General features: G+C 40.7%; 6 protein-coding genes across 9 annotated transcripts; 5 read left to right on the top strand and 1 right to left on the bottom strand.

The window, feature by feature from the left end:
• Positions 1 to 49,839: 49,839 nt before the first annotated feature.
• Positions 49,840 to 67,308, top strand: pecam1a (platelet and endothelial cell adhesion molecule 1a). 4 transcript variants are annotated; one of them, XM_078161718.1, is made up of 16 exons: positions 49,840 to 49,998; positions 50,116 to 50,139; positions 54,657 to 54,950; positions 58,006 to 58,302; positions 58,395 to 58,655; positions 60,024 to 60,305; positions 60,471 to 60,767; positions 60,850 to 61,131; positions 62,139 to 62,277; positions 62,423 to 62,490; positions 62,653 to 62,706; positions 64,612 to 64,704; positions 65,359 to 65,415; positions 66,029 to 66,051; positions 66,157 to 66,230; positions 66,947 to 67,308. In XM_078161718.1, exons 1-15 carry the CDS (start codon positions 49,941 to 49,943, stop codon positions 66,187 to 66,189), a joined length of 2,262 nt encoding a protein of 753 aa, XP_078017844.1. In that variant the 5' UTR covers positions 49,840 to 49,940; the 3' UTR covers positions 66,190 to 66,230; positions 66,947 to 67,308. The 4 variants fall into 4 exon arrangements, with proteins under 4 accessions (XP_078017844.1, XP_033501829.1, XP_033501828.1 ...); XM_033645938.2 differs by having other exon boundaries at positions 66,944 to 67,308; XM_033645937.2 differs by lacking the exon at positions 66,157 to 66,230.
• Positions 67,309 to 85,462: 18,154 nt separating this feature from the next.
• ppp1r27a (protein phosphatase 1, regulatory subunit 27a) lies at positions 85,463 to 88,302 on the top strand. The gene is made up of 3 exons (XM_033644023.2): positions 85,463 to 86,172; positions 86,308 to 86,458; positions 87,391 to 88,302. Exons 1-3 carry the CDS (start codon positions 85,737 to 85,739, stop codon positions 87,509 to 87,511), a joined length of 708 nt encoding a protein of 235 aa, XP_033499914.1. The 5' UTR covers positions 85,463 to 85,736; the 3' UTR covers positions 87,512 to 88,302.
• Positions 88,303 to 89,638: 1,336 nt separating this feature from the next.
• Positions 89,639 to 95,132, top strand: mcrip1 (MAPK regulated corepressor interacting protein 1). The gene is made up of 5 exons (XM_033644254.2): positions 89,639 to 89,760; positions 90,487 to 90,580; positions 90,785 to 90,903; positions 94,146 to 94,250; positions 94,361 to 95,132. Exons 2-5 carry the CDS (start codon positions 90,573 to 90,575, stop codon positions 94,423 to 94,425), a joined length of 297 nt encoding a protein of 98 aa, XP_033500145.1. The 5' UTR covers positions 89,639 to 89,760; positions 90,487 to 90,572; the 3' UTR covers positions 94,426 to 95,132.
• A 1,355-nt stretch (positions 95,133 to 96,487) lies between these two features.
• Positions 96,488 to 99,617, top strand: alyref (Aly/REF export factor). Its single transcript, XM_033645700.2, has 6 exons — positions 96,488 to 96,851; positions 98,269 to 98,427; positions 98,535 to 98,682; positions 98,881 to 98,944; positions 99,034 to 99,220; positions 99,309 to 99,617. The coding sequence occupies exons 1-6, from the start codon at positions 96,612 to 96,614 to the stop codon at positions 99,321 to 99,323; spliced, it is 813 nt and encodes a 270-aa protein (XP_033501591.1). The 5' UTR covers positions 96,488 to 96,611; the 3' UTR covers positions 99,324 to 99,617.
• A 2,734-nt stretch (positions 99,618 to 102,351) lies between these two features.
• arhgdia (Rho GDP dissociation inhibitor (GDI) alpha) lies at positions 102,352 to 121,497 on the top strand. The gene is made up of 6 exons (XM_033644944.2): positions 102,352 to 102,475; positions 114,716 to 114,914; positions 116,342 to 116,425; positions 117,018 to 117,094; positions 117,249 to 117,312; positions 119,771 to 121,497. Exons 2-6 carry the CDS (start codon positions 114,722 to 114,724, stop codon positions 119,971 to 119,973), a joined length of 621 nt encoding a protein of 206 aa, XP_033500835.2. The 5' UTR covers positions 102,352 to 102,475; positions 114,716 to 114,721; the 3' UTR covers positions 119,974 to 121,497.
• A 988-nt stretch (positions 121,498 to 122,485) lies between these two features.
• On the bottom strand, positions 122,486 to 143,442 carry cdr2l (cerebellar degeneration-related protein 2-like). The gene is made up of 5 exons (XM_033644943.2): positions 143,108 to 143,442; positions 137,994 to 138,106; positions 137,308 to 137,456; positions 136,823 to 136,987; positions 122,486 to 124,315 (listed from the first exon to the last, which is right to left on the bottom strand). The coding sequence occupies exons 1-5, from the start codon at positions 143,184 to 143,186 to the stop codon at positions 123,385 to 123,387; spliced, it is 1,437 nt and encodes a 478-aa protein (XP_033500834.1). The 5' UTR covers positions 143,187 to 143,442; the 3' UTR covers positions 122,486 to 123,384.
• Between the last annotated feature and the right edge of the window lie 737 nt (positions 143,443 to 144,179).

Below are 144,179 nucleotides of genomic sequence, written 5' to 3'. Positions count from 1 at the left end.
GAAGCAGTAACTGTAAAGTCTGAGTAATGGCACTGTGTAAACCCTGCTACTCGCTGTTTCTCTGTCATCTGCTCTGCATCTGAGGAACTATTATCTGTGTAAGAGGGAACAGCTGAGCCCTCAGTCACCAAAGTGTACTCTGTTTTCTTACAGTTAGCTGCTCATAAAGCACAAGGACGATGTGAGAATGTCAATGTTCAATCATGTTTGAGTGGCAAGTAGAGAGGCGGAATGCACTGGCTAAATTGACCCTTCTCTGAGTCCCATCCCTGGACACAGACTGGCCAATCATAACATAGCATCAGGTCGGCTCAGGCCAGGGTCCGACAACAACACAGCTGTGCTCCATTGACTCTAATTCAGTCGTTTCAGATTTCCTTCATTTTCAGGCTGGTTTTGTGGATTTGGAGCTAAATGTTGTGCCTGGGGCACGTCGTGTATTAATGATACTCTTTACCTGGAGAGGTTGGAAAAAGATATAAGTTTCTTCCCTGCTCCAAAACCAAAATCAAACCATGAAAAGTGTAGGGTTAGCTAGCTAGCTACTGAAGATATAGCCTACTGAATGTATACACATGCTGCTTTTGCTTTGTAATGATTATAACAGTGAAACAAAGACCGACCCTGCTGTACAGGAACCAGTGAAGGGAAGCAGGGAAACTCTGCTGATATTGAACCAGCTGTGTGGCATCGCAGTGTGTGCAGATAAATGTTGTTTGGCTTCCCAAACACTGTTCATCTGCACACACTGCGATGCCACACAGCTGGTTCAATATCAGCAGAGTTTCCCTTTATATTCATTCGCTTGTGTGGCGATCAGCAGTGATGTGGTGGTTCACTTTTACACTGTGATCTGTAGCCTATAGTTCGGCTTTAGCTTCTAACTATCTTTGTCTTTTTAACCTGTTGTTGCTGCTGAGTCAGTTTGACATCCTGGATATATCCTTCAAACACAGACTGTAGACCCCTCCCAACTCCAACTGCTTGTCGGACCATCACAAAGAGGCGGCTTAGCAAAGGGTCAATTGCAAAGTCGGAAGCTGTTGACTATTGTCTGATGACGATTTAGCTTCATATTAATTATTGCCCCCAGAAGCTTGTTGTCGTCACACTGATAGCTGATATTGAGAAAACTCAGCTCTTACTGTGTCAGCATTGAATAATTCAGGCAGAACCCTTTTTTATCTGCTGAGCTTGGAAAATATTTATGAAACAGTAAGGTTTGTTTCCCTGAACGAGGATGCATACAGCAGTGTAAAAATCAGCATGATCAAGACTCTCAAAAAAAATGTAAGCTCCATGAACCCTGATGGTATTCTGCCCCCGTCACGCCTTTGTCCTCATGAAACATTCCTGACGTACACTACACATGCACTCGCAGACACACATGTGCCCTGCAGTTTCCCTGGACAGCAGTACGGAAATCTCTCAGCAGCGCTCTCAGCCTGGGCAGCTGATGGCTTTGAACTCAGCTCCTCTGGGACCTTCCACGTCCTCTTCCTGCTGCACGTGGAGCCCAGAGGCCTGACTCTCCCTACTGTGAATTCATGAATAATGGCAATTCGCAGGCTCTCTGACATATAAAGTGTGATCGGATCGGCTCCTTACCCCTGACCTTCTGCGGCGGCTGAGGAAGACGAGGCTAAGAGGAGGAGAGGAGAGAGAGAGAGAGAGGGAGAGACGGGATGGTGTGAAGATCAAAGGGAACTCTGCCGTAGGACAAAGGCGTCTGATCAGAAGAATCTGAATTCGTTTAGATGCCAGGATGTTGCCAGGTTGTTATTTCCCTCATGTTATGATATATAGCACATTGTATCGGTATGTTTCCCCAGAACACAATAACCCCCCGCTGACTCCACCGTTCCCTCACTGTATTCAGACGTCTTCACATACAACTCAGTGTGAATATAATTCTGAATATAGCCAAAGGCCATGAGGGGATTTTGCATAGCAATAGCACACTGTGAAACTCTAAGGAGTTTCTTGTCAGCTGGCTTTCAAACACACATCCATCATCTCCCCTGAGAGTGTCAAATTAGCAGCAAGCTAAACAGGTGGCTTGCCAGCAGATGCCAAGAAGCTAGCAGGAGAGAGATTGAGGTCATGTTTGTTTAATCGCCCCGGGGGTCAAGTACCAGATGGATTTGACTTCTTATTCTTCTGATGCAGGGGAGAGAAAGCTGTGTAACAGCTAATGGGGCAATTAGAGCTCCCTGCAAAGTTTAAAAATATGGTGACATTAAAATTGGATATTTGATTTGGACTCTTCTGTGTTAACGTTTATGCTCCCACCTTTAGGCTTCAGGAAATGCACTGAAAACAGTGTTGTTGGTTTTCTGTTAGGGAGCGTGAATATTATTAGTATAGCTCTACGTACTGTAACTGTGAGCAAAGCTGGCAAAGATCTGACGCTGTGTATGATAACAAAATTAAATTATCTACCACAGTCTTCTGGTTTAGTTGAAGTTTTTTTCTTCAACCAATAACTCAACAAGAGTCATGTAAGCTCGTCCATCACTTTGTCCAGACTGAAACATATAAATTGGATAGTTCGGATCTTTTGATGTAGCATTTTATGAGATTCTTATTCATAGTCAGTATATTGCAAAAAGCTGATGAAAGTCAGCTTGTCCCCAGTTTGAAAAAGCAGAACACCAAGGAAGCAAAGCAATCTGCCCACCTAAACATAAATCAATGTAAGATTAAATGAACATTATATTTAAAATAGTTTCATCACTTCACCTTGCCGTATGACTGCAGTTTTCAACAGGAAACTGATGCTGTTATATTACTCTCTTCAAAACCAAACTCAGTTGAGAAAAGCAGTACCTAAACATCGCTGCCTCCATCGGTTAGTTAATGTATTGGCTGAAATACATGGCGTATGGACGTGAAGCGCCATGTAGGTGGAGCAGAGTTGCACTTGCAGCGCGTGTTTGTGCTAGCTTCACTGTGTGCATATTGACTTTTGCTAGTAATAATGCAGTTTATTATGCAGGGTTTGGAAGCATAAGCTGTCTTAACTGGTACTGAATTAATTAAGTGGATTGTTTTAGCCACAGGATGCATTGATTTATTTGATTTATTTTATTTCAAAATGTAAAAACACACACAAGGTTTCTCTGCTGCAATGAGGTCTTCATTTTTTTATTTTCCAAACAGATTGTACTGATTTTTTTTACACATTTTTTTGTAGTTTTTACCTGTTTGAGGGCTGCAGAGCTGCGTATCAAGAAAAATAAATAGACCAGCTATGTAGAAATAACATGAGCAGCGCAGTACTTGTGCCAGCAAGCGCGGCTTCCATGGTCAGTGTAGCAGCCTCAGTTGATAATATGATATAGATACATGCTCTGCTGTGGGCACGCTGCAGCAGATGTGTCACAGTCACACTGCTAATGTGTCCCATGTAATTTGGCCATTAGTGTGATTTTGGCATTTAAAAGGGTTAGTTCAGATCCATCAAAGTCACACAATAACACTAACTAACTGATCAGGGAAGTGGTGGACCAGCAGCTCCAGTGGTCAGCAAGCTAAAATTACTGTTTTTGTCAATGGAAACTGATGGCTTTGATAAGAGCATACATGGAAAACTGAAGCCGTTTACAGCTCCCCAGCCAGAAAGGACTGTCAAGATGGCAAGGTAATGTGCTGTAAATATTGTCAATGTAGTGCACACTTAAATTGTTATTGATTTTTCTGAGCCAGAAAGCAAAGCTTTCAATTTACTGATCCATCTACGTCCCAACCCTCACCTATGGTCATGAACTCTGAATGAGATCATGGATACAAGCTGTGGAAATGAGTTTCCTCCATGGGGTGTCTGGGCTCAGCCTTAGAGATAGGGTAAGGAGCATGGACATCCGGAGGGAGTTTGGAGTAGAGCTGCTGCTCCTTTGCATCGAAAAGGGTCAGTTGAGGTGGCTCGGGCATCTGATCAGGATGCCTCCTGGGCGCCTCCCGCTGGAGGTGGTCCGGGCATGTCCCACCGTTAGGAGGCCCCGGGCCAGACCCAGAACATGCTGGAGGGATTACATATCCAGGAGGAGCTGGATGTCTGGGGTGCTTTGCCTGGCCTGCTGCCCCCACAACCCGGCCCCGGATAAGCGGATGAAAATAGATGGATGGATGGATAAAACACATTTTGCTGATGCATCCTGTCCACAGCAGTACAATGCTTAGCTTCCACGTTAATACTCCTGCCTGCCTCTGGGCCAACAGACATCCATTGTATGTAATGCACTAGGGATGTAACGATTACCAATATTACGGTAAATTTCGGTTAATTTTTACACGGCAAGAATTACCGTTTATGTTGAAATTAATTGCATTATCGCGGTGGATAATCAGGATATGTAACAACAGCCTCATTCAAGTCTCGCGATGCAGGCGCTGCGTGAATGCATACCATGTGTAAACACAAAGAATGAAAACATGGCGGAAGGTGGTGATAGCGGCACTTCGGACAACCCCCCCCCCCCCCCAACTAAAGGCACAGAGTCTGAGGTCTGGCTGATCTCCGTGACCATCATCCACAGCTTTACAGCCAATGCAAGTTATGCTATGCAAACGTCAGTTATTATGTTATGTGAGGGACTTCAGTTTTACTAAGATTGTCATAATGTGTAACTATCGACGTATATGGGACATTTGAGCCGTATCTGTCCTCCTAAACGGCGACTAGGTTTTCCGTTTTCATTTAAGACACTTAGGAGCTACTAGCTGAGTAATGTTAGCTAATAGCCGTATTAGCAGCTATGTTGCTAAGTGTCTCAAAACAAAACGGAGCTGTAAACACTGAGTGGAGCCGACAGAATATAAACCGACTTAACGTAACGCTAATTGAGATCAACTATGATTGAATCACTGTGATTATGGTTATTGTATGGCGAGCTAGAATCGATATAGATGGCCAGTTATGCTTTCTCGACGTAAGCTCAAGGAAATAACATAAAACGCTGCCGTGTTAACCTTTGACCGAGAGCCTTAATGGGGGCTCTCGGTTTTATAAGGTTAATTAAATTCACTGCTCACAGTCTTGACCTAACACACACACACGCACACACACACACACACACACACACACGAGAACACACACTCCTTTTCTCATACAGGCACTGACTCCTCTCACTCACATGCACACTTCTAATGTGTGAATTATTCTGTGTAATGATGACCATTGCCCTTTGGGTTTTTTTGGTTTCTCCTGCACATTTGTGATATTTATTCTATATTGTATGTTTTTTGTTCTACTCTTGCATTGTTTTGTTTAATATATATTTTTCCTCTCGTGCTATATAAATTGTTTACATATTTTGCTGACTGTTAAGATGCACCAGACAAATAAGCTTTGTTCCTGTAATGTGTTTACATATTTTGTCATTTAAAATAAAATTTTCTGTTGCTGTGCCAATCCCTTGCCCCTTTAATGTGAAAGTTTCATTTTAATATAAGATTTTGGCTGTTAACATGTTGGTATGATAAGGAAGTTACAAGATTTAGTGAAGTTATTTCAATATATCTATATTTTGGAGATTTTACAGCGCTTGAAAAATATCACGATATTATTGTTTACCGTGATAATTTGGTTACTATAAACGAGATATCCAATTTTTCATAACATTACATCCCTATAATGCACTGACTGTGGATATGTATCTCATACAACCCCCCAAAAGATGTGCACTATCCCTTTAACAACTATTAACCAGATTGTCATGAAATGCAACGTTAGCATGTTATCACACTAAACATTCTACCTGCTAAACATCAACATGTCGTCATTGTGACTGTGTTAGCATGGTGATGTTAGCACTTTGTACAGCCCCACAGAGCAGCTACCATGGCTACAGACTTCCCTTTTTGCTTCTGTACTGTTGATCTTAGTCCCAGTTCAGAAAAGAGGAGAATCAGATGACTAAAACACAGAGTGTGTTTTAACTGGGTGTGTGAACCAGTGCTGATGAAAGTTTGTTATTACTGAACCCCCTGTGGTTTGCAAATGTGCTTGTATTGAAAGTATGACGCTTCATGTATAATCGCCTGCTACTAAGCACTGACACAGTTTTATCTGTCTTTTTATGCCATTGGTTAGAAAGTCTTTTATATATATATGTTAAGATCTATCACAAGTATACATAAACACCATACAATATATTATATAAATGATATCATTATTGTATTATACTGTAAGATTCATATTATATGTGGCTTTCCTGTATTTTCCATGCAAGGACATGATGACACGCATGTAGTTTTCCCCCGGTCCTACATGTAATGTTGAGGTTGATTCAAACTAAATGTCCAGAGGATACAACGTAATGGCATTCTGGCTGCTGAAAGTCTCATCTTTCCTGTTTTTTCCAGCGTGTAAATTGGATCCAGTAATCGCCTCAGTCAGCAAATGAGATGATTTAGGGAGTAATTTGTGGGAGATAACTTTGAGGTCAATGGAGTCCACCCATTCATTTGCATTAGTTCTGTTTTTCTCTTGTCTTCTCAGTTGTGCTAACCGAGTATTTTCTCACATTTAGATTTCTCTTACCATCTGTCAGCGTCTAATACCTATGGTAGCATCCTATTACAGAGAGTGTTCCCTCTGCTTTACACCACTTAACTATGATTTCACTTCTAATGGTACTAACAGGCATCACCAATCCACTGTTTCATAGACTCGTGTTCTGTTTGTGACTTTATTTAGCTGCAGAATATGTCACTGTACATAAATATATGCTTAGTAGTACTTTTAATAAATAGTTTGATGCTTTGGGACCACTGCCAAGAGTTAAATGAGAACATTGATACCACTCTTACAGATGCCCTTTAAGATGGTTAGCCTGACTCTGTCTAAAGGTAACAAAATCCAGCTCCTCTAAGGCCCTGTCTACATGAATACAGATATTTTTGTAGACAGATATTTTTCTCTTCCCATTTTAAAAATAATTCTGTTTTCACGACATTTGTTTTTTACAAAATATCTCTATCCACACAAGAACACAAAAACAACTCTAAATGCTGACATGCGTGCAGTGTTCACACAGACAGTGTTGCTGCTGCAGCACTGCTGCAGAGCTGCCTGCCGCCGTGAGTTCTGTATTTCCACAATTAAAAGCTGGTGCTCCACTTATTTATGGAGCCATGCAAGCCACCGCATCGTCAACAACACTGTACTGGAAATATTTCACAATGAAGAGTCTTGTGTTAACAAAAGAAAGGATTCTGTCCATAGAAACGTTGTCAAATGGCTTTTATTTTAAACTGAAACAGGAAGTGTTGAGTTAAAAATAAATATTTATATTTTTGTATGCCTGTGTCAGCTTACCCTGACATTCTTATCCTAACCCTAACCAATCCCACTCCTCTTACCTAAACTTAATCAATCCAACCAATGAAGGCAACGAGCGCTAGCCAATGAGAGGGAGTAAGGGATGGGTCATGCCCTCGATGTCCTAGGATTTGCAAATTTGCCGACTGGACACTGGGGTTATTTGCGTTTAGCTGGCTAATGTTGCCAGAAAGCTGTCCAGTAATTTACCTGATGGTTCTCTTTAGTCACGTTTAACATTAGTGAGCTCCAGAGACTTGGCTGGATAGGCTGTGCATGCTAATGTTAAACATGATTAAAGCGAGCCATTACATAAATTACTGGACACTTTTCTGGCAACGTTAACTAAATTTGCAACCAACTTGACTCAACAACACTGACCAGGGGTATAGGCAAAGACATCTCAAATTTTCACTTTAAAGAAAATGAATAAAATCACTTTTTTGTTTTAATTATGATTCATTTGTTGGCTGACGTTACCTGAAATGTAATGTGTACCGCAAATATGATAAGATATGAAATATGAATATGATCTGATCCCAATATCCAGCACTTCCTATTTACAGCTGTTATCCACCTTTGTCTCTTTTCAGGAGGGAACTGTCCCACGTAGCCAAATTGATCTGGTCCAGCGTTGGCCCAAACTCGGCATGCCAGATGAAATTAGCCAGGCTACATCTAGTTGTCCGACTCATTTGAGACTTGCCATGAATGACGCCCCAGAATCAGGCCAAATGAGCAGGGCTGATTCTGGACGCCATATCTATCTGTCTGTACAACATATTACCACACAAGTTTGCACCATAGGTAGACTGCTAATCTTGTATTTTCTGTGCAACAACCACATTTAAATAGTATCTTTGTTGGCATTGCCTGTGTTTTGCCCACCAGCAACTACTGTGTTCATTAGCAAACTTTAGAGGTGCGGCAGACTTTTATACCATTGGACAGAGCCGACTAGTTGTCTCCCTCTGTTTCCAGTTGTTTATACTAATCTAAGATAAGCTAACCTTCTCCTGGCTCTAGCTTTATATGTAATGGACAGACAGACGTAAGAGTGACATCAATCTTCTCATCTAACTTGTGGCAAGAAAGCAAAGAGTTTTTCCAAGGATTGGGTAGGAGTACTGACAGCCTAGAGCCCCAAGCTGAGAGGGCTTGACTAAAATGTGTTAACCAAGTGTATATTTTTGAATATTTAGTATGTTTATTTCACACTGTACTGGTGTTGGAACAGGGTGAGATTTAACTGCAAAAACTGTAAACAAGTCAAGATCAAAAACGTGATAATATTGAAACTAACTAAATTTAACAAGCAGGGATGAATCTGAGGAGTTGCTGTGCAGACTGAAAAAAAGTCTTCTACGCAGATGTCGATCAGGTGAAGTTCAGAATTTTGGCAGTTGATTGGTGTTATCAAAGTGGGACGTGTGTAGGATTTAGATGGGTGAATATAGGTGATTTCTACAGATGGAGTAACTGATGTGGAGATTAGAAGAAGGGGATTGGGGGTCAGAATCAGCTGCAGTGCAGTAGAGACCCCATTATTTCCAGTTGCAACCTCTCTTGCTTTATAGCAGTGGACCGTTACAGTTATGAAGCTGAGTCTTTACTTGTCATTCTGTTTCTCTTGTTATTAAATTTAGGTATTGCATTATGCATGCGAGGGGAATATTACTGCAGTCTGTATTCGATTGTTGAAGAGGTTGCCCTTGCTCAGGATTGCCTGAAGGGTTTTTCCCTTCAGTCACTGAGCCAGTTAACCACATCGTTGCACAATAACTCAAGCCTGTGGCCTTAACATCACAGAATGTGTTTCCAGTATGACTCCCTGCAGCCCTCTGCTCACAATTACCATTAATGACTCTTTCAAGCTACCAGGCAATTCCTCATGAACTCACATCCATAGTTGTAGAGTCAGACCCTGCTTCAGCTGCAACACAAGGCAGCCCTGCTCCTGCTGCTGCTGTTGGTTCTGAATTATACACTTAACACACAAAATACGATAGAGTAAATCATGTGTTACATATCTGAAACGATTATCTACAACTTTTAGCCATAGTGGCTTGTCTCTGAGGATGACATGTGTTGGTCAGTTCCCAACTTTGGTCTAGATTGAAATATCTTAACAAGTAATGGATGAATTGCCAAGACAGAAATATTCTTTATCATCCCCAGAGTTTGGTGGCATTAGGGTTAGGGTTAGGTCAAAGTTTTCACCAATCCTAAAAAATATCACAACATTTCCTTGATTGCAAACACAACATTTTGTATAGACATTCATAGTTCTCAGAGGACAGCTCCTACTGACCTCAGTGATCCCTTGACTTTATGGTTTTCAGTAAAATGTCTCAAAAACCATTGGATGGATTGCTATGAAATCAGGTACACAGATTCATGTCCCCCTCAGGATAAACTGTAATGACTCATATGATGCTCTGACTTTCATTCAGCATCATCATTAGATCAAAATTTAATGTGTTCAATACTTTGGTTTATGACCAAATTCTTGCAAAACAAATGACATTCCCATCTAACCCGACACACCGGGTGGATGGACACGGAAACAGCTGAGAAGACATTGTTGGAAACTGTTGGAAAAAAGGCAGGCACTTTCAGATAATTCTTGGCGGATGATTGGATGAATCTGTCTATCACCGGCAAAAACATCTTTTCTGTTGAGAAAAGCTTTCGGTGCCATTCTTTGCATCTTTGAGTCTTGTTCATGAGTGAGGGTAGAATGGAGCCTTAGATGGATTGGCAGTTTGGTGCGACTTCTGCAGTGATGCGGGCGGTGCGCCGGACCATTGTGGTGAAGAGGGAGCTGAGCCGGATGTCCCAACCCTCACCTATGGTCATGAGCTCTGGGTAGTGACCGAAAGAATGAAATCGTGGATACAAGTTTCCGAAGTGAGTTTCCTCTGTAGGGTGGCTGGGCTCAGCCTCAGAGATAGGGTAAAGAGCTCAGACATCTGGAGGGAGCTCAGAGTAGAGCCGGTGCTCTTTCGCATTGAAAGAGGTCAGTTGAGGTGGTTTGGGCATCTGATCAGGATGCCTCCTGGGTGTTTCCCATTACAGATGTTCCAGACATGTCCTACTGGTAGGAGGCCCCCGGGGCAGACCCAGAACACACTGGAGGGGCTACATGTAATGTCTGGCCTGGGAACTCCTTGGGGTCCCACAGGAGGGGCTGGAAAGTGTCATTGGGGAGAGGGACGTCTGGGGTGCTTTGGTTAGCCTGCTGCCCCTGCGACCTGGCCTCGGATAAGCGGATGAATACAAATGGATGGATGAAAGTTTCGGATTCACTGTGCAAACATGATTGACACAACATGAGGTCGTATTTATTTTCAGACTTGTGACAATTCCAGATGGAAAAACTCGGTGTACAAAGACCTTAACAGAGGTGCCGGCATGGTTATAGACTCTTGTTTAAATGTCTCTCAAGTTTTACTGATGGAGGTCTCATGCTGACTGATATTTAGACATTAGGTTGATATGGGCAACAGGAATCTGATCTTTTCAACCTCAAGGCTCAATTCGTAAGATGAAAGTATGTGTGGAACACTGACTATGTGAAAGCACCTTAACTACCTTCTTATACAAAATGAAAGAGGTCAGAGAAAGCATTTATACTGAGCTATGCACTTTCAGTTCCTTCCAGTGGTATCTTCTTTGGCCTCTGGCTTGCCCATTTACCAGTGATGTTACTCCTGACTCTCACAAAAATGTGATGGCTGTTATTACACAGGGTGCATTTTTAGCAGTTTGAAGCACCTTTTCATAATTGTTTTGCATCTTCTGAACCATTCTGTGTGCTGCTTTGAGCTCCAGGCGCCTCACTTTTATCCACCCAGCACGCCTTGCAATTTCAGGAAAAATGCCCGTAGCACCGAAAGTTGAGAACGGTTCAATTCTGAGCCTACAACCTGCGGCTTTTCCCTCCAATGTCCAACCACAAGTCTTCCATGGGCCTGTTTTAAACAAGGAAATGTTAGTGGGGCAAGACTCCCTATGCAGGCTGCTCAAAATAAAAGCTGATGTTTTGAAGCCAGCTAAAGATGGCTTGATCAGGCACATTATGGTGTATGATTAGACTTTAAGACAAAAACTACATCTGCTTTACAGTGAAATTAGTCATAAAAGCACCTTAAAATGTTGCTGTCAGACTGCATTTCATAAACACATTGATTTTCATCTAAAACACAATATAGTTTCCTCTAACTGCAATTTAACTGTAATGTATTCATGTTGAATAAGAGATGAACAGTTCTTGTGTGCAATTTTTATTTTGCTTTTAATGGGATTCTGCCCTAAAGATATAAACTAAGAATCCCTGATTGGGCCCATTGAGTCGTCAGAGGTTTCCCTGCATTCTGTTGTGGCAGAAGAAGAAGAGAGCAGAGGTTTCTGCTGGCACGGCATTATTGGATGTGGAGTCATGATGAAGTCAGAGTCATCTCCTATCCCAAGGACATGTTCATGATCAAAAACCCTGACCGCACTCCCACAGGCTCATGCACTGCACCCAGACTGCTTTAAGAAGTTGGCATTGTTGTTTTTCAGGCACTGTGTCGATTGCTTGTGTTGCTTTGATTGGTTGTACTCGAATGAGAGCCTGGTATTTGCATCTTTTGGCCTTGCGTACAGGAAAGAGAAACTGGAAGGAGTTCCTGTGTTATTGATCCTTCATGGATCTGACTCTGCAGGCAACACAGCCTCCATTGTTATAATACATTCCTTGAGAATTCTCAAAGCTGCCGACGTCCACAGTTACAGACACCTGAAACTCAAGGCACAGGCTTGCTTAACCATGCCTGCAGTGTTGGATGGCATGGAGCCGCAGCAGTGGAGTGAGTTTCTCCCCTGAGTGTTGTAGAGTTTAGATATTCTCCAACACAAACAGACCAGCAGCCTTTGAGTAAGAAAAAGGCGTTGCTGTCCTTGTCAGCTGGAGCGGAGCAGAGTTATGATGAAAAAAAGTGAGTCATTGTTGATGATTCATTGATAATTTCCTCCGAATTTCTTCATTTTGTTTTATCGCCTGTTACATCACTTTAAGATAATACACAAAGCTTAATACTGATCTTGATAATTTGGGTTTATAACAGCTTCTGACCATGATTCATCATGTCTCTGGCTCAAGTAAGGCCATATTATGTTAATCAGCTGCAGTTTGGCTTTGTGTGTGAACATTGTGAGATTGTTACTGTGAAGTTAATAATGCAACAGAATGTTCACCAATCTCCAACTTTCAACAACTACAACTTTATATCTTACATCAGCCATATACCGTACATCCGGACCAGAATTTAAAGGTGTAGTTTGACTTTTTTTGCTTTATGGTCGACACTTGGACTTTTTCATATTTTCATATTAGGTGCAACTGATTCGCACCATGCCCAAGTTTGATCCCCCCCCCCCCCCCCCACTCCCCCGCAGCTCAGCTTTCACATTAGTGATGTTGTTCTGTAGCCGAGTGCACTTGCGTCATCATCTATGTGACATTTTTGTTGTGCTAAAGTGAAGAGAAGGGCCCCAGGGACCGTTATCACCAGGGACCGGCAGAGCAGTGAGGCGAAGCTCTGCTCCTGGCCAAAGAAGGAGTCACTGCTGTTGGGAGAAGAGCTCTCCACCTCCCGCCAGAGCTCTGACTGCAGACTGAAGGCCAGAGAGAAGCCAGATCAGTGTCTGTCTACGTCAGACTGCGCTGCCATCTGATATAGAGGCATCAGTATTAAATTAAGACCAGTCATAACCAGTCATGAACTCTATGAGGTCATGTTAAATATGAGCCCACGTCCATGTTTAGGTGCAGTTGGTGTTAAGACCTGATGTGTACCGGACAGGAGTACACATGAACCATACATGAGACCACCTTTTCAAGTGTACAATACACAGTATTCATAATGATTACATGAACTGGACTTTGGGGTCAAGTGTACTGAGATCTGGGCCTGGGTCCCTGATGTGAAAGCCACATTAGATGAGAGGACTAATACCTCTCTCATGTCTTTCCATTAGAGGTCCAATGTGTAGGACTCGGGGATATATCGGCATGAATTAAATGTATTTTAGTAAGAACATTTTCTTTAGTGTATGATCACCTGAAATTAAGAATCGTTGTGTTTTTGTCACCTTAGAATTAGCAGTTTATATCTACATAGCGTGCAGGTCCTCGTCCACAGAATCCACCATGTTGGAAAAGGCTAACAATAAAAACCTCCTGAACGTTTGGATCTTAGGGTGCTTTCAGACCTAGAGTTGTCTTTCTTTGGTCTGAATCAGGGACTCATTTTGTTTCAAAGTTGCATAACTGCCTAGAGTTGGTTCATGTTCTCACGGCAGCATTTACAAGCGGACCAGCTCAAATGCCTTGCGTGAGAAAGCTGCACTTGATTGGTCAGAATTTCCATGTGGGAAAAATCCAGGAAGTAAAGCAAATGTTGAAGAAGAGTATACTTGCAAGATAACTGTGACACTTTCTAATGTCACAATGGAGGGACAACTACACAGGTTGATTTTAGCGCTGCTCATCGTGGACTATATTGCTGTCATTGTTCATTTTAGTCAAACCATACAGTTTGAAAATGAGGCGCGGCTCCAACTAGAAAACAATATTTTGATGCATTGGATGTGCTGAATGTGCATATTAAGGCAGTACAGGAGGAGGTGCACATTATTAATCCTCCAGGACTGTAACATGCTCATGTTTAACCCAAACAATGTGTCATGAGACTGCAGTTGGTTCAGATCCAGGTCGGAACACGTTCTCACCACAAACGAACCGCACCAGAGTTCATTTGTAACCAGACTGAGATCACCTCTTCAAGAAGGTCTCAGTCCGGTTGTTTTGGTGCACACCTGAGTGTGATTGCTGTGTTCACACCTGCCCAAACGAATTGCACTTAGTGGGCAAACAAACCTGAGTTCAATTGAACTGAACCAAACAGGGCAGAAAGCACCCTTAAGTTATCAGAGAAAAAAGGTGAGCGCACATTAGCAGGTCCTGAGCTAGGGGCCCATTGGTAACAAGCCAAACAGTGACTTGTGAGGTGAAACTGCCTTTTACAGTATTTTTACTAGTTTTAATCACCTGGTCGGTTTGTTTATGAGAGGAGGAGACCTCTGCAGATAATTCAGCACCCACTAAAAACCTCCTGAACAATGAAGACTGAAGTATTTCTAACCAGGACAATTTTCAGCTGTTTGCACTCTGTAGTCCTCACAGCTGGATGCCACCTGATCCCCCTGAATCTTAAACATTGCTCCTTTAGATATAAACTAGCACCAGCAGCTGGTTACAGTAGCTTAGCTTAGCATAAAGACTGGCTGATTTTGTTAGCTTTGGACAGAGCCAAGCAAGCTATTTCCCCCTGCTAAGCTAACCAGCTGTTAGCTGAAGCGTCAAATTTTTTGAAGCCTGTTTAACTGTTATACCACAATGATTCCCAATCAAAACAGACTTCACTGAGACTTTACCTCCTTAGACTGACAGTTCTGAGCGCCTGGAGTTTCTTTGTTTCACTTTTTTGTTTCCTCTGTCTTTGTCTTCCCCACCTGTCCTCAGTTCACACCAAACCCCTGCAGGCCTTATGTAACCTCAGACGAGCCCTGACTGTTTCCTGAGCTGGCAGCATAGCACACACACACGCACACACACACACACACACACACACACACACACACACACACCTGTCCTTAGGCACAGAGCTGCATGGACTTCCAAAATCATGCCAGTGTTTCTGCACCACACTGAGCGAGACGTGGTAAACTTCACAGCTTCCAGATTCAGGAAGATTTAAGAGAAGCTTGATTTTCTCCAGTGATTATGGTTTGCTGTCGTGCTGTGTCCTGACAGGTGTGGCACAGTATACTGAGTTTTTGATACTTTTTGTTACTTTTTTGTTAAAACGGTTCGGTATTTCCCAACACACAGTACTTGTAGGTCAGATGTGTCTGGTTGAGAGGATGACATATGTAATTCATCTTGGTACTAGCAAGGTAGCCAAGTCCGGCATTTGTACAGTCTAATGGTCAGGGGACATGCAGCTGTGCATTCATCCCCGTTAGTATAGTGTGAAACTAAGCTGCAGCTGAGAGACAGAAGCAATGCCTCTGCCATGTTTTGTCTATTACTGACAAAAACAGAGTGTCATCTTAAGAAAAAATACCTCCACATCCATGTAAACAAAACAGGCTGCCGAAGTCTACTGTTGGCCTATGGTTCTTTGCCTAAGGTTACAGCCAACGCTGATGACGAACCCACTTACATAACAAAGCCTGTATGTAAGTGGTGCTATAAAACAGCATCGTGCAAAGGAGGAAATACCTCAGTCTTCGCCAAGCACCTCAGTGACAGACACCAGGACTTCTTCGAGAAGTACAAAACATGACATGTTAGCGAATAAGCTAGTTGGCTAGCCAGCTAGTGGGAAGGTGATGAGCTGGCATCAGTAGTGTTGTGTATTAACGTTAGGACTACTCTGGATCTTGGCAAGCATATTAGAAATGTGAGTTTTAAAACGACATGTATTGAGCTACAGTTATCCTGGAGTCTCATTTTTGGTGCTTTTGAAACAGTCAAGCTAAACGGCAAAGGGCTATGGTCTAAACTACAGTGGCTCTATAGTGTAAGACAATAAAAAAGGTCATAGTCCCACAGTAAATTTAGCGTACATTGTCCGTAGTGAACACAATGCCCCGGCTAAAAAAATACAGTTGGGCTCTCTCGCTAACGGAATGGCAACACCTATGTTAGAAGTGCTGTCTGATACAACCACAATCCCCCATTCTTGTGTTGGCTCTGGTGTGACTTTCGTGTACTGCTCTAGTTTGGAGAACGTGAGAGAGCAGTCTTCGTATAGTCACATGAATCCATTGACCCTGAAGTCCAGGTGTCACAAGTTAATGCCACCCATCCTGCTGTACTCAAAGATTCCTCAACTTTATGCTTCACTTCTCTGTAGAGCTTGGGTACGGCTGTGTTGGTGGTGGTCACATACCTAGGTTCACGTGTTTTTAGCGTGTAACAAAAGCCTTTGTTTTCAGTAATGCTGTATGGACGTAGATCTTTGCACATGAAGTCAGTGATGGACTGTTTTATTTTCTTCACTCTCTCAGAGTTGGATGGTAGTTTTGTCAAGCTAAGTCAAGCAGAGTGGTTTAGCATTAGCTTGGCCTTCAGCTGCTAACGCTATCTCTGGATGGTGATGTGTGAGGTGAGCCTTCATGTAAGTAGTATTATTCTCATATGACACTCCTTGCAAATGGCATGTGTCATAACCAAGTCCTTCTTTCCATACGTGTTAAAACATCCAAAATAAGTCCAGTTGTTCATTTCTGAGTTCTTTCTCTGGTGCCTCCATTTTTGTTTGGATGAACTTCCCCACCTAAGTTGTATTGTATTTACAAAAATTAATGATGTATATGATAAAATGTCAATAATTGGCATATGTGTATTGATACAATTTTGCCACACAAAATACCAAGATAGTATGTTGTATCAATTTTTCCCCCACCCCTAGTAAATATAACGATAGATTAGTGTATTTTACACACTCTGTGGGTCTCCTGGTTTTGCAAAAAATGTGATCAACACTTGTGGACATTCTGTTTCTGATCTACTAGGTATCGAGTATTGAATCAGTGTTGTTTCAGTTTCAAGTATCATTTCAGTATCGTGATACTTAACTTGGTATTGAAGTCAAAATTTTGGCATCATGACAACACTGGTCTCGATCAAATGACTGGGGAGTGTCATTATCCAAAGTCCTAATATCCCTCATCACTTCCTATTTTAAGTGGCTGCCATTTGACTAAGCATCTTCCTCCTCCTTCAAACCTCCCATATGCCTTCTGTGGCAGAGAGAGTGTGAGATGAGTGGAGGGAGGAGAGGACCGGATCTTTCCCCAGGGTTTGCACTCAAGAGACTCTGCACAAGAATCCCATAATGTATCGTACCAATAGGGACGTCTCTGTCGCTTTCAAGTTGAAATGGTAATAAAAGGAGGGAAAAGTGCAGTTTACCTAAAGATCAGTGGCCACAATGGCAGATTTAAATGTTCGCTTTATAGGATGCTAAAGCAAACTGGTGTGATTGTGCCAACAGGTGGATGTCACGTGTGCTGAGGTGAATCTCTAATCTGCCACCTACTCTGTGTGCCAGTTGTTCCTGCAGTCTCAATGGCAGGTTCAAAGCAGGACCGGTGGTATTTTCGCCGAGTTGATCTGCTGATCTGTCCTTATGTGCCTCAGCAAAGCACTTTTTAATTCCTGCATGAGAGAAAAAATATGCTGTTTATTTTCATCACCAGTTACGGACTGTTTTGATCTCCAAGGGGAGAGGAAAAGCTCTCCTTCTTTCCTGAAAGTGGTGTTATTTTGCATGGGACAGTTGACTTAAAACTGAGGTAAAAAAAAATAAAGAGCAAAGACATGAAGAACAAAGTCTGGAAACTCTATGCGTCTCGTTTGATGGGAGTCCTGTCAGGGCGTCCCAAAGGAAGGTGCATGTCAAGGCGAGGCAGATTGTTGCCACTCTTCCTCAGGTTGCTCCATGCCTGCCTGCACTGGACTGACAAAGGGAGGGCCTGCGCCTTTCAAAGCCTTCCCAGAGTATGTGCCAGAATACTCTATTACGTTTAGAAATCACACCTGAGCCGGAGCCAGCAGGGTCTTGCCTGCTGTCGTATGAGTAGCGCGCTTCTCATTTCTGCTCCTGGCTGGAGACGTGGCACTCCAGGTGAGGTGGGGGAATAAGAAAAGTAGGGCCTTCCACCTCCATCCTTGTTTCAGATCGACTGAACTCGCTATGTGCATTTTAAGTTTTGGATCAGAGAGGTGAAAAACACAAGGCTGTTTACTGAATTCTCTCACATACTTAAGTAAATCCTCCTCTTCAAAGTAAAGGGGAATTATCAGTGACAGCTCACACCAGCACATAGATCTTGAGTCTGTTAGGAGTACAGAGGATAGTGAGAGCTAATGTGAATGCAGCCTCCAAAGGGCTCCACACTTTGGAAGACTTTCCAAGGGGCCGATGATAATATTAGAGTTATTACATTTTCATGACTTCTCAACACTCCCACAGCTCCCCGTGGATTAACAAAGAAACAAATGCACCATCTACTGTATGTTGAAACGCAATAATTTCCTTGGAAAGTTACCAAGGAGCAAAGATTATATGAATACCTGCAATATAAGACATGCTGAGTTTTACATTATACAGTATATTACACTTGATACCCAGATATGAGATGAATTGTCTGGAGACCGAGTGAAGCAAAGCTGACAGAAGTTAAAGGAAGATGCTGCTTTCAAGTGTTGCACTTTCTTCTTTTTCTGGGGATTGTGTGCAACTGATGTGAACTTTTTGATGTTGAAGTCATGATAAGCTGCTCTGACTCAGAATTCCACCAAACTATACCTCAGACAGGGGTTTTCACGTTTGTCAAATGTGACTAGTACAAGGCCAACTCACCTGTCCAAACTTTGACCAGTCCAGTATCCCCAGAAATTACATCCACTGGTCTATTCCACACCTCGTGGTTTACATTCAACGTTGGTCGACAGCTGCCTTGGTCAGTTAGTTTATGTTATTGTGTGACTTCGGTGTTTTAAAAGGTTAGTTTGGATATGTCAGAGTCATACAATAACACAATTTTGTGTATGGTGTATGCAGTTTTTGTGAATGGAGTCTGGCTTTGAAGAGAGCATGCATACATTTAACTTTCAGTTAAGTTTTGAATAGTAATGTTATAGCAAAAATGTATGTGTTTGGGAAGTCCTGAGCATACAGCTAAATAAATGAGACACAAGATTTGCAGTATGATCCTTCCTTATTACAACTTTTACTTCCTCTAGATTGTCAAGTTTGATTGTCTTTTCGGCGCTCCGCCAGGGCCGATCCAAGGACCTCACTAAACCATCTAATCAGTAGTAGCAACGGGCGGTGTGTACAAAGGGCAGGGACTTAATCAATGCAAGCTTATGACCCACGTTTACTGGGTATTCCTCGTTCATGGGAAATAATTGCAATTCCCAATCCTTAACACAAGTGGGGTTCAGTGGGTTACACACACCTCTCAATTGGACGCCAACTGCACATCGCGTTACTAGTTAGCAGTAGTTTATATTTGGATGGTTTGATATAGTTTTGCTGTTGTTCAACATGGTCACCTATGACTTCAATTCATCAAGAATTTCCTCAGTTTTTGAATTCTTTGTTTACCGTGGAGGCATGTTAGAAAAAGTTTTATTCACAAATGCTTGCTTGGCACAAGAATTTCCGTTGGGATAAATAAAGTTTTATTGAATTGAATTGAAGTTAACATTTGAATAACAACCTTACCTTACATATTATGTGTCTGTACATGTTAGGCGATTTGGTGTTCTTCAAATAGGCTCGTTGTCCTTTTCTAAAAAGACAGCTTTAATTTGAACAGGCACATTGATTTTAAGAGACAAAATATTAACTGGGAACAAGCCTTCAGCCGTTAAAAACACACCAATTAGTGGCCACCAATTATTTTCGAATATTTTTGAGAAGGAGGGCCAGCAATTGTATCAAGGAGTCCATGAACTTGCCACCCCTTGGTGACCACAGTATACCAACTTCAATAAACTAGACTACGCCACTGATACACCTCTATTTGAAGAAATACATTTATTGTAAGGAACAATTTATTTACTGGGAACAAGCCTTCTCAAGTTTAAGGGAGACTCGTCAGTACCCATAGAACCAATTTTCATTCAGATATCTTGACGTGAGTTCAAGGGACCACATTGAAAATAGCCACACCAATTGTTCTCTCGCCAAATTGTAGCCTAATTTTGGGGTATTATTCAGCATCCTTCCTGACAAGCTGTACTGACATGGTCAGTACCAATGGATGCCTTAGGTTGTCTAGTTTCACAAGATACCACTAGCTCAAAAAATAAGCACACCACAGCCTCTTAAAGACAGTAATGTCAACCTACAGGTCTTTTCAGGGGGCAGTGTAGGGGCCAGCAGTTGTGTCAGGGTGGCAATGGCCCCCCCTGGCCTCCCCTTGTGGGTGCCATTGGTCACAGACCTGATTCTGCATATAAGTGAACTCTAACAACACTTAAACCATGCCATAGTTAGCCGACCCCTACAGCATACTGATATATAGGAGAGCCTTTTAAAATACTATTAAAATGAATCCAGCTCCCATTGACTGTTTGCAATGGTGCACTGCAAAGCCAGTCTGCGATATCAGAGTTAGAGCTGAACAAAGTAGAGCAGTTAGGATTTTTAGGGCCCTGGTAGCTGAGAGAGGCCCCCCTGCTGGGCGCTGATCCCTGTTCTTTGGAAGAAAAGCACTTAATATTAATAATTCAGCACAGGAGCCACTTTATTACCAGATGCGGTGCTTTGTCCTCTCAGTGAGAAAAACTGCTGCTCAAACCCTCAATCTTTGTTCTCAAATCGGGAATCAGGGACAGAGATGCTATTAGGAGGTGAAGGAGTGGAGGCAAAGTTTTAGCAGGTGTCTTCAGCTTATTAACGGCCTCTCTTGTGTGCCGCTCTGTTCAACATAATTTAATCCTGTTTACCGTATGTGAACCTCAATCAACTTCTTTTTATTCATCCAGTGAGTTTGAAGGCTGAGTGTTTGCAAGGTGTACATCTCTCCTCATTTCAAATGCATTTAGGGGAAGATTGTGCAAATAATGTGAGGAGACATGTTAACAGGGGTTGATTGTGTATTCTGCTGGATTTACTGAGATCATGCTGTTGTGTAAACGCAGCACAGATGGAGTTTACAAGAGCCATGAGGAGGACTGTAGATGGAAGACAAACATGCGTTGAATATAGGCTTGTATGTGAGTAAAAACTGATTATTAGAAAGACAAAATTAAGCACTTGAGCCCTTATGAATTAACACAGCATCTGGCTGTGCTCAAACAAACGCTGGACAGATGTTGTGGTTTTTGTTCATCACACTTATATTTCAACTTGGACCACCAATGAATTGTAAAATCACCGTAGACTGCAACTAGACTTTTGTGGCTGTTCACACCGAAATCAAAAATACTTATTTTGCCTCTTACCTGTAGCGCTATTGATTCTTCTAGATTGTTTTTGTATGAGTTGACAAGTGTTGGAGATATTTTTGGAGGTTGCAGACTTTGTTGTGAGCAATTTTGTGTGGGAACTAGATCAGTGGTTCCCAAATGGTCCAGCCGCGGGGTCCAGATTTCTCCTTAGTGATTAGGTCAAGGTCCACACTGTTTAATATATCCAGCATGATGCTGTCTCTGTCAAGTAGTTGACTATTAGTAAAATACTATACAGCAGGAAATAGCACTTCAAAATAAAAGCTATGCACCAGAAATTCATCCATCCACCCATTTTCATCCGCTTATCCGGGGCCGTGTCATGGGGGCAGCAGGCCAAGCAAAGCATTCCCAGGCCAGATGAGATATGTAATCCCTCCAGCATTTCCTGGGTCTGCCCTGGGACCTCCTACCAGTGGGACGTGCCCTCTACCTCTAATGGGGGGCACCCAGGAGGCAACCTGATCAGATGCCCGAACCACCTCAACTGACCCCTTTCAACGCAAAGGAGCAGCGACTCTACTCCGAGCTCCCTCTGGATATCTGAGCTCCTCACCCTATCTCTAAGGCTGAGCTCAGTCACCCCATGGAGGGAACTTTTTGGCTGCTTGTATCTGCGATTTCATTCTTTTGGTCACTACCCAGAGCTCATGACCATAGGTGAGGGTTGGGATGTAGATGGACAAGTGAATCGAAAGCTTTGCCTTCCAGCTCAGCTCCCTCTTCACCACGACAGACCAGCACAGTGCCTGCATCACTGCAGAAGCTGCACCAAACCGCCGATCCATCTCACGCTCCATTCTACCCTCACTCATGAACAAGACTCTGAGATACTTAAACTCCTCTGCTTGAGGCAGTAATTCACTGTACTTCAAAATAAAGTGTGTTTTTTATACAAACTTGTTTGCAAGTCACTTGTAGTCCATTCACAATGAACCAGCAATCTACTTTTGGACTGTGACCCGCCAGTTGGGAACCACTGAACTGCAGTAATTATTTTACCAAACTACACCCGTCAATTGTATCATCGTGCAGAGGGAGGTGAGGATCTACTGCTAGCTCATCTAGCACCATTGAGCTAGTTAACATTGCAGCTCAGCCGAGGAGGACGCCATTAATGTTTACATCTTGCGCTGTCACGAGCATGAGCTTCTCATCCATGAGTAGATGTCTGCTTTCTTCTGCATCATGTTACATTTTGTGGGTGTAGCTTGGCAGAAATAAAATCATTCCTCAACAGCAAGGTCTGTGGAATAACTTGGGTAATTTTTGGCACTTTACGCACCACAAGCCGAGTGCCATCTAGTTCCATTATATTGGAGAGAAGGCATCTCGACAGCCGATATCTCCACAACGCTTAGCAACTCACACCAAAACAATCTCAAATGATAAATTGCACTACGGGTAAGATGAGAAAGATGTTTTGGTTTTTTTTATTAGGGAGTGAACTGTCCCTTTAAGACCTTTAAGTGTTGGCTGCATTTAGCACATTCATGTTAACACCACCTCCCCCTCCACTTGCTTTGCCTCTCTTTCTCTTTCTCCACCCATAGGATTGTGTGTACCACATGTGCCTAAAGATTAGCAAGAGAGATTTATTGTTACAGTTTTCTCAGGTCGAGCTGGCCAAAGTAAAAAATTTGCAATCAGGATCACTATGGTATTTCGACTCTGAGCTTGGTAATCTCATAGACATTATACCTCTGGCTGCACCTATGAGCGCTCCCTCACTGGCAGAGTGCGTCTGGAGGTTCAGTACCAGGTGCAGTCCAGGAGCTGACTGCATAATGAGCTGCTGTCTGAGTAAATCAGGGCCATAAACGCCATTTATTTTGGTTTTTGTTGGTGTTGATTTGTAAAACTGTTAAAGAACCAGGAGAGGATCTCTTCATTACATGTTCTCGTAATTTAGAGGGTTGTCTTCGACACAGTCTTTATTAAATATAATAAACTCTCATTCTGATTTCTGCTCTCGGTTCAGGAAACTTTATATGTACCCGCAAGTAGATTAGGTTTGCAGTAGAAGACGAGGCACACACATTTTACAAATACCAAAGACGACTGACAGGCAAGATAAAAGTACTCAAGGCTCCAAAACTCACTAAAACCACTGAAAATAAATAAATAAAAAGTTGCCTCTACAGCATCGTCTTCATCTGAGTGATGGCTGCTAGAAAAAAGCTGTTTTTATCCTGCTTTGTTCTACACCTTGGGACTATAAAGCGTTGTCCAGAAGGAAGACGCTTAAATTCACTGTGCAAAAACAGTCGTCATTTAAAACTGAGCTGGTTATCTGCTGTAACTGTCTGGTGTACAGGGACGCTGCATCAAGCCGTGACTCACCGATCAGCTCACTAAACCATTTAACACTTTAACTCAGAGAGTTTCTGGTCTTTAAAGATTTCCAAAGAGGTTTTCAATCCATGACACCAAAGCAGAAGATAAAATCGATGCGATAAAAGCACAATAAAATCAGGTCATTGTGGTTTTGTCAATGTGGAAATAGGACAGGTTCTTTAAACTAAACAAACAGTCTTGCTCCTTTTGGCTCACGGCTTCAGAGTTCAGTTTTGAGTCAATAATTGCACGAGATATCTGTAAGATTGCCCACATTTAACGGTCTGACTCTTAATGGATATTACTTTGTGTGTGTGGGCATGTCTTCTAAAATCAGTTGATTTCCGCGAAGCCCCACCCCTTTGTGATGGTCTGACAAGCTGTCAGAGTAAGCATGGAGCCCACACTGTAACTAACTGCACTCCCTGAAGAAATATGATCATATTTTTGGAAAAATGAACCAGTGATTTCAGAATGAAGCAGACAGAGGGGTCTACAGTCTGTGTTTGAAGGATATATCCAGGATGTCAAACTGACTCAGCAGCAACAACAGGTTAAAAAGACAAAGATATTTAGAAGCTAAAGCCGAACTATAGGCTACAGATCACAGTGTAAAAGTGAACCACCACATCACTGCTGATCGCCACACAAGACAATGAATATAAAGGGAAACTTTGCTGATATTGAACCAGCTGTGTGGCATCACAGTGTGTGCAGATGAACAGTGTTTGGCTTCACCCCTGTACTGCTGCCAGCACCTGGACCTCTCTGGGGGAAGTCAAACAACGTTCATCTGCACACACTGTGATGACACACAGCTGGTTGAATATCAGCAAAGTTTCCCTGCTTCCCTTCACTGGTTCCTGTACAGCAGGTCTTTGGTCTTTGTTTCACTGTTATAATCATTACAAAGCAAAAGCAGCATGTGTATACATTCAGTAGGCTATATCTTCAGTAGCTAGCTAGCTAACCCTACACTTTTCAGGGTCTGATTTTGGTTTTGGAACAGGGGAGAAACGTATATCTTTTTCCAACTTCTCCAGGTAACGAGTATCATTAATACACGACGTGCCCCAGGCACAACATTTAGCTCCAAATCCACAAAACCAGCCTGACAATGAAGGAAATCTGACACAATTGCATTAGAGTCAATGGAGCACAGCTGTGTTGTTGTTGGATCTCTGGTCTGAGCCGGCTTGATGTTACGTTATGATTGGCCACTCTGCGCCCGGGGGGGGCGGGACTTAGCGAAGGGTCAATTATCATGTCTTTGGTTGTAAATATGTTAAACTGAAGATAAGACTTCTCATGCCATCTGACAGTCGTCGATACGTGAGCCGTGGCTTGTCTCGTGGTCCTGAAGTCTTTTTACAAAAAAACAGTCATCTGCATACTTTAAAGGGATAGTTCAGATTTTTTGAAGTGGCGTTATATAGAGAACTTACCCATAGTCAGTGTATTGCATGCAGTAGATATCAGTCGGCACACCCCCAGTTTGGAGAAGCAGCAGGAAAGCTGATATGGAAGCTAAGCAATGTACTGCTGTGGAAAGGGGCCAGCAGCAAAACATATTTTAGGCACCCGAAAAGACCAATGTAAAAGTCAGTATCAGCTTAAATTATAATTTTGTTGTTGTTGTTGGGAACCTGGGAATATTTTGTCGTGCTTCTCAAAACTGTGGGCGCGCTGACCAACATCTACTGTGTGTAGTATGCTGACTATGGATACCTCTTACATCCCCACTTCAAAAAGTCCAAACTATCCTTTTAAGATAGTCATATTTTTGCACCTCTTCATCATCGACTTCATCAACTTCATCATGTGATCACCAGGCTGCATAATATGAATTATTCTGTTAGTAAATTCTACTAAATTTAATAGTGATCAAAAGACACTGAAATGCAAACTGTGAAATATGTAGTAAATAATCTATACAATCCCTAAGTCAGCCTGCTGTTACTAAGAGCCATGAGAAGACAGTGATAACCTGAAGCAGAGGGCACATATCAGAGTACAGTGCACAGAAATGGACACATGATCATGATCTAACTCTCCCTCCTCCTATGTATCACTGCAAAGTACACAGCAAACAGTGGCCTATTGTTCCTGCCTCTGCATTACTTTGCATATATTTTCCCTTGAGTCATTTTATATACATGTATTTGGCTTGATACCATACTTCTGCAGACATGAATAGTGTGCTTAGCTGTTGCTATAATTAAATCCCATAATTGAAACCTGAGGGATTATATGTTTTTGTTCTCTGCTCTAATCACCATGCGCTGCCATACGTCACCCCTGTGAATACGACTGTCGTGCTCCTTTAATTATGCTGAGTGTAAAGCTGTGCTAATGTCACGGCGACAGACCTGTGGGTAAATGCCAGAGCCTCGTGTTGTACCCGGCCTCTCTGCCGCAGCCTGGGCGGGGGGTTTGAGCTGCGCGCACCTCGTACAGTAGCTCATACAGTAATTACCAGCTGCACAGCCGGAGCTTTGTCCTCCTTTAACATCTTAGAAATACCAGTGTCAGCTCATCTCCTCTCAGCTGGATGAATCTGCCGACACTTTTAGCTCTTTTTGCGTTTTTCATCTACTTTTTACTCCATGAAGCACTGCGGTATCTCAAATAATAAGGCTGTGTGGAAACGGCCACTGAAGTCCATTTGAAATATCGAGCGCAGATGAGCGTGTGGCAGTTTTTATCCAGGTTATTATGTTCATGCATCAGTCAGGAGGCCATTTCCTCCCCGCAACACCCAAAGAGCCTTTTCAGCCTTCAGTCATCAAAGCTATCATCAGCTCTGCTGCTGTCTGTGGCAGGTGTGCTTTCTGATCACACACACACACACACAAACACACGCCTACATGCAGCTGTTTATTGTTCCTGTCAGGTCAGGTGGAGGGCAGGTAAACAGAAATAAGTCAGCGTTGTGTGTTTCTCAGCTCTGCATAATGATTGTTTTCCATCGGGCATTAAGAAACATAATGTGACGAAGAACAGCCGCCATTTGCCCCCACGTGCTTCCTCTTCCTCACTTTGATGGCGATTTTCTTTATTGCCTGTAATTCCTTGCTCATTATTCCTTTGCCTGTGTGCACATGTGCATCCATGGGGGCGCACATGCATGTTAAACAGCTCTCACACTGTATAAATTAGAAGTAATGTCATCTTTGCTAAAGATGCTCCTCTGTCATGTCAAACAGAGGAGTTTAAAGCAGGTGCAGAAAGTCCACTCCTGATAGTCCCTAACACATCACCCAAATGCTACTCACACACACACACACACACACACACACCTCCAGCTGCTCCAGCAGCCTGTTTACAGTTTTAGAGCGGGTACAGAAAGCGGACCCGATGAGTTAGGTTTGAGCTGAAAGGAGTTTCAGTGTGCCGACACTCCGCTGGAAATACTTTCTCTGTCTCCGAGTCGCTGGTGATGATTAGCATGAATGACAGGTCTGGTGCATTGCAACACCGGAATATAGTTGCTTGCATACTAAAAAGCAATGCTTTTTGTCTGTCTCTAAAAGCTAAAATTAGAGCCATCCTGAATATCAGCACAGAGAGGATTATACACACGTTTGTTTCTTCTCACCTCAGCTGCTGCAGAGTTTTGTTTACAGGGCTTCATCAAAAACAGGTAAAACTAAGAGGCAGAGCCACATTTCTTCAGTTTCAACATTTCTTTAAGGGAAGTCAGCTGTTTTAGATGTGCTCTCTAAGACTGCACTTATATATGTGCATTGCCTGGCCTGGAGTTATTTCTGAACTTGGGTTGCCTCTGAAGTCTGTGTGCAGAATCTGGGATTCAGGCAGAAACCTCCTGTTAGCTCCTACAACAAAAAACACTTAAGGCAGAATTTCTACATCTTGTGAGCCTGTGTTAGTTGAACATTTATCTCGTTACATGGCAAATATGTCAGAAATTATCTCTTGGTGGTGCACAGAAATAATAACTAGTGATCAGTGCTAATTTTGACAGCTCTTTTAGATTTAGTCTTAGTCACGAGATGAACACGATTATTGGTTTTAGTCACATTTTAGCCTTTTTGATCCTTCATAGTAGTCTAGTTTTAGTCGAACAAATTGTGTCGTGTATTTGCTGGTTAGCAAAACATCCTGGCGGAGTTTACCAAACTGCTCCTTCTGCGGCATTTGAAGAGAATTGCAAGCACAGCCGTTCTCTGCTTTCAATGTCCAGTATTTGGCCACGTCCATTTTCATCACATCTCGCCTCGTTAACGAAAATGAAATACAGATATTGTCTAGTTTTTATTATCATGATCCATTTTTAGCTCATCATCGTCTGGTTTTTGTTATGGAAAAAAAAGCTTGCTGACTAAATTTTTTTTGTCATAGTTATGTCAACGAAATGAACACTCGAGTACTGAGAATCTATACTTAAGTAAAAGTACAATTACTCCCCTAAAATGTGACTCAAGGAAAAGTTAAAAGGAATCCAATTATTAAACCACTCAAAGTACATGTTACTGTACATTTTAATATTTCTTTAGGAAGTATGGGCTAGTGCAAAAATAATAAGAAAAAAAGAACCTGTTGATAAAGCTTTTTTAATGAAGTAGAGCTGTCACAGTAGGCACTTCCAACCTGCCATACAGGCCACTGTCTGTTAACCCAGTAAATCTCCACTAACCCCGCCTCTCCACCTACCTGCCAGCCTATCACCTGTCCACACATCTCTCGCTCCTGCCGATCCACCACACCTATCTCATCAAGCCAACTGCTCTCACCTGTGGATCATTACCTCCTGCCAGTATAAAGACTCCTGCCTCAGAGACTCTTCTTGCCAGATTGTTCTCATACTCATGCAAGTCTTTCCAGAGTTTATTCCCGGACTGCTTCCTCGTTGCCAACCTTGCCTGTCTCTGACGCTCCTGCTTCATCTGCTCCCTGGTAAACCACTCAGCCTTGTGCCCCCAACCAAGAGCTCTGCTTCTACGTTCCTGGTGTCTGTTTGCCTCTTCCCCCTGGCTGTTCGGAGAGACCGTCACTCAGCTCTCCAAATTCGGCTGCTTGTGATTTTCTGTGCTGTGGATTGCCTCACCATTTGACTGCACATTCTGCCATTGTGTGCGCGGTCCACTCGTCATCGCTGTTGTCAAGACCCTCGCTGCCTACAGTCGGTGCTGCTATTGGGTTCAGACCACATCCGTGATGAGAGCAGGTCGGCTAATCAAACAAATAAGGATAGCCTATACAATTGAGATATGAACAATCGCCAGCCTTTTCCTCTCTACCCCTCTTCCTTATCATAACATGAAAGATTAACACTACACACGAAGAATTAACATGGCTTAATCACTAACTTAATTTGCACCTGCAGTAAGTGCAAATTACTTGAATGTGCTTGCGGATGTCAGAAGAGGAGTGTTTTTTTAAAGCAGAATCAAAGTTTTTCAGGAGGCACAGCAGCTTCATCATGTAACTGTTGTCTTTTTTGGATTTTGGTATAAAAAGTGTGGCCAGATGTGGTCAGGGATTGGTGCTGGAAGCTGGTTCTTTTTCTGGGTTTTGCTCCATCATCGCTGCATCTTTTTAAAAGACAGGTGGTGCTTCTTTAAACTGGCATCTGCGGGAGAAGTGCTCCTTGCTTGCTCTTTCCCCCTACAGCCAATCCCTGCATTTAAAGGAACATAGGTGTACATGGCAAATGTAGTGAAGTAAAAAGTGGATTACTGGCTCAAAAATGTACTTGAGTAAAGAGTAGAAGTACAGTTTTTACAGAGGACGGGAGAGGAGGATGGGTTGGGCCAAACCCTGGATTGTCACCCAGGAGGGACCTTTGACCGCCTTTCAAAATACGGGGGAAAAAACATTTGTTTTTCATTTGTTCATTTTCCGTAACCACTTATTTTGTTGGGAGCCACGGCGGGGGCCAGAGCCTATCCCAGCTGACACTGGGCGAGAGGTGGAGTACACTCTGGACAGGTCACCAGACAGACAACCATTCACACTCACATTCACACCTATGGACAATTTAGAGTTACCAATTACCCTGCATGTCTTTGGACTGTGGGAGGAAGCTGGAGTACCCGGAGAAAACCCACGCTGACACGGGGAGAACATACAAACTCTGCATAGAGGGGCTTCCCTTACCCCAGGGTATGAACTCTTCACCCTGGGTTTGAACCAGAAACAGTCTTGCTGTGAGGTGACAGTGCTAAAACCACTGCACCGCTGTTACTACCCTACACATGGGAAACAAAATAATAATAATCGAATATTGGCATTGAACAGCCAAATCTGATTTCAACTAACAGAATTCTGAGTTGACTGGTGTGTTCAAACAAAGTACAAATTTAAACCAGAACACTTCTGATACCAAAATCCCATCGCCTACAGATGCTGCATACAGATGCAGATATCTGTTTATAGAGATTATGAAAAGTGTGATGAAGAACTGCTTATCCAACAGGGCAACCAACTGATTGAGCTAATTTCATTAACTGCAATTAATCAGGAGCAGATAAGTAAGAAAAGCCTCATGTAAACCAGACACATCAATATACTTTGATTTAATAGTAATCTCCAAAATCATCTGCAGCTAATACGTGTGTGGTAGAGAGTAGACAGAGTATAATGCCAGTGTGACACACACACACACACACACACACACACACGTCTGATATAAAAAGGGTAAGATGAAACCATAATATGTGGGGGGGGGGGGGGGTGCTTTAGGATGGCATGGGGGAGAAGTGTCAGTGATTTATAACAATGAGATGTTTTCAAGTTAATTGGAAGCCGACGCAGCATGTCCCTGCCTTGTTCTGCCTCCCTCGCACACGGTCTCCTGTGACACCAGGCCGCTTTGTGGAGCTGCGTGCGAAGGCCTCTGTGCTTTGCTGCAGTTGAAAGACCCTGAGTGAAGGCTTTTCCCTGAAGCCCCCGAGGGAGGTCAGCATGGGTTTTCACATGGAGTATCTGAGGAAAGATTCCTTTTTGACTCAGAATTGCCTAAATTTCTCTTCACATTTCTAATCTTAGTTTTATTGTGCCTCCACCAGGGCTGCGTACTGCACCATACATTCATGGGACATTTACGGTGACTCATTAGTGTATTTATAAGTGTTCATTGTGTGGATATTTCTGACTCAAAATCATCTATTCTTAGTTATATGTCCACAGAGTTGATCTCAGTTTAAAGAAGAAGCGCACTGCAGTTTTATATTTGCAGCTACACATCCCTTGAGAAATCATTTGTATCTGGAGAAGCTGCTCCAGACTCCCAGTTTGATCACCCATCACTCAGTACAGTTTTAAAGATGCAATGTGATTGGCTGTGATTGATACCACCAGAGCTGACCTGAATGCTGTGAAGCTTCGACGCTTCAGTCATTGCCAAGATAACTGACGTCTTAATCAGTATTCAAATGCTTTATTTTTTGTTTTTCACCAGTAAACTGGTGGAGGAAATTTAAGGTGGTGGCCAGTGTCCTCAGCACAGTCAATGACCCCTACTTCAAGCAATTAACTTAGCTGTCCAATGAGGAAGAGGAACAGGTGAGACAAATTATAGACGGTTATCAGTGGCTGGCAGCTGTAGTTAAGAGCTCAGTTTGCATGTAATAATGCAGTCCAACCCAGAGCTTGAACTATTATTAACTTAAAGAAACATTGCATGCAATAGTCCACCTTCCCTTCCCTCTCTCCATCACTCTGTCTATAAAACACACAGTGGCATTGATTACTATTAGACCCTCCCCCCGGGGGTCCAATGCATCACATCAAAGCTTTCAGTATTGGCAGGTAATTATCACTAAATATTCAAATCCCCATAAATTGTATTTGGAACAGCCCTACATACCAGACGCTAACAAGTACGATAAAAGTTCCTCCCTAAACTTGGATGCTTTGCACATTTGTGCACAGATTTTTTTTAATGTGGCAGCTTGACTGTGCCTTGATAAAATGATGAACTGTTGCACTGATGTTTTCTTAATGGATTTAAAGAGTATCCACAGAGCTTTTATGCATGTTTTAGCTGCACATTAGCAACAGTTTAAAGGGACAGATCCCCTTTAAAAGCTTACCTGTAGTGCTATTAATCAGTCTAGATTGAGTTGACGAGTGATGAAAATATCAACCGTAGAGATGTCTGCCTTCTCTCCAGTATAATGGAACTAGATGGCACTTTGCTTGTGGTGCTCAAAGCACCAAAAAAATACTCAACAAACTCAACAGCAATGTCTCTTTCCAGAAATCATGACCCATTTACTCTAGATAATCCATGCTGTCACAGGCACGAGCCTCTTGTCCATGAGTAGATAAGTAGGTGTCTGTGAACATTGTTAATTTTTGTTTGTTAGCATATATACAGAACGGACAACCAGCAGACCGTGAGGAGATATTCGCTAAATTTGACCAAAGGTGTGTTGGATTAGAAATGCTGACGGCACCTTTAAGTCATTCCAAATCATGTAAGGTCAAAGATGGTGCAGGGTTTCTTTATACCCACTGACTGTGGGTGTCTTATCTGTACTCAATGCTGCCACATGTTGGTCAGAAGATATGTAAAGGGTTAAGTTACACAGTTTTTTTCATGTTGAAAGTAACCATGAATGCTGTTGATGGGTGGCTGATGTGATTCGTAACATCAATAGCCCTAACGCTGCACTAACTGACTGACAGTGGACTTACTCCCGCAATCTGAAAGTTGTCACTCTGTCTGAAAACAAACTGTCTCTGTGGATGGATTCAACACGAGGGGTCAAAGCATGTATCTGTGGAGGTGATGCCCCTTCGTGCACCTGCCCCCTCCCACCCGTGCCTCGTCATCTTCCCTTAAGACTCCGTGTAACAGAACAAAGCATCATCCTTTTTTTCTCCAGCGGTTGGCTCCATTAAACTGGCAAAATCAAAGGAACTCATTCCCATCTTTTCATCCTGCTGTCGTTCACAGACAAAGGTAGACAGGCCTTCTGACAGCTTCCTCATTATTAGCAGGGCCGTTGCTATGGTTACGGTTTCATTATATTCCGGTCAGAATTTTTCTCTAATCATTCTTAAACAAAAAATCCCTGTCATTCAGCGAATACTTTCTGTGCTTGGATACGCCGTAAAGCAGCACCAAGGTCACTTTGCACATCTTTTCACTGTGTGTGTTTTTTTACTGTAAATGTTCCTGCAGAGAGGAAATGAATAGAAGGAATGTCTCATTGTAGTCACCTTTGAATACCTTGAATAAAGTTTCAAAACCAATATATTATATAACATGTTTTATGCCTGAATACCAACACTGAGGCTTGGAGGATCCCTTTTGTCCGATGTTTTTTATTATTTACTACCTGGCTGTAGTCAGTAGTCTGTAATTATTTTCTCGGGTGAAAACCAAATGTCCCAGCAAAGCCATTTTTTTACCTGTTTTTCGTCTTCTTCCAGCATCCTTTGTTCCCCATCTGTCCGATCCATCTGCGTCCCCTATTGGGTCTAATTTCCATGTTGGAGCTGAGAGACGTTCACCTCCACTTAGCACTGTAATCAGTCTCCTCAGGCTGAACACACAGTCAAGTGCTGTAGTTCATGTGTCCTCTCTCTCTGCCTCCTTTCTGTTCTCCCCTTTCCATTTATTCCGTCCTCCTCGTGTGCCTTTTAAGGATTTATAATGGCCTTATATGCTCTGCAGCCACATTAATTGGATTTTAAATTGTATTTATATGCATTAATAACTGAATTAAGACATATATTTTGTGAGTGTATGTGGTGGGGTATCCTGATGAGCCTATGTAACTCATCCTGAGAATGCAGTCAGAGTTGAGTACCTCCACTATACACTTTTATAGACAGATGATGAAATAAAAAGTAAAAATGATGAAATGGAACAAATTCTCAACACAGGTATCCAGAGAAGTAGATGACTCTTAAATCAAATTTTATTCATGCAGGATTTCTACCGCTGCGAAGGGCTTCACCGAGAAATGAAAAAGTCAGACAGAGATCATTAGTGGGAACGGAGACAGTGGCTCCGTCCTATCTTTGGCTAACCTCAAGTTCAAGTTGGAGTTTAGTGTCAGGTGTGAAAAATTTACAGTGGAATGGCACTCTCCGCCTTACACAAAGGGGACACATCTCCAGACAACAACAAAAATAAACCCACAAAACACAGTACATACAATCTACAAACAGCAATGTGCAGCGCATATGGATGCGTCAGCTGTTCAGAAACATAACCGCCCGAGGACAGAAGCTGTTACTGAGACGGGTGGTTTCTGATTTGATGCTCCGGTAACATATTTTTCCAATGCAAGGAGCAAGAACAGAGCATGAGCGGCATGGCTGGTGTCCTTAATGATGTTTTGGGCTTTCCTTTTGCATCAAGTGGTGTAAACATCAGGACGTTGTGGTTGTTTTTCCCCAGTGAGTTTTTTCTGCTGTCTTTACAGTCCTTTGTAGGCGTCTGCAGACCGGAGCAGTCAGGTTACCAAATCACACAGTAACACAGCATGTTAGAACGCTCTCAATGGTACACTCACTAGAGTTTCGGTGCTCATACCAAACGTCTTGAAACACCTCATGTACAGTCTCTGCTGCGCTGTCTTGAGAATGCAATCGGTGTTAGGACATCATGTGAAGGTGTCTGAGATGTGTATGCTAAGAAACCTAATGTTGTACTTCCTACAAAAGAAGTATAGCATGGCTGATTAGAAGTTTGTCACTGCCCTCCACAAAGAAGCAAACGACTACTTCTAAACCCTGCAGGTTGTGTTTTATATTGAAGGGTTGTGAGTTTTGGGTGGTTTATCACTTCAAGAGTGTCAGTTAGCAGCTTTAAAGTCCCTGCCTGGACATGTTTTATAGTATGTAAAAAAAGATCTATGTCAAAGTGGCTTGAGAAACAGACATCAATGCTAAATCCAGAAGATCTTATAGGAGGCCTCGATGCCTCCATAAGAGGAAAAGGCCAGACAATAGCCTTGCTGACTGCCAAGCAGGCACAGATGGCCAGTGAAATTGGAAAGTACCTGAATTAAAACAGATGGTTTGATTGACAGATCGGCAAAACTCATAATATCACTTCATAACTGGCTGCTTGGGGGTATGACCTAATGTACTGAACGTTCAGGAAAGGACACTTGCTTATCGTAGCAAAGGTGATCTTGCCATCTGTGACTCCTCGTGCTTACCTATGATCTAATGTAGGATATCCATTAAGTGGCAGTAAAGGAGAAGGAGAAGATTTCAACAAAGGATGTCCATGTATGGATAAAGAAAAAAGGTATAAGAACTCAAGGTTTTAGAGAAGTGTGGACCCCCTAATCAGTTGCTGGGGGACACTTTGTCGCTCTGAGTTTCTTCCATCTGAGAATGAGGAAAATCTGAAAAAATGTCTGGAAGCAAATGGACTCTTTCTTCCTCTTTGAGCGATTCTTGATTCCCCCAATTTCGCTGCTTCTGCTAGTTTTCACTTTTTTGCTTCTCCAGTGCTGACACAGCGCTAAAATGAATGGGGACTGCCCACTGTTCAATGTCCCAAAATTCCATAGCCCCGTTAGCTCAAAAAATGAGAATGAGCGCGGAGCACAGAGAAGCAGTCAGAGCTACAGGCTACAATGAGGCTAAAAACAGAGTTCATATGACGTTTTTTGAAACAACTTTTTATGCTGGGGCTTCAGGACACTTGGATCACTACGGATGAGCATGTTGGAGATATTTTGTGGTTTCAATTTTGTGTTCTTGGACGTTAGTCTGGGGCGCCGTCAGCCATTAGGTGTGCTAGCCGCTCCCCCCGCCAATCTTCGCAAGAGATGTGAGGACTGTAAAACTTCACCTGAGTCTCCGTCGGCATATGAGTGAGTAGATGATGGCTGAATTTTCATTTTTGGATGCACTATCCCTTTAAATATTTATAGTGCTGCAGGGATTGAGTGTCTAATTGGCCCCCTGCAGTCATTTCTTGGTATAAGTGACGGGGGCCTGTTGGCAGTAAATAAGAAATAAATAAGACTTTTTTGTTGCCCCTTCCTTTCCTCCATATTCAAGGACAGATTTATTGACTTGTTTTCTGAACAGACTAAAAGACTATGTGTGTAATTTATGCTCCATGGAAATAAACACAGACACGTAAAAATCATCATGTAATTTTTTAGCATTTAGTTTGCCAAGAGGTGTTGGAGGGCGCTGCCGAACCTAGAACATCCATTTTAACTTAATTTCATCCCACGCTTTTTTTTCCCCCGGCTAATTAGTGTTCCTCCCAAATGAGACACATTGTTCTGCTATAAAGGCCAAGGCTGGGAGTTATGCAATGCTCCGTGCTAACTCACTGTAATAAATGACTTACCCCCCACTTTCCTTTTACTTTTAAGACACTTATCTCCAACTGCTTCTCTCCTGTGTGCTGGTATTTTCCTTTTTTAAAATAGGCTGTTATTGACATTTACAGAGAAAATAAGCAAAAATGTCAAGCCTTGTGCCTCCCACATTATTCCTATCTGTTTGCAGAGTAGTTTCATGTTTCAGCTGTGAAAAGGAGCTTAAAAGTTTGAGAACGTGCAGCCTGGATCATTTCAGTTTTCCCAGTGCTGGTTGTGGCAGGCAGACAGTTACACTTTGGAAAGTACTCTGTCACTCTGAGGCACTTTGTTTCAGGCACACTCACACCTTTAAGGTTTCTATAACTCCAAATGAGTCCTGAGTAGAGCTGATGAATTAATATAACGCTCATATTGATTGTGAGTGGGTTCTGCCAGATGCCCTCGCTCTGTGAGGAGAGACCGCAGGGTTTAACCGAGCTAAACACTGAGGTTAAACACAAGCTTTAATCAGAACCGTCATGATGAACTGAGGTAGCCCTGCTCTCTTTTGGGATTTGATAACTTCAGTGGCTGACTCTGCAGTGGCTGGTGGGAGTAGCACATAAGATCTGTGTTTCTTAGGAACAGCTATAAACAGGATCTCGAAACACTGGATGCACAAACAGTCTTGTTTGCGAATCTGAGTTTGGAGCACTGACAACAGGCCTGCATGACGAATCACGAGGTCTCCCCTCATCGCTGTGCAGAATCTTCTTGACTTTAGTGTGTCAGCACTTTACTTTGAAGACGAAGCGGCATCCATCTCATGATGTACAAGAACCCAAAGAAAGTCTCTCCTCTCTGGAGAGCTTCTGTTCTGAGGAGGCTATTTAGAGCTTTTTCCTCCGCCAACGCTCACACCGCTGCTACCTGAGGCTCCTGGTCTTCTGTTTTCCTGTCTGATTCTACATGGCTCTCCAAATGTTTGAGTCAAACAAAACTATCAAAGTTTTGCTTCACATTATGTTGGTTTTAGTACAAAATAAACAGTAACTGTGGGTGGATACTGGCTTATTTATATAAACCCACAGCCTACCTCTACCTACCTATCATCAGGAGAACTACTATGTCGTAGCCTGATGTGCACCTCTCCAGAAATGTAACTACACGTCGCAGCGACGCAAACCTCCTGTCTATTTCTGTAAGATGAAAACATTTCCCTCAGTGGAAACAAAGCTTTTATTTACTTTGATTTCACAGGTAAGAAACAATAAATTGTGAAGACAATAAAGCCTCCACAAATAGCTTTTTAAGTCTTGTGTGTGATTTATCCTGGCTTCATTTAAGTAGAGGAAATCAAAGCTAATTTATACAATGTAAAATGCCATAAGCTTGTGCTAATAACGTTAGCATGTTGTATTTGTTTGGAAAACATGTTTAGTTTAAGACAGTTTTTTTTGACGGTGAACCTTGTGAGTTGTTATGGAACTGAATTTTGCAGCATTACCTTATGTTGCTGTTGTCCCTGGCTTCATATGAATGAAGTAAACGTCTGCTAGCCTCTAGGCTAATTTATACAATGTAAAATGCCATAGGCTTGTGCTAAAAACATTAGCATGTTGTATCTGTGGGGAAAATATGTCCAGCAAAAGGAAAGTGCTTTGTCTGTGACTGCTGAGAGTTATAGTGAAGCTGATTCATGTATTTGTGTTTAAAATTGTCGCTATTAAGCCATGTTTAATGTGTGTTTTGAATCAACTAAAATTTACAGCACCTCACAGAAACCCCGCAATTTGGAGGTACGATTTGGAAGTACGTTCAGTAGTGTTTCTCCCGCTGGTCCCACCTGCAAGTTCCTGCTTGACTCATAGACTTTACAGTGTGATGATGTCACATATTTTAAAATGGCTTTTCTAAACTAGAGAAAACTTTTACAAATATAAAACCTCGATCGAGTCACAAGTGACCTTGTCTGTTTTATAATGGTGGTCTACGGAGAAAATAGTTTTTGGCCCCACAGATTTTTTTGCTGCAATACTGTGAGTGGCCACTGGGGAAAAAATGGAAGCAAAGCTGAGCGGCGTCAACAGCCTCCTGTGCTTTTTTGACCCATCCTCATTTGCTCCTGTCACAATTGCTCAGCCGTTAGAGGTTGCTGCCTAGCAGTAAATGGAAATACTGGTGATAATCGTTGCTTGTACAAACAACCCATGTGGTCGTATTTTATGGGAGGACATAAATGTCTTGTTTCCATCACATTTTCCACATTGTTTTCCACCATTTCAGGTGCGACTGCATCTCTTTTGATTATGTCATTGCGTTGCACCCTCATCTTTGCGGTGGTTTAATGGCACCAAAACTGAGAATTATTGCCCTAGAAAATTCTGTTGACATTTGAGTTACATTTGTATGGAAACCAGACTGAGTTCAGAGCTCTCAGTCTTGACGTCTTTCTCTCCTTTTGCCCGTCTAATGAGGAGAAAAAAAGCTGTTTCAGACGAACTGATTGAGTTACAGGGCAATTAGATTTTACTTTCTTTGATGCCTGCATAATAGATTTGAGAGGCACGCAGATGTGATCCTCTCTCTGCCTCGCTCCATCCCACCAGGATCTTCAACAGAACAGCACCCCTGGAGTGTATTGCTCAAGGACACTTCGGCAGGGTGGATCTAACAGGGTGCCTGACAGCACAAAAGGGAGAGAGAAAAAGAATTGGGTTCATGTTCAAACCATCATGTGAACAGAGGAGGCCTTGGATCCAGGTTTTTGTGGGGAGTGAGCACACAGCAGGCTCCTCAGAGCAATACCCCCCTGTGGAGTTTCAGATGGAGCTGTCCGCACACCGCACGTCGTAGATGCATGTGCTGCATGGAGGAGGTTTGAAAGCCGGCTGTGCCATGTGATGCACACATCCGTGAGAGCTCACCGTTAACGACCTGCAGTACGGAACAATGAGCATGACTGTCCTCTGTGTCCCCTCTGCTTCATCGTCCTACTGTAAACCTGCTGCTGTACCAGGACCTGGAGCATTGTCTGATTCTCCCCAGTAACCCTGGGAGAGTCGATGCAGAGCGCCTGTCACAGCCAAGCCTCTCAGATCATTTATTACTGATTCAGCAGATATGAGGTGGGTGGAGCGAGGGGGACAGAAAGAGACAGAGGGAGAGAAAGTCAGTCTGAAAACCTATTTAGAAAAAAAGAGTGAAAGGAAAAGAGGAAAAAGACGGCAAGAAAATGAGCAGGAGGGTGTGAAGAAGATGAAAAGTCAGTATTTAAGGTCCCTCAGCTGAATTAGTGCGACAGAACAGTGATGACGCTTGAATAGACAGACAGTTGGTGAAAGAAAGATGGACTTGAGGTTGTTTGGCACTCGTAGCCTCAAAGCTTTGCCTTGTAGCAACACGCTCCCTGCTTCCTGCAGGCTGTTGTGCCAGAGGCAGAAACATCTCCATGTTGTCCTTCATCCACAGTGTTTCCTGTCTTGGGTCACACAGTCACTATGTGAGGCGCAGAGGCTCTCTGGGGACGCAACTGGCTGCACTCTGTCAAAACACACCGTGCCGGGGAGGAAGAGATGGAGAGTGGCTTTGTAAAGTCAACATTAGTCAGTTGGATTGATGTGCAGACAGCAAACACTCTAAAGATGAAACTCTGTACAGTATAGATGCATTAAGTGTGTTTTAATCCAGACAGATATGTGGGAAAAGTTGAATCTCACAAAGAAAGTTTTCATGAGACTATCTTCCCAAGAAGAGTGCCAGCATCAGTTGTTTCAAACAGTGCCGCAAAACAACAGGAGTTTACATCCGGCAACTTTTAAGGTGGAACGTTAACTTGTCATGTTACTCAATGCATGAGTTGATGACATGAATCAATCAACACACCTTGAATTTCACTGTGACAACTTTGACCATTAATTTAGTTTTATATGACACACTTGTAGTAATGAGTGGATCTTCAAGCGTTTATATGTATTACTTTCGACTGGGTTATGTGAACTGCATATATTCTAATCCTCACATGGAGAAAAGCATTGTTCCTGTGGGCTACGTCAACACTAAACCCCTGAGCTTGCCTTAGAAGGACTGAATGCACAATCCCGCTATTTTTAAATATCCCATGGAGAGAGACTCTCACTGCAGCCTGTTTTATTTTTTTCTGAAAATGTCGGCGTGTAACTCTGTTACAAGGTGCAGACTTCCCTCTGTGTCACCGGTAGTGAGGAAATACAGTGAGTGCTGGAGGGAGCAGTGAGCGACAACAACCCCGCCCACATTTAAGGGTACTGTTTGTGAACCTAGGGTCTAGGTACCATATCCGAAGGGTTATTTTTGGTTCCAAAGGTACGATAGCGAAAGTGTTTGGAAACGGGGCTTTATAATAGCCTAATAATTGGATATACATTGACTGTGTGAACATGCCCCAAGTGGTTACATTGCAGCCTGTTTCTCTCAATACTTGATCACTTTCAAAAATTGTTGTCCCTATTACTCACTTAGAAATAAAAACATGGAAAAATAGGGCCCAGGTTCTGAAATACCAAAGCAGTCATTGTAATTCAAAGGTTGATGTTTCCATAAATCTAACCAAACCTTAACCATTGCATTGTCATTCAAATTCATTTCAATTTGTGCTACTATCCCTCATGCAATTCCTCTCTTTTAGTTTGCCATATTCAACCATGCTAATATGTGTTTGCTTAAACCACAAAAGCATGACTGCACACGCAACATTTTCCACAAAGCCTGAGCTGATTGCTTGTAATTAGACCCTGAAGACATTTGCCTCAGAGCAGAAACACATTTCCCATCTCATGTCTTTCAGTGGAGTGTTTTATTACCCATCAACATTTCCCACAGGCCAAAATAAAGTAGGAGTCTCAATTAGTTTTTTACTCATCTCTTCATTTTCTCCTCCTCTTCAGACACGTGTTACAGTAGGATGTCCTGTGATTCAGAGAAACATCAGCACAGTTCATTGTGTTTATTTTGGATCCACCTCGATTCAGGAAGTTGTTTCTCAGGTTGTCTCCGGGATCATCTCTGGCTGAGGCAGTGTTGTTTGTGGTTGAATCTCAACATGCTGCGATCCATATTACAGTGTGGAGCATGCAGAGCCAGCTGAGCCAGAACCTGTTTGGCACTCTGAGAGAAGCACTGGCAGGATAGAGCCCAGAGCGAAGACATCAATTACACCGCCGCCCTGGACCCACCGCGAACTGACAATGGTACTACCATGACCACCATCAATCACTCCTTTCAATGCAACACACTCTCTACAGTCATGAAAGTACAGTGAATGCCCACAGCTAATATCATCCAGCAGAATTAGTTTTAGAAATGAGCTGAATTTTGAAGGGAGAGGAATCAAGCTGAAATGTCAAGAAGAGAAAATAATTGGAGGTCATAATGTCAATTTATCACATCATTACCAGTGTCCAGCCCTCATGCAGCCAAACCAGCCTCAAACTCTGTTCCATCAGAGTGTGTATCCGGCCAATGTACAATTAAACTCTAACCCTCTCTATGGATCTCTAACCAATGCTAATTCAGTGGAAATGAGGAGGTGAGCAGATTATGGCTCAAGCAGAGCTCCGATATGAGCTACAAAGGTTAGGGCTATTTCCTGCAATGGGCTATTTGTAGAATCACTCTAAAAAACTATCACAGTGGTGTCAGACACTGTTGGACGACCGCTGACACACTAGTGAAGGATACAGACATACTGGTGTCTACATGGTCCACATCCAAATGCTGACCAGGTACACAGAACTTTCAAAGTGGGCCATGTAGTTCTGTTTGTATTGACTCTGACATGGAGGATTTGTTTTCAGCTTGGTTTGTTTGTTTGTCAGCGGGATTACAAAAAAAAGACTTTTCATGAAACTTGGTAGAAGCAAGCAGCAACCTCCAGGGCGGAAAAATGAAGCCAATGTGCAAGAAACTGCAGTTCCTTGAATGGCCACTTGAGGCTGGCTTCTAAAGCGAGTTTACCCCCATTGAGCCCCTTGTTAAAATGCCCAACTTTACAGTAGCAATAAACAGCCTGGTACAGAAAACAGTTTTGGTCTCTATAGCTAGTTTCCCTGTTCATGACAACTGTGTGTAGGGGAGTTAATTTTTCTATAACTCGCCCATTTACATTTTATTACGGCTTACATTTCTGCATAATTAGGGCCATGGCCACTTTGAGTGACAGGTGGGTGCCATCTGTTGGAGCCCTATGTTTGATTTGTGTGAAATGTATTATCCCACCATGCCAGATAGGTGGCTTATGTCACTGGCTGACGCGGGCCATGGTATTTAAGTTCACGACAGTAAGCACAGGTGTTGCCGATGTTAGGATGCCAACAGTTTTCGACTGTGCTCGCATTACAATGTACATGGCTGTATTTATTGGAAGTTTGTGTTGAAACTTGGTGGAAGTTATACGGACATTATGGATACTGGTAAAAAAAGAAACAAATGATGATATACAACATTGGTAAAAGCAACCAGTAGCGGTACAGTGCTAGTCACTACACCATTTATTAACAAGTTGCTACAACGGCAACAACACCAGTTCAGTTCAGTTTACCTGGTTTTAAGCCTGTTTTTGGCTAGCTTAAATTAGCATTACCATTATCACTGTTATAGTATAGTAGTAAATGGACTGTGCTAACCAGGCTAGCAGCTAGCATTCTGGTGATCTCCTCTATTTCTTTCAAGTATGGTCACTTCTGGTTCCAAAATCCAAGATGGAGACGGTCTAAATGCCAAACAGGAGGCTTCAAAACAGGAGTCCACAAACCAGTGGGTGACGTCACGGTGGCTACGTCAATAATGTGATACAGTCTATGGGTGGAAGGGTGTAGCATGGGTCAAAGAAGAACCCATTATATTTTGAAGCAAAATAAAATCAGATACACAAAGTATTTTTCACTTTGAGAGGTAGAGGGTTCGGCCTTGGTGGAATAATTGCTATGTATCTTAAAATCCAGTCAATGATATACTATGATAATATTATGATTCATTATCACAGTATAACAGTAATCCTCTGGGCTAGCTTACACATGTAGCTGCTCAAATGACATAAAGAAAGCAGTTGCTATGGAGCACTCAGGGGCAGTGGTTTCATGGGAGAACCGGTACAACTGTAGCACCATGTGTGTAAATATTAAGTAACTAAATCATACAGGCTTGTGTATTTTTTTTTTCCTGTGTGCAAATTTAAACTTGACTCAAGTGACATCTTCTTGTGAACATATAATTTATCATAACAACTGTTTTTGACAACAACCTGCCATGTTGATTTAATTTCAGTCTAAGGATCTGATATTTGTATACTGGATGATAATATAGTGTTTTATGGTTTTCACAAATGTATGTAAAGTATATAAGATATTTCCAATGTAGTAAATTAAAAATGCACAGCTGAGATGATGGCACAATTATATTTTGACATAATTTCAAAAGTTTTGAAAATGCATCCAGATGTAGTGGTTGTGCTTGCAGATTTGCGCATCACAGAAGACTGGACTCTTGGTCAAGGTCTGCACTCTCTGAGTGCCCTTCTGGTTCTGTTTAATGTTTCAAGAAAAATAGCATTTTAGTAAAGTAATGTTAAGTCAGATTGAGCTCTGATGATCTGCTGTGAGAGGACTCACGAATATGTAACATTCGACAACTTTGCTTCGATGGATTAAAACAAGAAGCTAGCATGTTAGCTTGCTTGGGACGAACATCCGCCCTGAAAGTCAGCATTACAGGATTAATAACTTGATTTAATTTTATTAGCAGAAAAAAATCTGAAATTTGTCTAGCATCCCATTATGCCAACTGTTTCACATAAATACACACAAATTAAAAAATACAAAATATTTAACCAAACAATAAAACCATAATATAAACGTTACAAATCACACCAGATGCTACAAAAACTGGATGCAGTGCAACAAATTAAGTTCGACCCAGCTACACTGAGGCGACTGAGAAGCCATACTCCGATAATGGTAGCTCATCTGTTGGCTGAAACATCCTTAACACTCGAAAAGTCCCATCTGAATTCCTTTTCAGATTTACGTGGTCAAACTGACTTTAAATTTGGAGCTGAGCATACACTGAAGGTGTGATGCTTCAGAACAACACTCCACTGTGTGTGCTCTTAGTTTGTAAATGCCAAATAGAGAGAGCAGTGTGAACTCTGATGGACCCGCTGTATTTCCAAATGACACCTTCCTAGCTTACTAGCAATGCTAAGTAATGTTTCCATCAATCAATAGTCTGTGGAACGTCATGTGTGCTGCAAGCATGAGGAAACACCCAGAGCAGACTCCTTCCTGATACAGACTGGCACTATTCGTGGTTTGCAGTAGCATAAGTCAGATATGATTGTTTGTGTTGAAATAACATAGCTGTCTTCCATCAAGGTCACCTCTGCAGCAGCAGCAGCTCTGTAGAAGATAAAATGCACCTCTGTACAGCCTGAAAACATTTGTTTGTAAAAAATGTGGCACAAATGAAAGTGACTGGCAGCGTTATGCAGATAAAGCTGCAGAGCAGAGCTTTTTCCTGTTAGTCTTCAGCAGCTCTTAGTGGTCACACTGAAGGATTGCAACCTGCTGCACAGCATTGCACACTTACACCTGGAGTTTAAATACAAATGCAGCCCCATTCCCAGAATTAAAATATGTAGCGACAGAGTGACAACCAAAATTGATATTCCCATCGCAGTCTGTTTTATTAACATTCTGCATATTGCCTGTGATACTGTGGGAATGTGCAGTGTTGAGCGGGGTGACTGTTCCCCAGAGGAATCCCATCGCCCGAGGCTTTTAATTTGATGGGGAAACACATCCATGACAACCAGGATATTTGTTATGAGATTAATCTACACCTGTCCAACAAAAATGCCTGCCTACTCAAGTCTAATTTCCTCATCGGCTGGATAGTAGATTAAGTGCAGGATTGATATCTCAAGCTATAGCCACAATCAGTCTGACGTTCCCTTATGTTGAGTATCTCTCCCCAAATTGCCCAAACACTTGGTCATATATAAATCATCTCTACACGCTCTGCAGTTACTAAGATCTTAGTTTGCATCCCATAAATGATTCAGTGGCTCCATCATAGTTTCATATCAGATTTTACAAGAGCCCTGGTGGAGGAGAGTTTTGGGTGTGAGGTGGTAGGTGATGTTGTCAAAACACTGCATGGTCTAATATATTTAATTAGGGATTGGATCAGTAGGAATCACTGCAGCTCAGCAAAGAACCAGCAGACGACATTAAGAATTTAAGAGGCAAGACTGCGGGGCGAGCGAAGTGTAGTGTGTCCTTTAGGTTCTTGCATAATTCCTGATGTGTTTGTTGTTTTACAGCAACAGTCTGGAGAGCAACAGTCTCTAATATTACCATGTACTCATCGCATTAATCAACATGGTTGTTTTCCATATTAAAGCTGGGGTAGGCAGAAATCTGGAGAAGGAAAAAGAAAATGGACGTGTCTCAATTCAGGGGCTGCAGCCTTCGAAGGCTGCATTTGAAGATTGATTGCGTCACAACGGCGCGACCAAGGCTGTCCCATTTCGAAGGCTCCTTCAAATGTGGTCGAGAAATGCAGCCATCTTTCCCAGATGCAATTTGGAGGATGCAACTGATGAATCCTTCATGGCCCAGCCTATCACAAGATGCGTTGTGCGCCGGTGATGATTATTACGTTACACTGACTAACAGTTGTTAACTAGCTAACGATTAACTGTTGTTAACATTAAAAGCACACAGCTTAAATAATCTTGATTAAATAAGTTTTCCTGAAAATCATCAGCCTGAAATATATCAAACAGCAAATATATATATATATATATATATATATATATATATATATATATATATATATATATATATATATATATGCAGTCATGTGAAAAAAATAGGACACCCCATTAAATATTCAGTTCTTTAATAACAAATGTTCACATATCGATGTCTGATCTTGTTTTTCTTTATCTCTGGGAAAGAAATTGATTTAATTGCAGGTAAACAACAAAAGTTAACCTTGTTTTACTCATTAAACACAAGATATCAATAAAAATGCATATTCTAACTGAGGAAAAAGTTAGGACACCCTACCCCCTAATAGCTAGTGTTACCCCCTTTGGCTGAAATAACTTAAGTGAGACACTTCTTGTAGCCGTCTACCAGTCTCCGACATCGGTCTGAGGAGAGTTTGCCCCACTCCTCAATGCAGAATTGTTTCAGCTGTGAGATGTTTGAGGGGTTTCTTACATGTACAGCCCGTTTCAAGTCACCCCACAGCATCTCAATGGGATTAAGATCTGGGCTTTGACTCGGCCATTCCAGGACTCTCCATTTCTTAGTTTTCAGCCAGTCCTTGGTGGATTTACTGGTATGTTTTGGGTCATTGTCATGTTGCAGGGTCCAGTTCCGCTTCAGCTTTAATTTTTTTACACATGTTCATCAAGCACCCTCTGATAGACGATAGAATTCATGGTGGATTCTATGATGGTGAGCCGGCCAGGTCCTGCTGCAGCAAAGCATCCCCAAACTATGACACTTCCACCTCCATGCTTCACAGTTGGTATGAGGTTCTTTTCCTGGAATGCTGTATTGGGTTTATGCCAAACATGTCCTCTCTTCTGACGTCCAACTAATTCAATTTTAGACTCATCTGTCCAAAGAACATTATTCCAGAAGTCCTGGTCTTTGTCTATGTTCACTCTGGCAAACTTCAGTCTGGCATTCATGTTTCTCTTAGAGAGCAAAGGTTTCCTCCTTGCACACCTCCCATGAAAGTTAAACCTGTGCAGTCTCTTTCTGATTGTAGAGGCATGCACTTTCACATCAACAGTAGCAAGAGCCTGCTGTAGGTCCCGTGATGATACTTTAGGGTTTTTGGAGACTTCTTTTAGCATCTTGCGGTCTGCTCTCGGGATGAACTTGCTTGGACGGCCAGACCTGGGCATGGTGGCAGTTGTTTTGAATGTCCTCCACTTGTATACTATTTTCCGGACGGTGGAATGGCTGATTTCATATTCTTTTGAGATCTTTTTGAATCCCTTACCAGACTCATAAGCTGCTACAATCTTCTTTCTGAAGGCCTCAGACAGCTCTTTTGATCTCACCATGGTGTTCACTGTCACTTCAGCAGTCTGGAGCACACCAAACTAAATGTCTGAGGTTTAAAAGGGCAAGCCTCCTTCAAAATGCTGAGTAATGATGTTCTAATCATGTGCACCTGATGTGATACACCTGTGTGTGATTTTAGCCATTTTAAGTGGGAATAAATGTGGGGGTGTCCTAATTTATTCCTCACCAGAAATTGCATTTTTTTAAAATTACATTTTACAGAAAGTTATAAAAATCTTTTCTTAAGTTTTAATTGTTTAGTTATATTACCTGAATCTCCCAGTATTGTTAGAATTGATATTAAATATCCATATGTCCAAAAACACACAGGCTTTCATAGGGTGTCCTAATTTTTTCACATGACTGTATATATATATATATATATATATATATATATATATATAATAACAATCTCTGGGTCCATGATTTAGGGCTAACTAACTTTCTAGCTTACTCCTTCTTTCGTCAAGCGCAGCTGGTTGCTAGGTAACAGGAACGCCAACAGGTTGGGAACAACTGGTGATGCAACCAGGAAATCATCCACAGATGAGACCAAACCAATTTGGAGACCGTTTGGTTTGGCTGATGCGGCCTTCAAAGGATGTGGCCGACGCAGACCGTGAAGGCCATGTCCTTTGAAGGCTGCAGCCCCTCCATTGAGACACAGCTACAGCCCCCCCTGCAGCACTCCCCTCTGTCCTAAGCCCATCCCACCAAACAACACAGGCCTATGCCCACACTTCATACAGTAACCCGGTGTTTCCAATACATTGATTTAGTTAATCTTATGTCATTGTACAGTTAAATGCAGCTCAGTTGCTCAGGCCCTCATTGCCCTGCTCTCTCTGTCTCTGTTTAACAGACCACAAATGAAACAGGAACTAGCTAGAACATCCTACCGTGCCTCCATCTTGCTCCCCGCCATTATGGACTGCTTCCCCAGGAGGAGAGCTGGCAGCTCAGGAGACAGACTTTTGTTCGGCAGCAGCGCCAGGTCTAACCTGTTAGCTGATCTAGCAGGGAGTCGGGGTTGTCTGGTCCCGTGGAGCTGGGGTTTGCGCTGGCGAGATTTGCGATGCTGCAGCCGTTGACTGGGGCTCTGATTCTGGAGCTGCGGAGGACAGACTCTGTGCATTCCAATACCCATACCACCATACTATATAGTATGCCAATACATCGTAAGTCATATGCAGTATGCCAAAAATACCAGGATGTTCTACTACATCCAGTCTGATTTTGTAGAATGCAAGCTGCCATGCTTTTCTGGCTATTCTGTCCCACAATCCTCTGCACAGTGGACGATACTTCACATTGAGTCACAAACAGATGAGATAAGTCTCAATGATGGATGACAACGCATTCAAGTAACTGATGACCAGTTGAATAGTAATAAGGGGAATGTTAATTGTTTAAGTGAACAGTAATCATAAATATCACAAACAACAAAAGGATGTAACTATCAAAATAACAATGACAGAGAAATGCAGATGTAATTTCACTGTCGCAAATATGTTAGAATCTATAATCTGGGCAGTTAGAACTTTACAGTTAAACTACACACATTGCAGAGTAACAGCAGCAGAGCTCTCAGGGTTGATCTCCATCCCTGGCAAACTCAGTAAGTGGCGTTTTTCTTCAAGGTGATGGATATAAAAGCAAGAGGGTCAAAGTTCAGGGCGTAATGTTATGTGAAAGAATGTCCCGATTGTGTGCATACTGCAACAGTACATACTTTTTAAGGGCAGCTGCAGTATCTACTAAAAGTAAAAAGAAAAAGTATGCAATTTGGAACACACTTAGTGTTGTCCAAGGCTCTAGCTAATGCTAGCTACATGAACATGAACTATATTGACGATATTGTTGTTTTGTTTCCTTTACTGTCACTCTTTTTTTGATAAGCCCCTCTTCCTTTTGTGGGTTGCTTTGCAGTGTAGGCAGTTGTTGCCAATGCTGGAACAACAATTTTCTCTGCAGGATTCTCTGTCAGTGAATCAAGCTTCAAAGGAAAGTGCATACCCACAATGGTGTAGTGGTGGTTGACAAGGTGGGCATACCACTAGGAAAATGGGTAGGTTACCGAGGAGAAGTGGGTATACTCTGCTATATATTCCACTGGCCTTTTTGGCTGATAGGTGGGTACACTGTAAACGGCCAGTAAAAAAGGTGGTTATATTCCATATACCTGCGTATACACTCCAATACACCACTGCATGCACATCTGCATTGTAGAACAGCCAAACAGAACACCCTCTCTCTGAATTGACCTGTGATTGGCTAAAGTTTCCTGTCACAACCTAGATATTCTAAAACCTGAAAATGGAACCAAGAGGAGGAGCAGAAGTCAAGTTTTCTCTCAGAACACTTGAATTACAATATGCTCAATGTTCATTCTGGGATTTTTGCCCACTGATGCCTTTATTTAACTCCCTACCGCAGCTTTAAACTATTTAATTATGTAAGAAAAACCCCTGACCAGATCCACGCTGAGAGAGAAGTGAGGAGGTTGCGAGGTGTTATTGTTAAATTTCCTTTTGCCCACTAATAAAAACACGGTGAATGCTAGATTCCTGAGGAAGTAACGACCATTTCCTGGTCAGTCAAGCAACATAAGGAGTGTGTATGATAAGATGAGGAACCACCCCTCACCGCCACCACCGCTGCCTGAAACACCACAAGCTTGTCCTCAACACACTCCACCTCTCTCTTCCTACGGCCCTCCCTCATCCTTCTGACTGCCCTTCTGGCCTCCGTCTCATCGGCCCTCTGCAGCTGTATTTCCATCTTACAACAGTGAACCTCCATCACTCAGGATGGACTCCAGACCCCCCAACCTGCCGCTGCTTCTCCTCACCTGCCTCCTACATTTCTGTAAGGACCCACTGTTGTGCCGCTTCAAGGATAAAGGATGTTCCTTCAGTTAAACCTAATCTCCCGATTCTCACTTTTGTTTCTTCTTTCTTTTCCTCTGCTTTTCTCCAATCACAGGGCAGTGTGGCAGAGGACAGTCATGTAAGTACATTATACTGTATTTCTGAGTCTTGTTTAATAATTGGTCTTGAGGGTTTCTCCTGCGTTGAGACAGTTTCAGGTTATCCGCTGTATTAGACGAGGAAGCTATTTTTACCACGCAGTTATTTTTTGCAGGAAATGGGCATGGTATCGTGCACTCCTGACCTCCTTGATATTTTCAAGTCTTTAATGAGATTCATTGAAGCTATTTTTAACTGTCACAGGTGAAGCTGGGTAATCTTTCAAATCAGCGTGAGTTTGAATGAACACCCCAAATTTTGAGTAGCTAGTATTTGAATCAAAATGCGTGTTTCCTCCTTTCCATTTTCCTTATTGCGTCAGTGTGCTAACGCTAACACATGCTAACGCTATTAGCACAAGCCTATGGCATTTTACATTGTATAAATTAGCCTAGCGATGAGCGGAGATTTCCTCTGCTCATACGAGCCAGGATGAATCACACAAGACTCAAAATGCTATTTTTGTGGAGGCTTTATTGTCTTCACAATTTATTGTTTCTTATCTGAGAAATTAAAGGAAATAAAAGCTTTGTTTCCACTGAGGGAAGTGGTTTCAGCTTACAAAAATAGACAGGAGGTCTGCGTCACCTCAACACATTTCTGGGGTGTGCACATCAGGCTATGCCTTAGGTTACGGCGTACCTACCGTGTAGGCTCTATGTCGACACAGAGCCTACACGGTAGGTACGCCGTCAATTCATCGCAGAAGTACAAATTCCGCCTTATTCTCAGTGTGATGTTGCCAGTAACATGCTGACACTCCAGGAAGTTACTTCTCCTGGTCAAGAAACAAGTTCCCAGGAACAGCACTTGGCTCGCATTCAATTTGGCATAGTGGCCAAACCGTGAAATTACAACTCCTAGGTCCATGTTTTGGTCCCAAAAGTCTTTCCCTATTCATTGTGAAAGATATCTGTAAACAACTGGAATTTCATCCGTTGGGTCCGGTAACATTTCGACATACAAGGAGAACTCGTGGTTGAATCATTATATCCCTGTTCAAGTTAGTGAGAGGGCCTTAACTGGAAGTTAGACGCTTGGTGGGCGAAGTCTCTATTGTGCTGGTTTTATGGGCACAATGATTCAGAAGATCCAGGTAATGTTATACTCGGGAAGTTGAGCAACTTTCCCATGAAAGCAACTTGCCACCAACACTGACAGTTGTCACATACATCTACAGTTGTTGAGGATTAAAATTACACAATAAAGCCACAGGCTTGTTTCCATTGTGTTCCTGTGGGGGTGGGGCAAGATGCCAGGTCTGGCAAGACCAACAGGAACAAATACAATATCCATATAATTACATACAGAAATAAAAGAATCATAAAAGGACAACACTGTATGTGTTTTGTCAAGGTCCTTATTCTGAGAGACCATTTGCAAACCATTTCTTCAACGGTTGTTTAAATTTTCTCTCTGTTTCAGTGAGTTTCAGTGATACTGGAAGTTTATTCCACTTACTTGCAACTAAAAAGGTTTTTTTGCCCATTGAACTTTTGAAATCTGTTTAGCTGTGTCTTGTTGAATAGTGATTGTCTCAGAAGTGATTAAAGTAGTAGAGTAGAGGTGCAAATAGGTTGATTTTGTTACCATAGGACAGAATTAGGCTAGCTGTTTCCCCCTGTTACAAGACCTTGTGCTCAGCTAAGCTAACCAGCTGTTGGTTGTAGCTTTTATATTTACGGTACAGATATGAGAGTGGTCTCAATCTTCTCGTTTAACCCTCTGAAACAAAGTGGATAAATGTTTTTCTAAAAATGTTGAACTACTCCTTTAAAATTATAGTACCTAGGTGTGTCTTTGACAAAATAATCTTAACTCAAGGTCCACCGCCTAATGTGTATGTACTGTTTCTATAGCATCTGAGTTAGCAAGATTCTATCCTGTCTTCTAAATTTTACTTGTTTATACCACTAAATTGTTTTCATAAGCTGCATGGATTTTGTTCAAAGACATTTCTTTGACTTAATGAAACACTACATTCATGTACCACCCAGGACTATAACACCACATCCTGGGTTCGCGTCCGGACTACTGTCTTAAGTTTAAGCAACAAAAGCACTATGACTAATTATGTTTAAAAAAAAAAAAAAAAAAAAAAATATATATATATATATATATATATATATATATTATTTTACTAGGAAAAGCCTCTTGAGACTAAAAAATCTCCTTTACAAGTGTGTCCTGACCAAGAGAGGCAGCAGCACATTCAACAAAGTTGCAGACACAAAATAAAAAATCAGAAATCACAGCATACCAAGAAATCAGGTCAACATATCCTATTCCTTAAATCTACTTTTGAAAACACTAAAAGAGACCAGCTCCCCGAGACCCAAATCAGTCTGCAAGACTCCAAGCTTCAGGAGCAGCATGTCTACAGTTAAAGCCTTTTTTTTACCTTTTCAAGACATGCTTTGAGAAAATATAGCAAGAGTAGGTCTTGTGAATATGTCACAGAGCACTAGAGCATAGGCCTCTTGTGTGACATGACATATGCATCGACAGTATAACAATGGCACTAACGTGTCGGTAACAATCATTTACTGTCCCTGTTATAGGGCAACTAATCTCGTCCTCTGCTCAAAGGGTAAGCGGCTCCCAGATACCCGATGTGTGGATACCCGACCCGAGCCCAACAGAACCTGTCGGAACCCCACAGGTCGGGCTGAGTTCAGATAATAAATCAGAAATTTTGCTCAGGTTCGGTTCGGCCCACTTGACATGCGGCTGTGTTGTGCTATGGTCTATTCAAGGGCTGGAATGTGTTATTTACGTGACAATGACTGATCGCAACATAGGCCAATAGTTACATTTCAGACCAAACTAATGAAAATGGAGGATGCTAGACAAAACTTGCTCTCAGGAAAGTTTAAAACTGCTGAAAACCATGCAGGGAAATCAGTGTAATGGAGGCATTTCGATTTAGTCATCAATGCAGGTGATAACAAAGCAGTTGGTTTTGTAAAATGTAAAACATGTGGGACTTCGATGAGATACAGCAGGAAAACAGGGAATTCCGCCTTGGAGAGAGGTTGCAGGATGTCTGCAGCTGCAGGTGGTATGCAAACTACTATCACTGGCTTCGCTACCACCTCCTCAAAAGAAAATCAAACAGCAGGCCTGCATCGGGCTCTGGTCGGGTTCCGACTTAAAAGTTGTAAAGTCTGTCTGGGTCGGGCCGGGCTCGGTTATAACTGTCTTGGACTCGGGTTGGGTTAGGTCAGGAAATGTTGTTTTCCCAGTTGTTCTCCCAATTTGAGGACATTTACGGAAGCTGTCCTTCTTCTTCTTCGAGTTAGCCGCTAACTGCAAGTAGCTGTTTTTTTAAATTTCCCACTGTGGGTTGCACACATAACATGTCGTCAAAATGTCACACCTATCCTGCCCATGGTCTTTCCTGTCAGCTGTCCTGTTTATACAGATATTGTTTTGGCACTGTAACTACCTTCTATGGTGGCTTAAAGGCGAGAGTACTCTCTCTCCCCATTCTGCAATCGTATCGTACATACAGAACAGCGAGGTGGCATAACGGGAGACATTCCCACCTTAAACAGGCAAGGTAAAGGGGGCTATAGATAGGAAGGAAGCAGGTTAAGAATTGTGTTACAAATAAGGACGTGCCAGTGATTAAGTCTACAGATGGACAATGTAGGCCCGCCAATCCTAGCATACAGGGAGGAGCAGTGATTAAAGGACTTGTGATGACCTCAGTGCTCAAGGGTAGACAGAAGAGTAGATGCATGCGTACATAAAACATCACCATTGTCAACTACAAGTACTGAAGCAGCAGCAAGGAGTCTTCTTTTTGCATCAAAAGAAACTCAAGACTTATTTCCGAAATAACAGCCCAGCCTTGGCTTCAGCTTCTGTACAAGTTGCTCAGTGTTTGGCGAAAATTTTGCTGATACATTCAGTATCGACATTTTTGCAACTTGCCAGGTACATTAATTAGCAACATTTCCTCATTATGTCAATAGAAAACGCAACTCTCTGCATTACATTTCCCTCAAAATGTATTTGCTGTTTCAAAGTCGTTGCATATAAAAGTAAATTTTAGGAGACAGGGCTGCACAGTCATTCGTCGCCTCAGTCACTCTAACTGAGCCCAAACTCACAGCAGTACTTTGAGGATGTGGACTAAGTGATTGCTTCGTGGATGTTGAGGCAGGTTACACCGTGTTGTTGTTGCTGAGGGAGAGCAGATGGGATAAATCAACACAGCTCTCCCAAGGGGGCGAAGAGGGTCAGACGCTGTTTGTTGAAGCTTTTTCCTTCCTTCAGCAGCTCCTGCTTACTGTGCAGTAGACTAGAGGCCTGGGAACGCCCTCCCTCAGACTTCACCTTTATTGTGGAGAGAAAAATAGACCCTGACTGTTGTATTGTATTTCTGACTCAGCCCCTGATGTTGGTTTTAGATAAACAAGTCCTAATTATTTCTCTTTAATACATGTTCATGTTTGCGTGTGTGTATGTGTGTGACATTTGGACCTACAGCATACATTATAGACGACGTTGGCCTCACAGTCCTGCCCAGCAACACAGTTGAGAGCGGGACGCCGGTGACCCTGCGCTGTCAAGTCAAAGTCAGCCACGACAACATCCCTAACCTGGAGCACACTTTCCAGCTCACACAGGATGACAGTCCCATCCACTCCGTAACCACCACAAAAGACTCAGTCGTATATGAGCTCAACCCAGCCAGGGCAGCGGACTCTGGAAGTTATGAGTGTCGGGTCACTGTCAAGGACAAGAGCAAAACCAGCCGCAGCCAAAAACTCGACGTCACAGGTAAAGCTTTATATTGGTACAATAGATTTCTCACACCAGGATTTATTTGTTTTCAATTGGTTAGATTTGTTTGTTATTGCTTTTGTCTGACAAGGGTAGTATAACTTGAAAAAAAGTGATAATATACTTGAAAATCTGCCATTTATCAGCATGTTTGGGGGATAAAAAAAATTCAACATAAACTAGTCAGACAGAATCTAGTGGTTTTTTTCTCCAACTGATGAATAATTTATGTTACTGACAGCCATTTTCCACAGCATAACAGAAGACTTAAGACTGGTTTCCTGTATTCTTTTCATACACCTGAAACTTTCTTGAACATTCTGGCTGTGTCATTGTTTTGCAAAGCTTATGCCAGGAACAAACGCTAAGATTCTTAAAATATGCCCTTCATGACATGTTCATGGAGTGTCCAATATTAGACATTTGATAGGGAGCTACTATAAAGGGCAAGCCTTAAAGGGGCAAAAAGCGAAATCATTTCACCGCTAGGTTTGCTGTTGTGCACTGCCTGTAGACCAAAACAAAGTGTGTCATGAGCCACACCTCCCTCTACCTCTGCTCTCCACCCCACCCCCGACTCGCCTTGTCTAAACTTAGTTTAGCAGTTAGCGAGGCTCACTGACTAGAAGAGCTGGTAGAAGTGCTCCACAGCTGCAAGTTACTCCAGTACCCGGTGGCAGCCGACTCGGCTAGAGCCATCGCCGGATCCCGGCTAGTGCTAACACTGGGAGCTAACGCTAATGTTCCTACTCTTCTCCATGAGAGAGAGCGATGTTTTAGCCTGGCTACATTTTACAATGCTAATTGTAAATGTTAGCTGGGCTGCCGGGCTACTCACCTAACACAACCGAAACGCCTGACCCATTGCTGGGACCGAGCCGTTAATAACTCATGCTCCGGACATTAACCCATGCTACGATTGTAACATTAAATTTAATTGAATCGACATAGCGACATGTGCTTAACATTACTGTAACACTAATTAAAACAGATTTTGACTTTATGTTGTACCTGTCCAGGAGAAGAAGAGCTAGCTCCAAGTCAGATTGTAGCCTCTTTAGCTCTTGCAGTGCTTTCCACCTTGGAAATGCAAGGCCAATGTTAATCCGGGTTCTGTCCCTTTCTTTATCCGACAACTTCTTTGCCAATGACCGTCATTTCTTTAGAGGTAATGTCAGATCCTGGTCGTCTTCAGGTGAACGGTTCGTTCCGCTCTCCACCATTTCGCTTCGAAAATACGCGCTGCCATTGCTCACTAGCTGTAGCCTTTTATAGGGAGGGAGGGCCAAGGGCTCCGAGAGGAGGGAGGAGGCGGCGATTCACATGAACGTATATGAACGTGCAGGCTGGTAGACAAGGGGCTGGAGATCAACACAGAGAGAGGGTGTGTGAGGTCATGCTATACTCCAGATGAAATTACACCTCTAGTTCTTCACATAGCAATTTTTTAATTCCTTCAGTCTAGTAAAGATGAATTTCCGCTTATTGCTCCTTTAACCAAACAAACTGTAAATAATGTCAAAATAGTAATGTGAGTTTTGTATTTTCTTTGAGGTCCTTTGATTTAAGGCAAACTTTGGAAAATTCTTATCAGGGATGTAAATATACACACTTTTTGGTAAATGGGTATCTTTGGTATTTTTAAACCTGGACTATATTTTCCTATGTTTTTATGTCTAAATGATGTGTGAGAAAAACATTTTTTGAAATTGGCGGTGGCAACTGAAGCTGGTAGCAGCTAAACAGGCTGTTATGTAACCTTTGGGCATCTGTACTGTCGATGTGCTTCCACAAGAAGTGTTTGTTTTTGCCACTGGCAGGCTCAGATTGTTACTCAGTGTGTCTGACAACATTATGGAAAGGGTCCCTATGGAGAGACCTTTTTGTTTGATAGTAAAATCCTTTTTGTTTAAATAGCCCCAAAATCACCATTGCCAAACCTACCAGACTCCATTTAAAGAAACAATTGTTTCTTTGCACGTACAGAGCCAGCATATTGTCACATCTAACTGGGTAATTTAAGGCTCTATTTCAGCCAAACCACAGTTGGTGATTGTTGGAAAAGTGAAAAGACAAATCAAGATGGCTTTTGTGTCTGGTGGGTTTGGTGATGGCAATTTTGGGGTTGTTCGTGGTTCAACAAAAAGTTCTATCTCTGTAGGGATCCTTTCCATAATGGTGTCAGACACTTATCATAACAATCTGAGCCTGTCAATGACAAAGAAAAGCATTTTTAGTGGACATAACTTGATGGTGCACATTTGCCCATTACCTTCATGTTATAGCCTGTTTCTCTGATGCTGGCTGCAGCGCTCTTTCTCAATACTGGACCAGTTTCAAAAGTTGTTCCCATTTGTCACTTAAGCCCCATATCAACCAAACACTTTCGGTATGGTACCTTTGGAACCAAAAATAACCCTTCAGACAAGGTACCTAAACCCTAGCGTTTCCACTGCAAACAGTACCCTTAAATGTGGACGGGGTTGTTGTCAATCACCGTATTTCCTCATTACCAATGACAGAGATGGAAGTCTGCACCTTGTTTATCGTCCAAAGAACGAGGCTGCACACCAACATTTTCTGAACAAAATGAAACAGCCTGCAGTGAGATTCTCTCAACAGTATGAACAGTGGTTACATGAGCTTAAAAACCAGCCACAAATCAGCCCTGAGCAGAGTAACCATCCCCTATTGACCAATCAACAGACTGCAGTGTTCACAGCTCCACCTTTTAGTACCAGATCTGTGTGCTAGGTACCCCAACAGAGGGGGGACCAAAACGGGGACGGTACAGAACGGTTCCATTGGCACCATCCACAACTTTTGTGCAGTGAAAATGGAAAAAAACATACAGAAATTAGCTAAAACACACAAAACCATGGGTATGTTTTTTCTTCCTCATTGTCTGTAGTGATTTGAGAAAGTTCTTCAATACAGAGTTTTCATACTCACACCAATGCAGCTATTATTGCATATTATGCATATTATTATGTCTTAACAAACAACATCAGTAATGGCTTTACACTGTCCTGTTGGGTTTTCCTTTCCTTAGGCCTGCAGACCCCTATTCTGTATTTGAATAAGACTGGACCCTATCAGGGTGAAGAGTTCACAGCCACCTGCAGTGCTCCAGAGGAGAAAGGATCCCTCATCTTCCGGTTTTACCAGAGATCTAGGGACGGAGCCCTTAACAGGATAAAGCAGCCAGCGCCTACTGGGAACACATCTGAGACCACACTGGTCCTGAGAGAGATTGGAGACAGCTTCCTGTACTGTGACTATGAGGTCAATTTGGTTTCTGGGGCCAGGAGCTCCAACCGCAGCAATGAAATTCAAGTGATAGTTAAAGGTGATTCATTCAAGAGCCATTGTTCTTTCAGGAAAAGATCAGATTGCTTAAACAGGCTTATGTAATTGACTCCTCTGAGCTGTGTCTTGCAGGACTTTACATTTCCCCGATCATGAATGTGCTGCCCTCCAGAGAAGTCTTTGAGGGTGATGTAATAGAAGTGGTCTGCAAAGTGGTGAGTCCACTGAGGAACATTGAAGTATTCCTGACGAAGGACAGCAGGGTCCTCAAGCAAGCACCGGTCAGCCTCAGTCATCGATTCACCGCAGAAGAAGGCGACTCTGGGAAACTCGTGTGCAAGGCAGAGTGGGGCAACGTGCAGAAAGAATCCAGTCTAACTATCACAGTTAAAGGCAAGAACTCTTTGTTATGAAATGTCTTAGCCCAGCTGCCAGAAGAAAGTCATTGTACGTTTCTGCAAACCATGAATCCATGATATCTGAATGTTTCACACGTATCATATCATGGTTCTAAAATTATAAAATATTTAAGTTGGAGACTAAATATAACAGTCTCTGTCAAGTGGAGGTAATGGTGGTTGGTTTAGCATTTAGGCAAGATGCCTGCTAAGCTGCAGACTTGTTTTTCTTCAACCCTTGGCAGCATTTCCAACGTTTTTTACAGCACTGAACCTGCATCTTTTTTTTTTTTTAACCAAATCTGGTTATTAGCTCAGGTCTTTTGCTGCATGTAATCACCTCTTTAAATATCTTTTAAAAAACTGGCCATAATAAGGCATGTATTACCTCTAATAAGGCACTGTTCTTGCTTTAGATCCAGTGGCTACAAAAAGCATAAGTACTGGCTAAAAAGTGCATAATAAGGCCCAGATAAGACAGAGTGCTTTTTGCAGCTTGTTTATCTTTTTTAAATTGTTGTCCGTAGGTGAGAGGCCTTTCCCATATAGTACATTGGTTACAGGGAAATGAATGAAATCAAAGAGTTTTGTGAGGGTACATGAAGCCATCAGAAAGAAGAGAAACACCAGGGAATACCACCTGCTGGTCCAGCAGCTTCGCCTGGATGATGGACGGTTCAAGGCTCATTTATAGTGAGTCGGGGACAGTTCGATAATCTGCTGTTAGCTGTCGAGCCAAATTACAGTTGGTAAAGCGTTAGAAAGTAGCTGTGGTGACAGTTTGTTCAGGTCTTGCAGCTTGCCAAGGACGATGTTGAAAGTGAGCTAATGTTAGCATCGCACAAACCGTGCATGCTACTACTTGTTGTCATTGCCACTACCGCTGCTAACTTCACCTGACTGGACAATAGGAAAAACCACCAATGATGTCGGTCGCTTTTTCCACACTAAGTTAAACTAGAGACGTTAAGGGCACTCTTGCGAAAGCACAAGGTGCATAAAGTGGAAAAGCGGAAGGTGCTTAGCAACACAAAGATAGCAAGCAAAACATGTCATTCTCGCTGAAGAACTCTATAAAAAGCTGCCCCACACTGCTATAACACACTCTGTCTGATCAGGGAATAATGCATTTCTTACAAGTGCTTACAAATGTCTTATAATCTAGCAATAAATGTTTTATTAACACCTATATAGACTTATTAACACATAAAATGTTTATAAGCATCTTATAGGGACTTATAAGGCCCTTATTACCTACCATTACAAGGACCTTAATATAAAGCGTTACAGCCTTTTCCATTTTCAAAATTTAAAAGTAAACTACAGTGTATAATGCTTTATTTTTGCTGTCCCACTTCAACAGAGCTGTATTCAAAGCCACAACTGACTGTGACGCCCACAGACATCTTTGAGGGAGACCGCTTCAAACTCACCTGCTCAGTCTCCATTCATGTTCCTGAGAAGATCAGCAATAAAAGCATGAAGTTCTCCATCTACAAAGATGGAGTCAAACTCACCAGTGGAGACACATACAGCACTGTGGCAAAACCTATAAAAAACGGCAAATACACCTGTAAAGCCCAGGCTGCTACTCTTACGCACAGCTTTGTAAAAGAAAGCCAAACCCTTGTTGTGAAAGCAAAAGGTGAGTCATCTAATGCATGAAATTGAGCATCATAGCTCTGAGCATCACTGTGCTAGCTCTAAATACAGCCTCACAGAGCTGCTGGTGTGGCTGTCAACTCTTGTTTATGTGTGTCTTGTTCTTTTTTGTCACACTGACTAACTGGCCAATTATCTTTGTCCTCAGTTCCTGTTTCAAAACCCATGCTGAGTGTGGTGGGGGGTACGCTGGTGTTGGGAAAGCACTTCCAGCTGCTCTGTCAAAGCGACAATGGCACTCTGCCCATCACATACACCCTGCGTGGCCCTAACAAGCTGTATGATCCCATGGTGGTGACACAGCCGGGGCAACAGGCCATCTTTAACTCCTCACCCATTAAAAAGATTTCTGACTTAAAAAGCTTTAAGTGCCATGCGCAAAACAGTCCAAACAGGCCTCCCATGAATGAAACAGGGGTGCAGCTGCTGCATTTAAAGATCATAGGTGTGTTGGATGATCGATCATTTGAATAAACTGTTGTTAACATGGCGTACTGCAGGTCTAACATGCATTTTACTCCATGCAGAGCCTGTGTCAGTACCAAAGTTGACCGTGCTCCCCAGCATGGGGGTTGTCTCCGAGGGCCAGGACGTGGCTCTTGTCTGCTCTGTTGACAGAGGATCTCCTCCCATCAGCTTCATGTGGTACCTCACTGAGACAAAGAGTGCTCTCGCCTTCCAGAACTCCAAGGAACAGGCAGCATCCTTCTACATCAACAACGTCAGACGTGAGCACCAAGGGGGATACTACTGTATGAGCACCAACGCAGCCAACGAAACCCAACAAAGCCCCACTGTCATGATTGGAGGTGTGTTTTATCTTCAAGTAAAGCTTGGAAAGTCGTTGTTTGTGACCCCTCACTCTGAGGCCTTTAAGCAAACCGCAGTCAGCATTTTGTTGCTAGCACTGTGTAGCCATAAGCAGGCACCTGGGCAGCGGCCAAAACTGTGAAAGGCTGGAAAATAAATTTCAGTCATACTTAAACGGGATTTATACTCGTGCGGCAGACCCTACACACGTCGCCTATGATGTTGTGAGCATTTATACTTGAGTGGTGGTGTGTCTGTGTCACTCTGCAGTTAGACCTCCAAAACACTAGTTGGCAGCGGGGTTAGTGTGAAGTGCTGTAAAGTTTTGTAAAACATTGTGTGCAGATGAACGTTGTTTGACTTCCCCTGGAGACGGAGGCGGAGATCCGGGTGCTGGCAGCAGCACGGGGTGAAGCCAAACACCGTTCATCTGCACACACTGTGATGCCACACAGCTGGTTCAATATCAGCAAAGTTTCCCTTTATATTCATTGTCTTGTGTGGCGATCAGCAGTGATGTGGTGGTTCACTTTTACACTGTGATCTGTAGCCTATAGTTCGGCTTTAGCTTCTAACTATCTTTGTCTTTTTAACCTGTTGTTGCTGCTGAGTCAGTTTGACATCCTGGATATATCCTTCAAACACAGACTGTAGACCCCTCTGTCTGTTTCTCTCTGGAATCACTCTTTCATTTGTCCAAATATATGATAATATTTCTTCAGGAAGTGCAGTTAGTTACAGCGTGGGTTCCATGCTTACTCCGGCAGCTTGTCAGACCATCACAAAGGGGCGGGGCTTAGCAAAAGGTCAATTCAAGTTAGTGAGCTGCACTGAACATTTAGCTGAATCTTTCTAAGGAATGGATTCTGTTGATTTAGTATGCCTAGAAAAATCCTTCGCCCATCACTGAAAGGTAAACTACATTAAGCAAAAATTTTGATGTCTGTGCTTTGTAATCAAATAATAATATAAGTCATACCCATCCATATATTTCATTCAACTGCAGTGAAGATGGCTGGCTGGAAGAAAGGCCTCATCGCTCTTGTGGTCTTATGCATCCTGTTCGTACTGGCAATGATCCTCATTTTGGCCTTTAAGAGACGCCTCCTTCTGTTCAAGAGGAAAAGAACTGGCGAGCTGTCAGTGTGAGTAACGTTTCTCATGTTCTTATCAAAAATCAGAGTTTTTAAGGTCAAGCAATGTGAGCAATGAGAGTAGGTGGCATGATGACGCCCATGCACTTTCCTGTTTTAATAAGTTGATTGTGTGTTGTGGTCCACCTCCTTTTAGGAAGTCAGCCAGCACTAAAGTGGAGCGGCTGAGCCTCACCCAGGCGGAGGTCAATGAGGCTGCCAATGGTAAAGGCTCTTGTCAGAAATACACAAATACTGTGCTGCAAATCCTACTCTACTGTAAACTAATTTTTAAATGATGTCTTAGTTTTAAATGCATGAAACTTGTGATGTAGATTGTACTGATCCAACAACTGAGACTGGTGCTGTTTGTTTGTCTCTGTGTAGTCACCCCAGGCATGATCGGAAAGAGTGTTTGGAGTGAACATACATCAGGCTCTGGTGAGTTCCTGGCTTCCCAACCCTGTCTGTGATCCTCAGCCCTGAGCTTACTAGTTGCTACTGAAGACCTTGATCAAAAAAACAAGTCCGAAGTACATCCATTCCATTTTTAAAAAATGCTACATCATTTTCTGTAACAGCTGGTCACTGTAGTTTTTAGCAAACGTTACTCAGAAAGGAGTAACTATTGCATTTGTTGGGGACTATTTTCAGCTGCGGATTAATAAACATTTTCACTTCCATCCATCTCTTTATGGAAACTTCAAAATAAAAAAAAAATTGATATAACCCAAAAAAGATTTTACACCTGGGGGAGGTAAAGAAGTCAGTGTATTGATACAAGGTAAATGCAACAAGGTGCAATGGAAACAGATTTAACAAACAAATGATGACATGCAGTCATGACCTACTGTCATTGCATCGGCCACTGCAAGCTCTCTTTGTCATCTCTGGATGGCTTTTAACACACTTATGTAAGCACACCTGGCTGTCACCAGAACTCTTCCAATGTCACAATGATGTTGTTTTATTAGCTGGAGGCAAAATAGGATTTTCACCACTGGGCTGTAGGCTACATGGGAGTCTTAAAATGTCGTTGGGAGTCAGAATAGAAGGAGTCATGGCTCAAAATTCAAATTCTATCACATACCAGCCGCCACTGGCCGGCAACAAAAACGAAGACAACTATGATTAAATGCGATTAGGACTGAATGGACTGAATGGAGGCGATCATCAAAAATGCTCACATGTGCAACGCACACTTCATATCAGGTTAGGAAAAAAGTATTTCCTGTTGTAGGGATGAATAACATTATGTGTATTAAGGGTCATCATGTCCACCTCATCAGAAACTGGGGAGGGAGTAAGAGGAATATTGGATTTCTCTGTAATGTTAACTTTTTAGCACATTAGCTAATGTTAGCCTTGATAGGAAACAGTGTCATCCTCAAGTAATCAACCACAAAGCTTCCTGTGACATCATCCATCCACTGAGTGAGAGCATACGGGTCGGCCAGTCTGGTCCTGTTGGTCAGTGTTTACTTATGCAAATAATACTCATGGTCCCAGAGAGTGAGTGACCTGACATGGTGCGTTCAGAAATTCAATTTGATGCTGTACATTAAAACGAGAGCCCTGTTGGTTAAAGAAACGGAGCGTTATATTTCTACATGAATAAACATACGGTTAAGTTAATCACACATTCACTCTACTCGGTCCTCTGCTGCTCTGTCTCCACAGACAGAGTGCCCAGAGTGTTTGTGCCAGAGTGCGCCCATAGTATTTCTGAACGCAGCAACTGTGTCATTTTCCTCCATTGTCTAAAATAACCCAACAGAACTTGCTAGCTAACACTAGCTAATGTCTGTGGAGAATTGTTTTGCATCCAGCTAAGCCCTGCCCACCAAAAAATGTCACACTCTTTACTAATAGTAAAAGGGTCTCTACATATATTGTTTTCCTTTGTTTGAGGTTTTACTGGCGCTCTTCTGCAGTAGCACCTGGCGCCACCTACTGCTTATCTTTGTTTAACAGTGCTGGATGGAAAAACATGTAAATTTGCATTTAATTTGATTTTCTGAAAATTTGGTCAAAATGCCCAACTCGTTTGTTTGTTTGTTTTTAATAACAAAAGAAAATGTGGCTCACTGGTGTATCCTTTATTAGTTTTTGGACAACATTTGAGCTATAGAGACTTTGGCCAAGCAGCGAATACATGTTTGTAGGCACAATTAATTGTTAGGTTTGAAAATGAAGAAAAATATAGAATATCATCAGCACTATCCTTTAGATATTACCTGATCTGACTGCTATACTGCCATATAGCAGACTGCTATACTGTTTTATTTAAAGTAATATAAAATGCTATGAGGTTTAACTTAAGCTTGCTGCTGTGTTGAACTGCAGAGTCTGACGACCAGAATAGTGTGACCGCTCCGGAAAAGCCGCCAGAACCTCAATACACTGAGGTGCAGACCAGACAGGCAGATCCAAACAGAGGTGAGACTGCCTCTGAATTTTAATATTAGCTGAACTTAAAGGAACAGTTCACCCACAAAATGATAATTTGTATATCAATTACTCACCCCGTGTTATGTTGAATCCATGAAGAAAACTTTGTCTTGCATCCCTCCATGTCGAACAAAGAACCCAAACACAGATAAAGTTCTTGATGAATTAAAGTCATAGGGGTCCACGTTTAACTACAGTAAAACTATATCAAACATCTGTTTACAAACTCTCACACAACTCGTGCAGTATAATCCAAGTCTCATTTATCTATTTGTGTGGTCGTTTTTTTCCACATGCATTTTCGTGAGTTCAAATGCACATGCTCGCCCAAATACATGTGTTTGGGAGGTATGGAGCATACTGACTTAGAAAATAATGCATGAGTTGTGCGAGGGTTTGTAAACAGATGTTTTGATACAGTTTTGCTGTTGTTAAACACGACCCTCGTTTACTCCAGTTCATCAAGAATTTGCTCCATTTTTGGATTCCTCGTTCACTGCAGAGACATGTACAAAAAACAAATTCTTCTTCATGGGGTTAACGTAACACAGGGTGAGTAATTGACATATAATTGATTATCTTTTGGGTGAAGTGTTCCTTTAAAAACACTGTCTAATATAAATATATATTTGTTGTTGACAGCTCCGGTGAAAGTGGGCACAGACACGGTGTACAGCGAAGTGCGGAACTCCAAGCAAGGTACGACTAACATCCTGCTCTTACCCGCTTAATGTGAGTGTGGAGGGAGAAATCAAGCCCCTCGCTGACGTTTGAAAAAGAAAAGCGCCAGGAAACAGGATCAGCCCCGACTGTAAACATCTGCATTGTTAGTGAAAGAATGTCCTACTAAAACAGAAGGCCCAATTGCCAGGTGTCCACTTCCTGCTTTCGTCAAAGAGAACTTCCTGTTCAAACAATCAGAGCCAAACAGCGTGTACATCCGTTAAGACTTAGTGAGCAACACGCTCCATTGTGTCACACTCACGGGGGAAAATCTCGACCATTGTTCATTCATTGGCTCCTAATAACTCCTAACGGTTTAAATGTCAACTGATACAAACAATGATGCAGCAGAAGTAAAGACAAACAAACAGGCATGTTTTTTGCTCTATGTTCTCCAAGACAAGATTTTCTTCTAGATAAAGAGTGTATTAATGCGTTTATATTACTGTATACGTGTTTGATGTGATAAGCCCCGTGTGTCCTGGGATGTGGGAGCTGTTCTTAGGAGTGCTGATGACTATACAAGCCCTCCTTTAATCTTCAGACTCCTTTAGTTTCCTGAGCATGTCCTCTGGCTTTGTTTTTGCAGGTGTTCTAGAGCAGGCCGATGGTGTAAGTAGAAACACACACATACACACACACGTCACGCATACAGTGCATGCACACCCTCGAGAATAGGCAGACACACACTCATGAATCTGTTGTTTCTTTGCTCAGAGAGACCTCTCATGGACAGACACAGTGCAATAAATGGAAACCCTGTGGAGTCCGTTTTGATTGTTTGTAGACAGGTAACTGACAGTTAAACACTGGCTAATGCTTTATTTACTGGTTTGTACCTCTGTGATTAATGACTGATAATTACAAGAGAGTGTCCTGGAAAGAACCATGCAGTTTGGCACTAATTACGTTCGGTTAATACACTCTTCCAGGTAATTAATATAGAGTCTATCAGTTGTAAATTAGTCTACAGGCAAACATACAGAGCAACATGTGTGAACAATAATATTTCCTATATCCTCCTGAGATCCTGCTTCCTCATATGAGGACTTCACATTTTGCGTTTACTTGACCTTATATTTTATTCTACTTAACTTAGACCTGTTGTCCTCGTTTGTGGACGCTTTTTGTGCCATCTAGTGGCAGTAAGAGCACAATACACTAATCCATGTAAAAACAAGATGGCAGCCATCTCTGCCAAGTCAGTCTGCTGCTCATCCCGATGCAAAAGTGGACAAGGTCCAAAACCTGATCACATTTTATGGTTGAAACTTGTTTATTTTACTATTGTCTCATTTGAGAACATTGGGACTTAATTATCATTGAAAAGTTTTCATTTTTCTATACCTATCAGATCCTACTGATCCCAAATAGTTCATGTGACCAGTACAGACACGCATGTCACACAGTAAACTTTCAGCTGGTCTCATCTATAATAAGAAACCAAGCTTTCATTGTCTCTTCACATAAGCTTCATATGTCATTGTGTTTTTTCCCATCTCAGCAGGGGTCATTGGAGTATGCACAGCTGAATCATGACACCAATCCCCACAGTGACCACGGTAACCATAGTGACCACATTGTCCAGGATGACCACTTAGATGAGATTGACGACAGTGTTCACATCGACACCGCCGACCACAGGGAATGAAAACACAACCCGACGCCAGATTGTTAACTGGCCGACGAGAATATTTATTCCCTTATTTATCCGGCTCATTAATGCAGCTGGAGTCTTTTGTTTCGGAAAGACCTTAAACAGCTCTCAGCATTTATGTACTTTTTGCAATGCTTTGCAACGAACATCCCACACTGTCAGTTCACTCGCTTTGCCTTTGAAGGGCAAATAAAATGTTTTTGTAAGTTGAAGTGTTTCTCTTTCCTTCTCTGCTGGTTTTCTTGCCAAGACACAGGGAGAGGATGTGTGTTGTAACCACAAAGGAAAAGAGATTCAAGTCTGTATCCTTCCACTGGTGGCAGCGGTGACAGAATCTGAATAGAAAGAGGGGTCTTTGAAGTGAGCGGGGTACTGATACTGCCTCTTTAGTGACAAGGTTGAGACTCCATTCATCAGCTGTGTGAGGATCAGAGCTCTGTGTTTAAACCACTAGAGGACAGACTTCAGGCAGCGCTGTGTGGAAACTTAGTGCCATCTGGCTGTGATCTCACTCACTGTGAGCAGAGCTTGTGTTGTCACAGCATCGGTTGCAACACAGATATCAGTTTCAGTTTCCATTATCTAAGCTTTAATTGAATGATATAACATGAATTTATTCAAGGTCTCTATACACCAGATAAGTTTAGCAGGCACATTTCCTGCTGAACTCAATGCAGCAGAGGAGGATTTGGTACATTAATAATTGGCATGAACTCAGACTTAAAGTGACATTGAGCTCTTAGCTCAGAACATGATGTGACAACATAGCCGGCATGTTATAGTAGTGTGTCAAAGTGTGTTAGATAGGACTGAAACTAACAGATATTTTCCATTGGATCAACTGTTGATTACTTTTTTACATGAATTGAGTAATTTAGGCAGTAAAAAGTTTTAAAATGATTTTTAAAAATTTGTGTGCCGTGATTTCCCAAGGCCCAGGGTGACTTTAAAATAATTTGATTGGTCCAACCAACAGCCCAAACATGAAGGATATTCAATTTACTAGTGTTTTTGCTTTTAAAATGACTTCTTTGTTGCTGATAAGTTTTCTTTTGACTGACCCCTGGCTCCTGAGCTGGTGTTACATCATCATGAATGCCCATTTTGTGTGAGCCGACCCCTTTCTAGAACGGTCGCTTAAAGGAACGCTTCACCCCCAAAATGACCATTGGTATATCAGTTACTCACCACGTGTTGCACTGAATTCAGGAGGTAAATTTGTTTTCTCACAAGCCTCCAAGGTAAATGAAGAATCGAAAAAGAGAGGAAATTCTTGATGAATTGAAGTCATAGGGGTCCACATTTAACAGCACCAAAACTTTATCAAAACATCTGTTTAGAAACTCTCACACAACTTGTGCAGTATAACTCAAGTCCCATTTATCTAGTCAAACACGGACCCCAATTTAATCAATTAAACAAATAAGTAAACCAAACCATGGGAGGACAGTGCTGCCCCGCGAGGTAGACTGTGGTAGGGCTATGCAATGAACAATGAAAAAACAAATAAATCACAAATTATGTAGGTAAACTATGGATTAAACACAACACACAATGTAGTCAGTTTAGATAAAATTAATCCACAACACTCAAAATTAACCTACTTATAGAAAAATGATTCAAACCCCACAAAGCACAAAAAGGTTTGCCGCCCTACTAACCAGTCTCCCCTTTAATGCGGCAAGGCCTCACACAACTGAACAAAATAAATGGCCCACTAATTTAATAAATTAAAGACGCTACAAAATCAACTAATTGTGGGAGTTTACGTGTTCTTCCCGTGTCAGCATGGGTTTTCTCTGGGTACTCCAGCTTCCTCCCACAGTCCAAAGACATGCAGGTTAATTGGTGACACTAAGATCAAATTTGCACTTCATTTGGATGGACACCCAGCTAATGTCAGATGTATAATTTTGACATGGGTTTCCACCTGTCAGCAAGTGAACTGAGGCAAGCGGCGCAAAATACAGAAGGTGCTGCACTGGGCTTGAGTTCTAGGACATACATTGGGTTCACTCAGTTCTCGGCGACTGCTGTCGACAGTCTGGATTATGAGGATCTGCGCTTCGACAGGAAGCTCTTAGGAACACCGAACAGCAGATCAAATCCATGTGGGAATATGTAACACCCGACACCAGAGCTAACACTGACAGCCTGCCACCAATTCACATGCTTTCATCTCCATTCTTAGCACAGACGACCATATAGACTTCATCTTCTTTATCTGCCCGGAGGTGGTCCGTATGCTTGTGTGTGTTTTATGTCATCTCACACACCTCTCTGATCTCTCCTTCTCCTCCTCCACCATCTCTGAGCTTTGTTCACAGCTGCAATTGTGCTAAGTCTTCATGAATGTGTGCACAATATGTGACACTGGGGTGTGGTACAATATTTCCAGGGTTTGCACCATTCCCCCAGGCCCCCCAAAGCTCTTATATGGAGAATGATATGCGTGCATCTTGGCCTCTGTGGGCTCCTCAGAGGCATCTATGAATGGATACGGGCTCGGCTCTGAGGTGCCAAAATGAAAACTCACCCCTGCTTTGAGGATAGGACCCCGTCTTAGTCGACTCATGGTTTATTAATCATGTTACTTAACCAGGAGGTCGGCCTTGGCAGGAGTGAACAGCATATTCTGAGCACCAGAGACTGGGCTAACAGGAGCTGAAACTGTGCTACATGAATATCAGTGTCAGTATATTATACAGTATCACGCTTGTTAGAAATAGGCCATTGGATTATAATTACACTTCAGGCACAGAAAAACATAGCCTGCCCTGATATCGTTTTGGTTTTACTTTTGGATGCGTTTGACCAAAAGACAAAACCACAAAGTCACCTAACACCTGTTTAAACCAGTGTGTTACAAAACTGTGTGTGAGACTGCCAGTGAGAGTGCTTCAAGTGCATTCTCGTCTCAGACACCGAACACTTTGCCCAAGGATGGTGCTGCTCTGCCCTCGGGTCATAACTGTGTGTCGGGGGGGAAGATGGTGGATTTACTACTATTCCCAAAGCTATGATGTGTAAGGTCATGTACCCTGACAGACCTTTAGGGTTCCTGTTACAAGACTGGAGTCATGCTGTCACATGATCAATGCCTTTATTGCCCATAGTGTGTGCTAACTAAGGAAAGGGGCTCGGTCGTGTACATGGTGAGAGTGATGGAATGGTCTCACAGGCCCAGCTGAGTCTTCCTTCGCCTCTTTATTACTGCACGTACACTGTTCGTGTCTCCGCCACGTAACCTGATCCAGCTCCTCCTGTATCTGGAGCACAACTCCTGAACTGTCATTGGCTGCTGTGCTAAAATTAGCATATTGACCCCTGTGAAATGCATTCTGGGAATATCCTGCCTTTGACTTGGCCTTATGGGGCCAGTGCTGTTTGTGGTCTTCAGATGCAGCAATGAGGTCATCGTGTAGACCTCGTCTTTCTTGTTCCTGCAAAGGAGCACTAATTTCAGAGAGATGTTCTTAGCCACCATGTAATTATCCTAAATTTATCTGGTTATGTATGCTGCATATGTATGTATGTTGTACCACTACTGTTGTATCATCCCAATCGCCAGAAAAAAATGTTCGTATTGTACGTGTTTGCAAACCACGGATATATTACATTTTTACATATTTTGTAGTGGATACGTTGAAACTTTACTATTCTCAACAGGTAAAGGTGTGGCTAGGTTTAGGCATAAAAAACGCTTGGTTATGGTTAAAAACTTCTGGCTTAAAGCATCCACATTCGGTGGCACAAAAGTCGCTGGAAAAGCTGGGATGGGTTGGTGAAAAACACCCAGATTCGGTGCCACAAACCCTGCTGGAAAATGTTGAGATGTTGCGATGTGTTGGTACAAAATAACCAGTCTCAGTAAAATCACCCAGGTTCAGTGCCACAAACACCACTGGGAAACGTCGCAATGTATAGTTTCAAAACAGCCAGGTTTGGGAAAATCCCCCAGGATCTGTGCAAAGAATGCCACTGGGAAATACCGCCATGTGCTGGCAAAAAAACACTAAGGTTTGGTGGCTTAAATTCTGTTAGGAAATGCAGCAATGTGCCACAAGAAACACCCAGGTTCAGTGCCACAAACGCAGCTGGGAAATGCTGCGATATGTTGCCAAAAACACCAAGGTTCAGACCCATGAACACTGGTGTAAACGCCATGAAGGGTCTCCAAAAGCCAACTGTTGTTGTTGGTTTCAAACAGTGGTCTGCAGCGGTCCTCAACTCAGCAGGCATCTCGTCTAGGTGACACACTGTCCACCATGCTCTTCACCTCCCAATGACAAAGTCAGCTGACATATTTGTCACTTTAGAAATGTTAAAATGATTCGTATTAAATGTCCAAATGTAACATATCCATGGTTTGTAGAAAAAAACAATGTGAACATTTTCTTCTGGTGAATGGACTGACTGTCTTAATACGTTCTTGTAATCAAGGTTCAGTTGCAGTTTGTAATAGGAGTAGCAGTATCTTCCACATTTCTGTATGTAGGGCTGTGTTCATGTAGAATGCCCATATCATGTCTAACCAGCTTTACAGGACAGTTTCTGCAAACAGCCCTGTAACTCAAAAGAGTGCTGCATTACTTGATCCCTAATTTCCCAATAACTCTAGAGGCAGGAATAGAACAAATGAGGAGAGCAAATGAGTTGAGAAGTTTTCAATTCGATGTTTTATTACAGGCATTTTTATTCATATTCAGTAATAGTATAATGGGTAAATCTCAGGAATGGTAATAAGTCAAACTGAAAATGATTGTTAATTTTCCCAATTTATTCAAGAATATTTGCTTTAAACTGTGAATTGGTTGATACATTATGCAAACTCTGACCTCAATTCAATGTCAAGCCTTCCAACTCACTTGCAATAAAATTAATTGGGAATATATAGAGTTATTTATCAATGGGATGGTATTTCATGGCTGATTTGTCTTCCTACATACCACTCACTGGTAAGAACCTCATTAAAGAGTCACACTGGGATGTTAGGGATGAGAGCCTGCAGTCTAGGTTTGTGTCTGAAACCTATTAAATAGCACGTTGATATTACTGAAGAACAGTAGTTTATGCAAGTTATATAAAGGTGTTTATATAACACTGCATTTAACACAACAGTTTTCTGGTGGTAAATGGAAGAAGTAAAGATAAAATCCAAGGGGCAGCCTCTGGGGCTGAAATATGAATGATCACCAAGTGCCCCAAAACTGCAGTTCCTTGAATGGCCACTTGAGCTTGTAGGTCGAAACTTTGTAGGTAGTGGCCGCTTTGAGTGATAGGTTGTCTGCAAGGCGTCAACACAGTCTGTAGTCACATTTCTTATCTTTGCCCCTACCCCTCATTTTCGAGTGCCACCTTGCCCCTTCGAACAGAGTTACAAGGGATTGAAATCTCCCCTATTAAAAGGACAACCCTTCAAGACCTTGATATGTCACTGGACGTCATCGATGCTAGCATTTACGTAAACAGACGCAACATTGTGAATATGCCGTCTTCTGCTGTAGTGATTTCTCTAATGTGTGCTACATTTTTACATTATTTTGTAGTGGATATGTTGAAACTTTATGTGTCTCAGCAGGTGAAGGTGTGGTTAGGTTTAGGTACAAAAACCACCTGGTTATGGTTAGGAAAAGATCATGTTCTGGCTTAACCTCCTGAGACCCTGTGTCCTCATATGAGGACATCATTTGGGTTTACTTGATCTTATACTTCATTCGACCTAACTTAAACCTGTTGTCCTCATTTGTGGACACTTTTTTGTGCCATCCACTGGAAGTAAGAGTACATTCATTCATATAAAAACAAGATGGCAGCCATCTCTGCCAAGTCAGTCTGTAGCTGATCCCAACACAAAAGTGGATAAGGTCCTGATCACATTTTATAGTTGAAACTTGTTTGTGATTAATATTGTTTGTAGATTGATATGACAACACATTTGACAAATTTTAGCAAAAGTAAGCTAAGACACTGTTAATTAGAGACTACTCATTTGAAGACAATGTTAAGTTTTTTATGCTCATTTGGGCCTACTATTGGTGAAAAACACTAAGGCTCGATGGCCCAAATGCTGCTAGGAAACACTGCTTTGTGCCACTAAAAACACCCAGGTGTGGTAAAAAAAACCAACACCTAGGTTCAGTGCCACAAATGCAGCTGGAAAAAGTCAGGCAGCCTTTTGCGGTTGTCAGGACACTGGTGATTTGTTCACAACTTTAGTTACAAACTGTCAGTCGATCACTGCTTCAAAACACTGCGTCATTAGCAGGGCGCTAGCAGTGTTCTGTAGGCTAACGTTAGCAATGTGTGCTCCTACAATGCCAGTCTACACTGATATTAGAGGAGCGGTAACAAGTGCTGCAACTTTGCTTGTGGACTTTAGTTTAATTTTGGGCATCATTTGTCATCAAAGAAGGGATGGAGATATGGCATGGCAATATGTCAAAATGTGGGACAGAATTCAGCAGTAACAAAATGGCGTGAGCTATCTAGCTCCTGAGACATCAGCATACTAGCAATTTCTTTTGTGATGCTTGTTATAAAGCAGGGGTGTCAAGAACCAGAACCGGCCCGCAAAAGGGTCCAATCCGGCCACCTAGATGACTAGACTAAGAGGTGCCAGGTTTCAGGAGCAAGTTAAACAATTCGTCGCCTACTTCATGTAAAATTCTGCTATAGAGGCTTTTCCATACTGACCAGGATACAGCTCTCTGATATAACAATGAATACTTAGTGTGGCCATGTTTAAAGATATTGAACATTGTGCAAAATATTGCCAATCAGCAGCTTCAGTACAAAAGAATCTGTATCAGGGAATGTATGGATAAATGCACATGTGATGACAGTGAGAAGTAACCTTACTGAATGTGGGACAACTGAGACATACCGCTGAAATTGCACTTATTTTTCTTAAGACATCTCAGGCTGTTCATCCGTGTTGTAAAAAAAAGTGACGTCTACAGAAAGTACTTGTAATTCTTTACACAAAAAAGGGAAAATATTGGCTGATGTTACTTATAGGTTATTGTTTAATGGTTTTATTGTATTGTACTGTATGTGGCCCATGAACTAAACTGAGTTTAACACCCCTATTATAAAGACAAGGACCAATTCACATTGGAAAGACATTAAACTAAGATAATATGATGGCTATTTTTTCTAGTCACAAAGAAAATAAAGTTGTGGGTTTTTTGAGTTGCTCGTGCAGCCATCTTGCAGATGATTTCTCGTAACACTCAGTTTTAAGTGTGTGTCAGAAAAACCTCTGTTTGGAGGGCCGTATGACCCTAACACTTTGACCCATCCATCTATCCCATGAATGTCTTAAGAGACCTGCATTGAAGGCAGGACCCTGTTTATTCCTATGAAAGTTGGTGCACCTATACTTTATACTGTTATGCAACAGTAGAAATGATATATATATTTTACTCTGTCCTTGCATGTGTGGCAGCCACATGTCACTGTGCTGTATCAGGACTAAAGGCAGCTCAGGAATGCCATTGTGTGACAGTGTGCTACTCCATTGTCCTTCATATGCTGACTAAAGGTTAGATTTAGTAAGTCCACCTGCTCAGTGTCCCCCATCTTAATTGCTTAAGCTCTCCCAGATCCAGGACATTAATTCATCCTAACCTTGTGCAACCTGTTCAGAGCGCACAGCGGCAGCAAAGGTTCACGTCCTCTCCACTGACCACCACACGCCCTCATTGTGCAATCAAGCATCAACACATTAGGCACACGTATGCACAGCTTCTAACCCCTGACCCCCTTTTCCATGGATGCAGGCTTCGGCTAACGTAACCCTATCCTCACACAAACAGTCAGACAGCCTCGGCGTGACTCCCATTCCCCTCTGTGCTAAGTCTGAGCCCTCATGCTCTCGCTGTGTACCGGACAGCTGCTGGGCCTGTTTACTGCCTTTACCTTTTTGCAGGGTGGCGTTCTTTGTGTTTGTTCAATGTCAGCAGTAGCGTTTCTCCGGGGGGGTGACAGCTTTTTCCCTTGTCTTGAATTTATCCAGTGGGTGGCTTAAATCACTATTCTAAACAGTCTATAAAAGCTTTGAGCCTTCTCATGGGACGATTTATTTCAAAGCTGTACCGGGAACCTTTTAATTCTGGGTTACACGGGTCACTGGAAAATATTCGACTGTAGAAGTGTTTATGAGGAGATTGGAGAATCAAGAGGTGCATGGGTTCAAGTGCTCAGCCCTTTTATATGCTAACGTTTAGAAGTGGCCCTTATCAGTTATTCCTCTTGGAACCAAAAACACATTTAGGCTCCCAGCGGGCAGCTTGTGGAGTTCATTTACCTCCACCAGTCTGCACCTGTTATTGTTTAGGTCTACATCATAGCTATGATATTAATTATTATAAAGTATGTTAAAGGAATACTTCACCCACAAAATGATTTGTATATCGATTTACTTTTCCAGCTCTGAATGATCTCCAAAATTAGGCATTCCCTGTCACCCTCTGATCTAGAAAGTGTAGAAATATAATCCAGGCTGGACTGCTGTTACTCCCTCTATCTAGGCATTTCTCAGGCTACCATTTCCCAAAATGCTGCTGCCCGTTTACTAACTAGGTCCAAGAAAAGAGACCACATCACTCCTGACCTTGCACACTTACACTGACTTCCCATTCGTTTCAGGATAACCTTCAAAATCCTACTAATTGTTTGTAAATCTCTTCCCAGTGTCGCCCCTACATATCTCTCAGAACTTTTCACCCCTTACAGCACAACCAGACCCCTCAGATCGACCCTCTGTGGCATGTTGGCTGTGCCCCATTCCTGGAAAAAAAAACAGGGCTGGGCAAAGGGCTTTTTCGGCAGCGGCTCCGCAGCTCTTGAATGCCCTGCTGGAGGTAATTTAACAGTCTGAGTTTGTTGATGTACCTTAAGACCCATTTTAGTCTCAATCATATGCTTGGTACTGTGGGGAGTACCAAGCATATGATTGGATAAATGAGACTTTGATTATAAAGCATGAATTGTGTGAGAGTTTGGAAACAGATAAACGTGGACCCCTGTGATTTCAATTCATCAAGAATTCTCTCTGATTTTGGATTCTTTTTTCACCATGGAGGCATGCAAGAAAAATAAAGTTTTCTTCATGAATTCAATTTAACACAGAGTTGATATAGAAATGGTCATGTTGTGGGTGAAGTATTCCTTTAACCACTCAAATCAAACATGCATTACTTCTATCTATCTATATGTATTACTATATTATGTATGTATATGTGTATATATATATTCATTCAGTTTGTTGTAATGAATATGGACCAATTTTCATGGAAACTATGCGTTCATGACTCGGTGGGGGGTTCAGCAACTTAAGAGTCCAGAGGCATGGGAATCACGAGGGCCACGCCATGTATTTTAGGACCAGATGGCAGTTGGGCTCATTTTCAACAGCAAATGGCTCAATTTACTTTTGGTTGGCTCGTCTAATGTGCTTGCTTGGCTCTGTGAGGGGACTCACCCTTTTGTGAATTCACTAGACGCCAACTGATACTACCGTCTACATGCACACGAGGGTCCACAGAGTGTGAGAAGCACAAGACTTTTGCTGTCCTGTTTGCCGTTTTATTTAAATGAAAACTATTGGGGAAAGAATGTATTTGCTTTTCTCAGACACACTTACGCAGAGTGGCTGTTAACCATCCCCCAGTGTCCATTATCTTGTTTTCCATAAAGACCACATTAACAGAAATGCTTTCTTTTATATGAAGCATAATTGATGTCAATTCAAATTAACTGCAGTGATAAAACCACTGTAGCTATATGTGTGTTCAAAACTCACACACCGTTTACTCTTAATAGTTTAATTTTCAGTTGTATGAAAGTCGTTCAACCAAATAACCAACTGCCATAAATCTATAGAAGTTACCTGGATGTAACTTCAGTGCTGTGAGGAGACTGACTTTGCTGTTGGTAATAAACAAAAGGGAAGAGGCCATTAGTGATGTGCTGCACTCAAATCTGCATCTCATAATTATAATGATTTCCATTTCTACCATGAGGGGTGGGAAGCTGAATTGGCAGTTGATACAACAAATCTTCAGCTGTAGCTGGTAACTTTTATATCGTCATATCTGCTGAAACTGTCACTAAATCCTTACAGTGGTCTCAGACAGATAATCTGTGGAAGAAAAAAAATCATGCTCCTCTGCCTCCTCTTGGTGCTTCTCATGGCATTTGCAAGAATCCACCACAGCTGAAAGAAAACAACCAATCAGAGCCGAGGAGTCCTTAAAGCAGCTGTCAAACATGTCCATCACTGGCGGTTGAACTGTCAAAATCGGCAGCGCTAATCAAATATGAATTAAGATTCTGTTACTGCATTGCATATTTCTTGCTTCACATGTTTACAGAAAATATTTTAGTGTACTGTTTAGCTGTAAAATGAGAGCAACTGCCAGACTTATCATCACAGTGCTGACTCAGCACTTTAGAGAGGTCTGAAGTCACCAGACAACAGAAAGTTTGCTAATCTTGCGAGGAGTCGAGACGGTCTGAGACCAGTCTCCTGGTGCAAAAACGTATTGTATTCAGGTATCATTTGACTGAAGATGTTTCGAAAGATGTTGCAAATTTATTACAACTATCTGCGTCAGAAAAGCAATCATCGGGCATGAGAGTTCTGCAAGACGGATTTTCCCATGTGCGTTCACAAGTTGCTTTTTCATTGTTGGCCTTTACAACAGTTTACCAAGAGAGCAAAGCAGGCATGCTTTATTCCACAATCCAAATCTCTGTCAAAACTTTCCACTGTTTCCCATAGCAAAGGGGATTTTGAAAATGGTAATACGCAGATAGCGGAGGGTAGGTAGAATGGTGGTCAAAATACTCGGCCAATGGCAGGCATAGCTTATAGCCACATATAGTGACCATTCCAGCAAATATGACAATGTATTGTCATAAAAGTTAGTTACAAATCTACTTACTGTAATGCCTAGCAAATAACTGTTCTAGTTTTTAAATGCTGAGACTGAATATCAGGGTCATTTAAACTTGGATTGGAACCATCTCCACAGCTGCAGGCATCATCACCCTCGTTTCTGCTCACTCCTGATTTAGATTCCTGTTTATTTTATTTAAGTGTGGGAGTGGTCTATTGGAATCCATTTTGTTTGAGGCCATGCGGCAAGGTGAGTGTGCTTGCTGATCCTGTAAGTCCAGTTAGCTCCTTTAACTTTAGCTGATATTGTAGTTATGCTATGTAGTGTGTGAAATAGAGTATGGTGAATGTGACAGGAAAGCTAGTATCAGCATTGCTTCTGCCTGGAGCTCGCATGTATGGAGCCTGGGTTTGGTTGAAGATGGCAGTGCTGTTTGGGCTGAGAAAGCCATGTGTAAGTAAGAAGGAAATCCAGGAAGAGGAAGGTTATTTAAGTGTGGGAGTGGCCTATTTGAATCCATTTTGTTTGAGACCATGCTGCAAAGTGAGTGTGTTTGCTGATCCTGTGAGTTCATTTATCTCCTTTAACTTTAGCTTACATTGTAGTTATGCTATGTAGCGTGTGAAATAGAGTATGGTGAATGTGCTAGTAAAGGTAGTATCAGCATTGCTTCTGCCTGGAGCTCGCATAAACGGAGCCTGGGCTTGGTTAAAGTTGGCAGTGCTGTTTGGGCTGAGATCACTGTCCAGCCTCCTGGAGGTGTCATTGTTGTGAGGGCTCGTCCTGGGGAGGTAGACTGTACAGCCTAACCCGGCGGGGGAGTGTGATAGCCTAACAAGGCTTCCTTCCCTGGGTCTGCCTCCTCTGTGGTAGTATAGGTAAGGTAAAGGAGGTTGTTCGGTTATTGTGGGGAGCAGTGAGACCTGGCATTAGGGGAGTGTCTCTGGGACGCCAGAGATCACTGTCTAGCCTCCTGGAGGTGTTGTGGGACTAACTAGACGAAACACCGGTGAAAGGAGGTTCCCACCCGATGACCCCAAAGACATGTTAGTTATCACTGCTCACGGGTCTGTATAGTTAAGCCTTGCCATAATAGCTTATCGTAGGGCTTAGGAGGATTATTCACTGAGTGCTGATCCCTTTTTTTTTTTTTTTTTTTTTATTAGAGCACAAACTTCTTGTGTTTATTTGAATGAATTAGATTCCTGTTTATCAGCCCACTACTCGTGCCGTAACCAGATCCTTTTCAGCCTGAGAGAGTATGTCCCATCGGGCCTGTGGGGATCCAGACAGAGACGAATCCCTACCGTGCTTACCGGCCTGTGATCCAGGTGTATTTATACGCTACCTTGTTAAGAAACGTAGCTCTGCTCCTGTTCTTACCCATGGGACGGCACCTGAATGGGAACACGGGGTGGTTTCTGAGAAGAAAAGGAAAGATTGGGTGGTGTTTTTGTAAAATAAATATACCTCCAACAACCTTGCAGAAGGTCCACCTTTCCTGGATCCCCTGTGTCTTTCTTCTATTTAACATTCCTGCTTAAAGTCCTGACAAAGCTGTGAATCTACAGTTTGTTTATGCATACATATGGATAATTCAACTGTATGACTTGTGTTACACTGACCTTTTTAGACAACAAGGTTTTATGAGGATGACAGCTTGCATTCATAACATGCTATGCACAGACAGGATGCTTCACAGCTCTTATTTTTAGGCAGTGGAATCACCAACCTGCCTCCTACCTGCATCACGTGAGGCAGCCGGGTGTTAAGGAATGCATCGCTGGCTTTTTTGTAACATGTATAGCCCAGTGATAAGCCTCTGTGACAGGTTGCTATTAAAACTGTCTGAACTGTTTGTCCCAGAATACCTGGCTGTAGAGCACCCATGCAGTGAAGACAATGGGTCACTGGTGACACCAGCTTCCACATTTTGGACTATATTTCGTTGACGTCTTTGACCTAAAAGATTCACTGACAGAAGTACTGAGTGTAAAGCCACAAAGTTAGCTTTAGATCCAATACAAAATAATAAATCACAGATATCGGTAGTGATACTTTTTCATTATGAGCAGCAGCTGATGTATCATGTAGGGGCAAGCCATGTGTCATCATTTATGAGGTAAATGCATCATTGATAGGCTGCTGGTGAGTGTGCATGCTAACACCATGCATCATTTTATCAAGAGAATCAGTAGCACAGAAGCACAGACAGACGATCTAGCATGATTTAAAGGTTAAAACTCGGGTGAAATCTGAAACAAATGAGACACGAATTAGCTAGCTCTCCACTGCTGTTGACTGCTTCCTCTAGAGGAAAGTTCGGTTGGTGGCTGTAGCGCCTTGGATTTGTCCAGCGCAAACCATCTAACCTTTGTGAAGGCAGCAACAGAAAGTTTGCTGATCTGATGTGGAGTTGGGGTTTGTGCTGGCTGTATTTGTGTTGTTGCGGTCGCTCTGCATGCTCTTCTCCCGGTGAAGTGGTCTGAAGTGGCAGGGAGTGAAGCAGAGGACACACTGTGATTCAAGTCTCTCACTTTTGTTAGCCAGATAAATGTGAACATGAAGACGCAGCCGTGGGCCTTTGGTTCCAGTTAGCAGAAGGTGAAACTATTAGCAACATTTCACTTCATCTCTGATCTCTGATACTGACATGTGTTTTCGTGCATTTATGGTCAGACTCTCTTTTTTATAAGTCTGTCTTTCTCTTTTGTAGTTACTTTGCAGTGTTGGCAGTTGTTGGCAATGCTGGAATAGCAACTTTCTCTGTAGGATTCTCCTCCATTGAATCAGGCTTTCACTGAAGGGATGTGCACACGCATCTGCATTTGTAGAACAGTCAACAGGAACTTCCTTACTCTGAAATGACCTATGATTGGTCAAAGTCTCCTGTCACGGGCTAGATTTTGTACAGCCTCAAAACAGACTTTTCTCTTGGTTTACTCCAATACACAATATACTCTGATAAAATAAAAGGCAAAATATGTTCATAACCACAGAATGAATTGCATGATGCGCATCCCGGTTTAGGTAAGTTATACAAGCAAAGGCCAATGAAGGAAACGTTTTGCAGAAACAAGCTATTTATATTTCATTCCTGTGTGTACAGTTAATGTGTGCACACATGTGTGCATATAAAACAGTAGCAGAGAAGAGAAGCAAGGAGTGCATGAACAAAGAAGTGTTCACATGCCCCAAATCTGATCCAATATAAGCCTCTATTTTTTTTTTTTTTGGATGACTGACGTCAGTATCGCTGCTCAGCTGCAGTCATCAATGAGGACACTGAGGTCATGTCCTTTGTATTTTTAGTTTTATTTTCAGGGAGTGTGGGATTTTTTAAGAGCCTGTGGGGAGTTTACGTTTGGCCATTAAAGATTAAAGTGTGGTGGATATTTTATAAGCTGATTTCTGCACTTTTCGGTCTCTATATACGTAAGCCTGACTTATTTTAGAAAATGCAGAGAGAATTTTGGTCCTCACAGTCTGAAGAGAGCTCAGCAATAAAATCGAAGTGCTTTAGATATTCATGTTAGGAGATAAAAAAGTTACTGACACTAAACTAAAGTTAATATAACATAAACTATATGAGAAGTGCATACTTCTTTGGTGCCTGGTCAAAACCTTTGATCAGATTTGTCAAAATGCTACAGCCCTGATCAACCAATTGATGCCTGAGTAGAATGGGAGTGTTGCTTCCCTGAGCCTCACAAAGACAAAGTCATGCTAAAGCGTTTAATACAGAATATAGCCTAGATATATACATACTTGGAGACATATTAACTAGCTAAAAAGTCACTTGAGGGAGCTGATGACCCCTGCAGACGTGAAACTTTATCCCTTCCCCTTCAATAATTGTTGTTGTTGCTCTGGTGATGTTCTATACATCTGAATATTTTCAACTCTGACTTCTTGGTAATGTGACAGATCATAACATAAAGGGCGGTCTGGGGCTATGTATAGCAAGGCGTTGTAATGTGTGAGACCCCTCTCTGGCATTCGTCCAAAAGCGGGCCTGACTTTGGGCTGTAGCAAACAAACATTTTCCACATGCCGAGGTTCTCCTTTCTTCTCGGGAGGAAGTCTCTGTGGAGGGGAGTGAAGGGAAGCTGGGGAGAATCACCAGTGCTCAGGGACGCCCCTACACCCCCTCAATACCGTATAAGAGACGTTGAAACCTGATAGCTGCTTCTAAAAGTCTCTTCCTTGAGCTGTGAACATTCAATTTGTGTAGACATTAGCCCTAAGCCTCTGCTCCCTCTCCCCTCTCTGTTTAGAGACCAGTAGTGCAGGGAGGTGATGGATAATAATTTGTGTTGGCATTTAGAGCTGGGGTCAACTCTTACCATAGCAGAAATGTATTAATCATTTCCTGCTGGGATGATCATGTGATCTCTGTCCTGTGATTGTGACATAACTGGAAAAAAAACGGCCCTTAACATTGTGTGATGTTGTGAAAAGCTTGTGGTCTTGAAAGTTGTCTCACAATTGTTGTAAATCTGGTAAAACCATTCTGATGATGTAAGCTCTACATTCTGTTTCGCCCTCTGTATAAGTCTGGATTTGATGCTGCCCCAAACACCCCAATCAAAGATTCGCATTGTAGTCAGCAATGTAAGAAGCCAATCAGGGACTGTGTGATAACGTAATATGAAGGCTGCAGCTTGCAGAACAGTAATGGCGGCTCCCAAAACAACAAGCAAAAACTCTAACATTGGTAGAGTAAATATAGCACTGAGTGAAGACAGTAGCTCAGTCCATAGGGACTTGTCTTGGGAACCGAAGGGTCACCAGTTCAAGTCTCCATCTGGACCAAATATGGAGCGTGGACTAGTGGCTGGAGAGGTGCCAGTTAGCCTCCTGGGCACTGCTGAGGTGCCCTTAAGCAAGGCATCAAATTCCCAACTGCTCGAGACGTCTGTCCATGGGCAGCCCCCTCGCTCTGACATCCTTCCATTTAATGCATATAAGTCCTGTGCATGTGTGTGTATGACAACAGACAAACAAAATTGAATTTCCCCTCAGGGGTTAATTAAGTCTTCTTCTATTGCAGAAATAGAGTCAATAACAACAATTAGAACCAGAGGAAAAGACGAAAGGACTTGGCAAAAGCTTGATTTATCAACTGGCTCTGTTGATAATGGAGAGTATGTGCCATGCTGTTTTGTTACACTGATTGGCTGAAGGGGTTTGTCCAACAAGGCAAGTACACCCATCCACTGAAAGTGTTTGGGGCAGCGCCAAGTCCAAACTGATACAGAGAGCGAAACACAATGTTCAAGATCAAGATGGTCTTACCAGGCTATTGCTCAATGGCTTTGAAGATGATCATGGTCAGTACTTTTCAACCTGGCCCCTACTTTTCCCATGTCTTTGTTTCTAAATGACTAATGGTGACAACATTTTTTAAATTTGTCCAGCATTAAGCAAGAGGGCGGCAGTCGGCAGCAGCCAAACAGGCTCATTTTAATCAATTTACGTCCACTAAAAGTGCTTGTTTTTGGCACTGACAGGCTCAGATTATAATTCTAATAGTCTGACAACATTATGGAAAGGATCCTCACAGAGATGAACCTTTGTGCTAAAGAGTAAGACCTTTTTGTTGAACCAGAAACAACCCCAAAATGTCCATCTCCAAATCCACCAGACTCCATTTAAATAGACTGTAATTTTATCATCTTAGAACACACTTCATTCAAAGCTGACAGAAGCAAATTAAACTCACAAACACCATCTTGTTTCATCTTTCCACTGTTCTAACAATAGCCAACTCTGGTTTGTTGAAATAAACTCTTAATTCACCCAGTAAGATGTGAAAATAATGCTGCCTCTGTACATGCTAAAATTGGTGTTTTTTTTAAAATGGAGTCTGGTGGTGATTTCGAGGCTGTTTCCCGTCAGACAAAAAGGATCTTACTCTGTAACAAAAAGGTCTGTCTCTGTCGGGATTCTTTCCATAATTTTGTCAGACACTTATAATAACAATCTGAGCCTGTCAGTGGCAAAAACAAAAACTTTTAATAGACATAAATCAACATTGCAGCCTGCTGTATGTTGTGCTCGATACTGGACCAAATTCAAAAGCTGTTGTTCCTATCAATCACTTAAGCACAAGAACATGGGAAAATAGACTCAAGGTTAAAAAACACCACCTTTACCCTTTAAAGTGATTAATTATATGAATAAAATGTATACCAAATTGTAAAGTATGTAGCATAGAATTACAATAGCTGCAAATTAAAACAGAGGAGATCAAGTTCTGGAGCGAGGTCATATCTTAAGTGTTTGGAGTAGTGGTGAGAAACAAAAACCTGCAGAGGGCAGCTACACTATTTCCTCTGTTATATTGGCAGCATCTGTGAAATTCCCAAGACCTCTTCCAAATGTTTGTGAACCAGTTATAACCAGCTCTGCCCATCGCAGAAGTCTGTCTGCAGACAGCTGCTGCCACAAATGTTACAGCAGCGTTCAAGTATGCAGCGTGTAGGTTTTAGAGTGACTTACCGTACGTATGAATAATAAATAAATTCACACTTGTCAAAAACTTGTGTTATTGAATATTAAATCTACAAAAGATTAAAAAACAAAGGTGATAAATGGGATTTCTGTTCATGAGAAATGCAACATTTTGTCGTGTGCGCATCAGTCTTGTTTAGGAAGGCAAAAGTTCAGTGTTGTAAATAGCTGCGTTTTTCGGCAACCATGTGACTGCTCCGTGACATTTGGAGGGAGAGGTTACATTTAGTAGCTTTGCCCCCTCGGTTGGTCACTCCCAACTGTGACCTCCTCTGTGAATTTTATTGGTGTATCTGCTTGTGATGCAAAGGGCAAGCATGACGTGTCACATGACGGACCTGCGGGTCAACTGGGAACACGAGAAGGAGCATGCAAAATCATTACATGAAGCAAAATGTTTGTTTTTCTAATGTTTCTGCTCTAACTTACTTACACTGCACCATCGGGTATGACGTAAGCAGACAAATCAACAACACATATCAAAATGAATTCATGTACTAGTGCTGTTTGTTGTTGTTTGTTTGTCCTGCAACACATCTAGAACCAAAACAGCATGATTTATAGAAAACTAAAGCTTGTAATAACCCCAAATAATTGCTCTTGTGCATCTGAGGTACAGTCTCCTTCTGTCAACATTTATCGCTGATGTTAAATATAGTTGTTTAAATGTTTATGTGGGAAGATGTAGGTCTGAAGCAAGCCTCACAGGGAACATGTTGGTTGTCAACATTTTTTATGAGGGGTGGATGCAGTGTCACTGGGCATATGACTCTACAGTGGGAGGAGCAGCACAAGGGCCACTCATTTCTAAGCTGAAGTCACTGGATATTAGGCCCGAAAATAGCTCTGCAGAGGGTATATAGGGGTGCTCTCCCGCTTGCCCACATCAGACATTTGTTCTGTGCAACGGCAAACACACTGTGCAAAAGATAATTTTGCACACAGGTGGGAGAAATTCACAGCAGGCAAGAAAAAGAGGACCTTAAAAGCTAATAGAAGGGGATTGGATCACAGTGAAGATTTAAGACGTGCTTGTATTCAGCAGGAGATCCTCCAGCTGGGAACTAAAAGGATAAGAAGCGAGCAAGGCAAGGAGTAAAAAGGACACAGAGCCAAGGATACTGCTCTTTTATTGGATTGAGTTCTCTTGGATTTCTCACTTCCCTCCTCCTGGGCTGACAGCATAGGGAGGAGGCAGAGCCGCAGCCGCCGCAGGGATGAAGTACAACTACCATGTGCCGGTGTCGACGTACACACGTACCTCACAGTACACGCCAACATACCATACACCCTCCCACTACACCCCCTCACATTACACGCCATCCACACTGAACTACACATCCTCATACACCTCCCCGACAAAGTACAGCACGACACAGTACAGCACGTCACACTACACGTCCACTTACAAGTCTGCATCGACGTACGTCCCCTCATCCAGCAAAGGGTCACGGTACAGTTCAAGCCGGAGCACAAAAGCGCAGGAGGACCCTGCACCTGTCATACCTGTCGCACCTGTCGCACCTGCAAAGAGAACTGTGCACTTCCCCAATGACATCATCTTCCAGGATATTGTGAGACGAGGAGATTTGGAGCAGATCGGTCGGTTCATGAGAGCGAGGAAGGTTCGTGTGGATACGATCTTCCACTCAGGTGAGCAAAGCCCCACACTTCTTTGTCACACTGTCCTGCAAATCTGATTTGATATTAGAAATAATGACAGCCAATGAGGAACAGTTATGATGTCAGTTATGATGCAGCAGAGGGCTGACGTAATCTTGTGTGCAGGTATGGCAGCGCTACATGAAGCCGTGCTAACAGGAAACATGGAGGTGGTGAAGCTGCTGGTGAAATACGGCGCTGATGTTCATCAGAGAGACGAAGATGGCTGGACGCCGCTTCACATGGCCTGCAGCGACGGCTACCCGGAAATTGCCAGGTAACACGTGACCTTTTAACCCTTTAATTTTGGTCAATCATGCTTCCGTTTTTGGTGCACTGATCACAAAGAATAAAACATGGAAAACAAAATAAAACGTAGGTCTTTAATTTTAGTATTGATGCTGTAATGAGATTTCGAGAATGAAGTCATTAAATTTTGAGAAAAAAGTCGTAGTTTTGACATAAAAGTTGAAATTTATACAAATGAAGTAATAATTTAACAAGATTTTTGTCATTGTAAAATTATCATTTAGTTTTGTAATATTGTACCCCTTTTCCTTAAATAGTTTGACTTTATTCTCATTAAATTACAAATTTACAATATAATATTACATTTTTTCATAAAATTGTTACTTTATTCACATAATTTAATGACTTAATTCTGATACACTATAATCAGAATCAGTATAATCAGTAATATTACACCCTTTTTCTTGAAATAGCATGACTTTATTGTCATTAATTCTAACTTTATTATCTCAATATTACAATTTTTTCTTGAAATTACAACTATATTCTGGTAATATACGACTTTATTCTCAGATTTTTTATTTCTAAATGTGGCCCTAATACCCTGGCCCTGTTGTAGGTAGTTTGGCTCTGAACATTCACAATTTGCAGTGAAAAACTTACATGAAACTTAACCATCAGTTAACAAAACATGGTATTCAGCATTAAGCAAAAATCAGGGATTAAAGAGGAGGAAAACACTGGAGAATTTAGTGTCACATGTTGTACTGAATTGTATCCATAAGGCAAAATACAGCTTCACTAATACCACTGAATTCTAACAATTATTCTGATGTCTTTGAGTTGAGATAGAAACAATCAAAAACCACAGCCAGTTGCAGAACTGATAAACAAAACCATGTTATTTTAAAATCTCTGAGATCATCTGTTTAACATCACTCTGCCTCTTTCTCCACTCAGGTATCTGCTGGCGATGGGAGCGAGCACAGAGGCGGAGAATGAAAACGGCGAGAAGCCTGCAGACCTCATCGACCCAGACTGCAAAGACCTGCTCAAACTGTTCGAGGTGGGCTGTGTGTGACCGGGCACCAAATGGACCCACAGAGAGAAGAGCAACAGACAAGATGAAGGGCGGAGCAGCCACTTGGAAGCAACATATTTAACAGTATTTAACACCAAACAAACTTGTGACAGGGTGGAAGAACATGGCCAGAGTTAGGGCTGTGTCACTGGTCCTGTGAAGCAAGATGGTGGTTCTATATACTTTTTTTTTATTACAGCCTTAAAGCAATACTCCATGAGGCTGTATTTTTTCTTTCTGGTGGTTATTTTATTACTTTATTTGTGCACTTGTGTATTTGTCATACTGCCAGTGTGTATGCAGCAAATGTTAAACTGCACCTATCTCCCCTGTCCTCACTCTCAGCTTATGTAATACAACACCAGCAATGTGTCACTATGGTCCAATGGAGAAAATCAGATTCATCTATAACATCACTTTGATTTAAGTATTCAATCAGCAATCACTTTCTAAGTAGCTGTATGTTTCCAAACTCTGATTATACTGCAGATCGAATTTACAACACAGAATCTGGGCCGAGATGTTTGTGTTTTATAGACAGAGGTGTGTATCCTCACTGCTGGGCAGAAAGAGGATCAGCCAAATGAATAATTAATCCTTCATTGATGGTCAGAAATCATAAAACATTAAGTTCATGCTGTACAAGCACTTTTACTGCTGCAGTGTTTTTCGCATATGTGTTGCTGTTGTTTTCTGTGGTAGAATTATGAATGTCAGCAATGAAAGTCTTATAATTCTCTCCTCAAAAATTATTTTTGTACGTTTTCATAAATAAAGAAACCTTTTATAAATATGCCTTTGTTGCTTTTGTGTAGTCTGTGTAAGAGACATGCAAGTGTGTCACAAGAACTGGAGAGGAGAAGACACCGGCATTTTCATCACCATCATTTTCAGGCTGGAGCTTTTTGACCTTCTTGTATGCGTAAAACATTTTTAATATGGCACAGCAGGGATATTCAACTTGCTTTGCCTGGAGGGCACTTCTGTACAATGAAAAATAATTAAAAAGAAAAAAAAGTAAAAAAACAAACAAAACTGTAATAAAAAAACAGATAAAATGAATAAACAAAAATAATTAGATAAGTAAATGAGAAATACAATAATAGTAAAAAAAATTGAAACAAAGGGCAAAAAATAAAAATAAAGGCAAAATAAAGGCAAATCCATCTGTCCATTTTTCACTACACTGCTTGTCTTTTTTTGCACTCTGGCGCCCTATTTACAGTCAAAGTGCCAAAAAAAAAATCCCATTGTGAGTCAGTTTATTGTAACTGTGAATTAAAAAATTGTTGGCGGGCCACCAGACACCCTGTTTTGGGCCAGATGGCGCCCACAAGCCATAAATTAAGTATCACTGTGGTGCAGGATTATTTGGGATGTGCATGTCCTCAACTTAAGTCAGGTTTTGCTGCTGCTGCTGCTTTCAGAATCAGAATCAGAATCACAAGTTGTTCATTGATCCCAGAGGGGTATGTAAAAATAAAATAAAATAGAATAAAATGAAATAGAATTAAATTAAATTAGTTTGTAACTGTGTACAAATATACAAATATGTGCACTTTGCTACATTACACTGTATAAACAAGTATGTTAAAACTATAAATGATAACAATGATATATCCTAATGTTCCTAATATCCTGGTATGATTGGAAAATTAAAATACAGTCGCAATAGTAGCACCATTGAAAAATCTACTGTAGTGCTGTAATTTTATTTAAGAAGACAGATATTGGTGAGAAAGTAAGTGGAAAAATACACTGTTAATCAGCTACATACTGTTTTATTTTCTTAAACAAATATCTCATACCAGTAGATAGGGACTGTCTATTAAAATGTATTATCTTTAATATTATACGTAGACTGTATTTGTGAGAGGTGAGAGCACAGATATGTAAAGATAGAAATAAAAATAAAATAAAAGGATAGAAATTACAAGAAGTAAGAATAAGAGTATGAAATATAAGTATATAAAGTAAAATAAAATAAATATAAAAATGTGCATTACTCTACATTACACTGTATAAACTAGTATGTTAAATTTGTAAATGTAATAATTGGCTGTAATATTATACGTAGCTAGTATCCGTGTGAGGTGAGAGCCCAGATATTTAACAGTAAGGATGAGAGCTTTTTCACTTCCGTGTCTTTTTCCCGGAAATGATTGGTTGGCATTGGCAACGTTTTAGCCAGGTCTAACGGGCGTACACAGCCTCTGAATAAAGAAACCGAAAGGAAGGGTTATAAAGAGGTTTGTTGACTATATTAACAGTTTGTCCTTTGCTGTGCATCTTAGAAATGTTACAACTGCGCTAAATGTCCATCTAATAAATATCTGAGACCAGTAACGCCAGCAGAATATTAGCTGATTCAAGCTAACGATACGACAAGACAATGTAAACCGTCCGGCTAGCTAGCTAGCTAGCTGGCTAAAGTTAGCCGAAATTATTGTGTCAGCAGATCTGTAGTTAGCTGTCCATGACATAGCTATGGAGGGACATGGATGCTAAGAAGCAGAGCTCTTTGTAGAGACAGTAAGCAGTCTTGTTTGTGAGAATTTTACCAGAGGCTAACGCACTGGGTTTGTATCTGTAGCCTGATGCTAACACTGCTGATGCTACTGAAGCAAAAACGTAAACAAAAGCCCCTTGGCTAGTGTTTGCTCATTATTTTCCAGACGTAGAGCATACCACAGCTATACAGAAATTAGCTAGCATTAGAAACTATGAGTTGACATCACTCGTAATGTTACTAATGATATTTGACTTGTCAGAACTCTTCAGATGACATAGTACATTGTTAGTGACTAGTGAGTAGCTAGCTAATTTAACTCTGGGCTAATCAAGAGTGTCACCAGTTTACTGTTTCTAGTAGTAAAAGTTAATGTAATCAGAGGCCTGTATTATGGTATTTTGAAACTGGCTTCCTGGTTTCATGTGGAGATGCTATGTAACATGCCACCGTTGTGTATTATTAGGATTTGGCTGAGGACTTCTGAAGCTTTTAATTCTTCACATCCACTCACCATAGAGGAGCGAGGAGCGAGTACAGACTGCAAACAGAATGACCAGGTCTGTATAAAGTTATGCACTTCAGTGGGAATGCTCATGTACAAATACGCCACTGGTTATGAACATGTAATCAAATGTAATACCAGGTGTGTACTGCTTTGTGCTTGAGATACAGAAGAATAGTATGTCAAAGTTTAGAGTAAACAATGATTAAAAGAATGTCTATTCATCCTGCTAATTCTGCTTTTTTTCATGTTTGTGCAGCTCATCTGCTCCCAGGATGGTGAATAGTTACAAGCGGACTTCAAGCCCTCGATCCCCTACTAACAGCGGGGAGCTTTTCACCCCAGCACATGAGGAAAATGTGCGCTTTATACATGATAGTAAGTACGACATCTGACACCAATGCTTTGAGTTTCTTTCAAAATAATCTGAGTGTTTTATTTCACTTATTAGAATAATAGACCTCTCAGAACAAATTGTGTTGTCAGGGTTTAGTTTTAAGAAGTTTATTTCCTGAAGGTTACAAACAAGATCAGAAACAGCAGCAGGAAAATTAACTTTAACGTGGTTATATCTGTCATATTTGAATCTTCTTTCTGCACGTCTTCCCACCACACTTGATTTAAGAGGGTGATTATTGGTAGGTTTGTTGCGGTTGACTCGTCTTCTTGTGTTCCATAACTACTGGTATGAAACAAATTCTTCTATTAAAGCTCAGCAGCAAACCAAACATGGTGTAAAGAGCTTAATGTAGGCCTGTTAAAAATATCTGACCATGTTGTGTTTCTGGATTCTGTATATTGTGCAGGTCAGAACTCTTCACTCTGATCACTTAATGTACACCATGTAAACACAGTCCTTATCAGTTTGTTCATCTCACATGTAAACACTTGCACAGGGATTGCCAGCTAAATTGGCACATGAAACTTCAGCTCATACCATTAAAACTGAGAAGTACACTGCTTTTTTTCCCCTCAAAATTCTGATACTGTATATAAGCTGGAGTCCGTGATTCTACTCTGATACATGGGAAGAAAAAAAATGACCTTCAGGCACTGATGCGTGGATCAGGAACAAATGCACTTGAATCAAGTTAAAAAGACATTATTTAAAAAACTTAAAACTTAAAACTTTAACTTAATTTGAGTGCATTTGTTCCTGCTCCATGCATCAGTGCCTGAAGGTCATTTTTTCTTTCCATGTGCCGACCCTTTTCTTCAAGAGCACCTGCATTTTTTCTTGAGTCTCATATGACAAAAACAGTCCTTGAGCACACTACTACCTCGTTCTCCAAAGTCTGCTTTAATGCACTTTGGTCAAATTCAGAGATTATCTCTCTATGATCCGCTAGTTGTCCGTTCTGTGTGTGTGTGCGTGCTGAATAGCTTGATAAATGGTAAACAAAGAAAGTGGACCGAGACACACAACACTATGGTGCTGTGTGAGTGCTTGGGACAGGGGAAAGGCCATGGATGTATAAAGAGAAAGGAAGTGATGGGAGCGAGAGGGGCGGTAAAGCTTCTGGAGGAGCGCTGATGGGAGGACTGTATTTGTTTAGGTGGTGATTTCAAGTATCAATGATCTATATCCATAATGAGAGACTCCGCCTTTAAATAGACACACCTTTTGGCCATTATCTGTAGTATACCATTAAATATATAAATGTGTGCAGCTGTTACAGTTATTCATATAGTAGGTTATTCTAAGCATTGGATTGCAACACAGTGGATTCACTGCATTAATGAGTTAAAGTACTTAGAGACAGGGTGTCCGCGGGGTCTTAAAAAGTATTAAAAAGTCTTAATCGCGATTTTCAAGTATTACATTTTCTTGGCATTCAAGCTTTGACATAAAGTATCCATGAATGTATAATTTATTTTCCTCCTTGTGACTATTACAAACAATGATGTGTAGGTAGGCACACTCGGACTGCCACTCAGGGCCGTGCGCGTACCTGTGCGACATCACGCGACAGCGCACGTCCAGGCGCCAAACAGAGGAGCAGAAGGCAATAAAAAATCCTTCTCATCTTATCTGAGTTCTGTTGTATGTTTGTGCTCCATAGATTTAATTGCAAACTACATCTGTTCAGTAAGTTAAAGATGCGTTGCTGCTAACGACAGCTTGAAGTGGCGATGAGGTCTTAAGGTTTTTTTGGAAGGTCTTAAAAAAGTCTTAAATGGTATTGAAATTAACCTCAGGATTCCTGCATATACCCTGAGAGAGTAACAAAACAGGTTACCAGTTAAATGTCAGGACACAATTTGTAAATAGCAATGGTATTACAACATTTCTGCCTGTCAATCAGCTTTTCCTCTCCACGATGCAAGAGGCCACTCTCAACAGTCTTGTTCTCAACTCTCATACTCAGTGATTAATCTCTTTTCATTGTTGGCGAAGCAGAGGGAACCACACCTTGTTTATTGAGTGGATTTCAAAGTTGCCATTTGGAGTTTTCTTGAGTTACTCACCAGATCTAATTGTAATAACACAATGAGATTAATGATGAGACTTGATGAGTTACACAAGAAAATTCCACAGCATCTTTGCGGTCTAACTGATGTGGCAAATGTGTTTCCATCCTCAAAAGACGTTTGTATTTTATCATGTGACTGCAACATGTAGATCAGGGAAACTATGTGAAACCATTAGCTTGACCATATAGCACATCTTCTGTGCGCGCACACTTACTTATGTATGTGAGTCCTTGTGAACAAGATAAACACAAGATCAACATTACAGGGATCCACTTGTAGAAAAATACTCTAAGGCCACATCCACACTGATAGGTTTTTGTTTTAAAATGCATAAATATTGCTGCGGTCATGCCTAGCGTCCACACCACTCTGACGTTTTGGAACCCCTAAAACAGAGACCTTTAAAAACGCTGCTAGCCCTGTATAGTTTGAAAACTCCAGGGTTGCATTTTAGTCTGGACAGACTGAAACTGAGACTTTTTAAAACAATAAAACAAATACCCACATTTATTCCCCAAGTGGGTCTTAGAGGTCGAACACATGCCGCACTTTTTGCGCCCTCAAATTCATTATTTTCAATGAAGACACGTGGCAGGCATGCTCAAATGCCAGAGCAGAGCACATTTTTCAGCTGCTACTTTTGGAACGTAGCAGTGCGCACGGCATGGAGATAGTTTTTGTTGTAAAACGCTGTTCTTTAGTAAAAACATATCAGTGTGGATGCAGCCTATAGTGCTACTAGAGTTCCAAAACTCCCCAGGGAACCTTAAAGTCATGAGAATAGTAGTGTCAGTGAGGTAGGGGTGAGTACTTGGACCATGGCAGCCTAGTGCTGTTCACAACAGACTATGTGTCAGGTTGCTTTTCAAGGATCACTTCAACCATCATCACTGAAAGCACAAATAGTGCCCACTCTGACTGCCCACTCTGACTGCAAATACTGGTCTTGAAGCACTTATTTTGAAAAGCGCTAAAGATTGAGTTTGCAAGTTACTTAATGCCAGCACACTCACTTCAACTGTTCAACAAGTCTCACCTTCATTAAGTTGAATGTTTTATTTCCCTTCAGTCTGTCTTGTCATGTCATTACTAACCCTAAATTCCCTAAATATAACAAAAGCATTGTTGTCTTGTCTCTTTCACAGCCTGGCAGTGTGTGCTCAGAGACATCAGATCAACACAAAATAGTGAACGTAATGACCGTGGACCACAGGAGTATGTGGAGAAGAACCCAAATCCTAACCTACATTGTAAGTTACAGTGTAACATAGTAGTGAAGTGGACTTTATTTTGAGGTCACACTGATGGATTAAATGAATCAAACACGCCTGTTAACAGCTCTCTCTGTTTGCTCTTGCAGCTTTCACACCAGTGGACCTGAGCGACCTCAAGAAACGCAACACACAGGATTCCAAGAAGTCCTAGTCTTTCTCACGATGATCCAGTCGCTTCTTTCCACCCATTATCCTTGAGAACTTTTCCTCCATCAGCCAGAAAGTCAGCCCTGTTGGCCAGTCTAGTACAGAATGCCAATCTTGTTTCTCAACTTTGGACCATTGCAGCCCAATCTCTTTCTTTACCCTCTATGACGACTAAGAAGAAAAGAACCGGGATTCCAGGGAGCACATATTCTCTCGTCTCTTGGTTCATGTGTTTTTTTCCAGTCACAAAATCTTCATATGTACATTCTTTATGCGGATGGGACTGGCGCAAACTTTCATCAAAATTTGCTGACATCTGATGCTGAGGTACAAACTGTGGACACCCTCCACAGGACACAAAAGACTGCAGTCTTAAATACAAACCTTGTTTTCTTTACTACTGCTACTTATATGACTTTGGAGGAAAATGCGAAAGGGCTGACTTCTATTTTTTTTTTTTTTTTAGTATGTTTTGGAAGATAGTTTGATCAGTAAAATTGTAGAAGTAATGAAATGGTCACATTGGATAAACACTTTATGGGCAAGTTTTGGAAGCCAAATGCAATGTAGAAGGCCAACATTTTTATTATAAATTTACTTGCCCTCAAATGGACTTTACTAAGTAGAGACCTCCCCCAATTATGCTGCCCTTGGTTAACCCCCCTCCCCTAAGCCTTGAAACAAAATGTTGAATAAAAGACTTTTACAGTACTCCTGCTTGTATTGATCCTACATGATTAATGACCACAGAGACAGGAAGCTCACCCTGAAACTTAGACTGGAGAGAATTGTATAAATCCAGATACTAACAATTGTGCTATATCCTGGTCATACTGATTTAAGAGCTGTGGCTAATTATTATTTTCCTCATTGAGAATTCTCTTGATTAACTGATTAATTATTTGGTCCAAATTTATCAGAATATAGTAAACTATTTCTTAGAAACAATGCTGACGTTTAGTTTGCTTGTTTTATATGACTGTAGATATTTCGTTTGTCATAGTCGGCCAAGAAAACCAGCAAATAGTCATAAAATAAGAGACTGAAATCACTAAAATGTTGGTATTAGTGCTTAAATTAAATGACACATATGATTGAATAGTCAATTCCCAAAATATTTGCAGACTGATTTTCTGCTAATCAGGTAATTGACAGATTCTTGTGGCTCTGATCTGATCTGAAGCAACATTTTATATATTGTAATTACGAGTTACTAAGTGACATCATCTAGTCATTCATGTTGATAAGTGATAATTATGCAGTAAATTTTGTATTAACATTTTTTTAAATTGAAAAAATAAATGTACAGAACATCGGGTAAACAACAACACGTAAACTAAAATTACATGGAAAATACAACTGCAAAAAAAACAAATGGGTACAAACATACAGAGGAAAAACAGTGTATTTAGTCTGAGGATTTAAGAAAAAGTGTTGCATAATTTTCTAAAGCTTAAAACTTTTGTTTTTTCATGAACTTGGTGATTTGAGAAGAACCTTCAATTAGAAAAGATTAAAAAATATTAGGAAGTGATTTAGAGAATTTCTGTCTGTGAATAAATAAAAATAGCATTAAGAATAACAGAATTAAGTTGATATTATCTGGATTATCATAATAAATAATATCCCTAAGGTTAAAAGAGTAAACAGATTTAGAGAGGTGAGGTTCTGTCCAATGATCCTTCCAAAATTTTCTAGATATTTCACATTAAAAAAAAAGATGGGAAATAGTTTTTATATTATGTTCACAAAAGGAGCAGGAGGTAGCAATGTCTACAAACAGCAATAAGACAATAAGCAGTGTATATTTTATGTTAAAATTTAAATGTATGTGTATAATTTAGGTGGCTTCTTTTTATAAAAGTAAATAATCCATCTAGAATATCACCAGTCAAAGAATAAAAAATACCTGAGAGGAATTAGAAACTGTGAAGAGACATACACAGTTGTGTTAATGCCATCTGGAATGGTGTTTGTGTGGGTGTTATCTTGGCCACGCATATTACGTGATGACGTAGTGACTACGTGCCGTACGTAACGAACCAGCTTGTCTATATACAGCGAAAGCTATTGTGTTTTCTTGTCGGAGCAGAGCGTTGAGCTGAGAAGGGGCAAGGAGAGGGACCAAACGAGTCTAGGGCGTATTTTTTTTATATTTTGTTAACAGTTTAGCATTATTGAGGCAGCATAATGGCCGATAAAATGGATATGTCTCTAGACGACATTATCAAGCAGAACAGGCAGCAGAGAGGCGGAGGCCGCGGTGGAAGAGGTCGAGGCCGCGGAGGTTCAGGTGGCGGCCGAGGAGGAGGCCCTGGGCGTCTTGGAGGCGGCGGCGGAGGATTTGGAGGCCGAGGCGGCGGATCCGGCCCCATGAGGAACCGACAGAACCTGAACCGCGCTAGAGGCAGACCAACGCCTTACAGCAGGGTATGAGAAAATTAGAGGAATGGGCAGAAAAGGAAAACCCTTCGGCAAACCTGAAAATGCCTGGTTAACATCCTTCTATTCTCCAGCAGGCTTGCTAGCTAACCCTCTAGCCAGCTTGCTAGTCAAGCGATAAATGTTCGCTATAACCGCCGAGTTTCCCTCGGGGGGAGCTCTATGGTTTGCGGTTAAGCATTTATGGAAGTTGTAACGTATTCATAATGTGTCCCTTCTCCCACAACCCGTATGTTACATCACTTTTTTGTCAAGAGGAGGCCTGGTGGAGAGAGCGAGCGTGTTAGCTATTTTGGCTAACTAGCTAAAGTTGGATCGTGAAGGCCTCGGCGGCGCCATTTTAAGTTAGAGCTAGTTGCCAACGATCGATAAGAGAGCTTTCCAGCCCAAGTGTCCAAATGATGGTGAGAGGAACCCACGTCAACGAGAAAATTCACCCGCACATGATTTTTTCCACCACTTTTTTGGAGCATAGTTTTTGTTCTTGTCCCGGGGCAGCGACCAGGCGGCCTTTGTTCGGGAGTGGCTGGCGGGTTTCACAACAAGGCCTGTTTGGTGGCTTTTCAACCGGTCTGGCTGTTACTTGAGGATGGATCAGTGGACTTCAACCACCCTGGTAGTGTTCTTATAAGGCAAACCTTCACTCCTAAAGTGTGAATGAGTATTTAGACGAGCCCAACAAAGCCCCAATCAAAATGGCGTGGTCTCAAAATGGACGCTCAGATAATCCACGCTCGCATAGAGGGGATAGCTGGCCCTTATCTAGTTGTTTTTTCAGATCCATCCTCTCATCTCATGGACACTAACCCCTTCACGAAAGCCCTTTTCGTGGCTTGGTAAAGAACTTTGGGTCGGGCCAGGAAACACGGTGCAACGCTGGAGGCAACACTGCTTCAGATGGCGACCCCCTGTGTACCCGAGGATCATATCTGGAGAGCCTTTGGTGGAGGCGCAGATGGCAAGAGAACAGTGGGCTATGTTGGTAGCTAGTCAGAGTGGGCAAGTTGTTCAGGGGTTAGTATAGAGATTGTGGTTGGGTTTGGGATGATGAATCAGTTTTGATGTAGTCATTTTGTAAATATGTACAGTCTCAGCAAATGCCTAGGCTTCATATTTATATAACTTGTATACTGTGTGTATAGTGGAAGTGATGCACATCCCCTTGCTGTTCTAGTTCAGTGGTCTGTCCTGTGTATGTCCACCTCTGTCTGAACTGATTCACTTTGCTTGTAGTGATGGGGTGGGCAGGGAACATTTGGGGAGCCTCTTGGGGGGAGCTGTGCACCCTGGCCCTGTTGGAAGTGGAGCCCCTGCTTGCCCCAACACCCAGCCGTGTGGACTCTGTGATTGACAGAGGCAAGGGGATCCTGAAGTCAGCAGGTGCGTTGTCTTTCATCTGTTGCAGCCTAAACAGCTTCCAGATAAGTGGCAGCATGACATGTTTGACAACGGCTTCAGCGGCTTCAGTGGCCCTGCTGGAGGTGGAGGAGGAGCCGGTGTGGAAACTGGAGGGAAGCTCCTTGTCTCGAATCTCGACTTTGGGGTCTCAGATGCAGACATTCAGGTACTTGATTTTTGCTTTACACATTTGTTTTTTTTGTGAGCAGAGCATGTTTGCCATAGGTTGGTGTGCCAGGAACAGCATCTCAAGACTTATTTTTCCCCAAACAGGAACTTTTTGCTGAATTTGGGACTCTGAAGAAGGCTGCAGTTCATTACGACCGATCAGGAAGAAGCCTGGGAACAGCAGATGTCCACTTCGAACGGAGGGCAGATGCTCTCAAAGCCATGAAACAGTACAATGGCATCCCACTTGATGGTATGCCTCAGACTCAAATCATACGCATCCTTACCTCTTGCTTTGAATTATACCCGTGCAGATATTTTGTGTGTTTTTAGAAATTGGGATCATTTGTATTTTGATAATCTAAGATCATTAATCTGTCTGGCAAATTGACTGTTTTAGCACTGCTGCCATGCCTAAATTATGAGGTTCACAATGTCTTTATCTCTCTAGGGCGGCCTATGAACATCCAGCTCGTCACATCACAAATTGACACACAGAGGCGACCTATGCAGGGGTGAGTGTTGCCACCTTTTTCTTTTATTTTTAAAGCAACTTGACTTAGACAGTGTGGACACAGTGTGTGATGGGCACTCTTGTTTTCAGTCTGAACAGAGGCGGAGGAGGCATGAACAGAAATCGCGGGGGCAGCTTCAGAGGAATGCAGAGAGGCCGCGGAGGGCGTGGCTCAGGTGGTGCTGGAGGAAGAGGTCGGGGCGGCCGTGGCGGTAGCAGCAAACAACAGCTGTCAGCAGAAGAACTCGACGCACAGTTAGACGCCTACAATGCCAGAGTGAGTCCACCTGTCAAGGCAGTACTTCATCAGTTACCACACTGCGTTTTTGCAGCTGTCTAACTCCACGCTCGTTTTGTTTTCTCAGATGGACACCAGCTAAGAAATGAAGCTCCTCTGGGTTGTCGTCCCTTCCTGTCTGCACAGAAGGGTGGTCGTTACAGATGTGCAGAATATTTTACACTTGGTCGTCTTCTGATGTGATTTGAAATTATTGTTCCAACCTCTTCTTTTAAATGCTCCGAAGTGTTTTTTACCAGTATTTTTTTTTTCTCCTTTTTTTCTGATGAAAATGGTTTTGGCTGTAGGTTAATGGGAATTGGGTTTTCCCCAGTTCTTACTTGTACCCTGTAGTTTATGACACTTGGAATAAAACCTACAGTGCATATTAACCAAATACAGTCTCTCTCTTTGTGTTTTCATATCTGCTTAGACATCCAGTTTTTCAAAGCCTTTGCTGTAAGTTTATATTTAACTAAAATGAGGTCATTTTTCACGTCTTTTTGTACATATTCTTCAACAGTGTAAAACCTGCAGACCCCAACTAACTTCCTACTTTATGTTTGCATCAAGTAATGGTCACAAGTAACAAGGGATGTGAAATCAAGCTTAAGATTAAATTTTAAACTGTGTTACTGTGAAGGAGAGTTGTGTTTTTAGTCTTTCAAAATGAACAGTAGAAGTAATGTTTGATCCACTTAAGTTGTATTTGTGATGCATTTTGATGGGTGTTTGTTTCCTCTTTGCAACTAATTTTAGTACGTGCAGGATGCTTTGGAACCCACAAAGACCTTACTGAAACCAATGCACTTTCATCTTTTTCAGCAGTTTAACTGCCATAAACATCCACAAATCTATAGTAAGTCTAATCTATAGGAGTCTTGAACCTTCCAGAGCAGACTGGTGTTGCCAAATTAATCATAAATTTTAAAAAATGATAATGTGTTGGCTGGCTGGTTGTGTCTATCAGAATATATTCCTTTGCTGGAAAAGTAAAATGTCCTCCACAGCTGAGCATCCTGAGCAGTGTCAGTTATGACTGAGCATGCAGCCTTGATGCACTACCCCATCACAGCAACTAGGTGTCACCCTGCTCTCTGCCGGTATCTTCCATATACGGTCATCAGTCATGTCAAACTTTGAGCCAACCGGTTTTTCAAATGAACTTCTCGGTACCTCTTTGCCACGCCTTTATGACCTGAATCATGTTCTGCCTTAGTGAATAAGGAACTTGTGCAGCTGCTCAGAGACTGCAGAGGAATTTCATCTCAGGGAGAGGAGCCAAAATACAGGATAAAGTGAAGTGAACACAGTTGAACATGTTTGGACCCCTGAGGGCAAGACTTGTGAGTGTGTGTCTCTGCATGCCCACGCGTGTCGTTAATACATCAATGGTGTCGTTAGCGCGATTTTCCCGGAAGCGTGTCGAAAGACAAAGGTTTAGATTGTAACCACGTACTGCTTCCGGTTAGGTTTTCATAGATAAAGTTCAACTTGGGTGACAATACAATGACATGCTTGTGCTCAGTGGCACTCTCTGCCTTACACAAGGGGCACACATCCCCAGAGAATGACCAAAAAGAAACATTGCACATGATTTATGTAGACCGTAATCAAATAGCTTCTCTGTTTCCTTTTGTCTTTTGAAAATATCAACTGTTTGTTTTACATGTTTTATTTGTGTCTAAATAACATTCACATAGTGGTGCTATCTACAGGTGGGTGGAAAGAAATTAACTGGAACACCTGGCATGACAGTGTCATCAAAAATAGCCCTGTTTATATGATTGTAAAGGAGTTCACATGCCTTACTTAAGTGAAAGCAGTAATATAAAGGGTACTGTTGTTAAATATACAACCATAAATTGATAACTGAACTGGCCTTCCAGATGCAGGCCTATGGGCCCAAAGTACCAGGGGGCCCCCCTGGCCTTCACCTGCAATATGTCACTCAAATGAACATGTACTGACCAGGAAGAGACAGAAGGACCACAAAGCAGAGGCGTAAATAGACAGTGCAGGCAGTGAGCTTGCCACAGAACAAGAGATGCAAGGGAACAGCCAACAGACAAAAATTTACCATAAAAGGAGCAAAGAGAGAAATGAACAGGAGGAAAAAAGTATCAAAGCTTACTGACACTTGTCAGTGGTGTGTGTGCCTTTTAACTATTAACTAGTGTGCATTAGGGCCGGTCATAATAGCATGCACTGGGGCTTATCATAAGTACCTTACACCTCAGAAAGAGATGCAAGGGAACAGCCAAGAGGCACAAATTTAAGGGGCAAACAACCATGAAGAGACACAAAATGACCAATTAAGACCCAAAATGAATACAAAGAGACACAAAAAAACCCACAAAAGACACAAAATGACCTCAAAGAGACAGTATATTTACAAGGGACACAAAATTACCACTAAGACACAAAACAGAAAAACAAATCCTGACAAAGCCCACCACAAACTATGGGCTTCTGACTCCTCTGTAGGAGAGGTGGTCGAGCCTTTTACACCCCAGAAAAGACATGCATGGGAACAGCTAGGAGACACAAATTTACCACAAAAGGGGCAAAGAAATATAAAGACACACAAAACCACTAAAAAAGACACAAAATGATCTTTAAGCAACACAAAACAACTTCAGAGAGACATGAAACAACCTCAAGAAGACACGAAATGACCTTAAAGCAGCACAAAACGACCACAGACAGAAAACAATCTCAAGAAGACACAAAATGATCTTAAAGCGACACAAAATGACCATATCTGTACCCAGGGGCCCATAGTTTCATGATCCGCCCTTGCCTGTAGCTAATCTTAATGATAATAATAATAAGCTTTTATGAGATTGTTTTGTGTTTAAAATTTTGATCTGTAAAGTCCCCAAAGTAACCATAAATAGATTAAAAATGTACATAAATATAGTGCCGTAAAATGACAATATTTCTCCCTGAAATGTAGAACTATCAAATAAAATAAACATAGCACGACATTGAAATAATCAAGTAAAGAATTACACAACTGTACTGAAGTAAACGCACGTAAGTAAATGCCAGTGTGCTAAATGTCAAGTCTATGATTCAAACACGTCATTTTGAGTGGATTGACTTTAATCACTGCTTTTATTTTGAAGGGGCCGTACCGGAAGTCATCACACCGGTTAGCGACCGTTGGCTCAGATTTTCCTCCGCCGCTTCACTTCACTCTCTCTCAGCACCATTCACAGGAGACTGTCCCAGCCTACCGGCGGTATAACGGTAAGAGTTGACCAAACACTCGATAAACTCCTCTAATAACCCGTTAAACCGGTAAACGTTCACTTCTGAGGTGCTTTGGCGGAGTTAGTAAGTTTTTGGGCACTTAAAAAGGAAGTGTTAGCAAGTTAACGGTTACCCGTGAGCGTGAGTTTGTGAAAGGGGAAATTTGTTTACCAAAGACAACTTCCTGCACTCAGGGCTGTGCCTTTTTAATTAATACATATATCGTATTATCGTCGTAGTACTGGTTTAGTAAACTCTCAATCGTTTGATTAATTGCTAAGCCATTAAAAGTTGTTTGGCGGTAGTGAGGAGTGTAGGAGCAGGCATAGTTGTTCATTTCCGGGTGTTGAGCCTGACCTGAGCTGCCTGTGTTGGCCGTTAGGTAACAATTATCCACTGCATTTATGTGTTAACAGTAATTCACACAATGAATGGATGCATTGACTGGTGGATGAGAAGTTGACTGGGGAGAATAATTTAGTCTACTTTAAAATGACTCGCTTGTCATGAGGCACATGAGGATAGTTTTCTGCCACTTCCTGAAACTAACTTCTTTTAATTTGAATTGGCCTTGAGGGCACACACCTTAATCCAGCCACCATTTTGGCGTTTCAAAGGCTTCCATAGTCAAGTGCACATAGATTACACCTGCTAGGATCAAATGTGCCTCAAGTGACAGTCCCCTTAATGTACTTTTGTGTGTAAGTTAAGCTGTGTGCTCAGCTGAATGGCTGATACGTGATTTCTCAAAGAGACCATGCAGACTGAGAATCCTCCCTTTTCTTCTCATGTGGGTGATAAACAAAATGGCCTTGAGGGATTTTTTTCCTCTTTGTAGGACTTGGATAACTTTGAGATGACACATTTCTGTCACGGCTTTTTCATTTCCCTCATCTCAACCTGAGAATTTGCAGCCTTGCAGTGGGGACCGGATGTCTCATTTTGCGGTTATTGTTTTTCTGGTTTGACCTGGTTGATCTTGAGTAGGCCCAAGGAGGAAGAATTAGCTATATATGAATCAGCATGAGGCATTTTCACTGTAGGTATTTCTCTGACATAAGTATAAGCTTCCTATATGTTCAAGCAGCTCCGAGTAATGAGTACAAGGGTCACAGCTGCGGGCCTGAACCATAAAATGTTTCCCATATTAGCTCATTTTTAGAAAGTTAAGTGGTGTACATCCTGTCTAGGGTGCAGAAACATCAAAACTCTCCATATCTGCTTGTTACAGCTTCAGTAATGCTACAATTGCTTTGCTTTGTCTCTTTATTTTCAAGTATTTGGGGCGCCGGTACACTTAAGTCTTTTCCAAATGCATGTTTTTCTCCTCATTGTGCAATGTTAGTGAACTCTCTGAGCCAACTATGACGAATCATGTTAGTGGCCTCTTCTGTTTTAGCTTAGTGTCACCGGGGAATAGGTGTAGGGATATAAGCCAGCTCCCCCCCGCACACACAGACCAGTGTGAGCTCATAATAATCAGCCTCTCTCTCTCACATTGTGTGCGCCTCCTTCAGCCTCAGGAGCACATCCTCTCAGAAATAGTGGGCTTCAGTTCTAGAAGAAGCTTGCATGCTTGTACCCCCTGCAATATCAGGTTGTTGCCACCCTTGAAGGATCATGCAACTGTAATTCTGCATTGTGAAGTTGCCCAGAGAGGCAGACCCGAATCTGGGAATAAGCCCTGACCTTTCAGCTGGCACCTTGGCTATCCCATTCACTGGCAGCTTCCTGCTGCTGCACGCAGGGATTTCTCACCAGCTATTTTTAAAGCTTCCTATTTGTTCTGGTTCTTCCTGGGATAGAGTCATGTTTTGTTTCTCTTTCTCTCACAGCCACCTCTCTCTGTGGCTCATTTTCTTTGTCATCAGATTAGTCTTCCTTACTGATAAAGAGGTTTCTGTGATAGACATCCTGCAAACCTTATCTTGGTTGTTAGAAGGCTCTTGGGCTGATATCTTTTCACTTTATTAATAGCCACAAGCTCATAAATTTTCCAGCCTGTTGCTTCTCTAATTTTCACCAGTTTTATTCTTACCCCTTCTCTTCTTCTATCGAAGTTTAGTTTCTCTGCGTTGCATCAGCTCTGCCAGTGTGCAACACTTCCTCAAAACTTCGGTATGAGTTGCACTTCATCCTCAACTTGTTAGCACCCAGCTTGATTTATCTACTGGCATATTATCACCTATCCCGTGCCCTTTTTGCATTAATATCATTACAACATCTTTTAAAAATGATTAGGTTGAGTTTAGCTTCACAGGTGGAACGTTAAGAAGATGAGCCACGCTTCAGACTCACACTCTGTGGTTAAGGCGCTCAAAAGGATATGAATCATCTCGCCTGAAAAAGGAAGTTTGCAGTCATTTCTTGGCAGACAAAAAAGGCCAGATGCTAGGCTGACATGCAAGCCACCCTGTCTTGAACCAGAAACGCTACTGCTGCTATGTAGCCAGCAACTAGTAGTATAAATGCTTAATGGTGTCCAGATATACAATATCTGCCGATTACATCATGTGCTATCGCAACAAGGGTTGCAGCGGTATACCATGGTATGACCATTGACAGTTATCATACGGTGTACATTTCCTCCTCGACTTCCAATCATACTTTTTACACATACTTCATTTTTAAAAACATGGTTTCAAGTTTCAATTATAATAAAGGGTTTGATGTTTCTTTAAGGGTCATTGTCACTGATAATAATTGTGTAGTACAGTATATCTTCATATTTCTGAGACAATTATACCTTGAAATTCACATGCAGTTGCAAACCTAATCACAGCTCCACTATTTGCAGCTGATGTGTTATTTACTTTGTCTCTTTAAACCTAAAACAAAACTAATGTGATGGTGCGGAAACATTTTTTAAAAGCTACCAGTGCTGTTTTTTCAACTGAAATTGATTTTAAAGGACTATAGGTTGATATACATCCAATTCTATTAAATTGTGTGCATGAAAAATATTTTATTTCACGAATTACATTTGAGTAGAGTTGTTCCGATACCGTTAGCAATATCAGGAATGCCTCAGATACTGCCTAAAATACTGAATCAGGTACCAGTGAGTACGTGAGTAGATGCACAGCACTGACAGTACGTAATTTATTAATGAACTGGTTTCACACCAGGATAAAACGGGTGAAATCGATTCTTCTTTGACCCTCTGAAGCATTCGCCTACACAGTGAGTTGAGCTGTGCAACTAGTGGCAACTGCTGTTTTAACGAGGCAGAGAAGAATTGAGTTCCGGTGTCACGTTGGCTGTTAGCAAAATGTCAGTCTTTTGTCAGTCTTTTACACCGCAAAGGTTGTTTTGATGTAGTTTAGCTGTTGTTAAATGTGATCCCCATTTATTTCCATTCATAAAAAACAGGTTCCCTTTTTTGGATTCTCCGTTCACCGAAGAGGCATGCGAGAAAAATAGTTTTCCTCATGAATTCAAAGTAGCACGCAGTGACAGATGATTGATTCCACTAGTGACAAGGCAGTGTGTGCAGTGTACATGGCTTTAGTTTCAAGGAGTGGCACTAGTGTTGCCTATATCAACACCAGCGATCTTATAAGCCATTAAAGGACACATCATGTATGCAGTTGTTCATGTTTTACAAAGGGTTTAACTTCAGCAACAATGACTGCAATCTTTTCACATTTGTACAGGGTTAGAAGTACAAAAAAAGCTCAGCTTAGTGATATCAGATAATTACTTGGTATCAGCCAGTATGCAGGTTTAGGGATAGGAATCAGTATCTGGAAGGAAAAAAAACAGAATATCTCTACATATGAGCTGATGCATTTGCTGAAGGGATGTACCGATTTCAACAGCTCCAGTTGCATAACTGTTGCAGAATCCACTCTTCACAGCAACTTGAGGAGGATCAGTTGATTTGAATCAATTATTCTTTGAAGAAAAACAGAGTGTGAGTGAGTGTTTCACCTTTAGTTGATCAGCTTTTATCAAAGCTTCGTGATAAGGGTACATTGAAGTGTGGAGAAGCCGTGTGGATAAAAGGGACGAATGCAAAGGTCTCTGGCAGACTGAGTGTTGCATGAAAGAGACTGACAGAGGCCAGAGATCAAAGCAGCCATAGATCTGTGACTGACATCATCAGTAGGGAGGTGAAGCACAATCTAAATGTCACTTCACAAAGCCTGCCAGTTCTCAATAAGGCTACTTTTAGTAAATCAATTTTCATATGTTGCTATCTTTCAGGTAAAAGTGTGCAGTAAATCAGAGTATTAATCATCAGCTGTTAGACTTGTACTTCTCAAATTATCAATCAAGGTGCACCAACTACAAAGTTCCTATTAGGTTTCATGTTTTTCTGATGTCTGGCTGCCGTATGCCTGCTGCGTTATCACCTTTGCCACACTGTTAGTCCTCCATGTGTTCCTCCCTGTGAAGAGCCTGACCAGGAACATTCACTGTATGATCAATAGCATCAGAGAGAGCCCATAAGATTACATCAAACAATAGTCATACAATGACAATGGAGTGAAATGATGACTTTGTGGATGATTGTCAGTCAAAAAAGTAGTTACTCTTTTGTGAAATTATTTCTCCAGTATTTTGTTAATCAGTGTAGTTAGCTGAAGATCTCTTACATCTCGCACTTGTTGAAGATCAGATGTGATGCCAGAGATGCGTCATTGATCACAGATGACTGATGACTTAGAGCTGATTTGTCTAAAGAACACTGCCTCCAGAAAACAACAAACATCCCGAAGGACTCATCTCATCCTGCCCACCATCTGTTTGACCTTCTGCCCTCAGGCAGACGTTATCGGACAATTCAAACATGCAACAGCAGAATGTTGATTAGTTTTAACCCCAAAGCCGTTACTACATTAAACGCTGCACTGAAATCACACAGCCAGTATTATTCGATATTTATACTTACATCATTTGCAGTAACTTTATTCATTTACTTTATTTATGTGCAAAATTTTTTAACTTATTTTATGTTGGCACTGCGTGTGTGTGCGTAAATGTGCATATGTTATTTTATAATGAGCCGGTTTTATTTTGTGCCTTAAATTTTGTTGTATTTATTTATAATGACAATTAAAAGGAATTGAAGGAACTGAGTCAGCTAAAGATGACCAACTAGTTAACTAACAGTACACTAATATTCAGTATTTTCATTTCGCTTAGTTGGAAAAGTCTATGTATAGGAGTCAGAATATTTCATCAGTTAAAGGAATACTTCACCTGCAAAATGACCTTTTGTATATCATTTAGTCACCCTGTGTTGCACTGAATTCATGAAGGAATTCATTCTTCATGAATTGAAGCAAACAGGGTCTGTGTTTCACAACAACACCAAAACTATTCAAATATATGTTTACAAACTCTCAAACAGCTTGTGCAGTATAATCCAAGTCGCATTTATCCAGTCGTTGGCTCAGTATTTCCCAAACACATGCATTTTTGCAAAAACATTCAGATTTAAAACATTACAGACAGTCTCATGCACGGCTGAAAAGCGTGCCTGGGCAAATGCATGAGTTTGAACTACTGAAGTGGAGCTCATACGCACGCGCGTGCCCAGGCACACTCAGTCCTCATAGGCAGAAGTGTTTTCTGTTTTAACGTTTTAGCATAAATGCATATGTTTAGGAATTCTGAGCATACGGCTGGATAAATGAGACCTGGATTGTACTGCATGAGTTGTGTGAGAGTTTGTGATAGGTTGTTCTGACATAGTTTAGCTGTTGTTAAACATGATCCCCGTTTATTTCAATTCACAGAAAAGGTTTTTCTTTTTTGGATTCTCCATCCACCATGAAGGCATGCAAGAAAAATAGTTCCTCATGAATACAACGTTAACCCGTAGTGACTACTTGATATACAAGTGGCCACTGTATAACCCACTTCTACACTGATGCAGATGGATGGTCCCTTAGAGGACAGTCACGCCCCTACACACACACACACACATACACACACACACACACACACACACACACACCTCTGAAAGCCTGAATCATCCCACAGGGATTCCCTGAGCAATCCCTCCATCAATTATCTTCAGTAACATTTGATGACAGTAATGACTCCTGTCAAAAAGAATCTTATTGATGCGGCACCGCTGACACCTCCAAACACATTCTACTCCTGTCCCTGAATGCCTCGTTAGCGTTAATCCCACTTTCTATAATCTCACTGCTCAGTGGTGTTGCTAAGGAACAGGCCTAAGCCTCTGCCAAGTCTGAAGTGTTTATAAAACTTCTCTGCTTGGCCCTGTCAAGTTAACAGATTACCCTCCTATAGGAGAGAGCTGCATGCAGAACTGTGCAGGTGAAGGTTAGGACACTGAGGTGGAGAGGTTCAACGCCACGTCCAGTGTTTGTTTGCATGATCTCATGACCTGTGTGTTGTCTCCCAGCAGGCTGAACAATGACAGGGCCTTTTCCTCTTGGATTAGTATGTAGCCAGTTTGCCACAGCATGCATTGTTTAAGAAGAATCAACCAGAAAGAATGTGCATCATTATGAGGGTGGTGATGTCAATATTGTTTAAACTAATCCGTTTTACACAGTGCATGCATGGGCCTTTAATTTGCCCATCCAACAATTTCATACTCAAGATAGCATTTCTGACTGATGTGGCTGTGTGCAGACATTGCATAATATTCTTAAAATCAAATTCTTCTTAATTTGCTAGCGCTTATGTTGGTAACCAATGTTGACAGTGAAATTCTGCAGGGAAGCTGCACGGGGTCATGCACACTAAGCAATGCTATACTGTAGCTCCACTGTAAAAAGCATCATTATGCAGCATGAGTCAACACAGTGTAACTCTTTAACTTCCATTTAAATTACCTCATAAAATGTGCTGTCGTTTTGCAACTTCTGCATTTATGTTGGTCCTCATATTTCTGATTCTCCAGTATCACTATTACCCACTTTGTCCTCAAAATATTTTATTACATTTTTTTTCTCTGCAAAAAACTATATGCAAAAAAGCACACAAATTCTCAAATGCTGTCTAAACATTAGTAGCTGTACAAGAACTTTGCCATCATAAAATACCAGGGTTCCCAAGGATCCTTAACAAGTCTTAAAAGGCATTGAATTCATTAATTTAAAAAAAGGCCTTAATTGGAATTAAGATGTCTTAAATCAATCTTTTAAAAGTCTTAAATGTGCTAAGACAAGGAAGTAGGATTTTTATGTATCTTCTTTTCATTGTAAAATGCAAATAATAACATCTTTTTTTATAATTTATCAAAAGCCTTTTGCATTAACCTCCCATTATTCAGGATAGCTGAACAGTAACACTCACTTTTTATTTACAGCTTTGAGGCTCAGATTAGAGGATCCACCATCTGCTATCTTACTGTCACTGTATGCAAATTCAGTGGAAACTTTCTATTCAACCAAGTTTTCACTGTATGGCTTGAACCGACTCAAGGCAGTGCATACGAGCCTCTGTGTATTTTGTGCAAAAAAAAAAAAATTCAAACTTGTTCCAGTGTGAATCAGTGCAGAGTAAGAAACACATAATTGCCAAGAAAACCTGCTATGAAACAATGTGTATCTCCCAGAAAAGTCATGTTTTATGTTACAACAAACATGGCAAATCTGTCCCCATCCCCAGCTCATAAAACCTCAGTTTTTTTGTCTTGAATTTTAGTTATTATAAAAATTGTCTTACATTGAAACCTGCTGAAAACCACATTTCACATTTTAAAAAAATCTTAAATTTAACATATCTGACATTGTAGGGAACCTGAATGAAGTCTAAAGTTGGCAAAATGATTGTTTATATATGCCGCATAACCCCTCCTCAACACACCGTGAGAGGAAGAGTGATTCTTATCAGAGACTTGATGAAAGCAAGATGACTAAAAAAGGTTTAGGAATAAAGAGTGTAGTGTTGCGCGGTATACCGGTACTAAAATAGTACCGCGGTACTAGAGTATTCCAAACGGTACTATACTGCATTTGGAAAATACCGGTACTTTGAAATTGATTCAATTCATTAATTTAGTTAATTTATTTTACTCAATTATGCACACAAACGCCTTTCTTGTTCCTATTGGAGCACAGATTGCACAAGTGGTGTGTATGACAACACCTGTATCAACATTCGCAGCTGGCGCATGTGAAAAAAGACGAGAAAGTCTGCCTCGCAAAGGGAGACAACACAAACTTGGTGGGACATTTGAGTTACCAAACCGTGACGTCCGTACCGAGGTACTGACCGAACCATGATTTTTTTGATGAAAGCACCCTTACTATAGTAAGGGTGTAACGGTACCGAAGAGTATCAAAGTATCGAAATTCATATTGGTATTGGTACCGAAACAAAGATTTTGGTATCATGACAACACTAAAAGAGTGTTATGTTGAAGAAGAGTTGAGGTGTTAGTTGCTCAGACTGATGTGATCCTCAGTGTGCATTTTCAAAGTTAGAAAAAAAAGACTTATTCAGCTGTGCTGCAGCTTATGATTATTTTCATTAGTGATTAATCTGATGGTTATTTTTCTTGATTAACTGATGTTCATCACAGTTTCTCAGAGCTCAAGACCAACTGCCCAAAACACGAAAAATTTCACTTTACCATCATAGACTACTTAGAAATGACCAAATATTCATAGATAAGAAGCTGAATCTGCCCACTCCACAGAGTTACTGATTGGTCTGGCATTATGACTTGAAACAGTTATTTCTTGATTAAAAAGCAATCGATTCAGTGACTAACACCATTGTTAGCTGTTGTCAAGCTGTGCACCAGAACCAGTGAGGATTAATAACCATGGTGACTGCTAGCCAAGATAGACACTGCTTTAGAGGCTGTTCCAAATAGACTTGTCTTCTTCAACATTGCCCTACATCGTAGTTTGTTGTGCTTTGCTCCGCTCCTCTCTTAAAACCCTGGAAAAACCAGTATGATGGCATGGGTGTTGACTTAAAGTGATGTTGGACTCAGACAGTTATGTCGGTCTGTAGTGATAGGTTAGGGAGAATTGAACCCTCCTCCCCACAGAAATCTGTTAGAGCGGAGGCAGTTCTTTCCTGATATTAGGCAGCCAACAATTTAGCATTTTACCTGTAACATTTTCAGTCTCACAGTGGACTGTTTAGAACAATCAGACTGCGACATGTGGAGTTTCCCTTTTATGTCCTGCAGCTTTGCCCTGGATAGCTTTTCAATATAACAGAAGCCTCTTGAATGTCTCTGTGGACTCTACAAGTCTGTATAGTGCAGCTCTCTAGTCTCTACTTAACGTATGTCTAATAAGCCCCAGCACTTCCTCCTGTGTGACAGCTTGGTATGTGCAGTCACAGTGCAGCGTACTGCAGGAGAGTAGAGGAAGTGAGAAAAACAACCTGTTCCTTGATATGACGGCATCGCTATGTTATCTGTTCTTACTTTCCTGCCTCTCTCTTTACAACAAGGAACCTCTCATTCATTCCATATGACCAGGAACACTCACGCACAGCTGACTGACGATTGGCAGAAAAGGAATTTGTGCTTTTATGAGGGCACAGAGGCCCCATTTGGAAAAACGATGCTGTGTTGTCAGTTCCTGCTTGGCTAACACCCAGCTGTATATGTCAGACACAATAGAACAGAGAAGGGCGTTCGATTGGTGGGCAGACAAACCAGTTTCTTTTATTGTTACATGTCTGTTTGCGGGTGTGTGATTTAGTGGTGTTCTTCTGATTATAGTGTGTTGGGGTGTTACTTGTACAGAGAGGATCCACCTGTGTTCAGCATGTGGTGCCTGTGTTTGCATTTGTCTGATTTGTTGGCTCGCCTGTAGTGATTTATGACCTTTTACTCACACGATAAGACTTACTTTGCAACAGTAATTGAAAGTGAGCCAGCACACGTTTAAGGATTATTTACACTAAGAAGAAGTAGTTTAATTTGATTAGACGTAAATGGAGAAGCAGTTTGTTTATCAGCTTATGTCTTCCTCTTTCACTTTAGGGCATCTGGTTGTTCTGTACACAGATTTGTTCACATCATTGACATCTTAGTATTTATCTTCTTGGGTCTGTTTAAGCCCTTTAACACAACTTTAGGATACAGACTGATTTTTTTCAGAGTGACAAATCCTCCACCACAGTAGCTTGGGTTCCTGCTGCTTCGTTGACCTCAGTCAAACAGGAAGTTGGGTTCTTTCAACATGTAAATGTCAAAAACGTTCAGGATGAGAAGTTTGTGGGCGTAGTTGCCTGTTGACTTAGAGGAATGTTATCATGTGCCATGAAAAGTATACTGTACAGAATAATAAGTGACCTTAATGTGACTGACACCACAGCTAGTTGCTTGACTCAAGGATGAGTCCTCCTAATTACATATTTATGGCTGTGTTGATTTTTGCCCAAATCAGGAAGTGAAAACTACAACCACATTGCATTTTGTAAGCAGCTATGAAAACAGCTCACACACCTTTAGACCGCTGTGTGTGTGTCCTCAGTTCTCTGAGGACTGCAAGAAGAACATACCACACAGAACAAGTGCTGTGAGAGCACCATCATCCAGCTGTCTCTCGGCTTTCGCACATGTTGATCAGCGCTGTATAGCTGTGCCCAGCATATGTGCGCCAGATGTGTTTAATTGATAATTTTTTTCTCCGCTGCATTTTATGAGCATTTTATGGGTTCTGTAGCACCTCTATGTTCTCACAAAAATGAAGATGATTTCACTGTGTTGTGCCGTTCCACTGCTCAGGATCAGCGTCCTCGCTTCTAATCAGCAGTGACTGGTGTGACAGTGCAGCTGGGTGTAGATGGCCACTTTAGCACTGCTGTTTTTCTGGTGTCTGACAGCAGTTTGTGGAGGAGGAGGGACAAGTGAGTGAGAAGCCTGGAGCTCCGATAATCATCAGCTTTAAGACCACCAGTCTCTGCTGTGTGTCACCTCTGCAGCCCCGGAGAAACCGGTTCCAGAGCCAAGAGGGCCAGATTGTTACGTGTCCTGGCACTCATCTCTGCTTGTGTACATTTTGTGTGCTCACGTGTGTGATTATGGCTAAACATACACTGACAACAACACAATAAAACTGCCGCGTCTCTTTCCAAGAAGTAATGATAAAGTAATCCATGTGAGCTGGTTGTCAGCACTTTATTTGACTTAGGAATCTTATGTCGTCATGTGAGCCTGCTGTCAGTGGTCTAAACTATTCACAGCAAGGTCTGACTTTGGATTGTCATCCTTAACCTTGTCACTCTGCCTGGACAGAATTGTTGTTGCTGTATTTAGAATGATTTTGTATTTCCATTACACTCCACTGAAACAAACTTGAGCAAATCACACTGAAAATACCAGGATAAATAGGGATGCACTGATTGTGGAATCCCAGGCTGATACTGATTTGGCAGATACCGATGTTTTGCTTTTGTTGTTGTTAATTATGTTTTTGTTGTAATTTATTCCCCTTTTGCCAGGGAAACAAAGAAATCTACACTGTAAAAAGAAATAACTGAGCTGTTTTGAAGTCATTCAGTCCTTCATTACACTACCTTTGAATGAACACAAATTAATTAGTACACATTTATCAAACAACCTTTAATATAACCTTCTTTCACATGAAAAATACTTTTATATTATATTATTTTATATTATCTATTTTATATTGCTGTGAAAACATTCCCCTTCTCGCCAAAAACTACATTTTACAAGACTGCATTTGAACACATCATGAGGACGTTACAATTTACCTTTAGTGAGTCAACTACATCAAACAGCGTCCTGGGAAAGACCATGGTTTGTCCCACACACATTTTCTGTTGTCCCTGTGATACCTTTAGTTTCAAGCCCTGCTTTTTAGCCTGCACAAAGTTGATGTGACACAACAGAGGAACATCAGCTGCTGCCATCAGTGAACGCAATCTTATCTGCAGATAGGCCAGTGGCAGTCAGCGAGGCGAATATTGGCTGATAGCGATGTGGGGCTGATGAAACAATGCATCCCTAATAAGCTGCAAACACACAGTAAGAGGAACAAAGTGATTTATGGTGTTTCTGTCCACATGAACTGATTCTCTATACTGCCAGAGCCCCCCAGGTCAAAGTTCACTGAGGTTTTCCTCTGGATAAGTAATCTGTAATAATCTTCCAGCGGGGGATGTCTACTAACCATGCGCTGCTGATTTCATTAAAGCAAAGTAGAGAGTAAAAGGGGAAGTGGTCTGCTGTGTGGACTCCTGCTGTCTGTCATCATTACGTTGTTTTCCTGTTCTCTAACCTCTCTGCTATCACTCTCTTGCTTTGATTAGCACACCATGGCAGAGCAGGAACCCACACAAGAGCAGGTGAACGTGTGTGAAGTAGACACTGAAGAGGACGATACCAATCCCAACTACAGACCTCCCGCTCAGAAGAGCTTAGACGAGATCCAGCAGCTGGACGCAGAGGATGAGAGCCTGCGCAAGTACAAGGAGGCACTGCTGGGGAAGGAAGTTAAGGTTGCAGCAGGTTAGTGATTGAAGTAACACTCAGACTCTTACAGAACATATGCAGATATAACTTCTAAAAAATTTGAAAGAGGACTTGGGTCTCTTTCTGGTCAACTTCAGCTCTGATGTCAGTCCTCTTTCTCACACTATATATTGGCATAGTTTTGTTTTCACTTTGACGTAGCACTGCAGAGCAGTGACGAAGCCCCTCGCCTTTAGATGAAATTTAAATTGGAGGAAAACATCAGCATTTCTGTGCTGTAGACTGTTGCAACATTCCTATTCCACATTCCACATCTGGAGACGTGCAGTATCTTCCGTGGATCAAACTACTCCTCGTCCTGCGTCCTTGCAAGCGTTACAGGCTGGCGTGGTTTTGCCACATGATCTAGAGGGCTAAATACAGTGGCAAAGAGCAAAGTGAAGCTGGAGCGCTTTGTGTTCACAGTGCACAGGTTAAGTGAACTGCACTGCAGACTTGAAGCGAACCAAACCCAGACTGACTCCCAAGGTGGTCTGAGTTCGGTTCGCTGAGTCCTGATTTTCCTCATACTGTCTGTGCTGGAACACCTGTATTCACCCTCTGTCTGAAACACTCTCATTTAGCTCCCCTCCTGAAAAAGCCCACTCTAAGACACACCCAGTCACTCCTTAATGCTGCGGAGGAGTGGGAAACATAGATGTAGAAACATAGATGCCTCATTGTCCACTGGATCGCTCATCAACGGCGCTGCCATATTGGAGAGAACAAAACTTTCGTGTAAACAGGGGAGCTGTTTATATCTCTCAACTAATTGCAAAGAGTTATTTTTATTTTCATGGGTTTATGATCCATTTAGAGTAGAAAAAAAGTTTTGTCTCCAGTCAAGTAGAATCTGAATATTTAGGCTATACTTGCTGCTAATCACTCAAAAGAGGAGTGTGTGTTAGACTTACATAAACTGAATTACTTACGTGTTCAATATGGCATCAGTGTTGAAGTATTTCTGCAATGTGGTGTCTACATATGTATTTCTATGAGGGACAAAAAGCTGCCACTTAATCTCCCTCGCCACCGGATCAGATGTAGCAAAATTTAATTGCATGCCTGGGTTTCAACCAGTAGAGGGCAGTCGCTGTGCATATTTACAACAAAATGTGTAGAATTCAATTAATTTGCACCAAAATGTCAAGATTAATGCTACTAAATACCCATATACATGGTTTTCAGCTGACAAAATTGTTTTGGGGTTTAGTTATGACTTGTAAGATGTGTGATTGGCCATTTGTGTGAAAATAGATCATACCTACTCACTAAATGTTTAAAAACAAAACCATTACAATGACAAAGGCAGGGTTGATAAGATACTTCCACTTTTTCACAGTTTGATTCTCTCAGCATTTCTCACGAATGCTATAAACTCATGATCATAATTTTGGATGCTGTGACCTTTCCTTCTGTCTTAGATCCCAACACCCCCAACATCCAGGTGATGAGCATGACTTTGGTATGTGATGCGGCTCCGGCCCCACTGATCCTTGACCTGACGGGTGAGTAGAGCAGACAGGGCACTTTGTTCTCTGTGAGGCTGGGATGGAGGCAAACTTAAAAGCTTTTTAGAGTAAAAACAGATCATTGATAGTCGACATCTGAAAGATTTTTTTCATTCATGAATGAACAGAAGCCCACATTTAGACAGCTGTCTTTCCTGAGAGCAGACACACTGAAAGAATTAGCCCATAGTAACATTAATTATGAACAGTAATCACTCCCATTCTTGTGTAGACCAAATTACCTGCTGCGTCATTAGCACGCTAAGTAGTAATGACATGACTCCTGTGTAAGTGGGTTAACGAGCCATTTCCTGATGGCTCTCCTGCTCTCCCTTGGTGGTCACACTGAGCTACAACAGAGCAGGAGAGCTGGGTCCACTGTGCCACCTGGTGGTCAGTATCATTACTACAGGGTGTTAAAATACAACTGTAATTCCTCTTTCATTGTTAAAACTTAATCATAAAGTCCCACACGTGTTTATTAACCCTTAGTTTTATACATTTAAGACTGTGTTAAAATGCTTTCATGCTCCAAACTGTCTTAACTCTTAAATAATTTTCTTTTCACCCGTGCTGTTTTGTCTTCTAGGAGACCTGGACGGCTTCAAGAAGAACCCATTTGTTCTAAAGGAGGGCGTCGAATACAAAATAAAGATCAACTTCAAGGTGAGGGAGGCAGATGTTAGTCCCACCCAGGAATCCTTTCTTTTTGTTGTCTCAGACTGTTGGAAAGATACAATGATGTTACTGCAGCTGCAGGGAGCTATTTTTGTCATGGGAGCTGTTTAGCAGGATATGATATGCATGTTGCTTTTTGCAGGTCAACAAGGAAATTGTGTCAGGCCTGAAGTACACTCAGCAAACATACAGGGCATCAGTAAGAGGTAAGACTGGATTTTGAAATTAAATCAAATTATATATTTTATTTCTGTTACCCGTAGTGTTGTTTATCAGTCTAGATTGTTTAGGTGTTAGTTGCAGTGTGAGATATCAGCTATTGAGTTGTTTCTTGGAGGCACCCAAAGCTCACCTGGTAGTGTGTGCCTCCTCCACAGCAACTCGGGTTCAAGTCCAACCCATGGCCCTTTGCTGCATGTTGTCCCCTGTCTCTCCCCATTTCATGTCTTCCTATTGAAGAAAAACATTTCCATTTCCATCCATTTTCATCTGCTTATCAGGGGCTGGGTCGCAGGGGTAGCAGGCTGAGCAAAGTACTCTAGATGTCCCGCTCCACAGCAACGCTTCAGGTTCAGGTTCTGGGTCAAGCAAAGGCCTTCTACCAGTTAGACATGTGTGGGAAAACCTCTAACAGGAGGCATCCTGATCAGATGCACGAACCACCTCAATTGGCTCCTTTCAATGCTTAGGGGTAGCAGCTCTAGTCCGAGCTCCCTCCAGATGTCTGAGCTCCTCACTCTGTCTCTAAGGCTGAGCCCAGCCATTCTCTAGAGGAAACTCATTTTGGCCGCTTGTATCCACAATCTCATTCTTTTGATCAGTACCCAGAACTCATGACCATAGGTGAGGGTTGGGACATAGAGGGACCAGTAAATCAAAAGCTTTAACTTCTGGCTCAGCTTCCTCTTCACCACAACAGTCTAGCGCAGCGGCCGCATCCCTGTAAATGCTGCACAAAACTGCCTGTCCATTGAAGAGAGCCAGAAATATATATATATATATATATATATATATATATATATATATATATGGAACAAACAAGATGGCACTCAGCTTGTGGTGCTGAAAGGGCCAAAACGATACATTTAAAAAACTCAACAGCAATGTCTCTTTACAGAAATCATGACCCGGTTACTCAAGATAATCCACAGACCTTGTGAGCAGTCTCATGTAGGAACTATCTTTCTACTGAACTACATCCACCAACTGTATCATCATGCTTACCTAGCACCACTGAGCTAGATAAAGTTACACCTCACCCAAGTAGGACGCCATGAATGTTGACATCTTGCACTGTCACAAACACTTTCCCCTCGTCCATGAGTAGATGTACAGTTGCACACAACTACAGTTTGCAGGAATAATTCAGTAGGAATAAATAGTTCCTACGTGAAACTGATCACAACAAGGTCTGTGGATTATCTTGAGCAACCAGGGGTCTCCTTTATAAAACAGTTCGTAGGATCCGTACTAGAAATGTACATATGGACAAAGGCCAGAAATGAACCTTGTACACAATTTCTACAATCAGGCTTCCACCTCACCATCTGTGTCGCCAATATCCCTTCTCCAAAACGTTGGTCAGCCTGGGTCAAAGTTTCTCCCATCAAGTCTGTATTTAGACATCACAGCTTTTGCGTGGGATGTGGCGTACGCCTCTGTTAGGTCTTGTTTTGTGCATACACAGTGTTTATAAATAGGTCCGTTTCCACTGCAGGAACTTCGGGGTAATTTTACGGGGCCGGGGCCGTTGGTGCGTGTCTCCACCACAGGAGCCACCACCGAAGGACAGAGTTCCGGAACTTTTACAGGGGCTAAACAAGTCCCTGCCTCGGAGTAGGTACTCAGAACGGCCCCAAAAAACTCCTGGGTGGGGCTTGGGGTTTACTTGGTGCTGATTGGGTATACTCAAAACGGGATGTGACGTCAAAAGAAAGCGACAAAATAGCTGCGTCGCCCAATGATTACGTCACATCCAGAGCCCGGTAACTTTACAGGAACCTTTGTCCAACTCCACCCTCTCAGTGGAGACATGGCGGTTGAGAGGGCCGAGCGAGAGGACGTTCCTGTAAAGTTCCTGCCCCCCAAATAGTACCAGGAACTTCTGCAGTGGAAACGGGCCTAATGAGACCCCTGGTCATGATTTCTGGAAAGAGACATTGAGATATACAGCGCTTTGAACACCACAAGTTGAGTGCCATCTAGTTCAATTATATAAGAGAGAAGGCAGACATCTCTACGGCTGATACTGACACTTGACCAGTCACACCAAAACAATCAAGATTGATAACTAGCACTACAGTAAGAGCCAAAATATGTTCATCTGATTTTGGGGTGAACTGTCCCTGTATGGTGATGCAGTGGTTAGCATTGTCACCTCACAGCAAGAGAGGGTACCTGGTTCGAACCCGGGGTGGGGGAGCCCTTCTGTGTGAAGTTTGCATGTTCTCCCCATGTCAGCGTGGGTTTTCTCGGGGTGCTCCAGCTTCCTCCCACAGTCCAAAGACATGCAGGTTAATTGGTGACTCTAAATTGCAGTAGGTGTGAATGTGAGTGTGAGTGGTTGTCTGTCTCTATGTGTCAGCCCTGCGATAGTCTGGTGACCTGACCAGGGTTTGAATGAGCAGCATTTCAACTCCTTTTCTCTCTGTCTGTAATATACAGTTGACAAGTCGGACTACATGGTTGGCAGCTATGGGCCCAGACCAGACGAGGCATATGAGTTCCTCACAACAATGGAGGAGGCACCCAAAGGGATGCTGGCCCGCGGCACCTACACCATCAAGTCCAAGTTCACTGATGACGACAAACACAACCATCTCTCCTGGGAGTGGAACCTCAATATCAAGAAAGACTGGAAAGACTGATTCCCCCTTCGACATCCTCCACCGCCATCTTCCCCTGCTTTGTCCCTCTCTCTTTTCTCTTCTCTGCTGTCATTCCATTATTTCTGTCTGGATTATGTGTCGATTGAAGCTTTTGCTCTCTCCGTCCATTGACAACTTGTTCTTACGGTTTCCTTTTCTAAATTCTAATCACGTCATCATTCCTCCTGTCGTAACACTTTCACCTTGTTTTCGCCCGCCCCTTTCTGTTAAGTATTAAATCTTAAAAATGGAGAAAGCAAACAATGTGTACAATCCAGATTTTGCGGTTCGTTTATAAAAGAAAAAATAAGTTTAAAAAAAAAAAGTCTGTTAACTGCTCTTGGAAGTGATCAAATATGTGATAGCGCTTTCTTGTCCTCCCCGTTTTCATCCCTCTTTATTTTTCCAGATTGTTTTGTACTATTACCGTGATCTGCCTTGGAAAGCATTGTGCAGGAAGCAGTAGTGCTGTATGTATGTGGCTGCTGTACGGTCACTGAGCAATCATTGCTGGACACAACTCTTGGACGCAGCCCTCCTAAAGCCTTTGAGCAGATTATTTGTACCAGGGTCTTGGCAAATTATTTGGAATTTAGGCCACGTCTTTTTTCCAGATGATTTAGCTCCCTGCAAAGTCTACTGAGAGAACAGGGGAAACAAATATTACCTCTAACCCATTGTGACCCCTGGCTGTAGGTGTGGCTGTTCCTCTCCTGATCAGGGTATTCTGGCAGTGTTTTAGCAGCCATGTGGCCTTAACGAGAACCCTTAGGAAAAAAATAGACAACCTAATTGAGCCATTTGCCTTCAGATTGTATTTGCCAGACCATCATGTGAGCCTGTTTTTAACAATACTTGTAATACACGGACAGGGAATCAGGACTAAGGACTTTTAACACCTTTTATTTCAGGTTTGATGATCTGTAAAAGCCATTACATGTTGATGTCCATCATATTAACTCTATTTACAAGCATATTTTTCATCACTGTAGTTTTCTAAAGATGAGTTCAATTAACTTTTAGACAATATACAACAACTGTAAATATGAGTCCAGGTTGTGATAATGGCTTCCTGTCACCCAGTATCCTCTCTAGTCCCTGAGGCCATATTTCCAGCGTGTCCACGGACTGTTAAACTGCTCACCTTGTATTATTCAAGTTTAAAATACCAATGCTGACTGTGCCTCCAGTCTCTTACAACCACATGCTGCTCCTGCTGACTCGACAGCACTCTGTGCTCAACATCAGTGAGGTGAAACGTCTGTAATTGACTTCTGAACCAGTATAGACACATCAGTCCCCAACCAGACTTCGATGGGTAACACATCCTGCCATATAAAAGCTTTGTTTTTTTCGAATACACTCCAGAAGCATGGGAATGAAGTCTGTTTCCGCAGCTGCTTAAAGCTCTCATGTCATGGACTGAAGTTTTTCTCTGTTGGTTGGGTTTGATTCCATATGTGCTACTTGTATTACCTACAGTTTACTGATCTCCTGTGTTGACATTAAAGTGTTCAGACTGGGCCTGCATGTATCCTGTTTTATTTAATGGAAACTAGCTGTTGTAGGATGTGACTTGTTGCCTCCCTGAGCACTTACAGGGAAACTTTGGTATTTTTCACCCCAGCAATTTTTGACTGCAGCAGCAAAACAGGCTACAATGTAATCCCTATGGGGCAATTGTGCAACGTCCATTTATGTCCACTGAAAGTGCTTGTTTTTGCCACTGACAGGCTCAGATTGATATTGGAAGTGCCTGAAATTATGTTTTTCTTCACCTTCAGGTTGTGCGTTTGTTAGTTTGACCAAGTCTCACTCAAGAAGTGTTCTGAAATCTCGCAAGAGTTGACTTGTCGCAGGGAAAACAACAGTGGAAAGGTTAGTGAGAGTTGGAAAGAGAAGTGGCAGGAAGACTGTTGTGTTGGAGTACAGAAAGGGTAGCTTAGTGTTATCGAAAAGGTTTTCAATGTCATGGCTAAACTGAAACATTTTCCTTACCTGTTTGTTTGTGTAACCAAGTTTCACTCAAGAAGTCTCCCTCTGAAATCTCGCAGGCTTTTCCCACAATGTCTAAATTTGCTTAATATTCTGCCATGATGATAAATATTTCAGATAAAACGAAGCTAGGCTCTCTGTCACAACTTTAGAGATTTCAGAACAAGACTCCTCCTTGAGTGACACTAATACACAAAACAGACCGGAACAAGTGAAAGATAAGGAAAAACATTTAGCTTCTCTGCAGGGTCTTTGCCATAATGCTGTCAAACTCTTGTCACAACAATCTGAGCCTGTCAGTGGCAAAAACAAGCACTTAAAATTGATGTATACTGACGATGCATAATTGTCCATAGGAATTACATTGCAGTCTCATTCACCGTTGCAGCTGCATCGCTCTTAATACTGGACCGATTTTAAGAATTGTTTCCATTCATCACTTAGACTCAAGAACATGGGAAAGTTGGGTCCAAGTGAAAAAATACCACAGTTTCTCTTTAACAGTAAAGGAACATGGTCGATACACTTCTTATTTTAATCAACAGAAAACCTTTAAATGGCCTTCAACAAGAACAACGTTGACAATGAAATGGTAACACGTAGAACTGATGATGTTGTAATGTCTGAAATGATCAAACGCATCCCCGACACAGCGATCATTCCCCTGCAGCTTGTAATGCATGCTGTAAAAGCACCACAGAGGCATCTCCACCTGTTCAGGCATCATCTCCGTCACATGACATAATAAACCATTTAAGTAAACAAATTGTCCTCAAACACGTAACACAGTACACTTTGGCAGCTGTCCTGAAGGATTTGGCCTTCCAACAAATTCAGAACACAGTTAAATATCACTCTGCTGCATCTTCAAGCAACTTCAAGCTGGTTTAAAAGCTCGTGTGATTTTAGTTTAAACCTGCTTTTTAAGACTTATTTAGCACTTAGTGTTTATTAGACAGATGCATGCTTCAAATGCTGTAAGTAGTTTCAAAGCCAATGGCTGTTCTTTTTTCTCTTTTTTAAGTATTATTTGGCTTAATTGTTGCTTTCTATGAATAAAAAATAATAGTTAAATCATTTCTGCAGTAGCACATCTCAATTACAAATACTACATCACACACTACACTGTCCTAAGACAGAAACAAACTCTCTGTTCTGATTATCTGTCGGGTATGGTCACTCAGAAAAAGGCATTTCATCCACATCAACGATCTTCCATCCATGTAGGGAGATATAACATTTGGCAGTTTCAGATTAATCAGCCTCCACCGCTAACAATATGCATCATTAATCAACCAACGCCATGACTACAGGCATCCACCCGCAAGTCAGGAGTGGTGAAATGTAGGACGAGAAGCCTTCACAACAGTGAGGTAAATTAAATCATGTGCAGTCACTGTTTTCAGCAGCTCCAGCTCATTTGTGACCCTTCCTGCTCTTGGTGGAGTTCATGTCACTCTTGGTCTTCTGTAAGCGGGAGAAGATCTCTTTGAACAGGGCTTTGTACTCCGGCGTGTTCTGGCTGAGCCGTTTGTCCACCTGCTCTACCTGCCTGCTGATCCCCTCCAGTGCCTCTGGGGTGGAGGGAGTTTGAGGGGGTGTGGGAGGGGTGGCGACGGCCCCTGATGTCGAAGGTCCCGCAGAGATCATGCTGTACTCCTTCATGGAGGGGTCCCTGGAGACAGGTCGCGAGGTCTGCACCTCAGCATGGCACAGGCTCTCCTCATGACGCCGGCACTTCCCCAGCAGCTCCTCATACTTCTCCAGCAGGGCGTGGTACTGCTCGTCCACCTCCCGCAGGATGGACATGCCACGTTTGCGCACACCATTAGCATGGAGGGCGTAGCTGCCCTGGCGCCTACCTGAGGCGTCACGGGCTGAGATGGCGTTCAGAGCTGTGTCGCTGCAGCTCTTCCTCACTGGGCCTCCCTGCTGCCCTGGTCCTCCTGCCTCACCTCCGTCACCTCCCTCCTCCAGCGCCACGCTCTCCTCTGGGGTGTCTGTCTCAGGGCCGTTGCTAAGCAGCGTCTCCAAGCCGTCCTCCATACCCCCGATCAGACACACCCTGGACTTCCTGAGCTGCTGCATCTCCTGGAGCTCAGCCTCCAGCTCCTGGACCCGCAGCTGGCAGCCCTCAGCTCCTAAAAGACGCTGTTCCAGACGCTCAAACTCCTGCAGCACAGCAGCACACTCCCGCTCAGCGCCCTCCCTCTGAGAGCGCTCTGTGGCCACAGCTGTGCGCAGGGAAGACACGATGTCTCTCAGGCGCTCATTCTCCTCATCTACTGGACGTCGTTCAGCCAGGTCCACACTGCCTGGGTTGGCCAAAAGGAAACCATCTTCATACCTGATGAAAGACAAGTATTACATCATCAGACTGAGATTTAAAGCACAGTTTCATAAATACTTTATAACTACACAATCATACAATCAGTGAACCAACCAAAGGGATCATGAGATCGATCATAAATCATGACATCATATTAAGATTATAGATTATCCTATGACTTTTTAATAATTTTCTGTTTAGTATACAACACTATTAATTTTTATGAAATGACTTTTTTGTGACATTTTTGGATGTCATACTATACTATGACTTTTATTTATGATATTTTGGATGTCATACTATACTATGACTTTTATTTATGATATTTTGGATGTCATACTATACTATGACTTTTTTTTATGATATTTTGGATGTCATACTATACAATGAGTTTTTTTATGATATTTTGGATGTCATACTATACTATGACTTTTTTATGATATTTTGGATGTCATACTATGCTATGACTTTTTAATGATATTTTGGATGTCATACTATACTATGACCTTTTTATGATATTTTGGATGTCATATTATACTATGACTTTTTTTTATGATATTTTGGATGTCATACAATACTATGACTTTTTTTTATGATATTTTGGATGTCATACTATACTATGACCTTTTTATGATATTTTGGATGTCATACTATACTATGACTTTTTTTTATGATATTTTGGATGTCATACTATACTATGACTTTTTTTTATGATATTTTGGATGTCATACTATACTATGACTTTTTTTTATGATATTTTGGATGTCATACTATACTATGACTTTTTAATGATATTTTGGATGTCATACTATACTATGACTTTTTTAATGATATTTTGGATGTCATACTATACTATGACTTTTTTAATGATATTTTGGATGTCATACTATACTATGACTTTTTTATGATATTTTGGATGTCATACTATACTATGACTTTTTTAATGATATTTTGGATGTCATACTATACTATGACTTTTTAATGATATTTTGGATGTCATACTATACTATGACTTTTTTAATGATATTTTGGATGTCATACTATACTATGACCTTTTTATGATATTTTGGATGTCATGCCATACTATGACTTTTTAATGATATTTTGGATGTCATACTATGCTATGACCTTTTTATGATATTTTGGATGTCATGCCATACTATGACTTTTTTATGACATTTTGGATGTCATACTATACTATGACTTTTTTAATGATATTTTGGATGTCATACTATACTATGACCTTTTTATGATATTTTGGATGTCATGCCATACTATGACTTTTTTATGACATTTTGGATGTCATACTATACTATGACTTTTTTAATGATATTTTGGATGTCATACTATACTATGACTTTTTTATGATATTTTGGATGTCATACTATGCTATGACCTTTTTACGATATTTTGGATGTCATGCCATACTATGACTTTTTTATGACATTTTGGATGTCATACTATACTATGACTTTTTTAATGATATTTTGGATGTCATACTATACTATGACTTTTTTAATGATATTTTGGATGTCATACTATACTATGACCTTTTTATGATATTTTGGATGTCATACTATACTATGACTTTTTTATGACATTTTGGATGTCATACTATACTATGACTTTTTTATGACATTTTGGATGTCATACTATACTATGACTTTTTTAATGATATTTTGGATGTCATACTATACTATGACTTTTTTATGATATTTTGGATGTCATACTATACTATGACCTTTTTATGATATCTTGGATGTCATACTATACTATGACTTTTTAATGATATTTTGGATGTCATACTATACTATGACTTTTTTTTAATGATATTTTGGATGTCATACTATACTATGACTTTTTTTAATGATATTTTGGATGTCATACTATACTATGACCTTTTTATGATATTTTGGATGTCATACTATACTATGACTTTTTTAATGATATTTTGGATGTCATACTATACTATGACCTTTTTATGATATTTTGGATGTCATACTATACTATGACTTTTTAATGATATTTTGGATGTCATACTATACTATGACTTTTTTTTAATGATATTTTGGATGTCATACTATACTATGACTTTTTTTAATGATATTTTGGATGTCATACTATACTATGACCTTTTTATGATATTTTGGATGTCATACTATACTATGACTTTTTTAATGATATTTTGGATGTCATACTATACTATGACTTTTTAATGATATTTTGGATGTCATACTATACTATGACTTTTTTAATGATATTTTGGATGTCATGCTATACTATGACTTTTTAATGATATTTTGGATGTCATGCTATACTGACTTTTTTTAATGATATTTTGGATGTCATACTATACTATGACTTTTTTTAATGATATTTTGGATATCATGCCATACTATGAGTTTTTTTAATGATATTTTGGATGTCATACTATACTATGACTTTTTTATGATATTTTGGATGTCATACTATACTATGACTTTTTTTAATGATATTTTGGATGTCATACTATACTATGACTTTTTTTTTATGATATTTTGGATGTCATACTATACTATGACTTTTTAATGATATTTTGGATGTCATACTATACTATGACTTTTTTAATGATATTTTGGATATCATGCCATACTATGAGTTTTTTTAATGATATTTTGGATGTCATACTATACTATGACTTTTTTTTTATGATATTTTGGATGTCATACTATACTATGACTTTTTTTTATGATATTTTGGATGTCATACTATACTATGACTTTTTTTAATGATATTTTGGATATCATGCCATACTATGAGTTTTTTTAATGATATTTTGGATGTCATACTATACTATGACTTTTTTTTTATGATATTTTGGATGTCATACTATACTATGACTTTTTAATGATATTTTGGATGTCATACTATACTATGACTTTTTTAATGATATTTTGGATGTCATACTATACTATGACCTTTTTATGATATTTTGGATGTCATACTATACTATGACTTTTATTTATGATATTTTGGACGCCATACTATACTATGACTTTTTAATGATATTTTGAATGTCATACTATACTATGACTTTTTTTAATGATATTTTGGATGTCATACTATACTATGACTTTTTTTAATGATATTTTGGATATCATGCCATACTATGAGTTTTTTTAATGATATTTTGGATGTCATACTATACTATGACTTTTTTTTTATGATATTTTGGATGTCATACTATACTATGACTTTTTAATGATATTTTGGATGTCATACTATACTATGACTTTTTTAATGATATTTTGGATGTCATACTATACTATGACCTTTTTATGATATTTTGGATGTCATACTATACTATGACTTTTTTAATGATATTTTGGATGTCATACTATACTATGACTTTTTTAATGATATTTTGGATGTCATACTATACTATGACTTTTTTTTAATGATATTTTGGATGTCATACTATACTATGACTTTTTAATGATATTTTGAATGTCATACTATACTATGACCTTTTTATGATATTTTGGATGTCATACTATACTATGACTTTTTTTTATGATATTTTGGATGTCATACTATACTATGACTTTTTTTTATGATATTTTGGATGTCATACTATACTATGACCTTTTTATGATATTTTGGATGTCATACTATACTATGTTTTTTTTTTATGATATTTTGGATGTCATACTATACTATGACTTTTTTAATGATATTTTGGATGTCATACTATACTATGACCTTTTTATGGTATTTTGGATGTCATGCCATACTATGACTTTTTAATGATATTTTGGATGTCATACTATACTATAACCTTTTTATGATATTTTGGATGTCATGCCATACTATGACTTTTTTATGACATTTTGGATGTCATACTATACTATGACTTTTTTAATGATATTTTGGATGTCATACTATACTATGACCTTTTTATGATATTTTGGATGTCATGCTATACTATGACTTTTTTATGATATTTTGGATGTCATGCTATACTATGATTGTTTTATGATATTTTGGATGTCATACTATACTATGACTTTTTTATGATATTTTGGATGTCATACTATACTATGACCTTTTTATGATATTTTGGATGTCATACTATACTATGACTTTTTAATGATATTTTGGATGTCATACTATACTATGACTTTTTTAATGATATTTTGGATGTCATACTATACTATGACTTTTTTAATGATATTTTGGATGTCATACTATACTATGACCTTTTTATGGTATTTTGGATGTCATGCCATACTATGACTTTTTAATGATATTTTGGATGTCATACTATACTATGACCTTTTTATGATATTTTGGATGTCATGCCATACTATGACTTTTTTATGACATTTTGGATGTCATACTATACTATGACTTTTTTAATGATATTTTGGATGTCATACTATACTATGACTTTTTTATGACATTTTGGATGTCATACTATACTATGACTTTTTTAATGATATTTTGGATGTCATACTATACTATGACTTTTTTTATGATATTTTGGATGTCATACTATACTATGACTTTTTTAATGATATTTTGGATGTCATACTATACTATGACTTTTTAATGATATTTTGGATGTCATACTATACTATAACCTTTTTATGATATTTTGGATGTCATGCCATACTATGACTTTTTTATGACATTTTGGATGTCATACTATACTATGACTTTTTTAATGATATTTTGGATGTCATACTATACTATGACCTTTTTATGATATTTTGGATGTCATGCTATACTATGACTTTTTTATGATATTTTGGATGTCATGCTATACTATGATTGTTTTATGATATTTTGGATGTCATACTATACTATGACTTTTTTTATGATATTTTGGATGTCATACTATACTATGACCTTTTTATGATATTTTGGATGTCATACTATACTATGACTTTTTTTATGATATTTTGGATGTCATACTATACTATGACTTTTTAATGATATTTTGGATGTCATACTATACTATGACTTTTTTAATGATATTTTGGATGTCATACTATACTATGACCTTTTTATGGTATTTTGGATGTCATGCCATACTATGACTTTTTAATGATATTTTGGATGTCATACTATACTATGACCTTTTTATGATATTTTGGATGTCATGCCATACTATGACTTTTTTATGACATTTTGGATGTCATACTATACTATGACTTTTTTAATGATATTTTGGATGTCATACTATACTATGACTTTTTTATGACATTTTGGATGTCATACTATACTATGACTTTTTTAATGATATTTTGGATGTCATACTATACTATGACTTTTTTATGACATTTTGGATGTCATACTATACTATGACTTTTTTAATGATATTTTGGATGTCATACTATACTATGACTTTTTTATGACATTTTGGATGTCATACTATACTATGACTTTTTTTTATGATATTTTGGATGTCATACTATACTATGACTTTTTAATGATATTTTGGATGTCATACTATACTATGACTTTTTTATGATATTTTGGATGTCATACTATACTATGACTTTTTTTTAATGATATTTTGGATGTCATACTATACTATGACTTTTTTTAATGATATTTTGGATGTCATACTATACTATGACCTTTTTATGATATTTTGGATGTCATACTATACTATGACTTTTTTAATGATATTTTGGATGTCATACTATACTATGACTTTTTAATGATATTTTGGATGTCATGCTATACTGACTTTTTTTAATGATATTTTGGATGTCATACTATACTATGACTTTTTTTAATGATATTTTGGATATCATGCCATACTATGAGTTTTTTTAATGATATTTTGGATGTCATACTATACTATGACTTTTTTATGATATTTTGGATGTCATACTATACTATGACTTTTTTAATGATATTTTGGATGTCATACTATACTATGACTTTTTTTAATGATATTTTGGATATCATGCCATACTATGAGTTTTTTTAATGATATTTTGGATGTCATACTATACTATGACTTTTTTATGATATTTTGGATATCATGCTATACTATGACTTTTTTATGATATTTTGGATGTCATACTATACTGACTTTTTTTAATGATATTTTGGATATCATGCCATACTATGAGTTTTTTTAATGATATTTTGGATGTCATGCTATACTATGACTTTTTTAATGATATTTTGGATATCATGTCATACTATGACTTTTTTTAATGATATTTTGGATGTCATACTATACTGACTTTTTTAATGATATTTTGGATATCATGCCATACTATGAGTTTTTTTAATGATATTTTGGATGTCATGCTATACTATGACTTTTTTTTATGATATTTTGGATATCATGTCATACTATGACTTTTTTTAATGATATTTTGGATGTCATACTATACTATGACTTTTTTTAATGATATTTTGGATATCATGCTATACTATGACTTTTTTTAATGATATTTTGGATGTCATACTATACTATGACTTTTTTATGATATTTTGGATGTCATGCTATACTATGACCTTTTTATGATATTTTGGATGTCATACTATACTATGATTTTTTTATGATATTTTGGATGTCATACTATACTATGACTTTTTTATGATATTTTGGATGTCATACTATACTATGACCTTTTTATGATATTTTGGATGTCATACTATACTATGATTTTTTTATGATATTTTGGATGTCATACTATACTATGACTTTTTAATGATATTTTGGATGTCATACTATACTATGACTTTTTTATGATATTTTGGATGTCATACTATACTATGACTTTTTTATGATATTTTGGATGTCATACTATACTATGATTGTTTTATGATATTTTGGATGTCATACTATACTATGACTTTTTTAATGAAATTTTGGATATCATGCTATACTATGACTTTTTTTAATGATATTTTGGATGTCATACTATACTATGACTTTTTTATGATATTTTGGATGTCATGCTATACTATGATTGTTTTATGATATTTTGGATGTCATACTATACTATGACTTTTTAATGATATTTTGGATGTCATACTATACTATGACTTTTTTATGATATTTTGGATGTCATACTATACTATGACCTTTTTATGATATTTTGGATGTCATACTATACTATGACTTTTTTATGATATTTTGGATGTCATGCCATACTATGACTTTTTTATGACATTTTGGATGTCATACTATACTATGACTTTTTTAATGATATTTTGGATGTCATACTATACTATGACCTTTTTATGATATTTTGGATGTCATGCTATACTATGACTTTTTTATGATATTTTGGATGTCATGCTATACTATGATTGTTTTATGATATTTTGGATGTCATACTATACTATGACTTTTTTTTATGATATTTTGGATGTCATACTATACTATGACCTTTTTATGATATTTTGGATGTCATACTATACTATGACTTTTTTTATGATATTTTGGATGTCATACTATACTATGACTTTTTAATGATATTTTGGATGTCATACTATACTATGACTTTTTTAATGATATTTTGGATGTCATACTATACTATGACTTTTTTAATGATATTTTGGATGTCATACTATACTATGACCTTTTTATGGTATTTTGGATGTCATGCCATACTATGACTTTTTAATGATATTTTGGATGTCATACTATACTATGACCTTTTTATGATATTTTGGATGTCATGCCATACTATGACTTTTTTATGACATTTTGGATGTCATACTATACTATGACTTTTTTAATGATATTTTGGATGTCATACTATACTATGACTTTTTTATGACATTTTGGATGTCATACTATACTATGACTTTTTTAATGATATTTTGGATGTCATACTATACTATGACTTTTTTATGACATTTTGGATGTCATACTATACTATGACTTTTTTAATGATATTTTGGATGTCATACTATACTATGACTTTTTTATGACATTTTGGATGTCATACTATACTATGACTTTTTTTTATGATATTTTGGATGTCATACTATACTATGACTTTTTAATGATATTTTGGATGTCATACTATACTATGACTTTTTTATGATATTTTGGATGTCATACTATACTATGACTTTTTTTTAATGATATTTTGGATGTCATACTATACTATGACTTTTTTTAATGATATTTTGGATGTCATACTATACTATGACCTTTTTATGATATTTTGGATGTCATACTATACTATGACTTTTTTAATGATATTTTGGATGTCATACTATACTATGACTTTTTAATGATATTTTGGATGTCATGCTATACTGACTTTTTTTAATGATATTTTGGATGTCATACTATACTATGACTTTTTTTAATGATATTTTGGATATCATGCCATACTATGAGTTTTTTTAATGATATTTTGGATATCATGCCATACTATGAGTTTTTTTAATGATATTTTGGATGTCATACTATACTATGACTTTTTTATGATATTTTGGATATCATGCTATACTATGACTTTTTTATGATATTTTGGATGTCATACTATACTGACTTTTTTTAATGATATTTTGGATATCATGCCATACTATGAGTTTTTTTAATGATATTTTGGATGTCATGCTATACTATGACTTTTTTAATGATATTTTGGATATCATGTCATACTATGACTTTTTTTAATGATATTTTGGATGTCATACTATACTGACTTTTTTAATGATATTTTGGATATCATGCCATACTATGAGTTTTTTTAATGATATTTTGGATGTCATGCTATACTATGACTTTTTTTTATGATATTTTGGATATCATGTCATACTATGACTTTTTTTAATGATATTTTGGATGTCATACTATACTATGACTTTTTTTAATGATATTTTGGATATCATGCTATACTATGACTTTTTTTAATGATATTTTGGATGTCATACTATACTATGACTTTTTTATGATATTTTGGATGTCATGCTATACTATGACCTTTTTATGATATTTTGGATGTCATACTATACTATGATTTTTTTATGATATTTTGGATGTCATACTATACTATGACTTTTTTATGATATTTTGGATGTCATACTATACTATGACCTTTTTATGATATTTTGGATGTCATACTATACTATGATTTTTTTATGATATTTTGGATGTCATACTATACTATGACTTTTTAATGATATTTTGGATGTCATACTATACTATGACTTTTTTATGATATTTTGGATGTCATACTATACTATGACTTTTTTATGATATTTTGGATGTCATACTATACTATGATTGTTTTATGATATTTTGGATGTCATACTATACTATGACTTTTTTAATGAAATTTTGGATATCATGCTATACTATGACTTTTTTTAATGATATTTTGGATGTCATACTATACTATGACTTTTTTATGATATTTTGGATGTCATGCTATACTATGATTGTTTTATGATATTTTGGATGTCATACTATACTATGACTTTTTAATGATATTTTGGATGTCATACTATACTATGACTTTTTTATGATATTTTGGATGTCATACTATACTATGACCTTTTTATGATATTTTGGATGTCATACTATACTATGACTTTTTTATGATATTTTGGATGTCATACTATACTATGACTTTTTAATGATATTTTGGATGTCATACTATACTATGACTTTTTTATGATATTTTGGATGTCATACTATACTATGACTTTTTTAATGATATTTTGGATGTCATACTATACTATGACTTTTTTTAATGATATTTTGGATGTCATACTATACTATGACCTTTTTATGATATTTTGGATGTCATACTATACTATGACTTTTTTAATGATATTTTGGATGTCATACTATACTATGACCTTTTTATGATATTTTGGATGTCATACTATACTATGACTTTTTAATGATATTTTGGATGTCATACTATACTATGACTTTTTTTTAATGATATTTTGGATGTCATACTATACTATGACTTTTTTTAATGATATTTTGGATGTCATACTATACTATGACCTTTTTATGATATTTTGGATGTCATACTATACTATGACTTTTTTAATGATATTTTGGATGTCATACTATACTATGACTTTTTAATGATATTTTGGATGTCATACTATACTATGACTTTTTTAATGATATTTTGGATGTCATGCTATACTATGACTTTTTAATGATATTTTGGATGTCATGCTATACTGACTTTTTTTAATGATATTTTGGATGTCATACTATACTATGACTTTTTTTAATGATATTTTGGATATCATGCCATACTATGAGTTTTTTTAATGATATTTTGGATGTCATACTATACTATGACTTTTTTATGATATTTTGGATGTCATACTATACTATGACTTTTTTAATGATATTTTGGATGTCATACTATACTATGACTTTTTTTAATGATATTTTGGATATCATGCCATACTATGAGTTTTTTTAATGATATTTTGGATGTCATACTATACTATGACTTTTTTATGATATTTTGGATATCATGCTATACTATGACTTTTTTATGATATTTTGGATGTCATACTATACTGACTTTTTTTAATGATATTTTGGATATCATGCCATACTATGAGTTTTTTTAATGATATTTTGGATGTCATGCTATACTATGACTTTTTTAATGATATTTTGGATATCATGTCATACTATGACTTTTTTTAATGATATTTTGGATGTCATACTATACTGACTTTTTTAATGATATTTTGGATATCATGCCATACTATGAGTTTTTTTAATGATATTTTGGATGTCATGCTATACTATGACTTTTTTTTATGATATTTTGGATATCATGTCATACTATGACTTTTTTTAATGATATTTTGGATGTCATACTATACTATGACTTTTTTTAATGATATTTTGGATATCATGCTATACTATGACTTTTTTTAATGATATTTTGGATGTCATACTATACTATGACTTTTTTATGATATTTTGGATGTCATGCTATACTATGACCTTTTTATGATATTTTGGATGTCATACTATACTATGATTTTTTTATGATATTTTGGATGTCATACTATACTATGACTTTTTTATGATATTTTGGATGTCATACTATACTATGACCTTTTTATGATATTTTGGATGTCATACTATACTATGATTTTTTTATGATATTTTGGATGTCATACTATACTATGACTTTTTAATGATATTTTGGATGTCATACTATACTATGACTTTTTTATGATATTTTGGATGTCATACTATACTATGACTTTTTTATGATATTTTGGATGTCATACTATACTATGATTGTTTTATGATATTTTGGATGTCATACTATACTATGACTTTTTTAATGAAATTTTGGATATCATGCTATACTATGACTTTTTTTAATGATATTTTGGATGTCATACTATACTATGACTTTTTTATGATATTTTGGATGTCATGCTATACTATGATTGTTTTATGATATTTTGGATGTCATACTATACTATGACTTTTTAATGATATTTTGGATGTCATACTATACTATGACTTTTTTATGATATTTTGGATGTCATACTATACTATGACCTTTTTATGATATTTTGGATGTCATACTATACTATGACTTTTTTATGATATTTTGGATGTCATACTATACTATGACTTTTTAATGATATTTTGGATGTCATACTATACTATGACTTTTTTATGATATTTTGGATGTCATACTATACTATGACTTTTTTAATGATATTTTGGATGTCATACTATACTATGACTTTTTTTTTATGATATTTTGGTTGTCATACTATACTATGACTTTTTTATGATATTTTGGATGTCATGCTATACTATGATTGTTTTATGATATTTTGGATGTCATACTATACTATGACTTTTTAATGATATTTTGGATGTCATACTATACTATGACTTTTTTATGATATTTTGGATGTCATACTATACTATGACCTTTTTATGATATTTTGGATGTCATACTATACTATGACTTTTTTATGATATTTTGGATGTCATACTATACTATGACTTTTTAATGATATTTTGGATGTCATACTATACTATGACTTTTTTATGATATTTTGGATGTCATACTATACTATGACTTTTTTAATGATATTTTGGATGTCATACTATACTATGACTTTTTTTTTATGATATTTTGGTTGTCATACTATACTATGACTTTTTTATGATATTTTGGATGTCATACTATTTTTCGTAAATGTTACATTTTGACTTCTTATATTACATTTTTATGACATATTATAAATTTGATGATACAATAACTTTTATAGTAAAGTAATATGTCAAAACTATATTTGACTACATTTTGGCAAAATATGTAAATATGATTTCTGGCTTTGCAGACGTGTGCAGTCTGATAATTACTGGAGAATCATTTTAATCAACCCATCATCTATGCTGCAGAAGCCTCACTTCATATGTATTGCATGCAGTAAGCATTACTAACATACTGATCTGTGTGAACAAAGTGCTTTTTTGTACATGTATATTGTCCATTAGAAAATAAAATTCTGACAGTTAGTGACCTTGGTGCGGTGCAGAGTTCTTTGAGGCAGGGGAAGGAGTGCACAGTCTTGCGGCGTTCCTTCTTCTCTCTACGGACCCTCAGCTCCTCCAGAGTTCTTAGCTCCTCCACCCGAGTTGTAAGGCTGTCAACCTGACTCTGCAAGGTCTCCATGGTGCCCTCCAACCTGTGCACACACAAATGTTTTTTCAGTGCTGCTTGTCATTATTATGGTGATGTAATTCTCTGTTTGATTAGCATACCATTATCCTAAAGCTGCAGTGAGCCACTGTTACAACATAAAGAATGTGAAGGAGCATACTCAGAGAGAACAGAGGCAGCCATTGAAATCGTTAGTATTAAGGCCACTAGTATGATTTGTAAGTGCTTTAATCCCTGATCATGATTATGAAATTGTTTAAGAGAGCAAAAATGTTAAGTCCACTAAAGTTGCCCTATTATTTCCTGATGTGTGACATCACTCTTGTTACAGAAATGTATGGTCACCTGTCTATTTTCTGCTGCGAGGCCTTGCTCTCCAGCACCAGTTTCTCGTTGGTGATCTCCAGCTCTCTGGCAGTCACATCCAGCTGTTCGTACACCTTTGCATGCTGCTCGTTCATCTCCCTCAACATATCCAGCTGCTTGGAGAGGTGCTGCAGGGAGACAAGTTCAGCAATTAAATGAGTGGAACAGCAGTTCATCCAACGCATTGATATGTCAGCTTTATGTCATTTTGATGGCATACTAAGCTATGACTTTTTATATAGCTTTTTTTTTAACACACTTGTGACCACTTGTACAGTGTAAATTTAATGACACCTATCTCTTGTTTCTGTGGACGCTGAATGCACTTCTTTTAAGCCATGTTGGACTCAACCAAACAAATGCATTGTGATGTGTTTGGCAGCAAGTCTAAAAGACACTGATGTGACACACAGCAGACATTTGCACTTGTCTGAAACACACTCATGACAGTAACAGTATTTTTTTGTTTGATGTGATTCACTCAGAGTTGTGTTCTGTGTCTGTATCTGAGTACACTTATCCTCAGCCAAACTTCTGACTAATAAGGACTCGGGTCCTTTCATGTTCACAGAACAAACACTTCTGGTTCTTTTTGCTGTTTTTTTTTTTCTTTCCCAGTGCTCCGATAATTAGCTTGCAGAGAACAATATGTGGGACAAGCGTACCTCTATCTCTTGCACTTGCTCCTCATTGTTGATGTACATCTGTTGTAGGGAGTCCTCCAGCTCCTTGTTGCGTTCCAGGAGGGTCTTGCCGAGTTCGGCTGCCAAGTGCAGGTCTGACGGGAGCCAGGAAAGCAGAACAGACATAAACAGCAGAAAGTGGTGGATTAAACGAAGTGTCCAACTTCTTTTAAAGGATTTGAACAAGTGATTTGAAGAGAAGCTTTCACTGCAGCTGAGGCACCCTCCCTGATCAGACTACCTTGATTTAATGATGAATTTAAGATGGGGAAACATAACATCCTGTCCTTGATTAAAACCTCTGAGGTTTCTAAAATACTGATTTTTCTGACAAGTTGTGTTCATGAAAGCTAACTGACACAAACCTGTAGCCATCTGCACACCAGGGGGTTCTGAACACTGATACCAGTGCAGACACCACCCTCACAGTCACTGTGTTTTTACAACACAGCTTGAAACATACATTATTCATCTCCTCTGCTGAAAAAAAGCCTAGCTGGGCTGAGGAGGAGGAAGAGGAGGAGGAGAAGAATCCTGCTGGCTCTGCATACTTGGAGCGCCTAACAACACAGCAGTGGAGGAGTGGAGAGACGGGAAGACACAGAGGGAGCCATTGACACCCATTACTGGACATGAATGCAGTGTTTTATCACCACAGCGCTGGGCGTGAGCGATGACAAGAACACACACACGTGCGACACTGTAGGTGTGAAACACAAGAGATTGGATGTAGTTTACTGAGTTACTGTATGCCTGAATGCACCTGGAATCCCTCTGTTTAATCTTGTATACTTTAAGGGACATTTTACCCTAAAATCAAAAGTACATATTTTTCCTTTTAACTGTAGTGCTATTCCTCAATCTAGATTGTTTTTGTGTTGTCGCTGCATATGTATGCAGAATCTGGAGGCAACACGACAAGATTGTGGTTTTGAAAGTGTTCTGCTTTTTATTTGTAGTCTGTTTGTAGAGTAGTGTTGACAATCACATTTGAACGCCAGGTGCTGGAGCCTATCCCAGCTGACATTGGGTGAGAGGCGGGGTACACCCTGGACAGGTCACCAGACTATCACAGGGCTGACACATAGAGACAGACAACCATTCACACTCACATTCACACCTACGGACAATTTAGAGTCACCAATTAACCTGCATGTCTTTGGACTGTGGGAGGAAGCAGGAGTACCCGGAGAAAACCCACGCTGACACGGGGAGAACATGTAAACTCTGCACAGAAGGGCTCCTCCACCCTGGGTTCAAACAACGAACCCTCTTGCTGTCAGGTGACAATGCTAACCAGTGCACCACCGTGCCGCCCGCCATGTAAATCCAATGTACTGGATCAGCCCGAAAGATTGAAGTAGGTGTAGCTGTGGCTGGACTTGCCCACCATACTTACGTGATGGGTCCAGAAGCCGAAGTTAGCACCTAGCAATGAATTGTTAGCTTAAGAGAAGCAGTTAAATTTAAGGTTAAGGAAAGGGTAAGGGTTACATCTCGGTATTATAAGGTGAATCATGTCTTCGTATAATGAATAACATAAATGAATAAAGTAATGTATTGCCACGTCTGGCCGGATATATTTATTTACTACAACGTTGCATTGTGGCAGGGTTCAAATAAGTTACCACTGCATTGGTGCGTTTGTCTTGTACTGGTTTGTAGGAGCGTGTCATGGAATGTATAAACGGGATGTAGCTGCAGCTATATGTTGTGAAATATTGGCCCTTGCCCCCAAAGGCTTATTGTCATCTCACCAATTGCAATCTACACTGATGAACAGCACTACAGGTAAGAGGAAAAATATGTGCTTTTAATTTCTGGGTGAACTGTTCCTTTAACAGGCATCATCAGCTTACATGCATAGGTAGTTACATTTGCCTCCAATGCTGCGGAGGGAGGCAGGGACAGGCTGTAACTTCCTGTTTCAACAAAGCAGAACTGATAAGAGAACACTGGTGAGTGATAATGAGCTGAGAGTGTGTGAGGAGAGAGCACAGCGAGGCCTTCAGCCCCCGAGGTCCAACTCAGTCACAGCGCTGCTTTTGCTCCAGAGGGTCGACACGTGCCGGGTCTTAGTTATGTAATTTCAGAATTGTGCACCCGTATGAGAGAAGCAAGAGGCTGTGCTGAGGAAATACCAACCACCACACATCTAATGGCTGTCACAGTGATGACATCTATCCAAAACTGCCCTCACGTTCACTCGCATGACGACAAAAACATAACATCACCACACCACCATCTGCCCAGACAGACTTCATATGTTTGCCAGATCATAATGGACACAGGGGTCACCAAATCTCAGAGCTGGCAGACCAGAAGTTGCATAACAGCAGCATTTCTGGGGCAAAATCATGAGCGCATGCAGGATGGTGTGTGTGTGAAGCCTCCGATCTGACCCCAAAGCCTAGAATCTCTGATCCCCACTAAGGAGGTCTGGTCTGGGGCTCCCTAATCAGATCAGCGAGGGGCTTAATGACTTCAAGCTCCATGCGGAATAATGCTGAGATGAGATACAGACTGCATGGCGACACGCGCATAAATACTATACACACACACAGCAGAATCCACCTGCCTCTGCGTACAATGCGATGATGAGACGCAAAGCTGCTTTAGCTCTCTGGGTCAGCAGGTAATCAGGGGATGGGGTGATGCTGAGGCGAGCAGAGGGACACACTCGCCAGGACGCACATCTCTGCTCTGAGACACACTGTCGATGAAAGTGCATCCATTTAACTGGACACACACTGCTGCATCTCATTATGCAAATGTAAAAAGGCAACACCTCTGATAGATTTCCTGCCTTCCATGTTCATTTAAGGTCACAGGCACGACTGGACATGAAGATTACAAGACAATGGGCCCCTGGGCATGGATATGCAAATGGCCCCACCTTCAGTTTAGTTTCATTTATTTCACTCATTTTCCGACTTGTAAAACTGAAATATACTGGTAGATGGACAATACATAAACATTAAGTTAAAGCTTTTTGAGCATCCATCCATTTTCATCGGCTTATCCAAGGCTGGGTCGTGTGGGCAGCAGGCCAAGCAAAGCACCCCAGACGTCCCTCTCCTCTCCTGGAGGACCAAGGAGTTTCCAGGCCAGATAAGATATGTAATCCCTCCAGCGTGTTCTGGGTCTGCCATGGGGCCTCCTACCAGTGGGACGTGCCCAAAACACAACGGGAGGCTCCCAGGAGGCATCCTTGTCAGATGCCCGAACCACCTCAACTGACCCCTTTTGTCGCCAAGGAGCAGCGGCTCTACTCCGAGCTCCCTCCAGATGTCCGAGCTCCTTACCCTATCTCTAAGGCTGAGCCCAGCCACCCCACAGAGGAAACTCATTTCAGCCGCTTGTATCCACGATCTCATTCTTTCGGTCACTACCCAGAGCTCATGACCATAGGTGAGGGTTGGGACGTAAATGGACCAGTAAATCAAAAGCTTTGCCTTCCAGCTCAGCTCCCTCTTCACCACGACAAACCGGCGCAGTACCTGCATCAATGCAGAAGCCACCCCAAACCGCCGATCCATCTCACACTCCATTCTACCCTCACTCGTGAACAAGACCCCGAGATACTTGAACTCCCTCGCTTGAGGCAGTAACTCTCTCCCAACCCAGAGGGGGCCATGCACCTGTTTCCGGCAGAGAACCCTGGCCACTGATTTGGAGGTGCTGACTTTCATCCCGACTGCTTCACACTCGGCTGCAAACCGCTCCAGTGCATGCTGGAGGTCATGGTGACAACACAAAACAAAACAGGAGCCACAAAGATGCAGGCTGAAGCCTTAGCTTATTACACCTACCCTTTTAACATTCATTGTTTATAGGCCCAAATATCCCAACACATATCATGTAGCCTCTGGTGTTCATACTTCAGTTTCATATTTGTTAATCATCTTGCTTTCTAACTATCAACATGGGTTTAGTAGTAGTCGATCTACATTCTCTGACAATCTCTTATTGGAAATGACTTCCAGATATAGTCTGCTAACACGCTGTTGTTTGCTTTGTACATTAGCGACGCTATTTTAAAATCCACAAGTTCACTAAATTTGAGTGCCTGTGATATTTATGAATAATTTATTCGTCGTTTTGCGATAATCGGCTCTGTTAATGACTCTGATGGCTCTCTCCTGAAGCAAGGAAATCAGATTTGGGATTGTTTTATATGTTTTTCCCCAGAATTTACATGAAAGTATCAAAAGAATGGTCCACTATATGTCATGAATTTGAGTCAAGAATGCCTTTTGCTTTATTCAATATTGCGATGGACTTTGATATTTTGGTTTTTTATATGTTCTCCTATACTCTTTCTATCTCAATATCATCTATCAGAATTTGTACTTGCTCCTACATTGGAGCATAACACACACTTTGAGGGTGTTTTGCCTCTTTTTAATCATCATTTTGCATTTTTCTGTAGTTGTAATGCATCTGTTTGTGGTTTTGCATCTCCTCGTGGTCATTTCGAGTCTCCTCCTGATCAGTATGTGTTAATTTGAGTGACATTTCCCAGTTACAGGACAAGGTTTGGCCTGGACAGTAATCTAATCATGCTGCTGGCCTGTTTCCAGGTGTCACACAATCGATCATTGCTTCAACATTTCTGCATTTTCCCCACACACACGCACACCATGAATAATGCCACACATCCTCACAGATGCTTTCACATCCCTCTGAATACAGTGTTGATGGATTAAATAAAGAAAAGCCAGGAGGAGAGGAGTGCTGGGATGTAAGATGTGACCCTGCAGATGAAACAGAGGCAACATTCACTCAGTCAGACAGCAGGACTATTCTGGGAAACATCACTGACAAGATCACAATAATTGGCAGAGGAGGGGAGACACAGAGACAGACACATACATGCTTTACTGTCTTCATAGTGCGCGCACTCGTGCATGAAATGTGCTTTACAGTGGATGCAACCTCCTCCCTGCGTTTCCATCCATCCACCCCCTCCTGCATGAATCCGTTCATCCCAAACGCCAACACCAGTGACTGTGACGGGGCATTGTTACATCCACACACACACACACACACACACTCACACACACAACCCTTACACAGGAGGACTGATGTCTCACCTTGCTCCAGGTCCCGCTGGTCGTACCACGGCTCCTCTTCCTCCGTCACAAACTCCTCCATCCTTCCTGCACGGAGCATCGATGCTGATGAACTTCTCCTCTTCCTCCTCACCGGTGATGTGCTCTGCTAATTCACGGACGGCTCCCCCGGAAGTGACAGCAAACAACAGCCTCCCCCCAAGTGTGTAACCTTCTGAGATAAATGCCTTGGAGAGAAAATCCCGGCAGGCAGCGCACCTGCTCCTTCTTCTTCTTCTTGAATCGTCTGCTGCCACAATCCAAACTACTTCCGGTCGTTCACACCTGCAGGGCCGGGATAAAACAGTCCGTGCAGCAGCTGGTGGAGGTGGAGAGTGTTCCAGTGTGTCTTGTGTTGGTCTCATCAGTGTTTGATGTGCAGCAGCAGCACGGCCTTGCAGACGCAGGTTGGCAGCTCGCTCGCTGCTCAGTGGCTGAACGCTGCTGCTGCATTCAAGTGCTGTCGGAAATGCGTTTTCAGATGTGGGCATTTCAACTTCTAATCCTCCTGCTGCAGCCCGGCAGAAATATTTCAATACTGCTTTGACTCCATCATGAAGCAAGCTTATTTTAAGCTGAAATTTGACATTAATGTCATATTATTTTCATATCCAGCTGTTTGCAAGCCACAAAGTGAACTAGGCTACATCCACACACTAGATGCCCTATAGTCTACACCATAGTTTTAAGGTGCAGAAATTTAACCTCCTGAGACCGCACTTTTGTTTGGTATGCATTTTTAATTTCTCCTAGCTAAATGGGATCAGCAGGACCTTCATTCATTCATTCATTCATTCATTCATTCATTCATTTCTTATAACCACATCCTGTTAGGGGTTGCTGGAGCCTATCCCAGCTGACATTGGGTGAGAGGCGGGGTACACCCTGGACAGGTCACCAGACTATCACAGGGCTGACACATAGAGACAGACAACCATTCACACTCACATTCACACCTACGGACAATTTAGAGTCACCAATTAACCTGCATGTCTTTGGACTGTGGGAGGAAGCTGGAGCACCTGGAGAAAACCCACGCTGACACGGGGAGAAC

Source organism: Epinephelus lanceolatus, chromosome 18 (assembly GCF_041903045.1).
Source record: "Epinephelus lanceolatus isolate andai-2023 chromosome 18, ASM4190304v1, whole genome shotgun sequence".
NCBI classification, from domain to species: domain Eukaryota; kingdom Metazoa; phylum Chordata; class Actinopteri; order Perciformes; family Serranidae; genus Epinephelus; species Epinephelus lanceolatus.
Note: the sequence above shows the minus strand (reverse complement) of the source record. Positions and strands in the feature narration are given on the sequence as shown.

Bases quoted from the DNA above. Each gene is read 5' to 3' on its own strand.
- pecam1a (XM_033645936.2), top strand. From the start codon at position 49,941: ATGGACTCCAGACCCCCCAACCTGCCGCTGCTTCTCCTCACCTGCCTC. The intron at 58,303-58,394 runs GTGATTCATTCA...TGTGTCTTGCAG, and splicing joins AATTCAAGTGATAGTTAAAG to GACTTTACATTTCCCCGATC. The intron at 65,416-66,028 runs GTACGACTAACA...TTGTTTTTGCAG, and splicing joins AGTGCGGAACTCCAAGCAAG to GTGTTCTAGAGCAGGCCGAT.
- ppp1r27a (XM_033644023.2), top strand. From the start codon at position 85,737: ATGAAGTACAACTACCATGTGCCGGTGTCGACGTACACACGTACCTCA. The intron at 86,173-86,307 runs GTGAGCAAAGCC...TCTTGTGTGCAG, and splicing joins GGATACGATCTTCCACTCAG to GTATGGCAGCGCTACATGAA. The intron at 86,459-87,390 runs GTAACACGTGAC...TTCTCCACTCAG, and splicing joins GGCTACCCGGAAATTGCCAG to GTATCTGCTGGCGATGGGAG.
- mcrip1 (XM_033644254.2), top strand. The intron at 90,904-94,145 runs GTAAGTACGACA...TCTCTTTCACAG, and splicing joins TGTGCGCTTTATACATGATA to CCTGGCAGTGTGTGCTCAGA. The intron at 94,251-94,360 runs GTAAGTTACAGT...TTGCTCTTGCAG, and splicing joins CCCAAATCCTAACCTACATT to CTTTCACACCAGTGGACCTG.
- alyref (XM_033645700.2), top strand. From the start codon at position 96,612: ATGGCCGATAAAATGGATATGTCTCTAGACGACATTATCAAGCAGAAC. The intron at 98,683-98,880 runs GTATGCCTCAGA...TTATCTCTCTAG, and splicing joins CAATGGCATCCCACTTGATG to GGCGGCCTATGAACATCCAG. The intron at 98,945-99,033 runs GTGAGTGTTGCC...TCTTGTTTTCAG, and splicing joins CAGAGGCGACCTATGCAGGG to TCTGAACAGAGGCGGAGGAG.
- arhgdia (XM_033644944.2), top strand. From the start codon at position 114,722: ATGGCAGAGCAGGAACCCACACAAGAGCAGGTGAACGTGTGTGAAGTA. The intron at 116,426-117,017 runs GTGAGTAGAGCA...TTTGTCTTCTAG, and splicing joins ACTGATCCTTGACCTGACGG to GAGACCTGGACGGCTTCAAG. The intron at 117,095-117,248 runs GTGAGGGAGGCA...TGCTTTTTGCAG, and splicing joins AAATAAAGATCAACTTCAAG to GTCAACAAGGAAATTGTGTC.
- cdr2l (XM_033644943.2), bottom strand. From the start codon at position 143,186: ATGCTCCGTGCAGGAAGGATGGAGGAGTTTGTGACGGAGGAAGAGGAG. The intron at 137,457-137,993 runs GTACGCTTGTCC...GTCTCCCTGCAG, and splicing joins AGCAAGTGCAAGAGATAGAG to CACCTCTCCAAGCAGCTGGA. The intron at 136,988-137,307 runs GTGACCATACAT...GTGTGTGCACAG, and splicing joins TCGCAGCAGAAAATAGACAG to GTTGGAGGGCACCATGGAGA.